This window comes from Topomyia yanbarensis, chromosome 2, assembly GCF_030247195.1.
Source record: "Topomyia yanbarensis strain Yona2022 chromosome 2, ASM3024719v1, whole genome shotgun sequence".
Taxonomy (NCBI): Eukaryota; Metazoa; Arthropoda; class Insecta; order Diptera; family Culicidae; genus Topomyia; species Topomyia yanbarensis.
In genome coordinates, this window is record NC_080671.1 from 166,775,861 (window position 1) to 166,883,680 (window position 107,820).

The window sequence follows — 107,820 nt, forward strand, 5'->3', positions numbered from 1 at the left end:
GCACACATACCATTCTCCACCTGATTGAACCTCCTTTAGCAAAAATTTCACCCGATTTAACTCGTACTAAAAAAACTGGCTTACTGTCGTTTACAACACACGGTAAAAAATTACTACGTCTTAAGCGGCCCTTACACGTTCAATATTTTTGTCAATACGAGTATTGACGATATTGCTTCAATACGTCAATCCCATTTGAAATGTACATCGTCAATACAACTTTTTTTCATTACACGTACAATAGTTTAGTCAATATTGTCTAGTATTGTCTAGTAGTAAATATTGTACGTGTAAGGCCCGCTTTAGGCTGTTCGCAACGTTGATGTATTCTCTAAAGCGGACCCTACACGAACAGAAATATTGACAATAAATCATATATTGATCAATATATTGATGGTGTAAGCACCGACAAACTGACATGACAACTAGAACGATTTCAGTGAAAATTTTTGGCAAATAATTTAAACTCGGAACAGTAGCTCCATCTTCATAATGAGTTACACATCATTACTTAACATGTCTTTTGCAAAAGAACACTAAAGTCCTCTAGTAAAAGTCTGGACAAGACATATTCAAACGAGCAGAAGTTTTTCGAATTCAAATGAGCGGAGCATCATATATTAATGTTTTAAGTAGAAAGTATTGTACGTTTCATTGGAAACGAGTCGTTTAATCATTTTGCGGCAACGAATTGAATTGGCGCATTTGATAATAAATTCTGAAGAACGTCGAAAAATATATATTACCCAAGTTTAATGTGTGCTAATTATTTACTTTAACTGAATTTCTCATTAAAACTGACTAAAACTGTGCTTCTAAAGTTTCAGGTTTTCGTATGTTTTGTTTACAATAAGATTTTTACACAAAATTGCACCACCTTTTATTAAAGTGTCATCCCATAAGAAATACATTGCGCCGAATAGCGCTGCGAATCTTGCTGCGACGAAAAATAATCATCGTGTCTCCTTTGGAAAAGCACGGACAATATTGCGGTATTGACTGGCTTTGTTCTCTGGTTGATTCCATGAAAAGTGAATCGAAAAAATTGAATCAACTTCAAGTCGGTTCCGACAGCATGAAGTAACAAGTTACTATACGCTCGTCCGGACATGCCGCAGACTCAGGTGATTTGCATTCTAATGCCAAAAGATCCTAACTCCTGGGGTAGCATGCAAAAGGTTAAGTCGCCGGGAAACTCTAAGCTTGCTCAAATGACCCTATCCCACGCTTTTCAAAACTTTCTTCCTTCAACTCCTTGCTCTCCCTGGAGTACTATGGCTCATAATATTGAAAAATATACTTCACCTTCCAGTGCCTTGCTAATTAAATGCTGTTACAACAACTTCGTGATTTATTATCACATTGATTAATAAACTATTCCATTTCCGAGAATGAAACGATTTACGACCAGACCGTAGATCTTTCGCTGAAAATGCAGTGTATGCCATTTGCCCTGATTTACCTCATATTTGGTCAAATATTGTTTATATATATGTTTACAAAATTTATTAAGCTGTTTATCAAATGTTCAACAAAACTAGAACATATATTTCTAAGGTTATAGTTTTCTTTAACTATTTCAAGTATAGCCCAACTTCTTTGAGCCAAGTGCCTTGAAACTATGGTTGTCTATTTTCTTTTGTCCAAACTTCTACTGGAGGAACTCTAGTTACATAGAGTAGCTTCGATGATTATTAGAGAGTTGACTGAAAATTTCGTAACTCGTACTGTCAAACGAACGTCCGTTTGACAGTACGAGTTACAAAATTTTGTGTCGACTCTCTAATAATATCTTGCCAAATTTGAAAATACAGTGTCATGTCAGTTTGTCGGTGGTGTAAGGTCATCTTGAAAATATTGATTCTGTAGAATTTAAATGGGATTGATGGATTGAAGCAGTCTTGTCAATATATTTATTGACAATGTTTCCATCCCGTGTAGGGTCCGCTTAAGGGCTGTTCTATTTTACATCACCGGCTAAAACAGATCGATCGCAATGATGAGATGCAGTTCTATTTTTTGGATCAGATTTAAAACAGCTCGACTATTCTGTTTTAAATTTTCCACAATTTGAAACACGAATAGAACATTGTTCTAAATTTTTTCATTAGTATGTGTGACGACTGACAGCAGAAAAAACAATATCTGTCACATAATTGACAAGCAATATTGTTTATTGCTTTGAAAGTTAGATTTTTGATGCACTTCGCTATCACACTTTTTCCATGGTTGCCAAATGAAATTATATGAAATCGACAAAAAATTAACTTTTTCGATCAAATATATTACAAACACCTAGATACTGGCAGCCATGCTAACCTACCAGCTATCAAAAGTAAGAAGAAGTTTGTTTTTGACACTTTTCAATGTCAATAATCTGTCAGGTCAAAGGAGTTGCACTTTTGATCACACTTTTGATTCATCACACTTTCATACTGTGCAGTTCGATTTGGTGGGAACTGTGCAATAACAAAATCTAATAAACAACATTTAGAACAGGTGGCTAAATCATCGCGTTGGGAACACCCTGTTCTAGATGTATTTCGACAGATCCAAATCATCCGACGGTTTGTCATTTTGAAACCAATTTACATCATAGCATTGCGAACAGCCTAACGATTTTAGTTACATTTTTTACCGTGCACACTACTCGAAAAATTTCAGTTCAATTTCGTGCAGTTGAGACTACTCGACTGTCCGCTGTCAGTCATCATGCGATGCGTCAATCGCATCACAACGAAAAAATGGTGGGGAAAAAGAAGAAACTCGCTGAAAGCTCTCTCATAATTATGTGTCAGTGTGTGTATGCTCGCTTCTGTAAATACGATGACGACGACCGACCGACGAGAGCAAATTCGCAGAGTGGTTGTGCACAGTGAACTGCAAGACTACGACGGCTACGCTACGAGTTTCGCGACTCTATTTTGCTGGTGCGTGGTGAAAATTGTGGGCTGCCTTTTTCCGCACATTTTTCATTGTTACCGCTAGTGTTTTGTGGCCTGCTGGGTAGTGTTCTAAGCGGTGGTGCTCATTTCCCAACCCGAAAAACCAGGAAAAGCTGCTTTTTTTCCCTGCAATTGCTAGGAATTCGACATCCAGCGACGGTGACACATACGGCATACAAAAATACATCGAAGTGAAAAAGAGGATTGCGAGAACGCGAAGAAGCAGAAAAAAGGTTCGAGGAAAGCAAATTAATGAAAATAGTTTCAGCTAAATAAGGAAGAAATTTATTAACTAGGTATTGAGTGTAGAGTTTTTTGTTCAGTGAATATTGGCCAAGATATTGGCATTTATGTCTGCCGGTTTTTATAACTAAAATAATAGTGACGTAGTTCACAGTGTACAGCAGTGTACAGTGTGGTTGAGCAAGTATGACATTGAATATCGCAATACAAAAGTGAAACGTCAAGTTTTGTTATCTGAACTTAAATAAAATAGTTTATTGTTGTAAATTCGAAGTGTATTGTTATAGTGAATATATCTAATATTGCAAACGCATAAACCAGTTGCAAGAAAAAAGGAATGTCACTTTCGACTAACATAGGAACAGCCTGATATAGTGCAGTTGGTTTTGGCAAATTATGGTGAGTACCGCTAAAAAGAAAAAAATCATTTGCAGCTTATATTTTGTTGATGAAAAGGGTCGATGGGCGGTAAGTGACCGAGCGGGATCACCCAAATGAAAATTCCTGAAAAGTCATTTCCATGACTACCTGTTTGCATTTTCTTTATTCGATCGGTTGGTTTAGACAGGTAGTTCTCAGTACCAATTTTACGCGGATAGCTTTCGTTTACTGTTTAGTACAACTTGCTTCATTGGTAATTGCAGTTGTACAAAATTGCATAATAGTTAGTGTACTCTGAATAGTATTGTATTTAAAGCGTGAAGCAAGATTTTCATGAGATTCAAAGATGGTTACCACTTTGTTTACGTCACGAATCGGCAGCAGATCTGTATCCAAGTGATGTTGCTGTTTGTAGTACTCGTAGTAGTTGGTAGTAGTAGTAGTATTAGCTGTTGGTGGTGTAGAACTAAATTGGTATAAAACTGCATAGCAGTAATGTTTAGTAAAGGCAGCCCTTCAGCAGTAAGAGGCAGGAAAACAGTAACAGATAAAAATACTGATTTGATGACTCAACGATTTGACCGCTTGCTTGCGTGTGTTGTGTGGAACGTCTCGAGAACCGCAAACTGGTGCTATTTCACCAGGGGTTACTAACACGAAAGAATTACGTTTGATTGATGTGGATTCATATGTGCTGCCGAAAATTATTGCCGAAAGAGCAGATCATGCTATCGCAAAACCTTTGTGATTGTATGATTTTATAACATTTCCTCGAAAACCGTTCCCCGGAAAAATAAATGCCGACGGTTTTTTTCCAGAAATATATTTTCTAGAAAGTACTGAATCCCTGAAAACTAATTTCCAGAAATTACCGAAATCCAGAAAATTTAAATTAAGTTTTGATTTTTTGTGTTTCGAATTCGTCTCGTCAGTAGCTAGCACCAGCACCACTTTACCAGAAAGTACCAGAATTCAGAAAATTATTTGGCCGAAAATTCTATTATTTATTTCTTGACCTGATTTATAGTACTAAAGTGACAGACTATCGTACGATTAAGAATAAACAATAAATTAATCCATGTTCTTATTATAACATCGATCTCAATTTTTTCAACTAAGTTCGTAACAACTATTTCATTCACTTAAATGCTTGTTATGAACACAATACATACCGGGAAGGTTCCTTTTACGATATGTGAATATAGAGCATCAACCATTCTTTCAATTGAGTTATTTGAATAATCGTTCTTTTGTCCAAAAATTGATATCAATTATACTAATACTAGTGCATTGTAGTGAGTAGCAGTATAAATGCGGTTATACTCGCACACCGGTTAACTAGATCGTTAAAAGTGTCCATATCAACCGGTATCAACAAAACAAATATCTGGTTTAACTGGTATTCTGTGCCTTTGACTCCACAGTCAGCGTTTTCATTAGAACCGTCAAACAAAAACGTATTCAACGGTTCAAATAAGAAACTTTGATCGTTGTCACTTTCTCGAAAGTCTAAAAGCAAACAATGCTTAACTTCAAAAGTGTTTAAAAACAAATGTTTAAAAAATGAAACTCAAAGGAACAACTCATGTTTAAAAGAAGGAATGCTTTTTATAGAATGTATTTCTATGAAAAATCGTACCACCAGTGCAACATAACATTTTGAAAATAGACCAAATTTTTTAACAAGACGTACATAAAGCCTTTTGGCATAATATCGTTTGACATACTATATTATAACGTAGTTGGCCATTTGACATAACAGTCGTGTAGTACCATTTTGCCTAAGGTATGAAAATACCTTCGAAAGTATTTAGTGCCTCATGTTTGAGTAAACCGAGCAATCGAGCGAATCGTAAGTTTACGTACTTTTTCAATACAAGAGAAGGATAAAAGCTCTACAAATCCACCAAACCCTTTGTCAAATTGTTCATTTAACAATAATTGATTGATGCAAGTTCTATGAAAACAACAATATATGTCAATATTCGATGGTTCCTGTCAGGCTACAGATTTTGCGAGACATTTTAGTGGACCTGTCAAATTTTGTTTGAAAAATAGTGGCAACCCTTCTGGCCTTCCCTAGGTTGATGGGTTTGACTGTATTACAAACATCATCAAGCATATTTCGTGCATTAGTGCTAAAGAACCTCCGACAGATAATTACTTTAAGATTGTTATTGCATTACGCCTCGATAGTGGTGCATTGAGGCGACCGAGAGGATGTACGGGTCTATTTTATTTTTTTTGTTTTCATGCATCAGCCCTAACGAACGATCAACCACAAGCCCGTGCGCGCTGGCATGGCCAACTGGCGGGTCGAAGTGAGTTGATTTTTGCTGTGGGCCGTGTTTGCAAACACTTTTCCACAGTTTAATGGCAGTGCTGGCGGACGCGGCTCGCAGTGGGGGTCGGGGTGGGAATTTGTCATGGTGCACAGGTTACACAAACAATTGCATATTCTCTCACATACACGCACGATCTCTCCCATCTCAAAGGTACAAACGCTCGTGGCTTTCGCTATAACATAAACTTGGTCACAAGCGTGAACATGTAATTTCAATCATCCACACATACTTACGCCCGCGATCTCGCCAAAATTAAACACCCCTGTAATTAGGTGAACGCTTTAGCACCTATAAATCTACAAACCAGATCTCAAGCATTAACCCACCGCTCGCGTGATCATGAAACGTCTGGAAGTCTCTACCCTCGGTCCTAATAGCCTAGACTCATGCCTTCAGTTGGACCAATGAAAAAAATGACGCTGAACCTGGGGGCATTAGGGTGGCTCAAAAAATTATTCTGCAGGAGTAAATAATTTTTTTAAAAGTAATTTTGGTGTTCTGACTTTATTTTTGACACCATAAAATTTTCAAAATGAATTTGTCTATTCATTAGGGTGGCTCAAAAATATTTCCTTGGATTCTAAGATTTGAATAGGATGTTTTTAATTAATTTGGAGGTGCAAAATCGTGACATTAAAGGGGGCGTCTGGTGTAGTGTGTAAAAAATCGATTTGTTTTATTCGTTTAAGGGGTTATATACAAAGTTGTGGCGAAAAAGTGATCTAAGTTATTGATTTTTTAAAGCGTTTTATGCAATTTTTTTTTGAAAAAGCGAAAGACAGCTCGTTGGAAGTGCTATCGAAGTTCGAAAAAACATGTTGAATTAAAAAAATATTGAAGGTTGGCGGAGTTATGGCCCATCCCCCATAGCAAGTTTTTTGGGTAGAAGTTTGCGGTGAACGCTCTCCAAACCGAACCGCTCAACTTGAATCAAAAAACTAAACCGATTATTGAAGAAAAATGTATTGTGGTGTACTTGAACGGATCAGTTTCCCAATAATTTTTTTTCCCTGCAAATAAAACATGTTAACCAAAAAATTGAGTTTTATGGTGTTCAAAAATTTTAAACAAAAATTCATGGCAAAGGATCAAATTTTTTTGGATGAAAAGGAACTGTTCAAGGACACGAGAATGTAAATATAAACAATTTAAAAAAAATATGAAAATCGGATGAATAGTTTTTGCGATATCACGTTCACCGTAACAGTACTTTTCAAACAACTTAGTTCCGAGATAATTGCGTTTAAAGTTTTGTGTTAACTTCATACGCGGAAGAACCAACGCGATGCGAACGGCTGTAGTTTGAAATCTAGTGCTCCGATCTGGATGAAATTTCGCACAGATATTTTCAAAAGTTTGTACTTTCAGAATATCCTATAATTTTTTTCGATTTTTTGAGTTCCAACTTTGTATATATCCCCTTAATTGTTTTGGGTATGGACTCTAGAATAGTCTCGCGCAAACTTGGTAGTCACTCTAACGTCCTTTTGTTTTAAACAGCTATGTGTTCCGCGCGTATTTGCTGTCACTCGCGGATAAAACGTTCTCCGAACCCGCATTTTTCAAATTTGTGGACATGATCGCTCAAAAACTATTCAACGGATTGACTTGATTTTTTATTAGTATGTTAAGTCGATGAACCACGGAAAACTAAACGAACACATTTTTCTTCTCAGTATTGATGAAAAGTGGGCGAATCTTATTTCAAAATCTGAGAATTTTCGGTTTTAATGATGCCATTTTCCGAAATACACCTTTTTTTTATTTTTCAGTTTATCGAGTAACTACAAGTCGAGGCTTTATGAATCTTATCGAAATTCCTGTTTCAGACAATTTTCTTAAGAGTTATCATGTCCGCCTTGGCGCTCCTCGACGTGAAAACGGTTGGACGTCTACTCTTCGAACGCTCGCTCATTGTTGTTACTGCTGTAGAAAAAATTATGTGTTCGGATTCTTTATAGTGATTTTTGAGATTACGAGTTGGCTGGGCTGGGATCCACTAGGAGGTTGGTAACAGTCTATTATCTTTCTCTGGGCAAAACCAGCCTAGAGGCCATGTGACATCCGGCGGGTTGAAGTTTCTCAACCAAAAATTGATCCACTGGGTTCCTGTTCCCAAATCGTAAGAGGCGATTTAAAGCAGGAGTCCTCAAGTCAAGGTGCTTCTCCGTGCCGTGGACTGAATGGCTGGCAGGACTAAAATATGTCAGTCGCGCACGGAGTCTCGTGGGTTTTATCCTTACTGTGTTAAGCGAATCTCTAACACAGGGGACGTTTGTTTCTTCACAAATCGTGGGATTCAAATGGTGGTCATGTCCCTAATCCCATTTCGGCATTCGCTATAGGCAATTATAAGCCAACGTGTTTGGTATCGTCATGCTGCTGTACAACAAGTGCTGATGATGAAATGTGTAGTGCTGTGATCGAGTATGGTTAGAGTAGCACGAATTAATCTTCAGCATAAACGTACAGCAACTACGAATCTATCCCGCCTTGTGCAGGGAGGAAAAGCTTCTATAGCTTTGGTTCAAGAATCGTATTTCCGTAAAGAAAACTTCTATATTTCGTCTTCGTAACTTTCAACAAAAATTGCATGACAAATCCACGTGAAATGCCTCGTGCCTCGTATACTTGCGAATACAGCAAAGACCCGTTTTTATCAGCTCCTTGGCGAATTTTAAGCTGATAAAAAAGGGACATTCATAAAATCGTCTTTTTAATAAACCGAAGCTCTTAAAATATTCTTATTTGTTCCTTAGATATAGCCTTGCAACCTTTTTTTGATTATTTATTTTAAGTTCCCCTTGAGGTGGTCTGACAGTGCAAAATTAAAAAAAAAAATTATATTTGTATTTTTGCATTTTTTAGGATCTCTAACATAAGAAATATATGCCCAAGAAAGGATTTACTCGAATTCAACTTGGTTCGTCTGCTAGAGCCCATCAAATTACCAACTATAAATTTGCATATGAAGCTGATAAAATCGGGTCAAAAAGCTGATAAAATCGGGGGTAGATAACATCGGAGGCTGATAAAACCGGGTGCTGATAAGATCGGGTCTCCACTGTAGTGCCTTTAATGCATGTCTCACAATTCGTGATAGTTGTGCTGTAATTGTACAACTCACATCGATTTCAGAATCAAGAAAGGTTGCGTGACGTTTGGTGGCAGAAGGGAGAAGTTATAACAATCCAATCAAAGTTAAACCATCTTCTGGGGATGGTCTTGATAACGATGACTGATGCGTTCACGACAACACCTACTACTGCTCTAGTGGCACTCTTGAACATAAAACCACTATATGTGTTTTTGAAACAAGAAGCACTTTCTTATGCATTCCATATTAAATTCACTGGGTTTTGGAATACTAACCCAATAGATCGTGCAACCAGCCTTACAAGATTGTGGCCCCAGATGGTTACTTGGGATGAGTTTACACTTGTTTCCAGTGACCTTACACTCACGCGTAGTTTTCCTTTTAGAACTTTCGATGTGAGAATTTTTCCTCGCGAGAAATGACTGTCTGGCTGGATGGAACGACAACTAGAAGATTATGTAGTTTATTATACTGACGGTTCTTTGTTGGAGGGTCGAGTCGGTGCTGGTGTCTATTGTCATGAAATGAGATTAAACCAGTCTCGTTCGCTTGGTATATTCTGCACCGTATTTCAAGCAGAAATCCTATGTGGCGTACAATCAGCGCTTCAACAGGAAATTTGCGATAAAAGTACGTATTTTTGCTCTAACAGTCAGGCTGCCCTGAAAACACTTAGTTCGATTCGAGATCGAAATTAATAATCTCATGTCGAACTCATGTCGAAGAACTTGGCATTTCAAGTGCTATCTACCTTCTATGGGTGCACGGTCATTCCGATATTACTGGAAATGAATGAGCAAATGAATTGGCTTGAGAGGGCGCTGCGACTGACTTCGTTGGTCCAGAACCGCACAAAATTTGCTCTTGCGTTGCATTCGAACATGTCAACCATTGGCGTAGCTTGCAAACTTGCGTTCAGACTAAGACTTTTCTGCCGGTTGTGAGTCCGAAAACTGTCAAAGAATTTGCTGCATTTTTCCAATCTCGATTGCAGCATTCTAGCCAGCGAATTGACTGGACATTGCATAGGTTTTTCACCGAACGTAAAGGATTTTTTACACATAGTGAAATTAAATGGTAGAAAAACCTATGTAAAGTATGAAAAATCAGTTCATGGCAAGACACAAATCTCCAATCAACATGGGGAACGTGCCATTTGAGCTAGTCGCTCCTGATTCCTGATACTGCTATAGAATAAATTACACGTTGCTACACTGCCCATAAAAGCATAAGAGTCCCATATGGATTTTTGTCGAAAATGAGTTATTTGTTGGATTGTAGGCTTTGAGAAAAGTTGGACGCGTTTTCCTCAAATGTCGCGTTTTTTACCGAAAAATCAATCCTTTGTGCTGCAATTTAGTTTTTTCTCTCGCCGTTCATTTCGTAAACTTAAAAGTGGTTTTGCACGTACGAGTGCGTATGAACGTTTTGTGTACAAAAGCCCGTAATCTTTTATACATGGTCGTTTGGTAGAAACGTTAGTTACAGTCATCGGTATCGATTTGCTACGGATTATGGAATGTTGTCCTTCGGAAGCAGTATTCGGATGTCGATATGAAGTGTTTGGATCGTTAAATGTCCGTTTGCAACACATCACTTATAATGAGGACCAGTGAAGAGGAAGAGCTGCAGCATGTAAGCGGATGCATTGGCGTGAAACAGCGACAGCTGGCTTGAGTGCAGTTTACGAAAAAAAAATTGCACGTCCGACTTGGCATACAGTTACTAGAACTAGAAGGAGGTGTCTGGAATCATTACCTTTTCCATCCCAGCCAAACAAATCTGGTGAGATCAATCTAATTTATTTGTTTATTATCAATTACGTTGATTATTATATGAATCATCCCAAACCCAAATCCCATTTTCCTGTCCTACTAACCAAATCTAACGTCCGTAATGCCTATGGAGATTGCGTGGGTTCCCCGCATCTTCTTAAATAGGTATTCAACTAACATTTCCTTCCCTTTGGCGATCGTAAGGACATGGCCAGGTGTGCAGTGAACTATATTATTGTATAAAAAGATTTCACTGTATCAGCCACCCATGATGTGTGCGGTCGTATATGCTATGCTATGCTATGCTAGTTATTTGTTGGATTGTATTCTGTGTGACCACTGAATCACAATGCACAAATAAGATTACCAGGTTTGTTAAGAAAATTTCGAAAAAAATACCAAAACATGTTTGTCTCATCCATAAAGCTCGATGAGAATGTAAATCTTCAAAAGCGTTTTTCTTGGCTTGCTGTTTTTCAATATGGAACTCTTATACTTTTATGGGCAGTACAGTGATTTTGTACTTTTCAAATGACCTAGTATAAGTTGTAAACCTCATCAAATTGAACACAAAGTTATGTATGAAGAAGGTTGTATACCCTCAAAATCTTGATTTATAGCAAAAAAAAGATGGGTGGGTAATGTCTGGGACATAACCGAAGTGAAGTAGAATACACTTAGACTGTTAATTCGAATGCTGCAATTTTCACTATCTTCTGCATGGTTGCATTAACCCTTTCATGCCCAACTTTTTTCTAGTGCAAGTAGGGCTTCAAAACTATTTTTCCTTGAAAACGGTGAGATCAAGAAACACGAAAAATCTATTGTCAAAAAGATAGATGCTTCCCTTGCAGTGCTAGAAGCTGCTCAATTTTTACCTTCCAATGGTCAATACAATTTTTCAAGTATATTTACAATAGCCCAATTACATGGAAAACGTAGCCAAATACAGTCTAAATTGATAAGTTTTATCAGTTTTCAATAATATTGCACCATAACGAAGATATATGAAAAAATCATTTTCCGTTGTCAACGTAAACTGTCCCTGGCAACACTGCTCCATCGGAATCGAGCCAGACTAATTGCAATAACTTCGCTTCTAGAACTGATCTTTGTAACTGTTTTTACTCAAATGAAAGGCAACAGTCACATTCATTAGCCTTATTTGTTTTTGTGAGCAAATCTTGCCTCAATCAAAAGTTATAGCTGTGTAAAAACGTTGTTGTCCACAAACAACATGGGCATGAATGGGTTAAAATCAGTTATTTCGGTATTTCTAGTAGATTCAAATATAATGGTACCCGTACATTATTACTGGAAATATATCGCATGTTTGCATTACATTCACATAAATCACTTGCGGCAAATTTCAAATGTTGGGCTTGCTCCAAAGCTTCAACCCGCTAGGTTATTTTCGAGTTAGTTGTACTATCTATACTACCCACATTACCCATCGGTCCTGATTTTTGAAATGAATGTGAAATTCTCGCAATAACTCTGCAATGATCACGTATCGTCGCTGTTGTGCTATCTTATGACAAGCGCCATTTAGCACATTTCGAGAAAAAACGATTTTTAAAGTTTGAGACTGAATATCTTGAAACTTATTAATGGTATAAACAATCCATAGAAGACAATTGATGCTTCTATCTATTCTGTATTAATCTCTCAAATATTACGAAGATCGGGTGACTATGTTGCGATTTTTTACTATGAATGTAAACAAAAGTCGCACTCACACGTGGCATAGACGTGTATTGATGACAAAATTTGTATGACGTGTCATAATCGTGCATGGAAAATTTTCCATAGAAAAAAATCATTAATTTTTAATTTTTATTCATATCTTTGGTTTTCTTTGGTCTATAAAGTATTGGTCGGATGCATTTTAATGGAAATTAGTCAGGGAATCTAGAAAAAATAGTTATTGTTGGTTACAGTGTTGCCAAATATGCTATATTTCCAGTTTAAAACTTAAACTGTGTTTTTCTCACAACTCGTGTATTTTTCTTTTGAAAATTTTTATGCCATTGTGTTCCTCGACCATTTTTACACATAAAAACATCTGAAACTTCAATATAACTTGAGCAAATCCCTTGATACAGTGATTTGAAAGAAAAAAATCAATTTCTCATCATGTTTCTCGCTATATCTACATAACCAAGTAGAATTTCAAAATTTTGAAAACACCGCTTTGTAGAGATTTTTCAGACAAGTAATGTGGCATATCTAACTCAGTTTACCCCAAAATGGCGTTTGTCATAAGATAGCACAACAGCGACGGTATGATAATAACCAACAGCGAATGTAGTACCAGGATATTACTTTTGATAAAACATTTAACTTTGAGCCGCGAAATTCACAAGCAACATAAATAAAATAACATTGAGTCATTAAGCGGAACATAAAATAAACCCGTCTTAATGGTGATGTACAAATCCCGTCATACATGCACCTGTTATACAATTAATCTGGTTCTACGGATCGTTAGAAATCATCTAGGAATGGGCAAAGTCGATGCGATATCTTTTAAATTTTTTTTGTCTAGCACCATCGATTTTTTGCATCCGATTTTCTCGGCCCGATTGTTGACTTAAAAAAATCGATCCGGTAAAATCGATTTTTCTTTCAAAATGCCCATTGAGAAGGATAAGATTTTCTTACAATCGATCTTTTTGTCTCGAAAAATCGATTTTTTATTCGATCTTTCTCGGTTCGATGTTTGATAGCACCCATTTTTATTATATAAAAAATCGATGTAGCAAAATCGATTTTATTTTTCGCAATGCCTATCACTAACTAGAGCTAATCAAATCGACAATCGCACCCGTACTATCGCTTGCCAGCGAAAAACGAAGCAAAGAGCGCACTCTAATGTATACTCCAGTGTATATTGTCGCACTTATAATAAAATCTCACATTGCGTGCGTCTGCACGGCGCATGAAATATAGCCGCATTTGCTCCACCAGCCAATTACACTGGAGCCACCAAACAATAAGACAGACGAACATAAGCAAACTATAGGAGTGATAAGCAGTCTCTATTACAAATGATTGTAGAGGGTCTTCTCTTGCATTGTTTGTTTATTTTTCTACATGCTGTGTGCTTTTCGAAAGCTGCAAGTAATAAGCTTCATAAGAATTTATATAGGCGGCTGTTGCGCGCTTATCTAAATTGAGTTTTCATATACATCGAGTCTCCTACTACGCGGGTTTCTACTGCTACTGATCCCTACTGCGCGGATTCCTACTGAAATAAGATGTATGCTCACTAGCGCCGCCTAGAGGGTGATATCCCATTTTATCATTACATTATGAAACAGCCCTTGTCGTACTCAGAAACTACACAGAAAACATCATTTTCCTAAATCATTAAACTTTCGTGACAAAACATCACCCAACATCTACTGGAAGTTATATTCTCCCTAGCGTCGCTTAGTGGCTGACTTTTGAAATTATCTATTCGCCTTCGGGCAGCACTGGACCCGCTGATGAATATTGCCGAAGACACCACACTTCTAGATTATCATGATCTCGAGATATAGAATTTGAAAAATAGTATTTGCTCACTAGTGCCGCCTGGCGGATCTATTTCAAATTGATCGCCGAAAACATCATCTTTCTAAGTTATTAGACTTTTGAGATGTATCATATTCTATAATGTGCTGTAAGGTGGTACGCTTACTAGCGCCATATAGTGAGAGTACCCCAAACTAATCTGTCACCATCTGGTAGTCTTTGATTTCTCGAGCAGCCTTACTGAAGACAGTACCCGCTAAATATTCTTGTTTCTGAGATAAAGAATGATTTTGCAATTAGTTGGTCATTTGCATTCGCACTAGCGCTGCCTGGTGGGACAATTCCGAGTTATTATCTCCACCATCCAAGAAGCTCTTGACCCAAAGAAAGTATGGCGCTAAATGTTAACGCAGACGAGATACTCGGCCACAGCCCCAATTAGTCAAAATCCCATAAGCTTTGGGATTCCTATTACGCGGATTCCTTTTTCACGTTCCCAGTTATTCGCGTAGTAGGAGACCCGACTGTAATCGCATATCGAGTGATTATCCTGCAAGGCACAAGACAACGCAGCGCACTTTGGAGCGCGGGCCGTGGTGAATTTATCTGAACACGCCACACATAATTTAAAGAGCAAGAGAGCGGGGTCTCTCACGCCCAACCACCCCATCTCTAGCGCAAAGAAAAGAGCGTTCCAGAGATACCAAAAGTACAGAATAATCTGTATTTATACAGATTTTTCAGCAAATTTCAGACCAAGAATTTGTATGTGCAGATATAGAGATTTTTGCGTGTATGTGCAAATATACAGATTTTTGAGAAGTGATGTTACAATACCTATTTTTAGAAATATTTTTTTCAGTAATACTTTCTCTGTGTCTCTCTCAGCTTAGCCCTCTATATTAGGTTCAGCACGCTGGCGAAGTCGTCTTAAAAATGACTTACTGTGAGCCGTGTTTACAAACATTGCTTCACAGCTTAATGGCAGTGTTGGTAAACACGGCTCACAGTAAAAGTCATTATTTATGTTCACTTCGTCTGCGTGCACAGCCTGATTAAAATACATCTCCACTTTTAAGAGTGGTTGCTCATTTTGAAGGGTAAAAGTTTGTAATACACTCAGGTTAGCACTTCTACTTCCAGAAACGTTAATTGTAATGCTCTGTGACTTTGTTAATTCTCAATTTTTTGTCCGAAAATTCGACAGCTACATTGGTCGACTTAATGTATATATCATTATATATCAACAAAAGTCATTAAATGAAGAAGATAGTTATTTTTCCATTGTGCACATCGGTAAAGTTCAAGTTTCTGGATGTAAAATAGAGGAATTCCACGAAGAGCCGTCCAATTTTGTAAAAAATCGTGACCGACCATCTTCTATTTTGATGAAACTTTTTACGTTGCGCCTATGAGGGAGGTATAAGTATATTCAAGAGATAATCAAATCATTTTGTCTCAAGGGCAACTTTTTAAAAGGGCGCATGTGTTTTTGCGTGCACTACTTTCTAAAAAATATTGTTCAAGAACCATAATTTGTACAGCAAAACTATTCGAGAATGCGTTGCAGGGCATTCATTAATCTTTTTAAAAAAAATATACACTGAAAAAATATGTACCGATTTTCAAAAAAATTATAATTTATATTAAAAGTTGAAATTAAGAAAAAACCCATTTTTTTTTACTTTTTTACGAAAACCTTAATAAAAAAGAAAAATTTTAAGTCTAATTTCATGTTGGCGAAGTTATCAATAAAAAAGTTTTCCTAACAACTTTGTACATGTTTTTCAATTCTGTACTATTTTACAGACAAAAATATATTTTTTTTATCGATTGTGATTCTAAATGTCATTTCAAATGAAAATGCTCTTTACAGAAATCTTCGAAAATGAAGTCGTTTTCAAGATATTTTAAAGTTTGTTTCGACAAAAAGTAATAATTCGTTAAATTACGCCCTTTTCACAAGTTATTCGTGTTTATCCACCAACAATCGTACGATTTTCATTATAGTCATAAGACATTCTACAACTTTCCTCTTTACACCATGACGGTATAACGAACCATTAATAAACTACAGGAAAATAATAAAAAATTTATTTGACTACATAGAAATTGAATTCTCTAAAAATGTTGTTTTCAGCGCCAAGCTGGTAATATTCGGATAATAGTTCAATTTGTACGTTATTTAAGTCGCACATTTGAGAATTACTCTTTATTCTGGAGAAACCATAGGAGCACACAGATTTTACCTGCCAATGTTTTCTGAAGCAAAATAGTTGATACCTGTATGAACCATGTATTAAAACTTACCTATATTTTACATTGAAATAGGTTAACACATTAAAGAGACTTAGTCAGTACGGTGTTTTGGTGTCAACAAGAGCAAATTATTATGGATATCAATAAAGTAAGGTGTTGTAAGCCATTTCCTAGTAAACGGTGTTCATCGAAGCTTCGCAAAGTAACGCAAAAAATTATTGAAATTTTAAAATCCACAGAGTGTAAAATTCAATTGGATGAGTCTGTTTTTATATATGATACTTGCAGGTTACAGGCATGCAATTCTGACAATATAAAATATCTGCAGTTACCGAGCATCTACACTACAGAACCACAATCATCACCTTCAGGATATGATCCAGTAAACATACCATCGGTTACATCAATCTTCTCAGCATCTACTCAGGAAAGCGATGTGCAGGATTATTCCAGAATACATAACATTGAAATATTCAATAAAGGAGTCCTGGGAATCAACGTTTCACCAATACCAATAAACAAGCTTCAACAAGTCAATTATTTCAATAGTAAATATTCGAATATTTCACATGGAATACCAAAACATTTCTTCGGGTTTAATGTAGAAAATGATGAGCTGGAGTTATTAAAAACGAAAGCTGCTGACCTTGATGATATAATTTCTCAACTGAAAGAGAGATTTGCAGATTCAGGATGTTCAAGAAACGATCAAGTGAGGTTATTGTCTATTTTACCAAAATCTTGGTCAAATCAAAAGATTATTGATGAATTTCATGCCAATAAACACATTGTATCGCAAGCTATGTTGTTAGCAGAAGGAAAACGTCACAACAACAAGAACAACAACAACGAAAAGATGGTTCACACTTTGGATTCACAAACAAAAAACACGGTGTTGGAGTTCTATGATAGCGACCAGATTAGCAGAGCCATGCCTGGGCTAAACGACTATGTTTCTGTGAAAAAGGATAGTAAGCGTCAACATGTACAAAAACGTCTGTTAATTTGTTCATTGAAAGGGGTTTTTAATAGGTTTAAGGAAATTAGTGAATTTACTATTGGATTTAGTTCATTTGCATCATTGAGACCGAAGAATTGCAAGCTATTAGGAAGTTCAGGTTCTCATAACATTTGTGTTTGTACGATTCACGAGAATATTATTTTAATACTCCATAGTCTACAAAAATATTCTTTCGAAAAAGATTACAAGTTGTATTTCGAAAAAATGTGTAGTGCATCGTCAAGATCAAAAGATTGGTATCTTCGTGAATGTGACCGCTGTCCAAATCTTTCAATGTTTGAACACAATTTTTCGGAAGAATTGGAGGAACGTTGTGTTGGAGAAATAACTTTCGAACAATGGGTTGCTACCGATAGATTGGTTGATGAGTTTGTAACATATTTTGGTGAGAAGTTGGAAAAATTGATGAACTCATGATTATATAAAAAATCAACAGTCTATTTTTTTAAATGAATCAAAATCGTCTTTAAAAATAGGCAAAGTTTTAGTAATTTGTGATTTTTCTGAAAATTATTCATTTGTTTTGCAGGATGCTTCTCAGAGTAGTTATTGGAACAATGATCAAGCTACAATTCATCCGTTTGTTATTTATTATATGGACTCTGGAATAATAAAAAATTTAAGTTTTGTAATAATATCCGAAGTTCTAAAACATGATGCAATCGCGGTGCAGGTATTCATTTCGAAGTTACTAACTTTTCTAAAATCAAAAATGCAATTAATGAAGGCTATATTTATGTCTGATGGAGCTGCTTCTCAATACAAAAATATAAAAATTTTTGCTAGTCTTTGTGAATATGAAACTAATTATAACATTGATGCTGAGTGGCACTTTTTTGCAACTTCTCATGGAAAAGGACCCTGTGACGCAATTGGCGGGACATTGAAACGAATGGCAAGAAATGCGAGCTTAGCAATAGCACACGAACATCCAATCACAAGTGCAGCAGAGTTATATAAATGGGCTTACCAGCAAAGTAATGAACAATTAACAAAAATTTCGTTTTGTTATGTATCACAAGAAGAATACGAACAGGGAGCAGCTGAATGGAGTAGCCTGTATCAGAAGGCAAAAATGATTCGAGGTACACAGAAATATCACTCTTTTGTTCCTATTTCAGAAAATAAAATTGCCGCGAAACTGTTTTCGAATGACGAAACACCAAATATTTTTAGCATATATAAACGAACAAAGTGTTAAGGTGTATATAGAAGATAGGAATTGTATATAATAGGAAGAAATAAATTTTAGTATAAAAAATGACCGATAGTGATTTTATAAATCGGACCTATAACTTGCAACATTATCCTCTTATCATCTTGGTGTCAAAAGGTAAGTTGTAGAACTTATCATGACAATTATGAAAATCGTACGATTGTTGGAGAAACGCGAATAACTTATGGAAAGAGCGTAATTTAACGAATTATTACTTTTTGTCTAAACAAAATTTAAAATATCTTGAAAACGACTACATTTTCGAAGATTTTTGTAAAGAGCATTTTGATTCGAAATGACATTGCGAATCACATTCTATAAAAAAATATATTTTTGTCTGTAACATAGTATAGAATTAAAAAACATGTACATATTTGTTGTTAGAAAAACTTTTTTATTGATAACTTCTCCATCATAAAATTAGACTTAAAATATTTCTTTTTTATTTAGGTTTTCGCTGGCAAAAAAAATTAAAAAAATGGTTTTTTTTAATTCCAATTTTAATATAAATTATAAATTTTTTGAAAATCGGCACAATTTTTTTTTCAGTGTATATTTTTTTACAAAGATTAATGAATGCCCTGCAACTCATTCTCGAATAGTTTTGCTGAACAAATTATGGTTTTCGTATTATTATTGTTTGTTCATTGTGCATGCAAAAACACATACGCCCTTTTAAAAAAAAGCTCTTGAGTCAAAATGGTCTAATAACCTGTGGAAGTCATGGAAACTCATAAACCAAACATAGCTGCAAATTTTTGTTAAAATCGGAGATGGTGGATTTTTATGGTCGGCCACTTCCCCGTGGAATTCCTCAATATCAGAACGATTTGTAGTGTTTTTACGAAAATGTAAACAGGTCCTTGCTTGACTGATTTAAACCACAGGAATTAATATCTTCGATAAATAATCCAGCAAAAGGTTAAACCACTCAGCTGATTCAATACAGATAACGACACAGATTTTTCGAAGAGTAAATGCGATTAAAATTTTTTTTAGGACAACAAAACAGATCTAATTTTGGCAACCCTGGAGCATTCTGCTTTTTCTGTGGTATGTGATCATTGCATGCATCAAACTGGCGCGCCTGTGCATCATTGGAATGATTGCTGACGGCAATACCCATATTGCCCCGATGAGTTTGATCTGGCATGCAACGTTTCCTTACTACGAGGTCAGAAAGCAAACTGACGGTTTGTTCATGTGTTCTGTTTTTACGTGTGTCGCATTTCATTAGATGGCAAAGGGGCAGTCCTGCTTGGTAGAATTTTGCGGGCTAATTATGGAGCAGATAATTACTGCTGTCACAAAATCCATTATTTCCATTATTTGTAGTAATTGTATTTGTTGACAAAATTGTTGTACATATTTCCAATGAGACTGCTCAAAAATCTTATTTTTTCTATGCTATATTTCACCCTAAGGAGGAAAATTTGGTAAAAACCAAAATTTCTCACTAGGGTGAAAATTTGATGGTAAAAACCAGTCTTTGTACAGGAGGGCACAAATCCTTATTTCATACTATGTTGCGTTTCGGCTTCGCCTCATCAGAAACCGACACTAACACATTGTCGGAATAGATTAGCGCCGGCTTGACGCAAATCCCTTAAAACTAAAACACACTATGTGTTTCAATCAAACGACTGATCAAACGTGATGTCCCGTTCGAGCAGAAGTTCTGTTTATGCCGATGAGACACAAGTGAAGCCGAAACTTGTCTTGGCTTAGCAGGCCTATGCGAAAGCACTATGCTATATTTCACCCTAAGGAGGAAAATTTGGTAAAAACCAAAATTTCTCACTAGGGTGAAAATTTGATGGTAAAAACCAGTCTTTGTACAGGAGGGCACAAATCCTTATTTCATACTATGTTGCGTTTCGGCTTCGCCTCATCAGAAACCGACACTAACACATTGTCGGAATAGATTAGCGCCGGCTTGACGCAAATCCCTTAAAACTAAAACACACTATGTGTTTCAATCAAACGACTGATTTCAAGTTTAATATTTTTAAACCATGTACTGATGTATGGAGAACAAGATTGGATGGTTTTTCCTAATATTCTCCGCTTCCAGCCATTTTTTCAAAAATTATTTCAAATTGAAGTCCGTTTTCGTATTCCGGGGTGACTTTGATAACCTGCATGTTCACCCACATTAAGTTATTGATGTCAATGTTTTTTCATTCAAATGTTTGTTTAAACTAATTCTGGAAAGATACTCATTGTTAAATAGATGTTAACTAGTATTATATAAAGTATTTGAATGTACTTTAAAATTCGAGTAACCAAAATTCGTATAATTTGCATGTACAGTACATGGTTTAAAAATATTAAACTTGAAATCAGTCGTTTGATTGAAACACATAGTGTGTTTTAGTTTTAAGGGATTTGCGTCAAGCCGGCGCTAATCTATTCCGACAATGTGTTAGTGTCGGTTTCTGATGAGGCGAAGCCGAAACGCAACATAGTATGAGGGACTTATTTTTTCATTCAGTAAAACGGCAGATAATCACGTTAAAAAACCCGAGTAAAATTCCGGCCGGAATTTTTGAAACAGGGCCCCTATATTGAAACGTTGGAAGTATTATACTTCAAAAAACTATTTTTCGGGATTTTCAGCACTAAAAAGTCTTCTACGCCATAGTTTTTCAGTTGATTTTCAATTTTTGCTCTTATGCTTATGCTCTTTGTTAAAAATACTATGCGCTTTCGGAACAACAATATGAAAACAACTATTATTTCGTTTGTTTGTTTATTTATTGTCCAGTAGCCAGTTGTCTTTTAAAAACTACTACCTCCGGTTTCACAATGCTTATATAACTGATTAATTAAATTAACATTATACTATAAACTAATCTAACTTATTTTGCGTGCAAATTATGAAAAATTACGTAACATTCTTCTTAGGAAGTGTATCTCTTTCCATAGAAATTTGGCGAGAGTTATATTTTTTTCTAAGCAATAAACTTGCTCGCATGAACTCTTAAGGGGTTAGTAAGGCATTGTCGCGCACTATAAAATTGTAGAATTACATCATCCGTTATTTTTTCTAAATTTAACTTCCAAATCCACACACATACTTTTGAATGTATACGTAATCGAGTAAAAAGAATTGTTTTGAAAAATTTCATATTATTTTATATTTTATATATTTATTTATCCGTCCCCTTAAAAGTTCATGCAAGCAAGTTTCTAATTTGGAAAAAAGTAATAACTCAGCCAATTTTCAGCCATTTTTTATGATAAATCGTTTGGATGCGAAATTGAATGCTCTTTAAAATTTTATTGAAACAAGGACGTTCCTAATAAAAACCGCATAGTACTTTTAACAAAAGAGCATAACATAACATACTGTTGAAAAGGTAATTTCTTCTTCTTTCTAGAACGTCCAATAAATTTGAGAATCGATTGAAAAATGACCACGTCGAAACTTTTTTAGTTCCGAAAGTCCTGAAAAATAGTTTTTTTTTTGGTCATAAATCAAGATTTGATGGTATATTAAATTGATTAAACGTGGTTTTGTGTTGTATTTGACCAGACCTACGACCTTTAACAGATCATTCATTTTTTTTTATTTTGTGGCACCGTGTTATGTGTCCGGATTCTAAGTGGGCCAGACACTATAGGGGTTTTCAGGATTTTTAATTGGAAGTAAATTGAATTTGCCTAGTACTAAAAATCAAGAGGTCACAAATGGACATCTAGTAACAAATGCACAATATTAGTGCAGGCCAGCAAACTGTAATGTGACATTTTACATTATTCTTCGATACATATGTTATGAAATAGACAACATCCTTATTATGTGGAACTATTTTCCCCCCACCTTCAACAACATACATTTTAGAGCTCTTTCAAGCGCTAATTATATGTATCATAGCATAGCATCCAAATTCAACGCATTTTAAAACGAATGAACCGTGCTTCAAACATGCATAATCATAGTAGCGTATTATCTTCGCACCACAGTAATAGAAAAAAAAATAGAAGCGAAAGACGAGAGAACAGATCTGCACAAATAAATTCATTAAGTAGTGAGGGAGGTTTTCTCGAATGGAACGGTAACGCACACCAACCGTGAATACACTACACAAGCAACAGCAAATAGATGGTACTAGAGAGGCAGAGTATAAACTGCACTTCTCATTGGCATTACTCCGGCGATCGGAGAACCGTAGAGGAAGGGAGCCTTGTGGTCTGCCTGCCGTGAGTCATAACATTCGAAGGAAGGTACATGTATTACATCTAGGGTATCTGCTTAAACATTGGAATTGTGAATTGTTTGTAAATGATTGAGTGACGTTAGTATACCTATATTATCGATTTGGATTATGTATTCCGGGCCCAAAATGGGAACCGGCACCCTCGTTGTACGCTGGGTGCTTCGGCTTAGCCGAGTTTTCGCATCCATTTGCCGCCATTTAATGCCGCTTGTTGGTGTCTCGTGGTATAACACTTCTGAAGGTTTTTTTTTATGCCCCACTCATTTCACGTTTTTTTCTGATCTTTTGAAATGTAACAAATTGCAGGCGCTCGAGTTTTGTAGGGTTTTTAACGTGCATTTTCACTTTTTGCGCTTCTTGTGCGATTCTTGAATAGTAGCCATTTTAATATTTACATCTCTGCTAGCTCAAGGCAGTAGAGAAATCACGGAAGTAGCAACAGGCGAAATGAGTTTCCGTTAAGTTCTCTTACCTTGGTGATCAAAAAAAGTTGTAGTTTTTACAAGCATGTATACATATATCCTTTAGGGTGGAAAAAAAAACCTTTACTTTGGAATAAGCTGGATAAAATAGACAACTTTTTCCATGCTTCAAATGTTCGTAAAGCTGATGGGGCATGGAATTAATTCATAGATTTATAGGTTTATTTGATGATTTGAAATAGATCACGAGCATTCGAAGCACATAGCATTTGTTGAAAATAACTTTTATTTCTTTTATTGAGCGTAAGCTTCATAAAATTTTTGAAGAAAAATTCTGAATTGGCGGTTCCAGTTTTTTAAGACAAAGCCAATAAAAATGCGCATTCTGCAAAGAAATTCAGAGCAATCATTATACATAAACTAAATCTTCAGGGCAAAACAAAACAGAAATCTCAAGATTTCAGGTACGTAACACTCTTTAAAATAAAACAGAATTGACAAACAAGTTTCATACACTGTATCAATGGGTCAACAGCACAACATCAAAAATGTTCCTCCAGGACACATCTGATAAGCTTCATCTACTATTTACGCATACACGTGGAACCATTTCAAAAGCAGGACTTCGACCGAGCATCCCTTCTCTTTATTCACATTTTTTTTGCAAAACCATCTATTTTGTTGCTTTCCGCAGGTCGTCTTTCATAAACGAAAACAAACACTTCCGGTTCCGCGCGAGCAAACATGTGAGGATTTTTATCTTCTCTCGCTTTCGTTGGTGTATCTGCGAGAGCTGTTGGTGTGCATCAAAGCGTTTTCGAAAGGAGCCCTCAAATCGGCATATTCATTTCCACGTGTCGATTTCAAGGTGCCGCCGCGCTCCAGCTATTTTTGTTTGGTTGGCCTGAACCCTTGGGTGGAACGAATTTTGGAGATTTCGCGCGCTCGCTCGGAGGAAACGAGAATGGTTCAATCTCCGGTGTCTGGCTGGCGCAGCATCAGACACAGTTGGCTGGAGTGGTGAAATCCTGCCTCAACATAGAAATATGAAATTGTGTTGATTCACCTTGGCTGCTGGGTGAACACGCTGAATGGTGTCTGCCGAATCGCACCGTAGGGGATGTTAATAAATATTTTTCAACGCCGAGAAGCGCTGCAGTAAACCACAGTCAAAAGTGTTGATTTTGAGAAACATTTATGGGTTGGTTTGTGCAATTTATTGCGCTCGGCTAGACATGAGATTATTTGTCGATTGTTGATTTGACGTCATACCCTCCCCTAGGTTAACGGATTTGACGGTATTGCAAACATCATCAAGCATATTTGTGCACGTGTGACAGACAACTGGTTTAACCCTCAAAAAGGCAAGGGGTCTCAGAGGCCCGGCAAGTTACAGTTCTCTAGGTTCAATGAATGATCGAGCGTTTTCGGGCTTTCGATTCTCTCACTGATAAAACGACAAAAATAGGCTTTTGATTTCATTGGGTCTTAGGAGAGATGCTTTTTGAAGTCACAGTTGAAGCTTGCCTTTTTAAAGGTTAAGATGGTTATTGAATTGCGCCTCGATAGTGGTGCATCGAGGAGACCGAGAGGGCTTATGGGTATTTTTTGTTTTTTCAATGCATAACGCAAACCTGCCCACAAACGCAAACATCCAATTGCAATCATTCACGCGATCTCGCCAACATTTGAACATCCTGGTAATTAGATGAACGTTTTAGCACATATAAATTTTCAAAAGCGGTCTCAAGCATTAACCCACCGTGCATGCCATCATGATTCGGTGACGTCCGGCAGTCTCTGCCATCGATTCTAGCAGCCTAGATTCATGCCTTCAGTTAGACTAATAAAAAATGTCGATCACTAGATCCTTTAGACCAGTGGTTTTGAACATTTTTCGTTGCATGTACCCCTTTCCGAATATTCATCCTCATGATGTACCCCTTTCTGAAAAAAAATGATTTTCAATTGGATGAGAACCATAATTTTCTAATAAGAAACCTGTTCCTGAACACTCTCAGTAAGCATCTTAATAAGTGTACACTCAAACAATATTTAAAGACAAATATCAAACAGGAATGATAAGATAACAAGCTGAAATTTACCCTACATAATTCACCCCGGTTGAAAACCACTGCACTAGACAACACGTTCCATGGACATGACATGACCGGAAACTCTAGTGATATGGGGGATCTCTCTTCTAGCATCTGAACCGTATACTGAAAATTAAACATCAGATTCACGGTCCCCGTGATCATTCAAGAAGAAACGCGAATATGCGAATGGCTACACGGTTATGAAGTCGAATTCATCCACGTAAAGTTACATACACGCCAGCAGATGCGACAAAATATTTTAACATACAAACGCTGAGCTTCGTCCCCGCACAACTACGCCTGCGATCTCACAAACATAAAAACCCCGGTGATTGAGATAACGTTTCAGCACTTATAATCTCATAAACGCGGTCTCTAGCACGGACTTACAAACACATTTGCTCGCGCGATCATAAATCGGTCACGTGCTTACCCTCGGCCCTAGTAGTATAGGCCCATGCCGACATGTCCGAAAACTTTAGTGATATGGGGAATCTCATTCTCTTCTAGCATTCCGCAGGCGTAAGATCTTCGCGAGATCATCCACACACACACACACACACACACACACACACACACACACACACACACACACACACACACACACACACACACACACACACACCAAAGCCCGTGGTCTCGCAAACATCTGTCGCGTCCGGAAATCTCTTCCCTCGGTCTTAGCAGCCTCGGTCTGTGCATTCAATTGGACCAATAAAAAATAAGGCTCATATTCATTAGAAAACACGTTCCATGGCAACATGACCGGGAAATCTAGTGATATGTAAGAACCCACTCTCTTCTAGTATCTGAACTGAACACTGAAAATTAAGTATCGGATTCACGGTCCACGCGATCTTTCAAGGACACACGCGAACATGCGAATGGACACACGGTTATAAAAGCGAATTTATAGCCGCGAAGCTACACACACACTAGCACACGCGACATACAAATGCACACGCGATCGAACACGTTAACGCAAGAAACGATCGAGCCCTTCGCGATGATACACGCGTCCCTACGCCCGGACAGCCGTACAATGATGGTCATATTGGGAATCACGGCTCGCTGCAATTGGCATTAAGTAGTGTGTTAGTGGGTGACTTCTTCCGTCTCGTTTGGAATTGTAGTGAGTGATTCTGACGGGGAACCCTTTCGAGACTCCAGCTCTACAACTTCAGTAGGACGACACCTGAAAGAAAAAAAAAAGAAAAAAGGGTAAAAGTTATTGCTAGGAAAACTATTCTATTGATAGCTTCTCCAAGATGCAAATTTTTTCAACATCAACAGTGTTTCTCAAGACTACCTATATTTTTTCGACAATTAGTCTTTCTCAAGACTACCTACTTTTTCGACTCAATCAGTCTTTTTCAAGACTAAAACATTTTTCAAGAACAATTCAGCCTAAAGAAATATTTAATTTTTTCAACATGCCTGGGTCCTCCCAGAAAGGCCGTGTGCCAAAAATTAAAGCTAAACGGAAAAGGGTATCTTCTCCACCCGAAAATTCAATTGACTGCAGCAACTCATTCGATGTTTTATCCGAATGTGAAGCTGATGAAATTTCTAAATTTCTACGCATTGCGCATAATGTCAATGAGAAGTAAACGCAATCACCTCTGCCTATAACAGTGATGATCTCCGACTTCAAAGCCTCTCGAACTGAGCTTTCGACGTTCCTTCCGGACGTGAAAGTCTCTTTTCAGATTGCCCGAAGAGGAGAATGTCGAGTTACAGCGGAGGAATTGATTGGCCACAAACGATTACTCCAGTATCTTACGGAGAAGTTGTATAAATTTTATTCATATGATTTCAAGACAGCTAGACCATTCAAGGCTGTCTTGAAAGGGCTACCACAAGGTCAAAGTTTGGATGAAATATCCAACGAATTAAAAAATTACTTGGCTTTTCTCCTTCACAAGTTATTCTTATGAAGTGAAAGGCTAGCGGCGATAACACGCCAGTACGAATTTTCCAGGAGCTTTATTTAATTCATTTTAACCGTAATGAGGTTAATAATTTGAAAGCATTTGAAAAAGCACGTTTTATGTTCGACGTGCGAGTAAAGTGGGAACATTATAGACGACATGGGGGCAGAATTCAAAATCTGACCCAGTGTCGTAGAGGCCCAGGCTTTGGGCACGGCACAAAAAATTGTCATTTGGATTCCAAATGTATGATCTGTGGTGATCAGTGATGTACCGAAGGGAAAAATTCCATCTTCCCGGTTTTTATTTTTGGGTTTTAACCGGGTTTTTTCGCAAATGATTTTAACCCGGACGAAATATGGGTTTTTTCGTTTTATCGAATGTATGATGTTCATTTTATGTTTTCACCTTTCGGCAGTCGCGCTAGTGCACTGAGTGCACGCTGCTCTGAAAATCTGGCGAAATCGTCTTAGGGCACCAGCGGCTGCTCGTTCAGTGGGCCACTTCCGGAGGGTTAAAGAATCATTTACATTTGAGAGACCGAAAATAAAAGTCGCAAGGATAAACATACTTTGTAGAACCCACTCTAGATATCTTAGCATGTAAAAATCGAATATAAACATCAAGCGTGAAAATCGGACAGAGATCCTTGAGCATGAGAATCGCTTAAAATATTCTCACCCGAAAAAGTCGGCAAGTATGAACCTCCAGTATAATTTGCTCACAGGAAATTCCATACAACGTTACATTCAAGATTAAAAGTTGGATAAAGAAAAGTCCTTTGTAAGAACCGGATATAATTTTTTACGTTTTTTTATTCTATAGGACATAATCGAAAAGCTCCTGTCCGATTTTGAAACTTGAAGTTCAAATCCAATTTTCACATTCTATTATATTTATAACGGGTTTTACGAAGCAATGTATGTTCATGCGACCTTAATTTCGGTCCATTCCATATTCCAATTTGTTTCATATAATACTGGGAACAATAGTCATTGTTACTCTGACTAGTGAAAATTAGAATAATCGTGTGATGCCCAAACTACTTTTATTCTGCTTGTTACTCATTTTGGGGGTTGCTATACTTTTAGCGAAATAAGGTAGGTATTCACACAAAATTTAGAAAATACCTATTTAGTTCGGTGAAAAGTTAAAGTGAGTAATATGCAGAAAGCGAGTGGCCTTGACATTCGTCTTTAGTATGAACAGTAATCAGAACTCTCACAAATCGCAATCCGAATTCTTTCGGCATCAACTACATCAGCAACAGTAGAAAAAAAATGTGTAGTACGTTTGGGTGGATTCACAGTAAGAAACGTAATCGACTTAGCCCAAAACGTGTTGAAAAGTTTTATCACTTATTTAACCACAATATTTGTAAAGAAATGCTGGATCACCGCTATAACAATGATGCAATCGAGGAAAACCATTCAGAATTGATATACATGCAAAATTTTATGACTTAATGCTCATAAATAAAATAAAAATGTTTGTATAACAATACAGTAATGTTCAATTACTAAAATATCAAAAATTGCAAAAAACCCAATCTTCCCGCGAAAAAACCGTTTTAACCGGGAATAAACCTTGGGTTTTTTCCCCAAAATTATAAAAACCCGATTTGGTACATCACTGGTGGTGATAAATCGCACACGAAAGATACTTGTCCAGTGAAAAAAAAACACAAAAAGTTTCAAATGCGCTGATTGTAGCGAAAGTCATAAATTTCTGGGGTTGTCCTGTTCGAGAAAAAATATAAATTCTCGTTCTAGACAACAAAAAAAAATAAAAAATGTACCTACTTCTTCAGGTACACTTCAAGAAAACACGTCCAAACGTGTTAATCCGATTCAAAATAGATTAACAACTTCTTCTACCTCCGTTACACCATTTTACAATGGTGTGTCATCTTAGGCTTCAGTAGCAGGTAACAAGGCCAAAATAACGGCTACCGTTACCACGCCCACAAACTCGTTTGCACCCAACGATTCCTTTAGTCCAATGGATCTAGGTAGCGTAACAGAAGAAAAATTAAAATATCTGCAGGACTCTATGTTACCTATGATTATTGCCATGTTAAATTCTACCTCCATGTTTGAAGCTTTTCAAGCGGGATGGGAATTTGCTAACAAAATTGTAATGAAATTAAAGTTTAACAATGACTTTAAATACCAATCTGGGCAAGTTGTTGAGCTACTAGGAAGAAAACGCTTCAAAGGATTCAGAATAAAATTCTGAAAATGATTTTGAGGCGTCCTCCCTGGTTTAGCACAAATGAGTTGCACAGACTCGCAAACATAGAAACATTAGAAATTATGACGAACAGTATTATAAGCAACTTCCGACAAAAATCGTTGCAATCTTCAATTGCAACGATTAGCTCTCTTTATAGTTTATAAGTTAGTTTATAAGATATGTTTAGTTCCTTATTCACAAGACAAGTAGGTTTAAAACATCCTACTGAAAAAAACGTAACTGCGGATGCATATTATATCTTAATAATAATTAACCGAATCATGTAAACAATAGGGATGTAAAGTCACCACTTGTGGCTGAACACCCAATATACTAAATTAGAAATGTAATGCAAACAATAGAAAATCATATACAAAAAAAGACTCGTGCAATTTCGGTGGCCACGTTGACTCTTGTTTTATTTTAAAAAGTGCCTCGCGCGTATTTGCTGTCACGCCCACAGTTCGATCGGTCTCCGAAACTTTAATAGCGTTTTTCTCGAAACCACATTTTTTAAACTGACACTATATCTCAAAAACTATTTAACGGATTGACTTGATTTTTAATGAGAATGCGTAATACGTGTAGCCAGTAGATTAACTACGAAAAAATGAATATATTTTTTTTTTCTTCCCATTATTTTGAATAAAAGTGAGCGACTTTGAAAGATTTTTTTCGATTTTTTAGTTCATCGAGTAAAGCCCTCCCCAAGGTTTAGAGGTTTGACGGTATTGCAAACATCATCAAGCATCAATTGCTTTAAGATGGGTATTGCATTACGCATCGATAGTGGTGCATCGAGGAGACCGAGAGGGCTTATGCGCCCTTTTTATGTTATATGTTTCTTCATACTCTGCATCTGCGCATACCAACGCTAAACCACTGGTCTATGCGCGGTGGCGTGGCCGATTGGCGGATCGACGTAGATTGACTTTTGCTGTGTGCCATGTTTGCAAATATTGTTCTATTGGTGGTATTCGTGGACGGGGCTCACAGAGGGAGTCATTGTGTGTCCATTTATCGGTCGACTTCGTCATCGTGCATATACCAATTAAATTAATTTAATAAAGTAGAATAAGTAGAGAACTATTAGTTGTAACTTTGCGATAATCGTAGTTTTTCGTACTAGTGTACAACTGTTACGTGCTAGTCGTATTTCTATCTATGTATGTATTCGTCTGAGTATTTGTGACAGTTGGGTCAGGGAATGGATGCAGAACTGACGTATATGATAGAATAGTGGCTAATATTTCTGGTGATCATTCTGAGCATTTGGTTCTATTCATTCGGGAAAATCGGGTAGGATAAATTAGGGTAAAATAAATTTACCGACGCACGTGGGTCATCCATTCCCGGCCAGCATAGCATGATGAAAGTCTTACAGCATGCAATTGTCGTTAATGATAAATACATAACATTTGCTGCATTTAGACGAATTTGATTGTATGTTACATGTGTTTTTCTATTCTACTTCATTAGTCTGTTTCTTTTGTACATCTATTAGTTTGTTTTTCCATTATTTATGTATACCAAAATAGTATTGTTCAATTTATACACTTCTAGTCAAACTCTTTGCATCTTTTTTCTTTATTCGGCATGTTATGATTCCTTTTATTAGTATATCTCTACTATACGCTATCTATACTCATATAGGTACAAACGCTCGTGGCCTTTGCGATAACAAAAACCTGGCCACAAACGCGACCATGCAATTGTAATAATTCACATATACTTACGCTCGCGATTTCGCCTACATAAAAAAAAAACCCGTAGTTAAGTAAACGTAGCATCTTTAAACTTCCAAACGCGGTCTTAAACATTAACCCACCACTCGCGCGATCATGAAGCGGTCACGTCCGAAAGTTTTAACAGTCTGGACTAATGCCTTCAGTTGAACCAATCAAAAAAGTGACGCTCATATTCACTAAACAACACGTTCCATGGTGACATAACCTGGAACTCAAGTTTCCCCATAGGGAAACGGACTACCATCTATACCATACCCTAAAAATTAAGCATCAGATTCACGGTCCGCGCACGATCAAACAAGAATACACGCTACATCATTATAAAATCAAAATTATACACGCGAAGTCACACACGTGACAATCACGTTAATATACAAATGCTTGAGCCCTTCGCGATCATCCTTGGCACCTACACCCGCGATCTCGTAAACATAATAACATCTCGGTGATAAAGTGAATGTTTCAGCCCCTATAAATTTTCAAACTCGGTCTCAAGCGTGAACCTAAAAACTCCCACACTTGCACGATCATGAATCGGTTACTTCCGGATGTTTCTATCCTTGATATCAGCAGACCAGGTGCATGCCTTCAATTGGATCAATTAAAAAAAGAAAGCTCTCATATCCACTGGACACCACGTTACATGGTGACATGACCGAGGACTCTAGTGATATGGGGTAACTTACTTCCTGTCAGAATGTGAATTATACACCGAAAACCAATTATCAGAATGAAGATCCGCGTGACCATCCAAGAACGCGTATATAGGAAATGCCACACGGTTACACAATCCAGTCTTGTACACGCGAAGTCACATGAACGCGAGCACACGTGACAAACACGTTAGCATACGAACGCTTAAGCCCTTCGCGATTAACAACACACACCTACGTTCGCGATCGCGCAAACTTAGCAACATCCCGGTAATAAGGAGAACGTTTTAGCACTCACGAAGTTTCAAACGCTGTCTCAAACACGAACCTACAAACGTCCGTTTTCGCGCGCTCATGAATCTGTCACGTCCTGAAACCATTACTCTCTGTCCTAAAAACTTAAGTCCATACATTCAGTAGGACCAATCAAAAGATAAAGCTCATATCCGCTAGACATCACGTTCCATGGCGACATCACCGGGAACTCGAGTGATATGGAAGATCTCACTTTCTTTTAGCATCTGAGCCATACATCAAAAATAAAGTATTAGATTCACGGTCTGCGCGCTTGTTCCAGAACACACGCAAATATGCGAACGGCACACGGTTATAAAATTGAATTTATACACGCGATCGAACACGTTAACGTACAAATGCTCGAGCCCTTCGCGATGATACACGCCCGCACATACCTGAACCGTACAATGAATATCACATTCAGAATCACGGCCCACTATAATTGGATTAAAGCAGTGTTTTAGTGGGCGCCATTGCCTGTCTTGTCTGAAAATTGTAGTATGTGATTCTGACGGGGAGCTCTTCCGAGAACCTAGCTCTACAGCTTCAGTAGGACAATTCTCGAAAAAAAAAATCTTGTTGACAGTTTCTTCATGATGCAATGAGAGACTTTTAAAATGCTTTTTTGAAAGTCTTTGTTTACAAAAACCCAATAACTAAAAAAAAAATATTTTGCAATATTATTTTTTTAACATACATTTTTGTTTATGTCACAACTTTTTTCAGTTTTGATTTTTTTCGCGCATAACTATTTATTCTCTTTAACTTAATCTCGGATAGTTTTGCTGTATAAAATACGGTAATCAAACTTTTTTTTGTCGTTGAATCTTGCACGCAAAAACTTCTACACCCTTTTGAACGCTTGTAACAAGCATACAAACATACTACCCTAATATTTACGCAACCCGAAATAAAAAGAAAAACTGCATCTGTGGAGCAACACATTATTTGCTATATGTATGAAAAGACCGCATATTTCGCGTAATAACGTTGGTTGTATAAAACATATTTGTTAGGCCAGCCAATGCGAGAGATTATATTCAATCAGAAGATTGATGTTTATAGTAGTCTATTACTATATCAAATGACTTGCCACTTCACCCGGAAGAACACATACTACATATCCATTATGCAAGGGCTACTTTCATCGTATCGCCTCGCCGGATCAAATACTTGAGCCGCCTGACTCACCTCCTCCGTTCGGCTTCGATGCCTTCAATTAGTACTGACAATTTTCCTTCCTTTCTCCTGGTGATGGTTCAGATGAAATAGTGCTTCTTCACTTTGTAGGATCAGTTGCATAAATCACATAGCCGCACTCGACGACAATGTTGCCCATCGCTTTCCTCTCCTAACTTATGCGAAGCGAGTAAACTGTGCTGATAAAAACTTGCTGCATTGCATGTGGTTCGAAATTCTTCATTACCCATGTGTACGCACTTTATGTGGTGTAGCTATGAACAAATTTCTTCCAGTTGGATCTGGGTGTGAGTTGTGTGACCTCCGGAAGCTTCCACTTTTTAGTTTCTCTCACCAGTCAGTTTTTGTCGCGACCACATAATCACATTGGCCTACATATGGGTGATTATAGTATTTCCCTGTATTTAGTGATTCAAGTGGGTGGGTTTCAAACTCTGTTCATTTTTTTAAATAATGTATTCAATATTGAATTTGTAATAATAAAATAAAGGGTCTAAGTATTATCCCTAATTACGCTAAAATGGTGGTTTATTGCATTGTCTAAACAAAGGGAAACGAAGTCCATTATCCAGTTCACTGATAACAGACGCCCAGTTTCACACGGTTCCAAACACCAATTGCGGTTTTTCCCTTGTAGGTACCACATCACTAAGCTGAAATGGAGAACCGATAATCAGATTGATTGTGATCAATTGATATCCATTGCCGGAGGAAAGCAAGAAGACACTGAAGAAGAGTGGTTGTATTCGAACTCAATTAAAGTAATTGATTCATCCAAGCAGGTGCCGACTCACGAAGCGGTAAGAGCCCCCTTGTAATCGTATCGCTGCAATCATTGCTCTTTCAGGAGGTAAAATTTATGTGGGGCAAACAAAGTCGAGTATGTACACACAACGTAACAGTCTAAGATAATAGAGTTGAAGGCCACATACACCGTGTCTGCATCAGGAATTGGTGCATCCGAGACGCTGCTGTTGGCTGTTGTACGTTTCCATGGTCGAGTATAACTACGCAAACTCAACAAGTGCGCCCATCCAACCGGCATCGACGGGCGAGTTTGCTTTGTTGTGTCCATCATCCGTGAGAGACATCGAAAATCAATTAAGATAAACTGTTAAACTTTTAATGGAAAACTCGGTCGGTCTGGGTGAATCTCATCTGGTTATTTCCTGGTGTCCATTTCTCGAGGTATTGTGCTGAATTTGAAATTTGATGTTCCCGGAAAATGTATAATCATCGCGATTAGTTTTTTCGTTAACAATTTGTATCCAAGTGCCTTTACTACTGACACTGCATAAGAATGGATGTGTTCGTTACTTGCTTTCATAATACAAACCAAAAACCAACAGAACTGACCTAAATCTGAGTACGATTGGTGAAATTTTTGAGCCCACGGCTTAAAGTTTCATTTTAAGGAAGAAATCGACAAAATATTTTTTTCAGAAGTCATTTATTCTAGCATCACTGCTGTTGACGGTCATATTATGTGTCGATTTTTAAACATTGTCTTATTGTGTTCAAACCATTAATTTGAGCTTTTTGGTCTATTCACAAGAGTTATGATGTTTCTTTTGGAGTTGATAACTGACCATATTTCATATACAGTAATGTTTCGATTATATCACGGTCGGTCTGTATTTTAGCGTGATATATCTGAAGCGTGATATATTCAAAACAAAACAAAAAAATTACATTAAAGCATTAACCAATGTATTTCTACAAACAAAAAGTAATAAAAAGTTATAGTTAGAAGAATAAATCATAGTAGGGTAATGAGCCTATTTTTTCATGTTTCTATTATCACACTACTCATTTGAAGCTGGTTTGAAGTTGGTTAGTTCAGCGTTCTCCATCTTTGTTCAACGCATAGGGTCGAACGGTATGGCATCAGCGGATAATTTCTCCCCACACAGCTTCACTTTACGTATCCCGTACCGTTTCTTAAAATTGTTGAACCATCCAAAACTAAACTTGAAGGAATCTGGCACGTTCAGGTTTTGGACGAATATCTTGACTATTAAAGTCAATGTATTCGAAGAGACTACGATTCAGTTCTCGTTGTTTCAACATCCATAGAAATAGTCCCATCTCCAATTGTTGATGTTGTCCTTTCAAAATAAAAGTATTCACATCGATTCTAGAGAAAATGCTTATCTCGGCATACCTACGATATCTTGCGCATTTTGTTTTTCTCATTATTTTGTTGGATTTTCCTGCGGATAACTAACAATTTAAAAAAGAAGCCGACTTATTTACCCGCTACACTAGACGGCCCCTTAAGCACACGGCAAATAAGTTACAAAGAATTTTAAACTAAAATTGGAATTGGCCGTCATGGTAAAACATGATTTCGAGATTATTCACGTTTAAAGTTTCGCGCCACACCCTCCACTCACGTAAAGGAACAAGATGAACAGCGCTATAACTTTGCTTCTAATGCTTAGACATCTATAAAAATTTCAGATACTTAGAATCTTAAGACAAAAGAATAAAAAAAAATCGATTTTTTGACCGACCTCATCATATATAAACCTTTAACGAAATAGACCGAAACACAACAATAGGCTCATTACCCTACATGGTAATTAGCAAATCAATTGCAAAAAAATCCTAAAAGTGTCAGGACGCCACATGTGGTTCAATTAGGTCAAACGTATTGTGCTTTGTCTGTTTTTCAAAAAGGGTGATATAATCGAGACAAACCCGTGATATAATCGAGGGTGATATAAACGAGTATTGTTATAAACGCAAAGTGATATAATCGAAACATTGCTGTATCACTGTTAAGACGCTGCCTACACAATTTTTTTAGTTAGACGCGATACAAAGTTGATTTCATCGGCAAAGTTTTAGAAAACTTGAAATTCAATAGCTTTGTCGAAAGCATCAAATCTCTACCTATTATAGCTCGAAGGATATAGTAGTTTTAAGTGAGTTTTATATTTTTGTCGAAAAGAAAAGATTTTCTATTTTCTGATAGTTTTCAACTTCCCCCACTCGCAGGTTGATGGGATTGACGGTATTGTAAACATCATCAAACCACAAAAGATTCAATGGAATTATCTAAATAAAAGGATCTTGACTCTTTTTAGTTTCTATGTTCACCAAGTTCTACTACTAGAAGGTTAATCATTTCTTATGTTAATAATTCATCAATCATTATGATTACACAGGATTTGATTTATATAAGAAGTCCACTTCAAGATGTTAATTACAATACGCCTCGATAGTGGTGTATCAAGGAGGTCGGGCCTTTTTTCTATATTTCCTTTCTTTACAAGCTCACAACCAACAATCAACCAAGAAACAGATAAATGAGAAAGTATATGCTATGTGTGGTGGTTGACTATTCAAGTATTAGTAGTGTTTGAAGTACTAATGTATATTTGTCATGTGATGGTCGTAATTTTTGCTGTATCTTGTACCTGTCTAATCGATTACATCTCTCATCTATTGCCTTTTATCTTTTCTTTTCGAGTCCTATACTGTCATTTTATATAACCAGATAACACATGGCGACACGACAGTAAACTCTAGTTTATACGAGGGAACCCACTCCCTCCTAGCATCTGAATCGCACACCAATAATTTAGTATCAGATTCACGGCCCGCGCGATCATTCAAGAACACACGCGAATATGTGAAATAAATCACAAAATGACACGGTCACAAAATCAAATGTATATCACGCGAAATCACATGCACGCTAGCACACGTGAAAAACACGTTAACATACAAACGCTTGAGCTCTTCGCGACCACCTACGCCCGCGATGATGCAAACATGATTACATCTCGGTGATAAAGTGAACGTCTTAACACTCATAAGTTCTCAAACGCGGTCTCAAGCGGGAACCTACAAAATGCCCGCGCGCACGCGATCACGAATCGGTCACGTATCCTAGAAACCTAGGGACATACCTTCAGCTGAACCTATTGAGAAAATACGCTCATACCTATTAGGCAACACGTCTCATGGTGACCTGACCGGGAACCCTAGACATATAAGGGAACCCATTCTCTGCTAGAATATGAATCGAATATCAGACTCACGGGTCAAACGACCATTCAAGAACGCATGCAAATATGTTATTGGCCACACGGTTACAAAATCACGTCAGCATACAAACGTTTGACTCCCTCGCGATCATCCAAGCAACCTACACCCGCGATTTCGCAAACATGATAACACGGTGAATGTCTTAGCACCTATACATTTACAAATGCGGTCTCAAATGCGAACCTACTACAATCCGTGTTCGCGCGATCATGAATCGATCATGCCCGGAAGCCTTTACCGTCGGTCCCAGCAACCTAGGTTTCCACTCCCTCCTAGCATCTGAACCGCACACTACAAATTTAGCATGAGATTCACGATCCGCGCGATCATCCAAAAACACACGTAAATACACGAATGGTCACACGGTTACAAAATTGAACTGATACACGCAACACACACGTTAACATATAAATGCTTCAGCCCTTCGAGATCATCCACGCAACCTACACCCTCGATCTCGCCAACATGATAATACCCTGGTGACAAGATGAACGTCTCAGCACTCATAAACTTACAAATGGGATGTCATGCGTCAACCTACAAACTCCCGCGCTCACGGTCCATGCATTCCATTGGACCAATTAATTGAAAAAACCTGTTTTAATCCACTTAGCGGTGTAATTGTGCCTTTCTCAATCACGAATACTAGGATTTCATCGTTGTTTATATTCATTGTAAACTTTCAAATGTATATATTACATTTTCATTATACGTCGCATGACAACTATATATAATAAAACAAATCAATAAATTTTGTAAAAGAGAAAGGTCCAAATCAAAAAATTGAACCAGTAATCGGCGGTCTGAGACTTAGTTTAGCCGTCTTGATCAGCTGGTGTGAGAAGAAGGGTTTTGTTCGCAAAATGTGTAGAAAGGAATCTTTATGTCCAAATGGTCTAAACACCACAAATTATTTACGAAAATTTTTCGATACAACCACGTTATTATAAAATTAAAAAAAAGGTGCGAAAACGGTAAAGTCCTAAAAAATCGATTTCCATCAAAACATTTTTTTTCGAAATGTTATAAAATCTGCATTTTAAGGATATTTGACATCAAAAATACGAATTCGGAGGTCTCCCCTTTGAAAAAAGTTTTGAGTCCCGGCTTATATGGGAATTTCATATGTGACCGGACGGATAAGTCTATATATCCGAAACCATCATCCGGATCGCTTCCGTACAAAATTTTATAGACATCTGTGATGATAATATAGCTATCATTTGAGGCTAAGTTTGTGAAAATCGGTCCAACCAATTCTGGGAAACTGATGCGAGTTTGTTGGTTTTAAAAGATGGCCACTTTTCCCGGGCACTTCCGGAACCGTCTATGATGGTCAATGTAGTCAACTAAAGTTCGGTTGGCCGTCAGTGACCTAGAACTGCAAATGTAAGTTGTTTGAGTGACATTTTAGCGAAATTTTTACCTTTTTTTGCTTTCGTCGGAATCGGTTTGAATCGGAATTTGCTTTGTGACCGCAGGCTACAACCCATAACTCCGGAACCGGAAGTCGGATCTGGATGAAATTTGATAGCAATTTACGGGGATAAAACACTAAGAAACCGATGTGACTGTTATTCTAAATTTGGATGCTTCCGCCGGGGCTTCCAGAACCGATGATAGTGGCCAATGTGGCCAAAGGGACTTTGAATAACTGTTAGTGACCTAGCACTGCAAATCCAAGTAGATGTAGCCACATTTTGGAAAAATTTTCACCTTTATACATTAATTACAGAATTGGTTAAAATCGACATTTTCTGCGTGATCGTACTCATCACTCTGTAATTCCGAAACCAGAGGTCGGATTCATTAGAAATTCAATAGCAGCCTATGTTGGCAAAAGGAATTACTCCACAAGGACATCAACATACTGGTCGTGGAGATACAAAGTAACCTCGGATTGTCCATCAAGGAATGGAGAACCTTGGAGCAGAAAGCGGAGGTAACCGGAAAGGAGCTGTAGATGGCCAAGAAGTCCTTGGATACAAGGCAAATAGTGGCACCACCGAAAGTGAGGGAATCTCACGAGGCGAAAGGCAAACCCCAGGGGACGTCCCTCTCTACACCGAAGAGGCTAAGAACTTCTTCAGTTGATGCGAGACCAGGAGGTTTCAAGAAACACAAGGACGCTCCCAGTACGCGTAGCGAACAAAGCTGCCACCAACGTGGATAAAAACACCAAATGGGAAATCGTCGACAGCACAAAACGGAAGGTGAACAGTAAGGATAGGTCTGAAAAGCGAAAGCTTTTCAAGGGACGAAACAAAGGTGAAGTACTCATAGTCAAAGCTAACGATGACTCATACGAGAAGGTACTGCGCGCAATTTGGTCAAACCCGGTACTCAAGGAGTTGGGCTCAAACGTCAAGAAAATCAGGCGCACCCGCACCGGAGAGTTGATTCTGGAACTGAAAAAGGATCCGAAGTCAAACAGCACTACTTATAGAGAGCTCACGGAGAAAGCTATGGGTGAAGCGGTGAAAGTGAGGGCCTTGTGCCCAGAGATATCCTCGGAAGAAGAGCTAAGAGAAGCTCTGAAAAACAGTGCGAGTTTGGAGAAGTGCAGATGATGATCCGATTGAGGAAGGGACCTTTCGGCACGCAAGCGGTTTCAGTTAAGCTTCCAGTCAAAGCAGCGAACAAGGCACTTATAATTGGAAAGATCAAAGTTGGTGACCGGAAGTGTGCTTCAAATGTCAAGCGTTCGACCATCTGGCGAGAAACTGCAGTGGACCTGGCAGGAGCAAATTATGCAGAAGGTGCGGGGAAGAAGGCCATATGACAAAAGACTGCCGCCAGGCTCCGAGATGTCTGATTTGCGCAACCGAAGAAGATAACAACCACGTTAAGGGAGGCCCACGATGTGCGGCCTTCAAACAGGCGACTGCAACGAAGTCACAGTGGAGGTAACGCAAATCAACCTCAACCACTGCGACACAGCACAACACTTGCTGCGGCAATCTATAGCGCAGTTCAAATGCAATATAGCTATCATTTCGGAGCCTTGCCGTATCCCGGCCAGCGATGGAAAGTGGATAGCTGATAATGCAAAATCAGCGGCAATTTGACGACGGGGATATATCTATTTCAAGAGTGGTTTATCATGCGGATGAAGGCTTCCCAATCGCCAAAATCAATGGAGTCTTCTTCTGCAGCTGCTACGCACCTCCACGGTGGACGACCGATCGTTTCACAGAAATGCTCGATAAACTGACAGAAGAGCTTATCGATTGAAGACCTGTCGTTTTAGGTGGCGATTTCAACGCTTGGCAAGTAGAATGTGGCAGCCGCTTTACCAACTCAAGGGGGAGTAGTATATTCGAGGTTGTCGTCCTACAAGCGGAAGCGGACAACTGTCATCATTCTCGTTGGAAACCAGAACGGAGTGGAGTTAAAACGTGTAGTAATTAATTATATACGCATTTTTTCATATAAACTAAATTTGTTTCTACTTATAGTTAAATTGATAAATACTTAAAAATAAATTGATTATAACCTAAAACTTACTTGCTACACTAAATTTGTAAGTACATATTGTTGAAGATTAAAACTTATTGAACTAATTAAAATATATTATAGCTTAAAGCTATTCACACAAATTAACCTGGATTTTATTGCGATTGCTAAAAAGAGTTAGTGTGCGGCAAACATCATCCGCCGTCCGGAACACAGTTATTGGCGTTACCTTCTGCAGACCTGTTCCGGTTGGAAGTTTAAATTGGAGAGTGTGCGAGGGGTACACCCACAGCGACCACTAAGCGATTCGGTACACTATCGGAAGCAATAGACAGTCGAAAGCGCGTGTGATCCAATCAAACGAGCGGAGGTGGAAAACAAAGAAGTTCGACAAGGGAGTACTCGCCGAGGCGTGAGTGCAATCATGTTGACTTCAGTGCAGATAATGTGTCAACGGCATTAGCAAGAGCGATGCAACCATGCCAAGAGAAGGTAAACCAAGGTACAGTCGCCGCCCAGCTTTCTGGTGGAATTCGGCGATTGCCGACCTACGTGCATGGCCGCCGAGCCCGGAGGAAGATGCAGAGAGCTCGAAACGTCGCGGAAAGAGATGCTCTAAGACCAGCGTACAAAGCGGCGAGAGCCGCACTTAATAAGGAAATCAAGCTCAGTAATAAGAGCTTTACCGCAACGCCAATTCAAATCCGTGGCGACGTCTACAGAGTTGCCATGGCGAAGATAAGAGGACCGGCAGTACCACCGGATATGTGCCCGGAGAGGATTAGAGCCATCGTAGAAGCGCTATTTCCACAGCATGAACTGACGACCTGGCCGCCCACGCCATACGGACACAGCATGACTACGAAAAAGAAGCTCGGATAACCAACGAGGGACTGATGTTTGTGGCAAAGGCCTTGAGAACCAAGAAGGCCCCGGGACCCGACGGTATCCCCAAGGTGGCTTTGAAAACAGCAATCCTATAGAACCTGGATATGTTTAGGACCGTGTTGCAAAAGTGCATCGACGATTGTGACTTCCCCGACATCTGGAAGCGACAAAAGCTAGTGCTGTTGCTGAAGCCAGGCAAGCCCCCTGGAGATCCTTCAGCATAGAGGCCGATATACCTGTTTGATACAGTCGCACAGATGATGAATTCTGAGGAAAACTATTTTCAAACCTCAGTTATTCAAATGAATATATCTTTTTAGTTAGGATTCCGATTGGGATCAAACTGATTTCATTTGAAAGGTTATTCGCTGGACTTATAGCTGTTATTCGACTTAGTCGATACAAGCCTTTCTTCTCGCTCAGACATTAAAAACAAATAATAAATCGAGCAATAGTTTAAAGTTATAATGTTCAAAGTGGCTGTAGTTTTCATTGAAACGGTTCGGAAAGATCGCTTGTTGTTCATGATACTTGAAAATTAGTGTACTTTCCGAAAATGAATATCTTGTTTTGCCCCTTTCTGCCCCAAGGTATGAAAAAAGGTGATTTTTCATGATACGTCTGAAGGAGACGCATGGCAGCCTTTAACTATCTAGGGTTCGCAATATAATTTATAGATGTATCTTATCATTATCAACAATTGAAAAAAATTGTATTCTGCTAAAAAACTCACCGGACCTAATTTGAAAATGAATTTTCGGAAATAGTACACTTTATATTCGTAAATGTTGAATTTTCGAACCACCCTAAGTGCTAAAATTTTGAGGTAATAAAAACCAAAAAATAAACATCAAATATGAATCCAGTGTCACAAAATTACCCTAATGATAAGTTTTCATCAAATTCGGGCCACTTTTGAGGTTTTGTCCGACTTTTGTATGAAAGGTGATCACTGTGAGTCGGCGAGGTGCTTGAAAGAGTCATCCTTAACGGGCTTACAACATACACAGAGGGAGAGAATGGACTATCCAATATGCAGTTCGGTTTCCGAAAAGGTAGATCCACCGTGGATGCCATACGAACGGTCGTGGAAACTATGAAGGATGTGCAGAAGCAAATGAGAAGAGGCAACCGCTACTGCAGAGTGGTTACACTGGACGTAAAAAACGCCTTCAACAGCGCTAGTTGGGCCACAATCGCCGATTCGCTGCACAGACTGAGAGTTCTTGACTACCTCTGTAGGATTCTGAGATCCAGTAGGACAACCCTTGAAAAAAAAATTAAGCCGCTATCAGAAATTGCACTTTATCGGAAAATTACTTAAAACGAGCATCCCTTTCTTATATGAACTTTAAATTGATCACAATGTTTGCTTGAATTCCTTAAGTAAAACAAACAGCTCAACCCCACTACCTGAAATCGCCCTGCGTCCACGAGAACGATCGAAGGAAAATGTGAAATATTTTTTTTTATTAAAGAATGTTTGCCTGGCCCTTTAGAAAAAAGAAATTGTGCTGGGACATAATTTTTAAAAAATATTTGTGTCGGCCTTATTTGGATTAAAAAAATAAATACGGTTGTGTTCTTATTGAGAATTTTTAACATGAAGTATTTTTCTGCCGGTTTGTCACTCCAGCTTACATAACCAGTACAGCTTGCTGTTTTCTATCAAAAATTACTTGCCGTTTTCTTTCAAAATGACGAGCGTGTATAGAATATTAACGAATCCTTACACACTAAATTTATGAATGTCATTTTATTGTCTTCTCGTGGAGTGTTACCTGAAATCCTCAAGAATATTTCGACAAACGACTGTTCTTACTTAAGTTATTTAGTCTCATTCGCGATGAGTCCATCCGTCCGTTGCGCCACGCATTATTTTCAAGATAATAACTGATTGAAGTTGGTATGATTCATCTGCATTTCCGTCAAAAAGATCCCTACAAAATCACCAATTTTTTTTTTGTTGAACAATGAGTTTCACCAATTTTCCCGAAAAAGTTGTCTTCTGTGCTTCCTCATGTACATGGGGCAAAATTATGTTTTCATCAAGTGATCAGCGTACTGCGAAATACTGCTTGACGCCATAGAACCTATGATGGTTTCGTTTTTCGTACTCTAATCCAATAAAAAGTGATTTCGTTTGTTTGTACCTTGTCATAAAAATGTATACATATAAAATCATGTCTAGGGTGGTTCAACTAGTGAAGGTAGGTGAACAAACAAGCTCAAAACGGGAAACATCACGCGTCATTGTGTTCGTGCTGCTAGGCTGTCTAACAGTGTATGGAAGTTAGTGATGATCAGAGCATCAAGCAAATCGCTCGCCTTGAATAGACTACTTTGTATTCGTAGTAAGTTCTGTTTTACACCTACACACTTCTAGAAGATAGAGTACGTGATCGGCATCTAGTTTCACCCAATTTTTGGTGCATTTGTTTAGGATCCAGGTACTGTGTACATATAATCTGTGAGCCACCCTAAAACCTATGGACTGTGACGTGTGCGCACGTGGTGGCTGTGTACAGTTATATTTCGCCGGTGATGATGCTTCCTTCAAATGCACCATAGTCACCCAGCTCCATACTCGATAGTCTTTTGCAAGCTAGATGTGAGGGTTGTGGCTTTTTTGGAGCACAAAATGATTATGTGTGTTTGCAATAAACAAAGGCATTAGGGCCGAGTTTTTCACTGATGTAATTTGCGTGCGCTTGCTGTGTGGTTACTGAGCCGATGAATTATTCAACACCTAACATACAGTACTGCCGCGCCGATCCGAACATTTTGGCATAAGTTTCATTAATTCGACTTTTTATGCTAATAATCTATAATCGAGCACAAAATGTTATCGTTTGTGGTTTCGGATAACCGGGGTACATCCGATAAACCAACCGCTACACATAATTGGCTTTACATATATACTGTGCGCTTTTGCCTTAATCGCTTTACTATCCTTGGTTTACGCATTATCTAAACAGAGAACCTTATGTATGCGCTTCATATTGTATGGGGTGCGCATTCAGTTCAGAGTGTTATCGAGTATTATATGTTTACGCACTAACTCGAGTGAATAGCATCGCTTCAACCAATTCAACGTCACCGACTACGCACCGGATATTTTTACTTTCAATTTTGAACCATTTAGCGCCATTTAGTCCGCTTTATTTGACTTTGACTACCATTATATCTCCTACGAATTTTATATCCACGGGGAGTGTATCTCGAGAATAAGAATAAAGACCAAAACATGTTAAGTATTCGTCAAAATAAAAGTGTTGACTAAGCTTTTTAAACCCGCTTGCACAGTGGGACGAGCCCGGACTTAAGTCCATATATGAAGGTTATGCGATATTCTCACTAGTATTTTTCTCGTATCAACTGAGCCATCAGAGACATTTTCGCGAGATTTTAGGTGATTTGAATGCAAAATGAATTTTCGACAGCTTTTTGAAGGGCATAACTCAAGCGTTTTTTGCATTATTTGATCATAGGAACTGTATACGGTTATTCTCGTTTTTCAAAAAAACGTTGATTTTATGAATTGCATTACTTCACCAAAATTATCCGTGTGATAAAATTACATCGTAAAATCGCCAAAAATAAGCTACTAGTTGGTTTAGTTAGTGTTTAGATAACTGTTTGTCATGAATTTTTATTGAATTCGAACTTCTAAAGCGATAACAACAACGACGCCCGTGAATGCCCGCGATCACACTATGCTCATTCGAAAGCTTTTCATTTTCTCTTCAAAATGAGCCTATGTTAGTTTTGCGAAAACTTGCGATAAGCAGTCAAAATTTGAAAAAAAAAACTGTGAATGGAGACGCATGGTTATTACTGATATTTAATTTGAATATTCACTTTATGACTAGAATAATGACACTAATTTATGCACAACTTTTAAATAGCATTTAGAGCATGATCTACAAGGGTTTTACTAGTGATCAAGAGTAAGGAGCCGAGTGGGAAGTATGATTTTTAAGTGGTAAAGGAATTAAGAATGTTTAAAATTCAGTAAATATTTTCAACCATCTGAAATGTGTCATAAAATGTTTCATGAACTATTTTTGCTAACTTACGCAATAACTTTTAAATTGAGTGAACACAGATGAGTTCTAGTCATTTGATGAGACTATTTTTTTCCGAGTTTGCATAGCACTGATATAGCTTAAGGGTATGCGATATTATCCAAATAAAAAAGGACCATTTTCAAATGAACCATATACGCGAAAAAAGGATTTTGGATTTATTTTAATTTAAGGTATGAAATAAGCAATCTAAGCAACTTAAAACACACCTTCGAAAACAAAATCGTTAACCATCTTGTTGATTAGTGAATGTAAATCAATATTCCACTAAGACGCTCAAAAAGTTTGTTTTGAAAATGAAAAAAATGTAGTTTTCATACCAATTAACCCACTAATGAATTAAACGTTCCAAAATTAGACAATCACATCTTATTTGATCCTTCAAAATAATATAGTCATTTCTAAAGCCCCATAATGAGATGTCAATCAATTCGTTTCAATACGGAAAATAAATTTCAAAATTACAATTACAAATCTTTATAAAAGACAAAATATTCACTTTTGAGCCACTCTAATAAGTAGTAAAGTTAATTTCTATTTTCTATAACCAACATAGGAATTCAGCGCACAAAAATGTCTTTAAAAAAAATTGAACCTTCACAACAAAATAATTATTTTTGAGCCACCCTAATGTATAATGTATTTTTTTGCAAATGTTAATATCAAAAACGATTTAGCACACGAAAATTAATATACACAAATTTTAAGAACGATTTAGAAAAAAAATGAGACACCCTAATGAATAGTAAATGTTCATTTTTGAAATGTTTTAATATCGAAAACGAATTCAGCGTACCAAAATTACATAAAAATTTCCTATATGAACCGATACGGAAAAGTTTGGACTTGAGTCCACCTTTTGTTCTAAGTCGTGCCACTGTGGCTTGATCTGGTTGTGTATATTTCAACAAAAATGATAAATCATGAGCATTTATCAGTGGATGCATTTTTATATAGTTCCAACAATCACATCTTCATTTGAATGTTTGTTTGTGCATTGATTACCAAATTACCAAAATTGAGACAATTACTATTGCGATTGAGACACTAAATTAACCCTAGAACGTTGCATTTGCATTTTCCATCCTAGAACATTGCACTGGGATACAAATAAACCCCACGCGTTTGATCGCAATTTTCGCTGGTAAAAATGCAAACAAAAGAAATGTGTAATACACCATTTTCTTTGTTTTTTAATTGCGAAAACAGCTGTGTAAGTGAAAGTACGGAATTTATTGAATCAATGATACGTTAATTGTTTGAACAAAATAAAAAGTGAAAAATCGCTATTTTGACCTTTTTCACAAAAATTACTATAACTTTGCGAATTTTCAACCGATTTGAAAAAAAATCAAATGATTCTAAAAGTTGAAAGAATGATCTTGGTATAAAATGAAATTTCAATATTTTTGAAAAACTGCAATTATTTTAAAGAGTGAAAGTTTAAAAATCGGGTTTTGGAAAATACCACGAAATTTTCTGACCAGTAATACATTGGCAACACGTAATGTTACTGTTACAGCTGTTATTGTGCGCAAATGATACTTGCGAGCCATTGCTTTGAAAAACTATTAAAATTAACAATAAAACAATAAAAATCAGCAAAAAGCGATTTTTTGTTCCGCTTCAAAATTAAATAAATTAATTGAATAAACGATTTAAAACGATTATATAATACTAATTATTACTACCGTAGTAAAACAACCAGTATTTAAACTGGTATTATCACGAATCAAATTTCCACTAAGAGCACGAAACCTGACGAAACACTAATGGCAACCGTACGCTGGGGTACAAATGTACCCCACGCCAACTTTGACACCTGCTTCCACGAAGGCTATAAGAAAACTGGCAATACCATCTTTTCCTACTCTTACTAGGAGCTCTAAATTGAATTATGGTTAGGGTCCCAGGTCGGTAAATGTCGAATTCTCGTTTTTACACGGCCCCAAAGAAGGCGTGGGGTACATGTGTACCCCAGTGCAACGTTCTAGGGTTAAATACAGTTGCTTGACTTTCTGTATAAAAATTAACCACTTCACCGCGAGAGTCAGACGAAAAAAGAATTTCCCGATTTTTTCTCAGTCTTTATGTAGTACGACATGACAGTTGAACGAATTGTGTTGTTTTATACATAAACCCTGTTTTAATCCACCTAGCAATGCAATTGTGCCTTTCTCATTTCTCTAAACTATGGCTCGAAGGCTGTTTATGTTCAACATAATTGTGGAAATGTCCATTACATTCTTAGTACACTTTGCACTTATATACAATGGCTTGCCAGCCACGAACTTGATGAGCTACGTGTCGACGGTGAAATACTTGAAACAAAAAAATATCATACTTCATTAGACTAATCAGCATTAGATCAATGATATCTGCTTGCTAACTCATTTTGTCATGCGGGGGTGGGTGTGTGAGGTGGGCGAAAGTCTTATGAACGAACGACTCTCCAGCTTACTTTGGTATGCTTTGTGATATAGTGGTGGTTTAAAAATGATGGGGTTGAGAGGGAGGGGTATGAGGGCTGGATGGGGTGGTGGTCTGAGGGGTGATTTAAGGGAATTTTAAAGGGAGAGGAAAGAACAGTAGAGGGGGGGGGGGTAAGGTTGACGTTTTTCAGAATGATTGCATAACCTTTCTATATGAGAATGGCAAAAATGTGCCAAAATCCAAAAAAGTGAATTTTCGTCAAATTTTTTTTCGAGTTTTCATCAAATCTAGACGTTTTATGCACCTTAAAGACATTTAGCATAAAAAAATTCTATTTTTAATTTTTCCTATAGTTTATATGGGAAATTTCTGTGTGGCCGCACTCTGAAACCCGTAATTCCGGAACCTGAATTCCGATCGATCCAAAATTCAGTAGCAGCCGATGGGAAGGTTGCACCTATCATTTGAGACTAAGTTTGGGCAAATCGGTCAAGACCTTCTCTGAGAAAAATGAGTGACATTATTTGACACATACACACATACACACACACATACACTCATAATGGGATATGACACTCGGCCCTCCGGGTCGGGATTAGGGTGACGTTTTTCAGAGTGATTGCATAACCTTTCTATATGAGAAAGGCAAAAACAGCTTTATGTATGCTTTGTTAATAAGGTAAAAGAATTAGTTCGAATACATACAAGCAAGCTAATTACGATACAATAACATACCGTCATCGGTGGTTACTTTACGCCAAAAATAGAACGTTTTGTACATTACACTCAAGAACTACGATCACGCAACTTCAAATTTGAAACTGTTTGATGTTTTCCGTATGGCAGAAGTACCTCCAAAGTCAGTGAAAAGAACTTTTGGAAAATCAAGACTTAACATGTGATATAAAGTATTAAAAGGGGGGGCTACTTTACGCCAAAAAGTTTTTTCTTCAAAATCATGTTAACTTCTTGATTTATTGTTATAGATTATGATCGTCAATTATGTGCGAATTCAAATGAATGTCGTGCTCGTATGTTCAAGAACTGCGTTACACGCATCCAACAAGCCGAGAAAAAACGCTCTTCGTAATATACTTTTTCATTGAGCCTTATGAATTAGGCAACCTTGTTTTAGTATTTTTCGAAAAGTAGTTTTATTCCGGAGTAGTTGTATTCCGGAGCGCAAAGGTTTTCCAACAGAAATGCGAATGGTACTGTTATATGTAATGGTCAGGTCAGTTCATCCATCTTTAATGAGATATCCATTTCCAATAAAGGGCGAACACGAAATTATTGCGACACATTCAACAGGGCATAACTTTTTTACCATTGGGTAAAAATCAACCAAATTTTGCACACTTTCTCATTGATGTGTATTGTTTACATGCTGTTAAACTCGTAGTCGTGTTTTTCGATTCAACGAAAATGGAGGTAAACCAACGCGAGTCGAGAGAACAAATTCTTTCCAAACACCTGGAATTTCCTGACCTGTCGCACCGGCAGTTGGGAAAAATGTTGAACATTCACCATTCAACCGTCTCCAGAGTGTTGAAGTGGTTCCAGGAGCGGTTGACGTTGGACCACGGCAAAGGAGCTGGAAGAAAACCGGGACCGGAGAACAAAAAGACGGAGGGAAAGGTGAAGCGGATGATTAAAGCAAATCCCAACGTCTCAAGCCGTGATTTGACTAAAAAGATCGGCATGTCGCAGAGCTACGTCCAGAATGCAAAGAAGAGTGCTGGACTACATACATACAAGGTACAGAACTTCCCAAACCGCGATGAGCGGCAACAATCAACGGCTAAAACTCGGGCACGGAAGCTCTACGAGAAGATGCTGACAAAATATGGCTGCTGTGTGATGGACGAAGAAACGTATATAAAAGCCGATTTTAAGCTGATTCCGGGGTTGGAGTTTTTCACCGGCAAGAGCAAGTTCTATGTGGACGACAAATTTAAGAAGAAGAAAATGTCGAAGTTCGCCTCCAAATATCTCATTTGGCAGGCCATCTGCACTTGCGGACTGAGGAGTGAGCCTTTCGTGACAAAGGGCACAGTAAATGGCGAGATCTACAAATCTGAGTGCCTCGAGAAGCGCCTTTTGCCGTTCTTGCAGCAGCACGACGAAGCTCCGCTATTTTGGCCAGATTTGGCATCATGCCACTATTCTAAAAGTGTCCTGGAGTGGTATGAGGCCATTTCTGTCCATTTTGTTCCAAAGGACATGAACCCGCCAAACTGTCCAGAGCTGCGCCCGGTGGAGCAGTACTGGGCAATGATGAAGCGGGAACTTCGGAAGAGCAAGAAGACAGTCAAAGACAAGAAAGACATGTTAAGAAAATGGAAAAAAACTGAGAAACTGGTACCGGATGACACTGTAAAGACTCTGATAGAGGGCATCAAGCGAAAATGCGTTCAATTTTACACTCAAGGCTCCATCGATTAACTTTTCTTTTGATTTTTGAAGTAAATATATGTATAAAACTACCCTAAAATTTTGGTTTGATTTTAAACATTATGAGAAAATTGGCATGACATTTTCGGTGTCGCATTAATTTCGTGTTCGCCCTTTATATTGATGACCTTTTTGTTTAGTAAGGTTATAACCATAAGTTTATTCGCCTACACTGCAGAACTATTCCCCGCTACTTATTCTGTCATTCCACGACAAATTGCTTCAAGTTTAAATACTTCTAGAAACGATGGCGTTTTTATATGTTTGCCTCCATTGCAACTACATTACTCAACTTTCAAATTATCGATTGCTGTTATTTTTCAAAACAGTCAAACTAGTACGCTAATAAAAATGTGCTTTGAATTAGAATCAAATCCCAAAATAAGAGTAAATTTTGGATCAAATATACAGATTGTGCAATATAGACTTAAGTAAAGCTTGGCGTAAAGTAGCCCCAATTTTAGATAAAATGGACATATGGTCAAAAAATCAAAAATACGGACAAAAAGTACAAATAATTGTTTTACATTGCCAGGTTAATTTCACGTAATCTATATCCTCTTATCTAATAACTTGACTACTATATCACACTTTCCCAAGAGAATTATACAAGTTACAATGCTTTTTTGCGTATATTTTATATTTCAGTTTCATCGCCTACTACGATTATTTGCATTTTATATATTTGTGTTGAAGCAGTGAATAATACTATGTTTTGCTTTTGTCAAAATATAACGCTAAATTTGAACTAGAAGCTCAAGTATCATTCTTTAATTTTTGCGTAAAGTAGCCCCCGTGGCGTAAAGTAACCCCCGATGACGGTATGTCATGCCATTTGATGTTGTATGATACACTGTGAATAGACTACGACTCGTTTTTAAGAATTGCCTTTTCGTTCTGATGTACTTATTACAAATCACTTTATTTGGTGATATCGAATTTAAATCCTCAATCAATTCTATAATATGTGGATCGAAAAAACGTTAAGCTAATTGTGAGCTTGTGCGACCACCACTGGCTGCTATTCCGTTATCGATCTGGACTATCTGAAGTTGCACAGGGAATCAGTAGGTAATTACGCTTGGGAGTAGCGAAAAATCTTTCGATGTGCAACTCCTGGTAATCTCAAAGTGCTTATTGATCAATACCGGCACCGGTCAGGCCCGAACGTTGATCGTGGAAGGAAACGGAAGGGATGTAAGTCCGATACTTGCTTTTGCTATACTATTGCGCACTCCACAAGTATCACGGGAGGAGGATATTTGTTAGTAAGTATAGGGGTGCACAATTCTTCACCAGAGAGGTGACTGCACTATTTTGACTAGATATCGACCCATCAACTCATAGACCGGGTACCAACGGCTTCACTTCTTTTTCGAAGGAAGACGCGACCACAGATTTTTTCACCTCAGAAAAATCGACCTCGGCTGGGATTGAACCCAGGCCAACTGGATGGATAGCGGTCACGCTTACCCCTCAACCACCGGCGCCGTCTCTGACAAAAACGTTAAGCTAATTTAGCGACAAGGTTAAATTTTTAAATGGGCATGAGCGTTTTTTACGTTTTGGGTATATTTAGAGCTTTCAACTCAGGAATTTATTTCTCGGGAATTCCGGGATTTTTACTTTTCGCGGGATACCCGAATCCCGGGAATTTATTTTTATTTCTATTCGGGAATCCCGGCAAAACGTGTTTTCTTTTTTTGCAAAAGATATATGATCTTCAGTAGAATTTCTGCAGGTAACATTTCGGTATGCACATTTTTAAGTCGTTATAAATATATTCACAAATTGGATTTTATTGTTGACGAGACTTACAGCGGTATGTGGTACATTGATCAGTTTAGTGCTTTTCGTCACTTGTATAATGTGAGCAGTTTCACAACTTTTTTTGGTTATAAAACTAAGTCGAAATAAACACAGTCGATATCCTATTTCGAACTATTTTTTCTTTTAATCAAGATTCCCCTTTGCTAATAAATGATTGAGTCTTCTCAGCGGGGAAATCCCCTTGAGGTTTACTATTTCGTGATACTCGCGTTCCTTGCAGTAGGAATATAATATATTTTTAAAAGACACCAAGAAAATCGTTCAAATGAAGAAGGCATTGCATGAACTGAACACAAATTATCAACGTACAGGATTATTTCAACGGCTATAAAAACAGGCTGGACTAAGTGACATTTTATTTGAAAGTTCAAAGTTTCAAAGTTTACGTTATCAATCTAAATTAATTTATGGTGTATTTCTTCCATATGGTAACATTTGGAAATCTAGCAAAAGTCGAATGAAGCTGTTGACATTCTTGATGCAATCCAATCATTATTTGGCATTTTTGAAATTTTGCTATTTAATTCGCTTTGGCCTAATACCGCACATATAGGGTAAAGGCCCTTTTTTGCCCTATTGGATGGTCGCACTATTTCATTAATTACTGGGCCCATAAACGTTGCAATGCGTATACATCATTGGCATCAGCAGCTTTACATCGTTCCTAAGAACCAATGTAATAATTAAAATGGTCTGAGAATAACGAAATCCTTCTGTTTGAGCTCTACGAAAACTCGAATCGAATGCCCCATTTATCGCACTACTATATGAGCCAATGCGTTGCATAAAGATGGCAGACGCAGCTCTAACCCACGGCTTTAAAAGGGTAGAGTGCTAATAGAAACAAGGTAAAAAGGGTCATTTCCCAAATTTTGAAATAATAAAATAATTCTCAGAAGTCTCTTGATTGGTTTCTATTTCTATGATAATCAGCTGAAATCTACAAGTAATTATATAAAATATTTTGAATTTCACTTAATGTTTTCCTAACACTATTACCAAATTCTCTAGTCTCTGAAAAGATTACTGAATCAATGTTTATTGACCATTTTCGGTAAATTTAAGGCTAAGAGGAACGAAAGACTTAAAAATTGAAAGATTTTAGAATAAATTAAAACGGAAATTTAGAAGTGGGAATGCTCATGATAGAAAGGAAATGTGAAGAATTTTTTGCTTTCTGCTGGTAGCATTCGGGCGTTCAATCGACGTCTACTAGCATCGCCGGTGAGAGAGCATAACAAATAGCCATGTTTTGATGCTGACGCCGGCTGGTAAAACATGATGATTAGTTATGCTCTCTCACCGGCCTATTGTGTGACATCGTCGTCATCAGCGCATGGTGGCGAATCACTAGTCGAATTCCACGAGCTTTTTTGTTTTTATTTTTGCATATTTGGAGAAGACACTCCTGGTGGGACTTGGAATCGACACAGGTGTTACTCCAAAGTATACATTTGTGACTCGTCCTTGGGAACAAAATGCACTAACTTTGCCTTATACCATCCCAGCACATTCCAAAAATAAAACATGAAGTGAAATCCGACCTGAATAGTGGCTTTTCATTGTATTGACAAAAGGCAAATAACGTTTTTGGAGGCATACAGTGTTGTCAATTCAATTGATGACGACTTTTGTGACGAAAGGTTCACTTCACTCCTCATAAGTGCAGGTTGCTTGTCAAATGTGGTGTTTCGATATTTTCTTCTATTTTAAACTATCATACACTTTCAATTTATCTTTTCTGGGATAAAACTCCTGTCCAGATATTGTTTGGAAGTCAGCGTTGATGCACGGTGTATGATTTTCCAGGTAAGCTCTCACAATTTTCTTCTAGCGTTTTATATTAACTCACTTTCACCTTGGCCAAAAAAAAAAGTTACAGCCATTTGTAATTGTTGTAATACCTTCGTATACACTTCACATTTTAAATTCATCATGAAACTGTTTCATATCTTAAAATTTTTGTATAAAAAATTGGAGTGGGGTTTCTCTAAATTTGTCGAGCAAATATATTTGAACACAATAAATAAGTTTGCATAGAAGCCAGACTTAAATTTTCGTATTATTTGTGATCCTGTATGCTTTCGATCAAATAAGTGAAAGATATTCTTTATGAAATGCTGCTTGATAGTGGTCAACAGTGATATAAAAATGACCCATCTTACTGTTGAGTGGATTAGACAAGTTTGTCGATTTTGATTCGCTTTATCAGTGTGATTTTGAAACTCCTTTGCGTAAACAACCTGTTATCAATTGGTGCTTTATTTGCTACCTTGTGTTTTTTTTATTAGTCATTCTTATTTTTTATTTTAAAATAACAAGCTAAGATCCGCTGACCAGAGAACGTTAAATGCGGGAGCCAGCCACATTCTAGCTAATATAATCGGACGGAATTCCAGAAGAGATCAGTTCAATCGTTTAATTAGTTGTGCAGAAATCGTCATATGGTTACATGGCGTTGAAATAAGCTCAACGAATTTTCCACAAAAATTCCTATTTCCAAAACTCCCTTTTCTTATAGTAAAACCATACTAACTTTCAATCGTCTGTGTCTAAATCCAGTGTAGAACTTAGCAGTTCCACTACGAATCTTCTAAGCTTGTTTATACAATTTTCCCTAACCCTTTACTGTCCCAATGGATATGAATCATAAACTTTCGGACTGAACCATAATTTAGATTACACTTCCTTGTTAGAGCTACTGCTTCTGTTCGATTGCTGAGTAAATTTAAACAAACGGGATGTTGTGATGACTGATGATTAATTTCGATGTACTCAAAGAGACAAATAATTACGACGAATCGTGATTGCCGTTGGCTCATAAGACCGAGATAATGAGTTTTACAGCTGAGCCAACAATTCAGATTACTTGTGTACAGTAGCGTTCCTGTCTTGCTTTCTACAGGCTAGTCGAACTGTTCTAAACAGTGTTTACTACAATTCAACAATCGCTGATTTGGGAAAGAGAAAATAGCACCAACTAACAAACAACAAATAGTTGGACACATGTCTATTCGAGCGGATAGGGGAGATGGTTGTTCCATGGCTTGAAGTATTGATGGTGAAATCTGGTATTCTTATAAATAGATTGCATCTATGAAACACCACCATCATAATCCAAAAATAAATTCGTGAAAAATGACAAAACCAATCCGATTACCTCGCTTGTATTCTCTTATCTAATCTCCATTCGAGGTAAATTTACAGGAAAATCAGTAAATACGACGCGCCTTGTTCGTTGGTGCATTTCCCCTAAATATGTTCCATGCTCGAAGGCATTTCCAAGTCCAGATCAGCACTTGAACCATTTTTTGTGAAATATTCATTGCATTTACAAAAAAATGAAGCGATGTTGCGTGTCTTTCGACGGCCAACACTATAAAAGCTTACTAAATTCCATTCGGTTGAAAGTGAAATCTCATTCGACCGTTTTATTAGTAATTGGTTTGGGTCGGTGATACGGGGTTTCTTTGTTAATAGAGAGCTTGCTTCGTATGTGTTACAGTTATACCTATGTATAGGGATCCGTTCATTGGTCTGTTGTGGCTCTCTACCATACAACAGGCTAAGAGCAGTTTATGAACAGGGTATTGTGGGAATAGAGGAAAACCATCAATAGGGACAGCAATTATGGTCAGGCGCCGTTCGGTTTATTGTGTTTCGCATTCTGGGATGAGGATGTATTTCGATCCTTTGGAATTTCTCACCCGACTGTGCTGTGGTAGGATACTTATATTAGTATGGATATTATTCGCCTAGTAGTAAGAATTCTTCTTATTGGGCAACATATTTTTTTTTCTCTCTGAATACAAATGCAGACTTGTTTTTATTTATTTAGGCGGTATCCTAAATAATAGTTTTTTTATGAATATATATTTGTTTGAAGTGTTGTAATCTATAAACTACTACAATTTATCGTTTCTTTTGCCCTGATACATACAGTGAAGTTTCAACGTTTTCTTTGTTTTCATATTTCACAGATTGTGCGAATGAGACGAATCATCACTTGAAGCGACCAGAGCAGGACCATTCTCTAGTGAGTCTTTGCGAGTGACAGTGTTTACACTGGGTCAGAAGGAAAACTGCAGCCATCATGCTGGCACCAGGAATCCGAGTCGTACGTGGACCCAACTGGATCTGGCAGAATCAAGGTACTTGCTAGGAGGAGAGTCTTGCGGGCTATGTGTACCATCGCATGCTGATGAGCAAGGATACTACTTTGGCACATACGTGTACTTCCATATAATGAAATGTTAATGCAAACGAAGGAGGGAAACATGTCTCAGTTTACACATTCAAACCGTACCGTAGGGTGGCTCTGGTTTTTGTACAATCATGACTAAATTGAGATATATAGTCGGAATATTCTACCATCACTACAAATCAGAGCGAGGTCTATTTTATTTTCGATTGAACAATATTACTATTTACAATACATCAATCTGTACGTATGCTACGGTATTGGTGCCATGGCACCGTGACACACAGCAGTAGCGAGAAGCAATTTGTAGTGATAGAAGAAATGGGAAACAAAAATTAAATCCCCCTCAGAGAGTCATCGACCTGGAGGAACAAGAAGTCAGATGCGGAAGCATCTGCAGCATATGTTTAATGTGTCATAGCATGTGCCACAATGGGTAAATCTTTCTTTAAGCACACCATTCGTCTGGGAATAGTGTATTCAAAGCCAGAGAATTTGATTGGTTGTTTCGATACGACGATTTGAAATGTTGGTGTAAAACAAGGTCATAATCATAAAACTGTTGCATTGCCTCCATTACAGGATTAACTCATGAAAATTTTCACCTGATCAAGCAACTGCGATTGTGGTATTCCAAAATTAGATTCTTCGAGACATTGTTTGCCTCATACAAAAATAAATGCTCCACCAGCTCTTTCAAGTTTGCAGCAATTTTCTTGTCTCATCACCATAATTGCGACGAAGTGCGAAAAAAACGCTTCAAAAGGCAATTCATTGCGGAGGAACCAAGCATGGAACTATGAAAGTAAAACCCAACAATTGTGGTATTGTCTTCGAATGGGTATCAAGCCTCGCTTACGATTCAGTTTCTGTTCTTTTTCTGTTTGGGTAACATTATCTTTTTTCCGTACAGAGCGGAATGTAGTCCAGCATTTAACTCTGGAAGCTGGATGGTGGTAAGCTTGTTCTTATTCACCTCCTCTTTTAGATGTGAGATTATGCGGAAATGTGGATCTATGTGGTACAAAAATAGTACACTTCTATAGTAATTGTGTGGTATTTGTTCTGTAACGTGAAAGTTATATAAATGCGTTGATTATAGTAGTTTTTTAGCGAACTTAGTCTAATTTATTTGTGAGTTTGATTGTGCATAAAAATGGGTGTTCATCTCTCATAATTAAATTGACACGCATATTTACCAAATTTAGTCAGTTTTGTACTCATTTTGCAGAGGGAGCGTTTTTTAATCGTGTCCTAGGAATATAAGCAAATTTCTTATTAGGCAAGGGTCCGCATCATGTTTTTTAATTCTTTCATATTTACTCACAATCTCTCGTTCTAAACGCACAAACGTGGCCTTCGCGATAACACAAACCTGGTCACAAATCCGAACGCCCGCGATCTCGCTAACATTCACATAATCCGGTGATTAAGTGAACATTTGTACCGAAAAAATTACTAACCCCTCCCCTAGGTTGAGGGGTTTGACGGTGTTGCAAACACCATCAAGCATATTGCATGCATAAGTGCTACAGAACCTCTGATAGACAATTTCTTTAAGATGGTTATTGCATTACGCCTCGATAGTGGCGTATCGAGGAGACCGAGAGGGCTTATGGGTCTTTTTTATATTATATGTCTTCATACTCTGCGCTAACCCATAGTAACGCTCAACCACTAGCCTCTGCGCGCTGACGTGGCCGGCTGGCGGGTCGACGTGGATTGATTTTTGCTGTGGGCTGTGTTTGATGGCATTATTCCACAGCTTAATGGCAGTATTGGTGGAGGGGCGCGCAGAGGGGGTCATTGTGTGTCCATTTATCGGTCGACTTCGTCCTCGTGCACCGGCTGATTAAATTAATTTAATAATTAAATTAATTTCATGAATATATCAGTAGAAATTTATTAGTTATCGTTTTGTAGTAGTTGTAATTTTTGGTACTAGTTTACAATTGTCATGTGCTAGTCGTATGTCTATCTCTGTATGTGTTCGTCTGAATATTGGTAATAGTTGGGCCAGGGAATGGATACAGAACTGGCGTATGTGATAGAATATGGGTAATCCTTCCGGAGTTCTATTTCTGCACTCTATTCTATTCATTCTGGAAGGTTGGAGTGGATAAATTAAGGAACAATTAATTTACCGACGCACGTGAATCATCCATTCTCGGTCAGCATAGCATGATGAAAGTCTAACAGAATGCGATTGCCGTTAATGGTAAATAAACAACATTTCCATGAGTTAAAGTAGTTTGCTTTTATGTTACATGTGTTTTTCTATTCTACTTCATTAGTCTGTTCTTTTGTGCATTTATTAGTTTGCTTTTCCATTACTCATGTATACCAAAATACTATCGGTCAATTTATGCACTTGTAATGAATCTCTGCATCTTTTTTTCTTTATTCGGCATGTTATGATTCCTTTTATTAGTATACTCTATACTATACTCTATCTATACTAATATAGGTATAACCGCACAAACGCTCGTGGTCTTCGCGATAACACAAACCTGGTCACAAACGCGACCATGCAATTGCAATCCTCTATACATACACTCGCGATTTTGTCAACATTAAAACACCCCGGTAGTTAAGTAAACATAGCACCTATAAACTTTCAAACGCGGTCTCAAACATTAAACCACCACTCGCGCGATCTTAAAACGGTCACGTCCCGAATCAAACCGCGGTCCTAGCAGCCTAGACTAATGCCTCCAGTTTAACCAAAAATGACGCTCATACTCACTAGACAACACGTTCCATGGCGACGTGACCTGGAACTTGATTATAAAATCGAAGTTATACACGCAAAGTCACATACACGTGACAAACACGTTAACGTACAAATACTTGATCCCTTCGCGGCCATCCACGGCACCTACACCCGCGATCTCGCAAACATGATAACATCCCGGTGATAACGTCTCAGTGCTTATAAATTTTCAAACGTGGTCTCAATCGTGAACCTAAAAACTCTCCCGCTCGCACGATCATGAATTGATCACTTCCGGATGTTTTTATCCTTGATATCAGCAGACTAGGTCCATGCCTTCAATTGGACCAATTAAAAAAAGATAGCTCTCATATCCACTGACCACCACGTTACTTGACGACATGACCGGGAATTCTAGTGATATGGCGTAACTTACTCCCTGCCAGAATGTGAATTGTACACTAAAAACTAACTATCAGAATGAAGGTCCGCGTGACCATCCAAGAAGGCACGCGTATATAGGAATGGCCACACGGTTACACAATCCAGTTTTGTACACGCACATGCACGCGAGCTTACGTGACAAACACGTTAACATACGAACGCTTAAGCCCTTCGCGATCAACAACGCACATCTACGCCCGCGATCACGCAAACTTAATAACACCCCGGTAATAAGATGAACGTTTTAGCACTTACGAGGTTTCAAACGCTGTCTCAAACACGAATCTACAAACGTTCGTTTTCGCGCGCTCATGAATCTGTCACGTCAGGAAACCATTACTCTCTGTCCTAAAAACATTGGTCCATACATTCAGTACGACCAATAAAAAAAATAAAGCACATATCCACTAGACAACACGTTCCATGGCGACATCACCGGGCACTCTAGTGATATGGAAGATCTCACACTCTTTTAGCATCTTAACATTACACCAAAAAATAAAGTATTAGACTCACGGTCCGCGCGCGATTATCCAAGAACACACGCGAATATGCGAACGGCACACGGTTATAAAATAGAATTTATACATGCGAAGTTACATACACGTCAGCACACACGAAACATAAAAGCATACGCGATCGAACACGTTAACGTACAAACGCTCGAGCCCTTCGCGATGATACACGCTACGCCCGCACATATTTGAACCGTACAATGAATATTGCATTCAGAATCACGCCGAACACACGCAGATTTCAATCAATTGGCAACAATTTTCGAAAAACTGACAGCGATAAAAATACAGTGTAAACAATACACTCTAAACTACATCTACCCAAATTTTCAAGAGAGAATACCCTATGGGTCATTTTCTACAGCGTTTTTTCCGTGATGCAATTTGCTGTGGTACTCCCTTTTATAGCGGTTTTCACGAAACCGCATTTGTCAAATTGGCGAACACGAAAACTTAAAATCTAATCAACGAATTGACTTGATTTTTTTATGAGGATGCCCAATATGCGTAGCTTGTCGATGAACCACAGAAAACTGAATAAAAAGAAAACCTCCTATTATTTTGAAAAAAAATGAGCGAATTATACAATAAAATATGAGATTTTTAGTTTTCATGAAGCCATTTTCCTAAACTCAAACTTTTTTTTTATTTTTGGTGGTTTATCGACTAACTACAAGTCTAAGTTTTAAAAACCTTATTGAATTCCCCGTATCAGACTATTTTATTGAGAGTGTTTCGTTGCGTGTTCGCCGCGGCGCTCCTCGACATGGAAATGGTTGGACGTCTACTCTTGGAACGCTCGTATGTGTGGCTCTGTGTGCGAAGTTTTTTTTCGTACGCAATGAATGTATAAAGCGATCCTAATATCACACAAAAGATCTATTGTTGCCATGCCCTAAAAATCGCAAATCAAAATAACTTTCGTTTTGAACACTTTACACCAGACGCTCTCCTTAAGCAGTATTTTGGCTGATGTCATTTCCCATCTCGTCTGCAATTGTAGTGCGTGATTCTGACTCTTATTATTCATTAATAATTATCATTATTTATTAATAATTCTTCGACTTAATGTTATTGCCCACGGCAAGGAATATGTGTCTTGATACTTAATAACATTCTATTCGGTTTCAATTTACTATTGTTTTGCTAAACCTGATTAGATTTGTTTTTGCTAACAACTTCCAACTGAACGTTCGCAGTATAATTCTTCCCATATGTCCGGGTATCACTACTGCTGTTGCATTTTTCAAAATACTGGTGATTTATGGGCTTGTAACTTGAACGTCTGCGCCGCGGCTTTACGTGCAGTTCCAAAAGAGGCAGTCAGCAGCGTTGTAGAGAGCCCATTAAAAAATCAATAGCGGCATTGCAGATGTTTTCACTCGTTCAAAGACACCGTTTGCGATTCGGTTACGGGGAGGTGTCGGTTTGGTGGCGTGTATTCGCAGGCTTAGTGGAAAGTATATGTGTTTATATGTTACGAGCAAGCAATGAATGCGGTACGGAGGATAATGGTTTAAGCTCCAGTTTGTTTAAATGGTTTTGGGGTGCTGAGCTTATTATCACTCTTTTATGGTAAATGCGGGAGGGATTGCACAACATTATTTCATTAATTACTCAATTTTTAATCAGAAGAATATGTATAAGTTCAATCTTCTTGCTTAATTCATAAATGTAGTACCAAAGTGGCCCGAAAATTATGTTTGAGCGAAGAAATGATGCTTTGTGATAGGTAGGACTTTAGCATTAGCCCTGACATTGTCGTGTACACTAAAATGGGTTAGAAAGTCTGTTCCTTTGTTTTGCTATTTGAACCAATGCGTCAAGCAAAACTGCGCTGCTCCAAACGATAGCTCGAAATAGATATTATAATTATAGGAATATGGTGAAAATGGGCTTAACATCCTAGTTGTGATCCTTAGTAACGATTTTATGTAATTAGTACCTAGCGGATTGAATTAAAACATGCAAACCACTTCGTGCTACACAATAAACTAATATCTACTTGTTAAAATTTTCTCACTCAACCTCCTTCGAATTGGTGTCGCCTGATGGTCGTGGGTGGGGTTGAATCGAAATACGATACTGAATTAGAACAAATTAGGTAGCACCAATTCCCAAGAACACTGTGCATTGCTCACATCACAGTAGTGGATATAAAACTACCGTAAACAAATTCTTTGCAGGCTAATGATGTCATTTACCCCAAATTTCACGATTGTCGCTAGCTGTCGATAGTCCGCTTCCACAAGCAACGGGAAAAGAAGTTGTCTGTTGCATGTTTGACACACATGTTGTTCTAGCTATTTTGGTTACCATTTGAGCGATTGTTTTATAGGGGCACGGAAGGTTCCTAAGGGATTTGGAGCACCCTTTCCGGCCTGTACGATAGATAGTCTATCGATGCGCAAGGCAACATCGAAGCTCCGCACTGGGCTTGTCTGTGTGCCGACAACGGCGTCGAGCAGTCAAAGACAGACAGTGTGTGACGTCTCTAAAAATAGTGATGAAAAATCGTATTTTTAACACATCCTAAAGGGCGCGTGCCATCGGAAATGTCTCAGCTTTTTTTTGTCCTCATCGTTTGAAACATGTATGCTATGGTCGCTTCTTCACTTCGGCTCCGGCACATATTTCCGCGGGGAAAATGAGAGAAATTACTGTGATTTTTATGTCAACCGCATGTGTGCGACATGTAATAGTTTATTGTTTGAATAAGCTTCGAGAGTGAAGTTCGCGCGAGTAATCCCCACCGACGAACGCGATATTCCCGCGACGCCTAAAGTAAATGTGTTTCGTTGCGTGTATCGTGTGTATTTGTGTTCGCGGGTATAGGTAGCCAGCATATGGTTGCGTTTGGATTTTTTTCTTGCTTCACGAAGCGTCTGATTCCTCGAAGGAATATATAAAGCAAGGGAAATTAAATCTTGATCTCGACTGGCCAGACAACGACGAAAAATAAAAACAAACTGATCCACAAAGGAGTTGAGGATCGGAATAAACATAGGGGAAGACAGAGTTAAAAGAACTCACTGAATGAGAACATTTTCCATGTGATTTTTGTTTAGGTTTTGCTTGGTTCACGTTAGGAAAGACTATGCGATCACTCCAAAAGTCGACTTTTAAATCGAGGCCTAGAGTGCTGAGTGTCATATACCATTCGACTCAGATCGTCGAGATCATAATCTGTGTTTGTGTCAACTAATGTCACATTTGTTTTTATTTTGGAGGTTTTAACTTTAGGATCATACGTCTCTTTCTCAAGTTAGTAAAATCTCTGTAGAAACATATGTAATAGCAAATTCCTATGGACACTTCTACCACAACGTTATTCAAATGATGCAACACATATTAAAATGGATGCAACTTGGATTTGCGGGTCTAGTTCACCAATGACCAATCAAAGTAGCTTTGACCACATTGCACTATGATCCCAAAGCTGAATTTAGGAAGACAAAACTGTTTGCGCCTTAACCGTTGGTTTTAGATATGTAGTATCTTCGGTAAACTTTCTTAGAACTTTCTTGCCAATTTTTTTATATTAGTTGAATTAGGGTGGTCCTTGTGGTTAGGGTGTTCAACGTATCAACTTCTTAGATATGTAAAATTCAGCTACATAATGTTCTACAAAGTTATAAATCAATCAAATTGGAGCAACTTTTATGAAGAAACTATGTGGCTATCTCTAATGGTTCATGTGCTATGATTTTTGCAATATTTTAGGTAGGGTGGCTCTTTAAAAATTGGTTTTCTATTAATATCTTTTTATGTGTTAATTTCTCGCCAATACTTTGTTCTAGAGGTTTTTAGAACTTTTGTAAATACACATTTTTTCCGAAGCAATGAAGTTTCTATCTCTTTTGTTTGCATTGTTACAGGCGATTTTCAAAACAAAAATGTTTTTTTTTCAAAGCTTATATCTTTCAACATTGCAAATGGATTTTCAATATTTTAATTTCATTTGAAAGATCGAAACTTTTCTAGTTTTTGGTGAAAAAACTGCGGGAGCGTTATTTCTGTAAAAAAAATATTAATTTTTGTATTTTTCAACAAAAATCGTTCATAACTTTTCAAATAGATGAGATAATAACTTTGTTACTTCAGCAAAAATATTCGCCATAAAAAGTTCTAAAAGTTCTGCAAACAAAGTATTTACGATAAATCAATGTCTGGATTGACAAATGAGAAATAGTGATTTTGAGGGGTCATGTTTTCATCACTCAATCTCTTATGGTAAAATCAACTGAGAAATAGTCATTGTGTGTGATAATACCAAAAGTCACAGAAAATCTATTGAATATGTGACACTTTTTGAAAACACAACATTCTACCGTACAACTACATGTTAGCGTGAATTTACAATAGTGTTTATAATGTACTATAGTAAACTCTAAATTAATCTATTATGTGGTCAATAAAGCAACCGTCATCATGCATTATATAGATGCTTGGGAATTATGCTTTATTAGTTATTTTACCAGTTCGCGGTTAGCGATTTTCAGACCTCTTACTTTTATTTATTTTGAAGTAACAAAAAATTGTTAATCTTTCCTTAACTTACCCACAGCCGTCATTATAGTCGATAATTAATTTATAGTTTCAAACATTGCATAAATGTTGACAAAGCATACAATAATTTCCGCCGCTATGAATAACAAACTCGTTTCAAGATTTTATTTTAAGATAACAAGACGTGAACAAAAGCATTTTTTGTAGCACTCGTTTTGAGCACTAGTCCAAACCAAAAAGGATTTACTTAAGTGAGCATAGATAATTTTTGGTGGCCGATTTAGAATTAACGATAGTTTGCAGATAACACTGCTGTAAATCCACTGTATCATTTAGATGTACCGTAGACTGTTCTTTCAAAAACGTTTACTAATCCAATAGAATTGCCATGACATTCGGCATTATCACACACAATGACTATTTCTCAGTTGAGTTTACCATAAGAGATTGAATGATGAAAAAGTGACCCCTTAAAATCACTATTTCGCATTTGTCACTTCAGACATTGATTTATCGTAAATACTTTGTTTGCAGAACTTTTAGAACTTTTTATGGCGAATATTTTTACTGAAGTAACAAAGTTATTATCTCATCTATTCGAAAAGTTATGAACGATTTTTGTTGAAAAATACACCATTTTCAAAAATTAAAAAAAATTTTTACAGAACTAACGCTCCCGCAGTTTTTTCACCAAAAATTAGAAAAGTTTCGATTTTTCAAATTAAAATTAAAATATTAAAAAAATTTCGCCCTGGTGAGAAATTTTGATGTTTACTCAATTTTTCTCCTTAGGGGAAATGTGACATAGTATAAAAAGAATGCTGCATTTGTAATGGACAAATATCTCGCATGGTGTTTTTGCAGTCTCTCGTTAAAGTTATACGGTGGCATGGTGTAGCAAAGTAGTTTTTTCTAACCCGAAAAAACCATGCAACTATTTTTATATTTTTGTGCATTATGCCTATCGTCCATTACGCCTAACGTACATTACACCAATCGTCCATTATGGCTATCTTCCATTATGCTTAACGTACTTATGCCTAACTCCGCGCTGTTGAAAGTGATGTTTTGTTTTGTTGTATCGTCTTATTTGAACCGCTACAACAAGGTTTTGACTTTAATCTAGAGCTTCCATTTCCCGACAGGAATCGGGGCGGGTTCGGGTTTGGTTATCACCGGGTACGGGTTGGGTCGGGTGCATTAAAAAATAGTTATTCCGGGTGCGGGTCGGGTCGCGTTTTTTTTTTGAAAAATTGCGCATTTACCCGTTTTTGAGTGTATGGATGACCTTTTCCGCAAAAATCAAAAAATGATAACTTATCCTCGTAGAAAATTTTTAAAGCAGGCATAATTTTCCATTTTGACACAGATTCATCCTATCACATCACATCCTATCGAGTGAACGGGACTATCCATAGATTTTGAACTGGAAGTTCATCATTTAGAAAATTTCGTTACTACAAAATTTATTGATAAGTTTAATTAAGAAGCAATGTTCATATGTATATGCGTACACGAGATTATTCCAATTAATCCAAAATATTCTGATAAATTGTACCTTTCTCAATTGCAAAATCACTCACTAAATTAAAAAATACAGTAGGATTCCGTTTTTAACAACAATTTTATTTTTTTCAGTTGCCAAAACCGAAACCTTGTCAAAAATGGAATCTTATTTTTGAAGTTTAGAGTTTGAATTTACGATTTCAAAAATGTTTCAAGGATTTTTAATCATATGTGAAATGGAAAGAAATGAAAGAAAAATGTAAGAAAATTAAATTTTATTCATGTTTTTATCAAATTCAGACGTCGTACGTTGGGGCAGAATGCTACTTTCGACGCTCAAAACCTCTAGCGCCCTGGGTATATATCGTGGAGGATTGGTGTCTAGCAAAATATCTTAGATGAAAATGATAATTATTTTGACAATTTAGGTTTTGATCTAGATAAGTAGAAACTGATCTAGATTAGTTCTATCTTTTGACAGAGGTGTTCTATCAAAAAACTTTCCTCGACAAAGTTGTTTGTTTGATATTTTTAACGTATGTACTGAAGACTTATGTAGATGGCATTACATGACATTTAAAAAAATACTCGAGAAAATGAATTTTAACATTTTTTTATGAAAAATAATAAATGTTTTATTTCTACATCTTCGAAAAAAGCTTCAAAGTGTGTTATCATGACATTCGCTCCTAGGATTGTTATCTTTTCTTTCGTGAATATTAATGAACATTTTTGTTTAAAAAACATAGCTCTTTGAACAAATAAATAAATTTTGTCCTCTATAACTACCATTCGTCGATCTTTCAGATGGCATTGATAGATTGAAAATCAAATTGCAATGTTTGAAGATAGGTTTGAAGAAAATCTGTAAAAATCACTTGCAACTGTCCAAACAAAAGGGATTAAAACATCAGTGCTGCGGTGAAAATGTGCTCCAATAAAAGTTCAAAAATCTCTAGAACAATGCATTGCAGAAATAAACACATCAAAAGATAATATAAGCAACCCTATTTTTCAAGAGCCACGCTACCTTAAATCTTAAAACAAATCATAACAAATGAACCATTATAGATAGCCTTGTTTATTCAGCAAACTTGCTTCAACTCATTTTTGTTTATTTAGAATATTTCGCAGGAAAACTTCACACATCTAAACAGTCGATACTTTGAACACCTCAACCACAAGGACCACCCTAATTCCATTCATTTGAAAAACTCGCCAAAAAAATAACAAATTAGTTAAAGATATTATAAAGCAAACCAAACTATTTGGGGACCATCAGTTTTGTATTCCTAAATACGGCTTTGGGAACCTCCATGGTCAGCTTTCGATATGTACTGAAAATTTAGTGCCATGTTTTGTGTTGACGTCGTAATAATACAAAGATAAAGAGGCTCGCAAAGTTACTAAGGTTCTATTGAAAATTTTCTCCAGAACTAGTCTTATTACGCAGTGTAGCGCATTCATCTGTACTTGACTCTGAAAGGGCACAGGCTCTGGGTCTTACTATAAACATTAATTCCGGCAGACACTAGTTACACTGCTACCAGTTATAATATACTTAAAAAGTACATTTCTATACTTATTGTGATCATTAAATACAACACGTATAGTGTAAAATATAGTTAACCCTTAAATGCATAACACTGTTTTGAAACAACATTCGAAAAGCATTTTAAAATTATCACAGTAATTTATTGAAACTATGAGACAATTTAAAAAAATTAGTGTTCCCTTTGAGGGTTAGTATGACTCCCATGTTTGGAAATAAAGTCAAATGAGATGTCAATTGATACAAAAAATATCTATTGCACATTTTTATAAGACTTATTATGTACAACAAGAATGTTGCCAAAAACGGAACCAGTTTGTTGCCAAAATCGGAGTGTGCTAAAATGGGAGCTTGCCAAAAACAGAACGAGCCAAAAACGGAATCTTACTGTAATCGTGACGGACAGAAGTTAAGCGTGTTTAGAATGAAATTGATGTTTATTTAGATGATTTTTGGAAGAATTGATCTCATCGAAAATTTTCTAAAAGGCGTCTCATATAAGCTCAAATATACCCCGACTTTGCCGAAAAATAGTTTCGGAAACAATGTCCTCACATCAAGAATGTTATGAGACACTAACGGCCAATTTGTTCACTTGGATGAAAACCGGTTTTCGTTGAAAACCGGTTTTCGGCTAATTGGTCACCGGTTTTCATACAGTGAAGAAATTGGCCATAAGTAAACATAGGAACTTTGTGATTTTCACCCAATCACACTTTCGGTCGAAAATAAGCTTTTCCACTTGAAAGTTTTCGTATGCGCTGAATTTAATTTTCACAGAAAGCCATGCACAATGTCACGAAAAGCCGTCAAAAAACTTTTGCTTTAGCATCGTTCAAAAACGATGTTGAAAAACTTTTTTCAAGTCATCTATAAGCTCGACGCACAAGCTCAACCTGCTGGTATTCACGCGAATGGCTCCCAAAATGAGTAGCCGCTCATGCTCAAACGTGACTTTGCTGGCGCTTTTAAGGGTGTTGTACTAGATATAATGACGCAGAGTTTTGGAAGGTTAACAATCGTGGATGTTTTCAATATATTTGTAAAAAAACTTTAACAAAAGCACTGTTTTGAGCGACTTAGTGGAATGTTATATTAAACACTTTAAACAACGGAAGACAACGGTTTAAAGTGTTTAATTGTAAAAAAACATAATGAGAGAAAAATCAATCTCAACTCGTGTTCATCGAACCCCGCGCATGCAATTTACCAGTGCGGACTGGGATTCTTTTCCTTGCTAGCGGGACGTTTTATTATTTATTTATTTATCACGCACATCAACAGGCCGTACTCGGCCCCAATGATGGAAACTTAAACTAATTACATCTAAAAAACTGCAGGAATCGATTTCTTAATGATATTCGAGACAAATGAAAGTCGAACAGGTGCGACACACGATTGAAGAGGCGTTGTAGTCCCGTGATAGCGGCATTAGCTGTTTGAATAGTTCGTCGAAACGGCACTCTCAGAAGAACGTTTCCGCGTAACGTTCTGGACCTTGCTTGGATGTTAACTCGCTCTAGTAAATCTGGAGAATCGATGCGTCCTGACAGAAGATCAGAGATGAATAAGGCTCTTGCAGTTTCTCTACGACGCTGGAGAGTATCGAGCTGGATGAGTTGACACCGACTCTCGTAGCTTGGTAGACGAACAGGATCGCGCCAAGGCAGGCGTCGAAGAGCATACCGTATAAATTTTCGTTGAACGCCTTCAATTCGATCGCTGCTGTTCATGTAATGTTCATGTAAATGTCTGTAAAGGATTTAGCCATACGGAAAATGAAGCCCAGGCATCGCGATGCTTTACCAACAACATACGAAATGTGATTCTTAAATGTAAGTTTCGAATCTAACAGCACTCCAAGATCCTTAACGCAGCTCACCCGGGAAACAAGAGCTCCAGACAAGTTATATACAAACTGAATGGGATCTTTTTTTTCTGGAGAACGATATCACAGAACATTTCGCCGGATTCAGAATCATTCGGTTGTTTTCACACCATCTGCTGAAAGTGTTGAATTGCTGCTGCAAATATTGTGCGTCCGTTCGGCTCCTAATTCTGTTAAAAAATTTTAGATCATCTGCATACGACAACCGTGGTCCTTTCAACTGATAGTTTACATCGTTGAAATAGAGAGTGAATATAAATGGTCCGAGATGACTTCCTTGCGGAATACCAGACGTTGCGGAGAACAGTTTGGAGTATGCATCACCTATGTTCACACTGAGTTGACGGCCAACGAGATAGGATTGAAACCATCGCAGGAGTGATCCACTGAAGCCAAGTTTTTCCAATTTAGCGACTGCGATATCGTGATTGATTTTGTCGAACGCTGCAGATAAGTCAGTATATATAACATCGTTTTCAGCATTACTGATAATAGCTGAGATTCGTTTGGTCTGACCCTTCGAATACCTTTGTCGACCAAAACATGTTATCATTCCATCATTGAATGTGAAATAATCCCAGAAAATTATTGGCTGAAATATTTTATATAAAGGCTTATCTTAGGCTTAAAATTTATGGGAGGAGTTTCTCTGTCATATAAGATTTTAAAAGACTTTTTTTCTGAATCGTTACTAAAAATCAATAATTTACTAAAAATTACTTTTTTTGACTTTGATTGCTCTTAACCCCAAATTGTTGATATTTACTCCGGTACTCGCGCCGTTGTATTTAGTGCAACACCTTCAGAAAATCTAGCAAAATCTTCTTTCAGCACCAGCGGCTGTTCATTCGGTGAGCCATTCGTGCGAGTACCGTGCGAGGGTTAATCCAAACACATTATACATTTTTGTTATGGACACTTCAATACCTTTCGAATGGTGGGTTGATTGTGTTAATTGGAAGATTTATTCCTAAGACTACAAAAAGTGCCAAAAACATGTTTTTCAAAATGCTCAAAAACGATTTTACGAAAAGGAAAATAACGCTTTTTTTCTTAGCTTACTGCAATCACCCCAAAATTGGTATACTAGTGTAATAGGAGAGGGGGCCTAGTTTGCTGAATGCGTAAGTTGGCAGAGATCTTCTGGCTTCGTTTGTATAAGAAATCTCTCGTTTTTTACCACAAATTATGTAAAATATGTTTTCATATGTTGTATTTCATTTTATTTTCTAAAAATCATGGGTGACTGTTTACGAACGTAATAAACGAATTTTCTTAATTTTGTGGAGTTTGTGTTATTTCCATTGAGTTTAATTCTATTACGTGAAAGATAATATTTTCCAATATTGAACAATCTACTCAAATAAAAGAGATGAAAATTCCGCCAACCAGTACCGGGCTACTCCACTCTTTCGAATCATATAGGTTAAATGTATTTATTGACAATCGGGTTCGGATCGGCCACGGTTTTTAATTTATGTATTTTAATTTGGCTGCAGGTCAGATTCGGATCGGGTACGGGTCGGGTTCGGGTTGGGTACGGATAGGGTTCGGGTCGGATACGGGTCGGGTTCGGGTTTGGATTTTTTATACAGGGCCGGGTTCGGGTCGGGTTCGGGTTTTGTATTTTTATAAAATCCGGGTACGGGTCGGGTTCAAGTAAGCTTACAAAATTAATATTCGGCTACGGGTCGGGTCCGGGTACGAAAAAATCCATACCCGCCCATCTCTATGCCTGGACACTGAGACGATGTAATGACCACACCAAATACAAATTTGTACTTGACCACACCGTCGCACAGAGGAGTAATTGGGGTCGAATCCTGGTCAAAATTATTTACTGCTGCAATTGTTGTTATTATGCCTTAATATGAACTAAAAATAGACAATTACTAGTTTTTGGAACAATTTGGCATCTACCCACTTACCAGTGCAGAGGCAAATTTTCTATATCCTTTCAAATACTAATAATTTCTAGATGATCTTTGTGAATACATTTATTTTTCCAGTTGCATAAACATTTGATCAGTGGGAAAGGGAGAAGAAAAGGGACGCCTGTGCATATTTTCATAGAGATACATGTTGGCAAACATAATATTTGACCCTACAGTATTTCGGTGTACCTCAAATTAGTCAAAATTTCAATATTTTTAAATCGTTTGGGATTGGTGGATCGGACAAGATCGGAAGAGTTCGAATATTTTTTGTATAGCTGAAATCTTGTTTTGTAATACTGCTTCAGCAACTTTGCCGGATCTAGCCGTATAATGTAACTTTTTTATAATTCAAATTTGGAATAAAATGTTAAAACAAGGTATTTTTTAAAGTTGGTGCAATACACAGCAAGTTTACTTTTTTTAGTTAGTTTTAAGCTGAAGTTAAACAAACGGTTGTGTTGAACTACGTTTGTAATAGTATTATCTTATTTAATACAGTCATCATCACTAGAAAGCGATTTTGCTGAATATATAACGAAAACGATTAAAATATCCCTTAAAATATCACCATTGGGCATACATGCAAAAATTCTTTAACAATTTTTGATATACTCCTAATTTTTCCACGTTATACAGATCTTAGGTATGTAAAAAATATATAACGAAACAAAAAGATCGAAAAAAAAATTTTTTGGTTTTTGGCCAAGAATTTGTTCTAGTTACTCCTCTGTGCGTCGATCTGAACGTCACACGAAACAACGGAAAGGCGGTGCTAACTTGGGGATAGCTACCGAGAGAAAAGCCTTATTTTATTTCCATTTTAGAAGTTTTATCTTTAGAGTCGTCCTTTTTTCGGGATAGAAAAAATTCTAACTATCTGGGGGAGTAGGAAAACAAACTCAGGAGGGCTGCCTACAAGGCATGCGAATTATCGATCACGCTATACTTGCTGCTCTGGGGGAAAGCTGCTTAAAGGGCATGAATGCAAATACGAAGCATACCATTAATGAATTTGCAATTTCATTTTTGTAAATAATCGTAATGCCAAATCCCTCGAAATGTGCATAATTTCAACTGAAAAGTTTGGTTTACCAGGGAGAGTGTTCAGGAGAATTATACGAGGGATTAGTTAGATCAGATGTGAAAGCGAAAAGAAAGAAGTTGGTGCATGAATACAAGGGACATTTGAACACATCTCTAAGTTGAATGAATATTTGATTATCGTCCATCTCTTGTAGAATATACCAATATTGAGATGATAACTTTAAAACTGTTCCCTGTTGTTATGTATTTTCTCTGTAGTGATTCGCTAACCAAAAATGACAACTTGTATGTATTGTACTAAAGAAGAGTGGGGTTAAGTAGTTCCATTAAGGCGAAGGTAATTTTTTCAATATTTTTAAAATCTGGGATACGATAGGTTACTATATTCGAGGTTAAATAAAAGAATGTACACATCTAGAAAATGAGCGGTTCAACTTTTATTTAAAGACTTTGAATACTGCAGATTATTAAAAAAATTAATAACACAGATTAGCTTAGATCGACTGTCCGTAGTAAACCAAAAAAAATGATGCTTAAGAGGAACAAAAACTGTCATAAAAATGGTCAATAATGACGCCGGCCACGACCAAGGCTGTTCTACCGAGAAAGAGAAGAAATGCTAGTTCGACACTCGCTGTTGATAGAGACTGAAACTTTCTCTGCATCTCCACGAGCATCACGGGAAAGATTAGTGTTACTAGGAAATGGTAAAGATCAGAAGGTATGTCTTGGTAGACAATATGATTTTAACTACATGGATGAAAGTTGTTTTCGATCGATTTCCAAAAAAAAGGTAAGAAAATGACGACATGGCAAATGATGTGAAAAATCATGAAAATTCCGCCAACCAGTACCGGGCTACTCCACTCTTTCGAATCATATAGGTTAAATGTATTTATTGACAATCGGGTTCGGATCGGCCACGGTTTTTAATTTATGTATTTTAATTTGGCTGCAGGTCAGATTCGGATCGGGTACGGGTCGGGTTCGGGTTGGGTACGGATAGGGTTCGGGTCGGATACGGGTCGGGTTCGGGTTTGGATTTTTTATACAGGGCCGGGTTCGGGTCGGGTTCGGGTTTTGTATTTTTATAAAATCCGGGTACGGGTCGGGTTCAAGTAAGCTTACAAAATTAATATTCGGCTACGGGTCGGGTCCGGGTACGAAAAAATCCATACCCGCCCATCTCTATGCCTGGACACTGAGACGATGTAATGACCACACCAAATACAAATTTGTACTTGACCACACCGTCGCACAGAGGAGTAATTGGGGTCGAATCCTGGTCAAAATTATTTACTGCTGCAATTGTTGTTATTATGCCTTAATATGAACTAAAAATAGACAATTACTAGTTTTTGGAACAATTTGGCATCTACCCACTTACCAGTGCAGAGGCAAATTTTCTATATCCTTTCAAATACTAATAATTTCTAGATGATCTTTGTGAATACATTTATTTTTCCAGTTGCATAAACATTTGATCAGTGGGAAAGGGAGAAGAAAAGGGACGCCTGTGCATATTTTCATAGAGATACATGTTGGCAAACATAATATTTGACCCTACAGTATTTCGGTGTACCTCAAATTAGTCAAAATTTCAATATTTTTAAATCGTTTGGGATTGGTGGATCGGACAAGATCGGAAGAGTTCGAATATTTTTTGTATAGCTGAAATCTTGTTTTGTAATACTGCTTCAGCAACTTTGCCGGATCTAGCCGTATAATGTAACTTTTTTATAATTCAAATTTGGAATAAAATGTTAAAACAAGGTATTTTTTAAAGTTGGTGCAATACACAGCAAGTTTACTTTTTTTAGTTAGTTTTAAGCTGAAGTTAAACAAACGGTTGTGTTGAACTACGTTTGTAATAGTATTATCTTATTTAATACAGTCATCATCACTAGAAAGCGATTTTGCTGAATATATAACGAAAACGATTAAAATATCCCTTAAAATATCACCATTGGGCATACATGCAAAAATTCTTTAACAATTTTTGATATACTCCTAATTTTTCCACGTTATACAGATCTTAGGTATGTAAAAAATATATAACGAAACAAAAAGATCGAAAAAAAATTTTTTTGGTTTTTGGCCAAGAATTTGTTCTAGTTACTCCTCTGTGCGTCGATCTGAACGTCACACGAAACAACGGAAAGGCGGTGCTAACTTGGGGATAGCTACCGAGAGAAAAGCCTTATTTTATTTCCATTTTAGAAGTTTTATCTTTAGAGTCGTCCTTTTTTCGGGATAGAAAAAATTCTAACTATCTGCGGGAGTAGGAAAACAAACTCAGGAGGGCTGCCTACAAGGCATGCGAATTATCGATCACGCTATACTTGCTGCTCTGGGGGAAAGCTGCTTAAAGGGCATGAATGCAAATACGAAGCATACCATTAATGAATTTGCAATTTCATTTTTGTAAATAATCGTAATGCCAAATCCCTCGAAATGTGCATAATTTCAACTGAAAAGTTTGGTTTACCAGGGAGAGTGTTCAGGAGAATTATACGAGGGATTAGTTAGATCAGATGTGAAAGCGAAAAGAAAGAAGTTGGTGCATGAATACAAGGGACATTTGAACACATCTCTAAGTTGAATGAATATTTGATTATCGTCCATCTCTTGTAGAATATACCAATATTGAGATGATAACTTTAAAACTGTTCCCTGTTGTTATGTATTTTCTCTGTAGTGATTCGCTAACCAAAAATGACAACTTGTATGTATTGTACTAAAGAAGAGTGGGGTTAAGTAGTTCCATTAAGGCGAAGGTAATTTTTTCAATATTTTTAAAATCTGGGATACGATAGGTTACTATATTCGAGGTTAAATAAAAGAATGTACACATCTAGAAAATGAGCGGTTCAACTTTTATTTAAAGACTTTGAATACTGCAGATTATTAAAAAAATTAATAACACAGATTAGCTTAGATCGACTGTCCGTAGTAAACCAAAAAAAATGATGCTTAAGAGGAACAAAAACTGTCATAAAAATGGTCAATAATGACGCCGGCCACGACCAAGGCTGTTCTACCGAGAAAGAGAAGAAATGCTAGTTCGACACTCGCTGTTGATAGAGACTGAAACTTTCTCTGCATCTCCACGAGCATCACGGGAAAGATTAGTGTTACTAGGAAATGGTAAAGATCAGAAGGTATGTCTTGGTAGACAATATGATTTTAACTACATGGATGAAAGTTGTTTTCGATCGATTTCCAAAAAAAAGGTAAGAAAATGACGACATGGCAAATGATGTGAAAAATCATGAAACCGCGAAATGTCGAAAAAACATGTTTTTTCAGCAATTGCCTCTGGTTTTGTACATGCAAATGACTTCTTCCGTGTGCTCGTCGTCGCCAGAGTGTCGAATTGAAGTTGTGCATTCCGGTTCACGTGATTGCTTAGCTGTACGACGATCACGTTTGCACTTTGTAACATTTTCTGGGATTCCGTTTCCTTCTCATTTTTGATCATGTTTTTTTTTCGATTATCTACTTCAACAACACCTTTAATTATTATATTATTAATTTACGCGAAATATCTGACGCGCTTTCATTGATGACAAACATTTTCTTTTCACACGAGCACCCAATGTTTCGAACGGAATCTTGAATTGTTTAGAGGCTGAACGAATACTGTGGGCATCTTGAATAGATGCAATTGCGTTCTTTATATCCTCTTCTCCTTGTTTAGGTGTTTTTCACACAAAATAGCCTACAAAATCGATACAATTTAATTAAACTGCTTCATACCTGTTTGAAGGCCTATTGAAACCGAAGTCTTACAAAAATATGAAAACGTTTCAAATCAAGTATTGTCTCTAGACGATATTGTTGAAACAAAGTATGATGAGATCTAATCCATCATGAAAAAGTTTAAAAAGTTTTGAAATATACAACGGTCAGCTCAGATTTTTATTCTTGGTGTGAATTTAAAAACTTTAGCCAAAAAATGACTTGATTCGAACATGATTTAGAGGTGTTTCCAATCAAAAATCGTGTTTTTGCTATGTTTCCATAGTACGATCACTTACACTCTGATCTAATAGGCCCTACATGCCCACATATCATCAAAGGTTGTTCCTTAGACATATTTTAACAGGTGATTGTAGCTCTAAGCGCAAGAGAAAATTAAAAAAAATACTACTAATTTACCTTGGTTCTGATATACTTTTCTATATAAAAAACCCAGTTAACAAATTTTGCAAGTGCGATTAGAGCAATGTTCACATGTTAAAACCGATTTAATCCACCTAGCAGTGAGATGAGACATTTCTTACACATTTCACTATTGGATTAGTTTGCAGAACTCACGAGAAGTAGGCACCCAACTAGAGGTGGGATGAAAACAGTTTCTAGTCTTGCACGAATAAAATCTCGAATAAACTGAATAAATTATAGAAATCAACAAAGCGACCGAAATAAAAAAGTAAAGCAAAAAATGAAATAATAGGTTTTTAAATTCATAAAATAAGAATCAAATGAATCAAATGAATGAAATGAATCAAATGAATCAAATGAATCAAATGAATCAAATGAATCAAATGAATTAAATGAATCAAATGATTCAAATGATTCAAATGATTCAAATGATTCAAATGATTCAAATAAATTAAATGAATCAAATGAATCAAATGAATCAAATGAATCAAATGAATCAAATGAATCAAATGAATCAAATGAATCAAATGAATCAAATGAATCAAATGAATCAAATGAATCAAATGAATCAAATGAATCAAATGAATCAAATGAATCAAATGAATCAAATGAATCAAATGAATCAAATGAATCAAATGAATCAAATGAATCAAATGAATCAAATGAATCAAATGAATCAAATGAATCAAATGAATCAAATGAATCAAATGAATCAAATGAATCAAATGAATCAAATGAATCAAATGAATCAAATGAATCAAATGAATCAAATGGATCAAATGGATCAAATGGATCAAATGAATCAAATGAATCAAATGAATCAAATGAATCAAATGAATCAAATGAATCAAATGAATCAAATGAATCGAATGAATCAAATGAATCAAATGAATCAAATGAATCAAATGAATCAAATGAAATGGGGTAGGCGTAGCGTAGTTGGTAAATCAATTGTCTTGTACGCAGCGCACCTGGGTTCGATCCCCGACCCCGCACATAGGGTTAGAAATTTTCATAAGAGATTTTTCTAACCCGAAGAGGCGAATGACCTTAAGGTTAAAACCTCTATAATCGAAATAAAAAAAAAATCAGATGAATCACATGAATCAAATGAATCAAATTAATCAAATGAATTAAATTGATTTAATTCATCCATTGAATACAATGAATCAAATTAATGAAATGGATCAAATGAATAAAAAGAATGGATGAACAAAATGAACAAAGTAAAAAATAAATGAAATGCATATATAAAACAAACGAATCAAATAAACGAAATGAACTGAAGTGATAAAATGAATAAAATGAAGGAAATGAGCAGAATAAAATGCATTGATTAAAATGAAAAATTAAAGAATGGTGAAAGGTTATAAATTTATAAAAAGAAATAAATTGAATCAAATAAATTATTTGGATGAAGTGATTAAAACTGAAAAAGTAGTCATATTATTAAAATGAAGAAACTGAACAAAATGAATAAACTGGAAAAAAATGAATTAAATGCATACAATGAAAACAATGAATAAAATAAGTTAAATGAATGATTTGAGTAAAATGCACACAACTGATCAGAGTGAATCCAAAGAATGAAACGAATAAAATAAGTAAAATGAACGCAGATGAACAAAACGAATAAAAAGATGCTGAATGAAATAATTAATTGAAATGAAATGGTCATATATTTGAAGCTAAAAACATTTTTGAATAAAGAAAATGAATAAACCGGATTGTACGAATTTGAGAACCATTGCATCAGAAAGTTTTGAAATGTTTTTGAAAATACCATCTTCTGAGAAAAGGCTAATAAATATGCAATGGACTTTCTAGGGCTTCCATCTTTTTTTGGTTTTATTCTTTTTGTTTTCATGCTTCTTTACTTGACGCGTCGTTTTAAGATTATCTGGTGTTTCTACTTTATTGTTGGACCTTAATTAGTTATCAGGAACCTGGAACGTTCAATTTGCTTTGGAACTCGCAGTTTACTTTTTGGTCACATATTCCCGAAAAAAAGATTTATGTATTGAATAGAATTTACTGGTCCAGTATTTTAACGCGCAATTGAATATAGCAAAGTTAGACAAGGTCACATGTGCTTTCAAGTCCCTTGAACAGAGAACGACAGGAAGAATGCGATTCGTGAATGAGACAGGTAGATATTTGAAAGTTTTTATTTGCATTGAAGTAAATAGTGTGAAATGTCTAGGCTATGTCGATAGCATAAAAGCCATGCATTCAGTTGATTGCAATGCAGTCTCTTTCCATTCATCCTTATAGCTTTCATATTGTTTCGTTCGGAATTCTCGTGCAGGAAATATAGATAAATAAGTCCTATACAGACCAATACTGTGAAAAAAAAAATGTTTCAAACTACTCAGTATATCCAGATATGGACGACGATATATTAGAAGACACATTGTAGTTGCAGCCCCCATCGAGAGTGGATACATTGGGAGACTTCTTTTCCTGGATCTAATTTGTGGATATTTTTGGTCTTTGATCCGTTATTTCTCATAAAAGTTCGTACCAATATAACGAATATGCAGCTGATACAATTCATGGTTTATTCGCCTGTTCCACATTCCGTCTTCCATCTGCACTCCACCATAGATGGTACGCAACACCTTTCGTTCGAAAACTCCAAGGGCGCGTTGGTCCTCAACGAACATAGTTCAGGTCTCGTGGCCGCAGATGATCACCGATCTAATCAGCGTCTTGTAGATAATCAACTTCGTGCGGCGGCGAATTTTGTTCGACCGAAGCGTCCTCCGGAGTCCAAAGTAGGCACGATTTCCCGCCAAGATCCGTCTCTGAATTTCTCTGCTGTTATCATTGTCGTCGGTTACCAGTGAGCCCAAATACATGAATTCGTCGACCATCTCGATTTCGTCACCGTCAATCCGAACTCGGGTGGGAGGTTCACATTGTCGTCTCTAGAACCTCTTCCTCTCATGTATTTTGTCTTCGAAACGTTGATGGCAAGTCCAATCCTGCTGGCTTCAGCTTTCAGTCTTTGAGCATATGTTTCATTCAAAATTCAATAGAGATACGAATAGTTTAAATATCGCACGTGGAATGTCTCTTTTGGAAATTTTCATGTCAAACTTTCATATTACCCAGTTAAGCCAAATATTTTTCTGATATAGCCATGAATTTCCTTAATTATAGTGTAGATAAAGACTTTGAATACAATTGAATTAAAGTTGAGTTGATGTAGCAGCAGACAAAAAATAGTTTTGTTTTCTCAAACCTTCGCAATTACAATTAATAAATATTTCAGATTGGCAGAAGATCTTATCACACAACTTAGAAATGGATACAGAAATAGCTAGATAGATGCGATAGAAGAGAAACAGAGAGAGAGAGAGAGAGAGAGAGAGAGAGAGAGAGAGAGATGGGGGGCGTGTGAGGAATGGCAAATGTTGGTTAATGCAGTGACATTATTTTTATAGGTATATTATTATGATATATTGATTTCTTATACTTTTATCATAAATAATACAAGTAGTAATTTTTGCGCCATAACCAGTATAACCTAAGTCTTGCAAAAGAGCTAAATTTTGGCTAGATTTTTGGGCTTCAAATATACTTACTACTGTACTTTCGGTGACGCCACGAGTATAATTATTTGAGAAATCTTTTATCTCACTATTAGGTGAATTACTTGTTGATCTGTTTATTGATATACCATCCAACATTTACCTCATGATTGAACGCAATGCCTAATCCAAGGGATAAATACTAGAACTCACTGTTTCTTTATCAACACAGTATTTTGTCTTTGAAGTGAACTTATATATTTTTAAGAAATAGTTAATTTATTATAAAGGTAATTCACAAAATGTTCTCAACATCGAATTCCTAGAATCACGTAGATGTGTTTTCATACCCAGATATTCAAAATCGGCTTAGTTTTGCCCCTAAAACACCAGTAAAGCAATACTCTGTATGAAAAATTTCATTTTTAGATAGTGGAAATTGGTAAGCGAGGACTAAAAATACAAAATGTTTAATATCTCCGCCGCTCGTGTAAGGATTTTAACAATCTATAGCTTGTTAGAAAGGTATTTTTACAAGCTTTCTATTACTGTGCAGTGTGTGGGACAATTGTATATTGTTCGGAAATTATTTGCGAAAAACCTGCCGTTTTTTGACAAAATCGTCCATATCTCAGAAAGTAAACAACATATCGAAAATCAAAAATAATAGTGTCAAATGGCAACGTTAGGCCTTTCATTTGAAACTAGTTTCATTAAGATCGGTTCAGCCATTGCTGAGATAATTACACGACATTTTGTACATACATACATACACACATACACACACACACACACACATACAGACATTGTCTCAATTTGTCGAGCTGAGTCGATTGGTATATGAGACTCGGCCCTCCGGACCTCGGAAAAAGTTTTCAAAGTTTGAGCGAATCCTATACTTTTCTTTTGTAAGAAATGTAAAACATGTTAAGATATGTCTAAGGAACAACCTTTGATGATATGTAGGCATGTAGAGTCTATTAGAGCTGAGTGTAAGTGATCTTACTATGGAAACATAGCAAAACACAATTTTTGATTGGAGACACCTCTAAATCATGTTCAAATTAAGTAATTTTTGGCGAAAGTTTTTCAATTCACGCCAGAACAAAATTTGAGCTGCCCCATATATATTTCAAAACTTTTTCAACAAGGAAGAGGTCTACTGTATAATGCTACGTCGTTCATGGATGTATTCTAGAATTATATACCTTGTATGAAAAATTATATAATTTTTTAATTAATTAAGGGACTTTATGCCTACTCTAACTGTACATATTCAGGCGCGCATTCTGCACTCTGATTTAAATGTAAAACGATCTGAAAAATACCACAAACTCGAAATGCAACGATAAACGTTTACGTTGACAAATCACAGCGACCAGCTCCCCTATCACAGCATAAGCTGCATCGTCGACAAGGTCTAAAAAAGACGAATAGGAAGTATTGCTTCTTTTTTCCTCTGGGTCCGTACACATGCACACAAATGAGCGTGAACATGCGAGGGTGCCGCCAGTTGTGCTGATCATGCTACAAAGACAACGAAGACCATATGCACCGACAAGGTACAGCCAGCGTTAAAACTGTTTTTGTTGGAGAGGAAGTGATTTCCCCAATGCATCACAGCCCGACCTGGCCCAGGCCGGGCAGGGTTCGTTCACTTTGCGGTATCGAGAGAGTGGTCTCGGCGGCACTGAAGAATCGTTTTAAGAAGATGTTAATCTAGTTTGTGCCGTAGAGCGAATCGGTTGCGCATCGCTGTATCGGTTTTGCCATTACTCGCGGTTTTTTGGGGTTTTCCCTGTTCGATGGTGGAATTTTCGCCCGCTCTAAACGTGTTCCTATTTCAAACAATTATATTTTCCACCAACGCTATATAGTTAAAGTGTGATTCAATTCGTAACGGTATTGTGTTTTTCTAATTTCGGTTCTAGATGGCGGTGAAGGACACGTCGGAACATTGTGCGAAGTAGGTCGTTCCGGATCGACACATTCGCCGGAGAAAACCGTTGTAGTGAACTGGGACTCGGGTCACCGGACCAATTACCGCGTTGGCTACCAGAAACAGTACGATCTGATTGTTGTGGATAACGCTCAGATCGGAGTTAAACATCCGAATATCATCTGCGACGGTTGCACCAAGCCGGGAATCGCAGGTATTAGATTTCGCTGCGCGGATTGTTCCAACTATGACTTATGTGCCACATGCTACGGGAACGATGTACACGATCTAGAGCACTCGTTCATTCGATACCAGACGGCAAATTCGGTCGGGTGAGTAAATTTTGAGTTGTTTTTTGTTTGTTCCAGTAGAACATATGACCTGCGTTAAGCCAAAGCGAACTGAGCGCCGTAATTTTTTCGTGGTATTTTTAATGAAAAAAATAATTTTTCGATTATTTACCATTATCATAGAAAGTTTAAGGGTACTTATTTACTATCGATTACTATTTGAGTTTTCAGAAATAAATTGATGTAGGTATTTATGGTGTTACATTAGCTGCGATAGCGATTTTTATGCAGGTACCTCCAAATGGCGCTTGGTCCTCTTTGGCTTAACACAGGCCATATCATGGTTGGGCCGACGCAGAGATTTAAATGAGTCCCAAAATATTCACTATGACAGAGTTCGAAATAATGCGGCGCTACACAAAATTTTGAGCAGTAATATACTTGAATTCATTCGAGACACATCTCATCAAATACACTTTATGAAATTTCTTTGTCTGTATTATGTTTCATTAGATTTAAAGTTATCAGATCATGTTTATACACTGTGCCAAAATGTTTAGGTGTACCCCATTCTTGAGGTTTTTTTATTATATATTTTTTATTTTATATATTTTTTATCGAACTACATCAATTTTTTTGAGTGAATTAAAGGTTTGAATTAACAAATTTTACTCCCATTTTTTTATTTGTGCAGTTTATGTTGCAACATGGGTGTCCCAATTTAATAGGTACACCTAAATTCAGTTTTTTCTATAATAGTACCTTGCAGTGGTCCAGAATGTAAATTTAGCAGGAATTTTAATTTTATAATTAAACTAAACAACTTAGTTTTATTTTGTTTTTGGGAGAGTTTTCGTAGTTTATGAGCCTCTTCTTTTTGTTGAAACAACAGGGTTAATTTTACCAAAATCAAAAAAAATATCAATCTAGATAGATAAATTGACCTTCAGAGAGGTTGTCGATAGATTAATTTTAGAAAAGTGTGATGAAAAAATGTAAACTCCATCTACTTTTCATTTACACGAAACCAAATCATGGTTTAGGGTGTTTTTAGTATTTGTTACAAAAGTGATTTGTATAGCTATCGTGGTTTTGATTTCAGACTGAAGTAAACTTCAGACAATTTTAAAGGGTCATCTGGTGTAAAGTGCTTAAACCGAAAGTAATTTTGTTTTGCGATTTTGAAGGCAAGGTAATAATGTATCTTTTGTGCAATGTTAAGATTTATTTATACATTCATTGTGCACGAAAAAAATTATTTTCAGTCACGCAGAGCGTTCCTAGAGTAGACGTCCAACCATTTCCACGTCGAGGAGCATCGCGGCGAACACTTGATAATATTGCCGTACACATAAAATTCAACATGATTTGTAAAGTTTAGACTTGTAGTTACTCGATTAACAAAAAAATAGAAAAAAGTTCGAGTTTTGGAAAATGGTTACATGAAAACTAAAAAATCTCACATTTTACTGTAAAATTCGCTCACTTTTCTTCAAAAAAATTGGGAGAAAAAAAGTTTATTTTATTTTTTATTATTATTTTCTTTGGTTCATCGATGGCTACACATATTGTGCATTCTCATAAATAAAATCAAGTCAATTCGCTGGTTAGTTTTTGAGTTATTGTGTTCGCCAATTTGAAAAACGCGGTTTTGAGAAAAACGCTTTTAAACGGTATACCACATCAATTGCATCACGGAAAAACGCTGTAGAAAATGACCCATTTCTCTTGAAAATTACACTGCATTTTTATCGATGTCAGTTTTTCGAAAATTGTTGCCGATAGAATGCATGACTGAGGAATGCATGGCTGTTTAAAATAAAAAAAGTTCAGCGATGGTCACCGATATTGCGGGAGACTATTCTAGAGATTTAATACTAAAAATTAAGCGGATAAAAAAGAAGTCGATTTTTTACCCACTACACCAGACGCCGCCCTTAACTTCAAACTTGAATTATGGGAAGAAAAAGGGTTCACACAGTTCGTGCGGACATTCTGGCTATTTGCAATCGATTCTCTGGACATTTTAATAAAGCTATTGATCAATGCTTTCAGACTCTTTGCAAAATATATTCTGGGTTCGAATTGCCCCGCTCAAAAGTAATGAGCGTCTTGAAAATATCTGCGTTTTCACCCAAACAAAAATCGTTCCATAAAATAGGAGCCTCAAGCTTTCCCAAAGAATTACCTGTTATTTTTTCACTTTTGTTTGTTGCTTTAATCACGGTTTTACCATTATTATGATTTTTTTGAGGATGCCAAAAAAATGAAATACGTATCTTTTTTCTAAAAAACCAAAGAATTAGATTCAGCTGTCAAAATTACTGTTTTAGAATAGCGGTTCTAAGAATATGTACGACATTTAAGAAGTATTACGATTTTCTGAGAAAGGGGCCGAATTACACCCACGGTCTTAATAGCCCCGGGTCCCCCTACAACTTTTGATCAGTCGCATTAGACGTACTTTCGATATGTTGAGTAATGTTAAACTTACAAACCCAGCATTTTAAAAGAATTGGAATATAATGCATTAAACATTTTATGCAGATAATCCTACCACGCGGAAAAAAAATTGTTCTCAAAATCGTGAATAAAGTGCCATGAATTCTGGAATAGTCACGTTTTTAAGTTACGAAAACACGACCATGAACAAAAATCATGGTTTTTATAATTATGTTCAATTTCCCTACAGTAACGCTCGCATAACGCTTTCTTTAGTGGAAATATTTGTTTTTGTTTTGTGAGCTTCAGTCACGGTTTCCGCCATGTTATTTATAATTCGATTTTCAGTACGCGAACTAGTTCACAACTTTATGAACATTATTCATAAAACCAAAAGTTGACTCATGATTTTTTCATAAATATAGGAGCATTAGTTCACAAAATCAAAATATTCTGGCTATTTTTTCAGGAACTATTTCACGAAATTCGGAATATTATTCATTAATCCATTCAATTCTGGTGAACTAATTCATGGTCCGTAATATATTAGTTACGATCTAATATCCGTGCTCGTGAAATGGTACACAAAATCATGAAATATTATTCATGTATTCGTGAACTAGTTCGTGGTTCCTATATATTAGATGCGATCCAATATTCGTGCTCGTGAAATAGTTCACGAAATCATGAAATGTTATTCATGTATTTGTGAACCGGTTCATGGTATCTAGTTTAATAGTCACATTTTACCATTCGTTTTCGTGAAATAGTTAACGTAATACAGTTCACAGAGCCAAACATCGCGAATGAGTTTTATTTTAGTGATTCAGTTGATATTGTCACGTTATTCCGAGTAAAAAACCGTTAGTAACCAAAAAATAACACTAGTTTACAAATTTTGGGTTAATTTTCTAAGTCAATTTTGGGTCACTGAGCACGAAAATCATATCCATTTCTTTTTCAAAGAAACGTTTTTGTGATTTTTTGAAAAAGGCGTTTTTGAGCACTTTTTGCAGTTTTTGGTCAATATCTCAGGAACAAATGTTCCGATTAACACAAACGACTAACACCATTCGAAAGGTATTGATGTGCCGATTTCAAAAATGTATAACATGTTAGGATGAAATATAAACATTTTAGGGTTAAGAGCAACCAAAGTCAGAAAAAGTAGTGTTTGGTAAAATTACTAATTTTTAGTTGATTTTTCATAAAAAAAATACGTCAGCAAAAAAAAATCTCTTAAAATCTTATGTGACAGGAAAACTTCAAACCTGAATTTTAAGCCTAAGATCACGTAAATCCGACAAAAACTGATGATGTTATTAGGCACCGAGTGAAAATTGCTCTGTTTTTACATATCTCTTTTGGTCTTAAAGAAGATTACACTAGTTTACAAGAAAAATGAAGTTACGAGAATAAGTGTTTTCTAGATTAATTTTGGGTCGCTGAATACGAAAATACTCTATTTCTCTTTCAAAGAAGTTCGAGTTAAAAAAACCATTCTTCTTTTACTTCCGCTTTTTTGTTTTTGCTCTATTTTTATTACAGAAAAATAAATTTTCGTATTTTCAGAATCTAATGTGACAGATTTTAACAATTTTAAGGTTATCGCGATAAGCTAAGAAGAAAGGGGTTTCCTCAGTTAATTTTGGATCGCTGAATACGAAAATCAAGTCCATTATTGATGTGCCCTTTCTGAAAATGTATAATATGCGTAGGTTAAATCTCGACAAACATATGATTACGGCTTAAAAGCCAACTGTCAAAATTCTCTTTGAAAGTAAATTTCGGACAAACTGTTACCCGCCAATCACAGATGTTTATAGTAAACAAAAGAAAAAAGTTTTCTCTTGCATTAACTGCTATGAACTGCGTTTAGGCAGTAACGGTTTGTCCGGAATTCCCTTTCAAAGAAAATTTGGACAGTTGGCTTTTAAGCCGTAATCGTATGTTTGTTGAGAAATGTACATTTATTATGATTACAATCGACCAAAGTAAAAGTCTAATGTTCGACCTTTTTTAAAAATGCATATTTCTAGTAATTTTTTTTATAATAAATTAAGGACAGAAGAAAATTCTTCTAATCTTTTTGCATAAATTTTAATCCAATGGTCACAAAAGTCGGATGAAAAATGTAGATGGTATGAAGCACTTAGTGAAAATTGTAACTTTTTATTTTTCGCACAATCATACTTTCGGCTGAAATAATCTTCTATGCTTGATAGTTATTGTTTGTGTTGGGTACTGTCTTCTCGAGCTTGTATCCATCCATCCTGCGGCATTTGAATGGTTTTGGATACTTCATTGTACAACTAAGTGCGCTTTTTAAAATGTGGAAATATCGTTGGAAAAGTTTTGTTTTGTCTGTGGTCAGTACATAGTTTACGAATTAAAGGAATTTTAGCCTTCTGCTTCAACAGGCTTCACAGCAGATTCTCAGTTCACAGAATATTACGTTGCTAGTGCTATGATCCCACTGAGACTCCTTCCCGATAGGGACTCGAATATTTCACGAGTGGCTTATGAGCCCAGTGCTACACCCTCTAAACCGCCGCACCAGGGCAGGGTCCGCTAAAATCATAAAATTTCCATTTCGCTCAATGTGCCATAGCATCAACATTTTCCATCCGATGTTAGTGATATTAAGCTTAAAATTAACGTAAACATATTATTTGTCATCTTAGATTCTAAAAGGTCCGAAAAAATTTGCTTTTTCGGAAAAAAAAATTATTTAAAAATGAGTAACTTTTAAAAATGGTCAAAAATGCACTTTTTTGGTCGCTTGCAGCACAAACATTTTTACATATGATCGACACATATTATATGTTTTTGGAAAGGGCATCTCGGCACCTGCATTATTGACTAAATTAATTGAATGATTTCGACACGAAATATTGACTAAAAACTAGAAAACGAGTTTTTTGAGAAAATCACCAAATCGCTTCTTTGAACAAAAAAATGAATATTTTTTTCGTGTTCAGCGACCCAAAATTAGTCTAAAAATAATTTTTTCTTGAAACTTCATTTTTCTTGTAAACTAGTGTAATAGATCACGATAAAAAAATAAAGAGAATTTACGAATACCATGATAAAACTGCTGATACCACGAATGTTAGTTACATTACTCTTTGAAAGTAAGCTCTAAAATAAAATCATGATAACATGAACAGAAATTAGGAACATTGTGACTATGATCCTGAAATCATGATCATGAATTGCTCTATTCATGACTAAAATATCACGATAACACGAACAGAAGTTACAAAAATCACGACTAAGATCCTGAAATCAAGAACACAAATCACACAACTTGTGACAAAAATATTTAAAATCGTGACAAAGATCCTGAAATCGTGAACATGAATCACTCTACTGATGACTAACATTTCACGATAACGTGGATAGAAATTACGAACATCGCTACTAAGATCTTGAAATCATGAACTTTAATCCATCTTACGTCATGAGAATTCACAAGAATCGCGAATAAGCTCTTGAAACCAACGTTTGAATATCGACTGTGTATTCCCAAATCATGAACAAGAATCACAACAAAAACTAAACATGCCCAGGGAACAACAAGAGTAACCAAACCAAACATTCTAATGTAACGCCATTTATATATTTGGGGCGAACTGGTTTTTAGAAAACACAGGAAGTTTCACGAATACGAGGTTTATTATTCATTTTTTTTACGTTTTAACGACATTCAATTAGCCAGAGATTACTGGGTAGGGAAAGTTATGAAACTTAGAGCCATAGTACTCAAGTGAGAGCAAGGCTGTGAAGTAAACAGATCGGAAAACTAGAAGTGGCAGGGTCATTAGAACAGGCTTTGCCGGTTGTCACGGTAAAGATAGATACGTCTACCTTTATCAGGAGACATGTTAGTGAACTCGGGTGGTTCGTAGTTATTCTGCCTAAGCTCGACCCTCATTAACAGAAGGCAAAAATTAAGCCCGTACGATATTAAGTCTGTTCTAATGACCCTGCCACTTCTAGTTTTCCGATCTGTTTACTTCACATCCTTGCTCTCACTTAAGTACTATGGCTCTAAGTTTCATAACTTTCCCTACCCAGTAATCTCTAGCTAATTGAATGTCGTTAAAACGTAAAAAAAGAAAATGTGACTAACATAATCGAAATAAAAAAGGAAAAAAATATTATTCATAATTTCAGGAACTTGGTCACGGTTCTCGTAAATCATTCAGTTCACGAAATCGTGAACCTTTTGTTTATGTATTTATGAACTGATTTTTTTCCGTGCATGTTCTGTAGAGTATGTAAACTTTTTATCATAAGAAACACTAACTACGGTAGTCCGCATTCAGCTTTCTGCTAAGTTGAATAGCCAGTAATAAAAATAATCACGACCAAATAAAGGAATTGGGGCAAAAGGAGCAAGATAGCGAACGTTACCGTCATTGTAAATACCTGCTATCGATTCCCAAAATTTTTACATTATGAGTACACATGTTCGAGAACCGCACGGTTCTCGGAAGGGCTCCCCGTCAGAATCACTCACCACAATTGCAGACGAGATTGGCAATGGCGCCCACTAACACACCGCTTTATGCCAATTGCAGCGGGCCGTGATTCTGAATGTGATATTCATTGTACGGTTCAGGTATGTGCCGGCGCAGGGACCTCGCAATCGCGTGTATCATCGCAAAGGGTTCGAGCATTTGTACGTTAACGTGTTCGATCGCGTGTGCGTTTGTATGTCGCGTGTGTTAACGTATATGTAACTTCGCGTGTATAAATTCTATTTTATAACTGTGTGCCTTTCGCATATTCGCGTGTGTTCTAGAATGATCGCGCGCGGACCGTGAATCTAATACTTTATTTTTTGTGTGCGGTTCAGATTCTAGAAGAAAGTAGGTTCTTCCATAACACTAGAGTTCCCAGTCATGTCGCCATGGAACGTGTTATCTAGTGGATATGAGCGTTATTTTTTATTGGTATAACTGAATGTATGGACCTAAGTTGCTAGAATGAAGGGTAAAGGTTTCCGGACGTGACAGATTCATAATCGCGCGTGTTTGCGGGTTCGCGTTTGTATCTTCGTAAGTACTACAACGTTCACATTATTACCGAAGAGTTATACAGTTTGCGCGATCGCGGGCATAGGTGTGCGTAGATAATCGCGAAGGGCTTCAGTCTTCGTATGTTGAAATGTATGTCGCGTGTGCTCGCATGTATGATACTTTGCACGAATAAATTTGTTTTTGTAACCCTGTGGTCAATCACAAATAGTTATCGGTGTACGGATCACATTTTGACAGAGAGTGAGTTACCCCATATCACTGGAGTTCCCGGTCATGTTGCCATGGAACGTGTTGTCCGGTGGGTATGAAAGCTTTCTTTTTTTTAATTGGTCCAATTGAAGGCATAGACCTAGTTCTCGTTTGTGACCAGGTTTGTATTATAGCGAAGGTCACGAGCGTTTGTACGTTTAGAATGGGAGATATTGTGAGTGTATATGAGAGCATAAGCAATTTATTGTGTTAGTGAGTGTAAGTATGAATCTGATTTAAGATGTAGTAATAAAAGAAAAATAAATCAAGCAAAGATAGATGGAGGTAGAAAACAAATATAGATTATTTTTAGTTTGAATGGATAATGTAAGGGCAGAATAAATCTAAAAAGTGGAAGAATATAGAGATTTTCTACACTATTGAGTAAATGAAAATATATTAGCTACAGAAAGAAATAGATATTACATGCATCTAAACTACTTTTAGGTGTTTGGTGATGTGGTTCGCATGGATTGGATTTCTTCAAAAACTAGGTGTTTCAGTTTATGATGTTGGGCTAGTTGAGCATTAACTAGTGGCTGAACAGTATGTTTAAGGAAGAGGTTCCATCCATAAGAGATTGTCGTCCATGTTTCTGAAAACAGTGAATCCGATTCGTTATAGACGAGTGTTACCCACCATCTTTGCGAGCCAGAGCGACAGTTATAGCGAGTTAAGAGATAAAAAACACCCACCTTCAGTCTGATCATCTCTTATAGATGACAGTCCTTTGATCCCGATCGAATGAATCGAACACTATGCCCAACATCAACTGAGTCTTCTACCAGCTGAACCAATATGTCTCCCCATCGAAAGTAGAAACTCCCATACCAACTGTCCGCCAAAACACTCGAGCTAATGATTATGAGTCATGAGATTCAGAAATCAAAGAACCAGCACTCGCTCGGATCTCCCACTATTATCCAAGGCTCATCACCGAAGCCCAGGGAAGTTTAGTCAATACTCTCTAGTAATGACAGAAATATTGAATGTGTAAGGATCGCTTTAAGCACTATTTACTCCTATCCGATCTGTTTCAGCGCTGGTTCAGTTCTGTGGACGGATACCAATATTCTTTCATGCAAATCAAATGCCAGTATTCACACTTATCCGGCACGGCACCGTCCCGGACAAGTGTAAATACTCGCATTTGATTTGTATGAATGAAAATTGGTGTCCGTGCACGGAACTGAACCGGCACTGAATCGGATCGGAAAGGTGTAAATTTTGCTTTATGCTCCCCGGGCCCGGAAGTCATGGTTAATTTCGCTAGCAAGAAACCAGCACACGGTACCTTTACATTTTATTCCACCTAAATTCCCAAGAGTGATGTATTTATTATTTATTTATTTGGGTTTTAACCTACTGGTCATTCGCCTATGAAGAGTAATGTAATTAAATTTAAGGTTCTTGAATATTTTGCGAAACGTTATGATTGCGATGGCTCGTAAAAAATATCATTCATTGAATTCTCAAGACAGCGCACATTGTGTCCTGATTTATTACACGGCGCTTTTTGTTGATTAATTTCGCGTCTTTTCCAAGAACTTCGCCACCCATCCATCAATTGTGTGCCTCTCAAGAGTGCCGCTTGTATCGGAAATTCCCTTCTATGATTCACGAACTCGTAAAACCTGCGTATCGCGCATACGGCCGTTATTTATCTGGCATCAGCAGCTGTAAACATCCGGCTCATCGCCGATCGTCGCAGAAGAAAGTTTGCTTCCATTCGCATTTTTGATTGTGGTGTGCCTGAATAACGATCCTGTGTTTTATTAGCTACTGAGCAATTTTGTGGCTAATGTAATATGCAGTGAAGGTGCAACTTTGCTTCGCTTCGTTGCACTTTTAGTGGTTTTCATTTTCCACTAATGGTTTAGCTAAAACTATTGCACCTTCGAACAAGGCTTTCTCTTTTGTAAGTGAACAATTTCGGATAAAGCGCTGAGTAATTTCAATTTTAGCATTTGTAATGCGTTTGACTGATGTGTCTGAATGATGTACGATCTGTTTTTATTATCTTTCATCCTGTAGTGTCTGTGTTCCACCACGCAAGGAAGCTATCAAGATACAGTTGAGGGGTATCTTCGTTGGAGCACGGGTTGTACGTGGGCCGGACTGGGAATGGAATAACCAGGACGGCGGACCAAACAAGACGGGTCGTGTTATGGAAATTCGTGGCTGGGACAACGAATCGTGTCGAAGTGTAGCTAACGTATCTTGGGCATCAGGGTCAACAAACGTGTACCGGTTAGGACACAAAGGTAACGTGGATCTGCGGTACGTACAACCTGCGTTTGGAGGATACTATTATAAAGACCACATGCCGGTCTTAGGTGAGCTTAAGTAACAAGCTCTTGTCTAATCGTTATTAAAAATGATGGTTTTATTTACGCAGGTCAACCAGAAGAGCAGCAACCGGTGTCCCCGCCGGTTCGCTCGCATTTCAATGTCGGTGACAGAGTCCAGGTGGCCATCCCGGAGGAAAGACTCATGGCATTGCAGCAGGGACACGGAGGTTGGAATCCGCGGATGGCCGAATATCTAGCGAAGATTGGTATTGTACATAGAATCACGGACAAGGGCGACATACGAGTGCAGTACGAGGGTTGCGCAAATCGGTGGACCTTTCACCCTGCGGCGCTGATCAGGATTTATAGTTTTAATGTAGGAGACATTGTTACCTTCATCACAGACGCGGCAAAGATGCAGCAGTTGCAGAAAGGTCACGGCGAGTGGGTAGAAACCATGCACAATGTGCTAGGGAAATCGGGTAAAGTGATCAAAATCTACGGAGATGGTGACTTGCGAGTACAACAGTGTGACGATGACTTAGCTTGGACAGTAAATCCGAAATGTGTTAAGTTGGAGCGGTCTCTTATATCACAGGCAACGGCAACGGAACGGTCAAACAGTATGATGGATTTGAGCAACCAGCGCACGAATGAGCATCACATGACGCCACTATCCGGACTATCTGGGACTTCGGCTGCAGATCGTCTCGTGAGGGAAGCTGCCCAAGGAAACATGGATTTCGTGCAGAATTATCTCAGGTAGGCTTCAAATGATTTATTATTTTTAGCCAATTCATTGGTGCGACACATCGTAGGAATTAAGATATATTATTTCGCGTTATATTTTCGCTTTCACTCAAAAATATTTTTTTATTTTTGTATCGTTCCAGTGCCAATTTGGAGGAAGTAGACTGCGTTAGCGGGGGCAAAACCTGCCTCCAAGTGGCCGCTCACCAAGGTCACGTAGAACTAGTTAAACATCTTCTATCGCTCGGTGCCAACGTCAATGTGGTGGACAAGGAAGGCGATTCGACTTTGCATTATGCGGCGTTCGGTAATCAGCCGGATGTAATGCGAATTCTGCTCCAGCATAATGCCAGCATTGATGTGTTGAACTCGTCACACTGTTCCGCGTTGCACATCTCCGCTCACAAGAAGCCACCGTACTGTGTGAAGGTACTACTCGAGTTCGGGGCAAATGTGAACGTGCAGGATGCGTACGGAGATACCGCGTTACACGATGCGATTGGGAAGGAAAACACCGAAGTCGTGGAGCTGTTGTGTAATTGTTCAACACTGGATCTAACGATCAGGAATAAACGAGGTTTCAATGCTCTGCATCATGCGTCGTTGAAGGGAAATATTCACGCTGCCAGGCACATTATTCGATTGGCGCGGCAGTTGGTTAATGTACGGAAGGACGATGGATTTTCGGCACTCCATTTGGCGGCATTAAATGGGCATTCAAAAGTAGTGGAGGTTTTGGTGAATGAAGGTCAGGCAGATATCAACATTAGAAACAATAGGAGACAGACACCATTTTTGCTGGCAGTTTCGCAAGGGCATACTGCGGCAATCGAGAAACTGGTAGAGCTAAAATGTAACATTGCTGCGAAGGATGAAGATGGTGATAATGCGATGCATCTTTGTATCATAAAGAAAGCAAACCTGCTACAGGAAGTGTCGGCGTCAGATTCACCTAAAATTTTTGAAATGTACAAATCGCTTGCGCCACTTGTTACTGAAAATCGGTTAATGTATGCGTTGTTGTGCTTTCTGGCAAAGGAAGGCTGCCCAGTGGATATAAATTATAAAGGGGCGCGAGTTTTGGATTGGATACCTAGTCAACAAATAAAGGATATTATTATCGGATATGAGAGGAGTAGAATCGCTAGAGAGAAAGCTGCTACGAGCGGTCCTCCAGCTACCGATCGATCATTGAACAACTCTCGAGAAGAAGAAGATGAAATACCAGTGAGTCAAGTGCAGACTAATTTGGAGGCGATGTCTCTTGCTGGCAATAATTTAGACGAAAGTGAAGGTAATAATCTACAGCCTGATGGAGCAGCAAGTCCAGGAACAAGTGGTATGGGTCTATCAAACCCGCCAACTCCGGCTCGCCGCAATCGGGGGCATAACCGTGATGCTGCCATTGCAACGCCGCCACCTGTTCCAAGCCACACACCGAATGTAGTAGCAAAAGATGATGATTCTAAACGAATGAACATCGAAGCGGCTGTGACCAGTGAACCGCAACTGTCTGGTCCCAGTGCGCCATTAGATAGTCCAGCACGTTTCCAATCACCAAATCGAGCCTTATCGCCTCCAGCAACAGGGACCCCGGATTCCGGCGGAAGTTCGACAAAGCATATCAGTCGGCGACAGTATTCGGATAAGAATTCAACTGCTTCTCCGGTAACCGTTCCATCCAGTAGTCCACCGGTGGTTAGTAGCATCCCTCAGGAATGTATAGTTTGCAACGAACAGCTTTTATTGATCGTATTCGAACCCTGCCAACATCAAATTTCCTGTGAAGAATGTGGACTGAGAATGAAAAAATGTCTCTCCTGTGGTTTGTACATTGAACGACGCTTGACTATTGGCGGGAAACAATTATTCAATCCAAAGGACACTCGCTTACCGTCCGCCGATCGGTTGCGGTACCTCGAAAGCAAAATTATGGAAATTGAAGAAACGCATTGCTGTAGCATCTGCATGGAACGCCGCCGCAACGTGGCCTTCCTGTGCGGACACGGTGCCTGCTCGAAGTGTGCTGAAACGCTCAAGATTTGTCATATGTGTCGGAAAACCATCACGAAAAAAATCAACCTTTATTAAATGATACACTTTTCCCGCCAGCCCCCTTCAAGTTAGGTCACAAAGTTACCAAAAAAGAAATTTAAAAGATATTTACCACATTTTCTCCGTTCTGGAACTCTGTGCTTCAGTGTAGTCTTCGAGTCAAAGCCTCTTTTTTATATTAGATAGTATTGCCCAAACAAATGTCTCCCTTTTCACTACATATGAACCATTTTTTCCTTCTTGTAAATAAGCCGAATTACGGAACTAATAAGTGTATTTATGTGCATGTTCTTCCAAATTGCTATAACGAAAACAAAAAAGTGCAAGATGTGACGGCAGTTCAGACGTAAAAGTTAATTCGGTTTCGCTGATATTCGAGAAGCTGAAAATAAGGCGAAATACAACCGCATTTTGTATTTTAAATGGTAACCGCCTTATTCTTCTCAGCCTTATTACCGTAACCGCTGTGCGCATAGGTAATTCTGCCCTCCGCCTATTAAGTTTGTTGCATAGAAGCTTGCATGCAATTAGTATATGTTTCATAGTGTTTCACTTGGCAAGCCACCCACCCCAGACAACGACACTATCGCATCAAGCACGCGCGCACTGTGTTCTGCCATTTTATGACTATGTTGTCCTATTTTGCAGTTAATTTTATTTATTAGTATCAAGTCACCGCAACTATAGTCGAGGTGTTTGTTTGATTTGTTCACTGAAGGAAACCATTGACATTGTTTTTCCACGTATTTCTCATTTTTGTAAAAAATATTGCGAACGCGAATGAGCTGAACGAACAACAAAGTCTACTTGAAATATTATACATTTTTAATATATTCTGTAACTCATGATGAGAACATGAAAAAGTTGTTTGTACGCACACAAGACATGAATGAAGCATACACACATTAATAAACTGATATTTATTTCATTGTATATCACAAATAACCAGCAGTTGTTTCATTTATCGTTCCCCTACTCCTGTTTTTCGTTGGTTGTTTACACCTGCGGTCATCTACCTTAGGTGTTTCTTACATGTAGCGGTGAGTGCGAAGTGTTGAGTCGAATTCTACAGATATATTAAAGAGACAATTTATTTTCGAAGGTTATGTTTGACCCTGCTCTGGCGGATTAGGAAGCAATACACTAGTCTAAGTGGTATGATCAATCACCGACCAAGAACACGCAGAAAAATCAGGCCTTTTTGAAACAACAAAACGTTTAGTTGAATTTCAAACTTGACGAATGACTGTTTCAAACTAAAATTTAGTTTACCAAATACTTCTGTTTGCAAAATTTGTTAGATTTAACTGATCCATTTGTTAAAAACCAATTGAATCTTTGTTTGATTTCAACTAAATTTGAGTTGTTCTCTCCTTTTGTTAATACTAAAGCTTTTTTTGTATATTTTTACCATTTTTTTGTTAACCATTTTTGTTAACGACCTATTGAGTTAATTTGTCAACAGTTTTTTCGGCATTTAATTAGCAAGGGACTGGAAGGTGAAGTATATTTTTCAATATTTAGAGCCATAGTACTCAAGGGAGAGCAAGGTGTTGAAAGGAGAAAGTTTAGAAAAGCGTGGAAGGATCATATATGCAAGCTTAGAGCTCACCGGCGACTTAACCCTTTGTCTGCTACCGTAGTGGTCAGGGTCTTTTTGGCATTAGAAATGCGAATCACCTGAGTCTACGGCATGTCCGAACAAGCGTAAAGTAACTTGTTACTTCATGCTGTCGGAACCGACTGTCGGTTCCGACAGCATGAAGTAACAAGTTACTTTACGCTTGTTCGGACATGCCGTAGACTCAGGTGATTCGCATTTCTAATGCCAAAAAGACCCTGACCACTACGGTAGCAGACAAAGGGTTAAGTCGCCGGTGAGCTCTAAGCTTGCATATATGATCCTTCCACGCTTTTCTAAACTTTCTCCTTTCAACACTTTGCTCTCCCTTGAGTACTATGGCTCTAAATATTGAAAAATATACTTCACCTTCCAGTCCCTTGCTAATTAAATGCCGAAAAAACTTTTTTTGTATCTTCGAACTTGTTTGTTCGGTTAAACTTATCATGTTTCAAATTACGTCACACATAGTGCAGACTTTGTACGTACACGTCTCATGACACAAATACATCACTAGCAGGTGGAAAATTGTAAACAAAGACAGCAAATCAAATGGGATTGTTTTCACCCAAAAAAACTTCATAAATGTTTGTGAGACCGGCCGAGAAGAACTCAATTGCATCGAAAGTATTTGCTGATGTGGCAACTCTTTTCACACAAGAATATGGGTTCGTACGCAGAAACGAACGTAAATAGGAATGCTACCCTTCCGCGTTTGACCCGGAGACTCTGGTTTTTGGGGGCGATCTTCGGGCCTCCGGATTTTATATCAATTTTTCCGGGTCTGGTGGGAAGACGGATAAATTAAACTTTTATGATGCTGAATTTGTTTATTTCAAGCGAGTTATTCCGGTACTAATGCTGGCTGTTCCTGCTGCGATGCCTAACTGATGTACAGGGAGAAAACTTTATTTCTTTGTTTGTTGGAACCACCCTAGCGATTGCGATAAAGAAAAACAGCATTCTTTGAGCCCATTAAAGTATTTCAGAAGACACCACAGTGTGCTTCCCAGACGATGCTTTCCTGCTTGTTTTACTTTTCTTTTCCTGTTGGATTTAGCAGAGGTCAATGCTTGTTCGGCTTATCATCCACAGCGAGAGTACCTGGTGATTTTGCATTCTTAGTTATTAGCGGGAGAAGTGAAATTCTACACCTATCTAAATAGACAAAACGTTTTATGAACGGGAGAAAAAATTTCAGCCAAATGAGGCTCAGAAAAATGGTGTGGATTATGCTTTTCCAAAACAAAGCACTCAACGGACAATGTGTATCAATTTTGATAATCGATACCCTGAAAAGTTACAAAAGGAACGAAAAAGTTTATACATGTCTCATTTCAACTCTTAGGGTAAGTCTTGCTTCCGCGTATTCTCTTGTTGCTATAAAAGCCTATTCTGGGTCAGTGAAAATCTCCGGGTGAAAGACTCTCCGGAGGTGGTAACCCTAAACAAGAATAGCATTTTCGAACTCGTTCGAAAGTATCCATTCGTACTTATGATGCATACGGCCGTAAACAAGAATTAAGGTGCACATCTATTTTATGATGGACAATCGTCTCCGTGGCCTGTGCGTCCACTTATTTTAGCGATTCTCCTACTATAGTCGAGAATAGAACACTGAGGAACGTCCGAACAGGGAATGGGCGATTACTTTCCAGCTAGCACCGTTGAAATAATTCTTAAAGTCTTAGGTAACCCCCAAGCAATAGTAGGGTTACAAAATGGACTGAGAGCAAATGAAGGACATCCCTACCAAATCTATTTGGGCCATTCCACGCGAAGTGATCAAAAAAAGATGCAAACTTGAAATCGACCTTCACGGATTGCAACCAAATTTGGAAGAATTGTTCATCTAGGGCCAATATATAAAACCCCAAATTTTTGTGTCAATTGAACCACCCCTCGGGTCATGGGAGCACCCCCCGTTTTGGCAAATTGCCAAAACCCTTGATTTTCTGTTGATCATATCTCCGGTTCTATTTACTCTAGAATCAAACCGCAAATTGGCTTTTGTAGAAAATTGTTCAAGTCTAGAAAAAGCATTATTTTTTTGCCGGCAGTGCTGCCAACTATGCGATTTTTTCAGTTAAATATTAAAAGTTAATTTTTCTCTCAATACATATATTTTAATTTTGAAAATTTTAATGCCATCGCGTTCCTCAGACATTTTTACATAAAAAACACTTTTCATCCCAATATAGTATGAGCGCATCCTGAGATATACCATTTTGAAGGGAAAACCTCCCATTTTCTCATATAAAAATCTATTTTTATTGGCCAAAATTGAGAAAATCTTCAAACGGTCATAAAAATCGACCCTGATCTGCTAGAAGCAAACCAAAAACGTAGTTTTTCATCATTTCTCGTCTACTTCACGAAAATTATGTTTAAACTCGGAATACTCAAGTTGGTTTTTTAGTGTTGTGCGCTCGCGATTTTATATGGGAAATTGCGGTTTTTTCTCTTCAAAACGGTGTATCTCAGGATGCGTTCATATTATATTGGGATGATAAGTGTTTTTTATGTAAAAATGTCTGAGGAACGTGATGGCATTAAAATTTTCAAAATTAAAATATATGTATTTAGAGAAAAATTAAATTTTAATATTTATCTGAAAAAATCGTATAGTTGGCAGCACTGCCGGGAAAAAACCTTTTTCCTAGATTCCTTGAACAATTTTCTTCAAAAGCCATCTTGCGGTTTGATTCTAGAGTAAATAGAACCAGAGATATGATCAAAAGAATATCAAGGGTTTTGGCAATTTGCCAAAACGGGGGGTACTCCCATGACCCGATGGGTGGTTCAATTGTCACAAAAAATTGTTTTTTTTTATATATTGGCCCTAGATGAACAATTACTCCAAATTTGGTACAAATCCGTGAAGGTCGATTACACGTGCCTTGATCACTTCGCATGGAATGACCCATTTGGAATTGGAGCCTTTTGAATTCTGGCGCAAGTGATAACTTTTTCAGTTATCACTTGCGCCAGAATTCTGAAAAAGTTGGGATTCTGGCTTATTTTCCAGCAGTTGAGTTGGACGTTGAATCTTGATTGAAACAAATTGGAATGGTGTAGTGCCAATATTGAACGAAGATAACCACTTTGGTCAAACCTCATATCGAATTATCCAACAAATTTTGGTTACTTCTGAGTGAAAGAACTTTTGGTTGGAATGAGTCGCAGCGAGTATGCATTAACAAAAACAATCGCTGGAGGTATTTTAAATTGACAATTGAAATTGATTCTCTTGGAATTGATCTGATAAATTTAATACAGGGTGATTCATCATGACGTTTTTTCTGATCTCGCAAAAAATGTAAAATGGAGAAATTCGCGAAATGTTCATTCGACAATCGAAAGAATATTTTTTGCCATTTATTGTTTGAAAACAATTTCTTTTAAATGTTAACCATGTTGGCGCTTGATTACCCATTCGGCTGGTCCAATTTTTGATGACGGATTCGAGTATTTCAAGTGGTATTTGGCTAATTAGTCGAGTAATGTTGGTTTCCAATGCTTGGGAATGTCATCGCCGCTATGTTTTCTCCAATGCGTGCTGGACGTGGTCGCTAATCATCCATTAACGAGAACTGCAACTTTTACTCTTTGATTGTATGGCGAATAGTGCAGTCAGTTGGCCGATTATGTCGACCATATCATGGTCGGAGAACACGAACACATTTCTCACAGATCGCTGATTTTCGATAGTTGAATAATTTGAAAATGGTGAGCGTACTGTGGTGTCAAACAATACTAAACTACAATAATATGACATGCCCTGTTAAAAATCATCATGTTGAACCACCCTGTATATGCCAAGGTTTGAGACTAAAAATAAGGACATTTGAAGTAAAATAAGGACCCTTTCCAAAAACCTCGAAAATAAGGACATGTCCTTTAAAATAAGGACGGTTGGTAACCCTACGCAATAGTGATATCCAGAGTTAAAAATAATCGAAGCTCTTTTTTGACGGCTGAAAATGAACCTGACGCGACTCGCGGTGAATAGAAAAATATTCATTCAAATATCCATCCTTATTCATTCAGTTGAATATCGTACAATATATTCGTTTCACTAATTATCTAGGAAAATGTTTTCAAATGCCGGTAAAGCATATGAAACAACAATCATCGTCGCTTATATTGTGCCAGGGCCTACTTTGATGCGTTTGATTCGTTGCTGCACGGTCGCTTCGAGTAATTGAATTCTTTACGGTGTTCATTTTTGACAGTTCGCTTGTACTGTTTACATGAACTTAGAAAAATTCTTTACGATTTGCTTCGAGCGAATCTAGTCATCCACAATTTTTTCAAAGTGCAGGTAAACAGTACTATCGAACTGTCAAGAAAAGTGAGGTTAACTGTTTCAGTAAAGAACCCAATAATAGGAGACGAAGGAAAATCTGCATGGATGAATGGGCGGTTTGTTCGTTTGATGTTGTCTGCTGCGTCACTGAATATTGAAAATGAATGCGGCTAAATATGATCAATTTTCATTCAATGAATTTGAATATTTTCCATAATTTATTTATTTTTCGTCAAGCATATGTAGACTACATAGAATGGTTTTACAATATTTACTTATATACTATACATTATTTTTACAGTTTAGTTCAGATTTGATTTGTTTTCTAGATATGGAAAGGTCAATTATTACACAATTTTCATTATAATGACGCAGCATTCTATTGATGGGGCTATTTTTAGCATAGTTTGTCCTAAAAGATTGTTCTTGGAATAAATTACGAGTTCTTAGTTGTCGGCTAGGTACATAAAATTTTATTTGCGAAAGTAATGATGCGGATTGTACACGTTGAGAAATAATGTCGTTGATAAAGTAAAGGATGGCAAATTCGCGGCGTTCTTTGAGTGTTTGTATATTAATGAGCATGCAACGTGCTTTATACGATGGAAGAGGAAATGTCGTCCAGTTTAGTTTACGAAGCGCGTACAAAATAAATTGTTTTTGGACTGAATCGATGCGTTCTTCGTACAGGACAGTGTATGGGTTCCATACTATGCTGCAATATTCCAAAATTGACCTGACATATGTATTGTATAATGATTTTATTGTGTAAGAGTCTTCAAAATTGTAGGTGAAACGTTTAATAAAGCCCAGCATACTATTAGCTTTATTTATTATTGTATAATAATGTTCAACAAATGTGAGCTTGGAGTCTAAGATTGCGCCTAAATCTCGTACAATTTTGCATTTTTCTACAAGTTGGTTGCCTAAGTGTATGTCTATGGGAACATTTGAAATTTTTTTGCTGAAGGTTATTGAGTTGCATTTCTTTACATTAAGTTGGAGTAGACTTTTGCTACACCACGTGTGGAATATATTTATTTCGTTTTGGAATATTTCAGTGTCTTTGACATTTCTTATTTCCATGAAAAGTTTCATGTCATCTGCATATATAAGCACTTTAAAATGTTTGAGTATAAAGGTAATGCCATTAACGTACAAAATAAAAAGAAGAGGGCCTAAGTGGGAACCCTGGGGTACGCCAGAGGTGACAGAAATTGGTTCCGAGAGTATATTCTGAAAGCGAACTGTTTGTTGACGTTTCGTTAAATATGATTCGAGCCATTTCAATAGTTTATTTTCTATGCTATATTTTTGCAGTTTGAAGAGTAATAAAGGTATGTCAATACGGTCGAATGCTTTACTAAAGTCTGTGTAGAGTGTTTCCACATGGTTGCCATTGTCCATTGCATTTACAGTAAATGTTACAAATTCTAAAAGGTTTGATGTTGTTGAGCGGCCTTTATAAAAGCCATGCTGCTTGCTTGTTATTTGATTTTTGATTTGCTGAAATATTTTGTCATTTACTAGTTTTTCGAATAATTTTGGAATGCATGATATAATGGCAATCCCACGATGGTTTCGGATGTCCGATTTAGCGTCTGATTTAAAAATTGGCACTAAAAAGGATGATTTCCATATTTCTGGGAATGTTCCATTTTTCAGTGACATGTTGAAAATATGTAGTAGTGGTAGAGTGAATTCTTCTGCTAGATTTTTTAAAAATATTGGTGCTATTCCGTCCGGTCCAGGTCCTTTTGATGCGTCCCAGTTTTTTAGTGCAGTGATAATTTCGTGTTCAGATAGTTCGTGGACGGCAATGTCATTTGAAAATTCAGGTATAAATGAAAAGTAGTCGCGGTCGCGGTCTGTTTCGGAATATGAAGTATAGACTTCTTGAAAGAATTTTCCAAATAAATTGCAAATTTCAGTATTGTTGTTTCCTACATGTCCGTCAAAATGCATTTGGGATGGAAAGTTGCTACTTTTCAATTTCGTTTTCACGTAATTGAAGAAATTCTTTGGATAGGTCTTGATTTCAGTCTCGATTTTACGATTATATTCTTCATGTGCAGTGTTAAGTTATTAGCGGATTTGTAAAAGCTTGGAGTCGTTTCGAAGTCGAAGCATCTCTACTGACGCGCTTATTCGTAAGGGAACTGGGGGTAAGACGGACGTGTTAAGGAAATACTGAAATATAACATAGTAAGAGCATGTTTTTGTCAACATGTCATACTCTATGTTGTAGCTCTATATATTGGCTTTCGAGTGCCCAGAGGAATTATTTTACAAAAATCAATAAGTATCATTTTTTGTGTTTCGAATTCATCTCGTCAGTAACTAGCACCATCTGGGTGTCTAGTTAGACGATGTATCTAAACTAGTACCCAAATTAGCACTAGTTAGACACAAAAAATTCCAAACAGTTCACACGACACATGTGAACGTTCAAAGCAACTGACTTGTCCCGAGTGATGTCCCGGGAAGCAAGCACAGAGGCTCAGATTTGCTGACGAGAAAGAGAAAACGAACTCTTGCCTTTTGGCTCGGGAGCCAAACGCCTGGCATTATGCAATCTTAAATTCCCATAAGGGAAAATTGGACTGAACCACTTTGTGCATTAAGGGCACAAAACCTAACTTAAATTAAGTTTTATTTTTTGTGTTTCGAATTCATCTCGTCAGTAACTAGCACCATCTGGGTGTCTAGTTAGACGATGTATCTAAACTAGTACCCAAATTAGCACTAGTTAGACACAAAAAATTCCAAACAGTTCACACGACACATGTGAACGTTCAAAGCAACTGACTTGTCCCGAGTGATGTCCCGGGAAGCAAGCACAGAGGCTCAGATTTGCTGACGAGAAAGAGAAAACGAACTCTTGTCTTTTGGCTCGGGAGCCAAACGCCTGGCATTATGCAATCTTAAATTCCCATAAGGGAAAATTGGACTGAACCACTTTGTGCATTAAGGGCACAAAACCTAACTTAAATTAAGTAACTAGTGCTAATTTGGGTACTAGTTTAGATACATCGTCTAACTAGACACCCAGATGGTGCTAGTTACTGACGAGATGAATTCGAAACACAAAAAATAAAACTTAATTTAAGTTAGGTTTTGTGCCCTTAATGCACAAAGTGGTTCAGTCCAATTTTCCCTTATGGAAATTTAAGATTGCATAATGCCAGGCGTTTGGCTCCCGAGCCAAAAGACAAGAGTTCGTTTTCTCTTTCTCGTCAGCAAATCTGAGCCTCTGTGCTTGCTTCCCGGGACATCACTCGGGACAAGTCAGTTGCTTTGAACGTTCACATGTGTCGTGTGAACTGTTTGGAATTTTTTGTGTCTAACTAGTGCTAATTTGGGTACTAGTTTAGATACATCGTCTAACTAGACACCCAGATGGTGCTAGTTACTGACGAGATGAATTCGAAACACAAAAAATAAAACTTAATTTAAGTTAGGTTTTGTGCCCTTAATGCACAAAGTGGTTCAGTCCAATTTTCCCTTATGGGAATTTAAGATTGCATAATAAGTATCATTTTTTAAAGAATTCGAAAACGAAGAAATCAAGAAATCAATTTTAATCTGCACTTTTTCCAAACTGCGAGTGAAACGGACATTCGAGGTGAGAAATAACGTTTAGAGTTGAAACAAATGATGTATTTTCTAATATAGTTTTTACCGTTGTCATAAAGAGAGCTATACAATCAATTCCATTGATCAGTCAAAATCACTTATACAAAACTGGAAAGTTATATATTAAATGCGTAATTGGTTTCATCAGTTCCTGGATTACATACAGTCAGAGTATGGGACCTGCACAAAGTCGTCTACCTTTTCCAGGTTCTAGAAATTCCGTATTTAGCCTCGGTCACTTTAACGTTCATCCTGCAGTCTACTGCATATGAGAATTCAGCTAACTGGATGGTTCTCCACATTTGACTGCAAGAATTTCGTTACTACACGCGAGACATTCATATAAGGATGAATCAATAGAATTACTGAAGACTGTTCGTCTTGCCCCACCAGCACACATATTTTTTAACTGTTTGTACTTATTCAGTCATAAATCAACTTACCTGTTATTTTCCACGAAGATGTCACTTAAGAGTTACTTTATCGGCATAAAAGAAAAAATCCGTGAAAAAATTGATTTTTTCATTCTTCTTCTTCTTCTTCTTCGCTTCTGTTTGGCTTGTTTGTGAAACAAAGCCCAAAACGGCACAGCATATAAAGCTATATTGCCAGTTAATCTTCGTTTATAGTCCAATGGACTTAACTTTCTGTGACTAACCGACGATAAACTCGCAGCGCCACAAAATTGGTCCACCACAGCACGAGTAATTCGCCCAATCAAGGTGAAAAAAGCGAATTATCTAGCACTCGGTGAAAACCAACATGTCGACACGTTGAAATTTTCACCGGAAGTGATTTTTTCATTGATAAACCTTAAAATCGGAAACTTGAAAATTACATCCGCACGAAACTGCACTACTGATTATCAATATTTACTTAAATTGTACACGTTTAACAGTATTGAAGGCCTACTAAGTGTTTCATAATTCATGGTTAAGCTTAGTATGCACCTCTTGCGAAATGAGGTCGCGAAATATTTTTCCTTCTTCCGTGCGGAATTTTGACATTTGCTCGCGAAAACTAGTCTGTGTGTTTGCTGTTAGATGTCGCTTTTGATAACATGAAAAACGACATCAGCTGTTGTTTGTTTATTTTTTTTATATTTCTGTTGTCATTTGAATGTTTTAAATGATGTATTTTATTAATTCATCACGGATGTGTATGAAATCGGTAACAATTGTAAACCTATTTGCCATTCATGAAGCTCTCAGGGAAGTGACGTACTCAGCGTGAATCATATTTCGAGCATGATTAATCATAATGCTTATTTGTGACGGTTCCGGATGTCTCGGGGAAGTTCAGTCTGACCAATTTAGACAGCACAATTCCTGCAATCGGAAATTTAAATCATTGGCTGGCCATTTTCTATCTAAATTGGCTGCTTCTACCGGTTCTAGAAGACTCAGAGAAATGATCGAAATTCGCTCAAACCAAATCTATTGTAATTGTTCGAATCGTAAGTCTAAATCGGCGTTTGACCATTAAGAAGCAAATCTGATTGCCTTGGCCGCCTTTACCGCTTTCACAAGTCTCGGGGAAACTACCATTCGAAACACGTTTCGGAATCCGGAATGGATTCCAGCGCAAATATAACAACCGACTCCGACTCAATCGGTTTCAGGTCGAACCAAACCCTAGGCTTTAAACTTTGGCTGACGTTAAAAATCGATTATGATAACAATGGCTACTACTAAAGGTTCTGGAAGTCTCAGGGAATGCTACCAATAATCAGTACGGATACAAAGCTATTTTTGTATAACAATTGTGAGAATCGTAATTCAAATTTATTGCCATAAGTAATTCGTGGTAATTCTTATTGCATGAAACACTAGAGAAGGTGGGAAAGTGTTCCATGGTCTGAATCGTGATTCCAAATTACTGGATTATATTATATAACTAAATTGGTCACTTAACGAAACTGAAGGTCAAACGAATCGTCAACCAATCGGATCAACAACTGCTGTACTTCAAGAATACCGTATGTGCTATAGCACGTTTACTTAATCACCAGGCTGCTTTTGTGTATGCTAGACGGTGGGTGCCGGTGTATGTGAATGATCACGTTTGCGACCGGGTTTGTATTATCGCGAAGTTCTCAAGCGTTACTATGTGATGCGCGCATTTATGTGACTTTTGTGTGACGAGTCTAGTAGAGCATTCATCATCATTGAGTATTGTATGTATATCAAATATAAAACATTGATCATTAAATACTAAATATCACGCATTGAATATGAATATTAAACATTGAATATTACATTTTATATATTAAATATCAAATGTTAAATATTCAACAATAAATATTAAATATAAAATAAAAAACATAAAATATTAAATACACTGAAGACCCGATTTTATCAG

At 37.2% G+C, this 107,820-nt stretch overlaps 1 protein-coding gene across 2 annotated transcripts; it reads left to right on the top strand.

Moving 5' to 3' along the window:
• The first annotated feature begins 2,862 nt into the window (after nucleotides 1–2,862).
• LOC131682027 (E3 ubiquitin-protein ligase MIB2) lies at nucleotides 2,863–96,322 on the top strand. 2 transcript variants are annotated; one of them, XM_058963182.1, is made up of 6 exons: nucleotides 2,863–3,587; nucleotides 56,798–56,968; nucleotides 82,761–83,100; nucleotides 92,832–93,133; nucleotides 93,196–93,850; nucleotides 93,982–96,322. In XM_058963182.1, the coding sequence occupies exons 2-6, from the start codon at nucleotides 56,911–56,913 to the stop codon at nucleotides 95,927–95,929; spliced, it is 3,303 nt and encodes a 1,100-aa protein (XP_058819165.1). In that variant the 5' UTR covers nucleotides 2,863–3,587; nucleotides 56,798–56,910; the 3' UTR covers nucleotides 95,930–96,322. The 2 variants fall into 2 exon arrangements, with proteins under 2 accessions (XP_058819165.1, XP_058819167.1); XM_058963184.1 differs by lacking the exon at nucleotides 2,863–3,587 and adding an exon at nucleotides 34,265–34,409.
• Nucleotides 96,323–107,820: the final 11,498 nt, after the last annotated feature.

Bases quoted from the DNA above. Each gene is read 5' to 3' on its own strand.
- LOC131682027 (XM_058963182.1), top strand. From the start codon at position 56,911: ATGCTGGCACCAGGAATCCGAGTCGTACGTGGACCCAACTGGATCTGG. The intron at 83,101-92,831 runs GTGAGTAAATTT...TTCATCCTGTAG, and splicing joins CAGACGGCAAATTCGGTCGG to TGTCTGTGTTCCACCACGCA. The intron at 93,134-93,195 runs GTGAGCTTAAGT...TTATTTACGCAG, and splicing joins AGACCACATGCCGGTCTTAG to GTCAACCAGAAGAGCAGCAA.